Here is a 144,179-nt window from a genome sequence, read left to right as displayed (position 1 = left end):
AGTCACTCTAAAAATAAGTTTGCGTAATGCGTGTAGGAAATTGTTGACAAAAAAAAAGGTAATGTGACATCAATTCTTTGGAAGTGTTTCAGATATCTTTAAAATTGGTGAACCGCAGAAGTAGACTTCCTGGTGCTAACCAAGCCAGAAACACAACATACCACAGCACCATTCTTTACAAGACAAGCTAAAGTTAAATGTTATATTCTTTTATGGCAATATATTTCCTAAACCACAGTCAAACATTTACATTATGTTATTATTTTCAGGTTAATAAATTATATTTATAAACTATATTCAAAGTTTAACCAATAAACCCTTTGGTTTCCTCTGGCTTCAGTCATTGTCAGGATAGTCTTCAAACTAGCAGCATTATCATCAGGATAAATATCAATCTTGAAACAAATATGAACTCATTTTAACAATAGGACTTAAACACTGTGTAATCTACAACAGGAACATACATAGTTACATTTTAACCATAATGTCTTTCACTTCACCAAGCTGACCCAGTTGTGTAAATATTGGCCTTGCGTCGTCTACAGTTTTTGTATACTAGGTGTAAAGGGATACAGGTGAGAGTGTGATGCTCAACCATTGTTAGCTTGTCTCACAAGACATAAAAGAACCTGTAAAGGGATACTACTCTTTCATAAACACAAGGACAACACCCTTAGGGCACAAATCACGGAGAAGGCAAACAAAGCTTTTCTTTTTTTTAAAGGTTTTGTTAAGAAGGGAAATCTTTGTTTGGCTTTTATGTGATTGCTGTTTCATTTCTGCAAATGTATTTCATACCAGATATCCAGGTTAGATGCAACATGAGCTGTCGGATATGAGACGGATCAGTGAAACCGTGTACAGGGCTGCTTTGTTGCCCTTTTGTATGATTCGGCCCACATTTCTGTGTATATGGGTATAACAACAGAGAATCATGTGCTTTATTTTCAGGCTGCAGCTAACTATAATTGTGAATATAATTACTACTTTCTTGATTGTTTTGTCCATTAAATGTCAAAAACATGTGAAACATGTCTGTAGATGTCTCTTTAAATTTCTTGTTTTGCTGAACCAAAAGCCCCCAAGTCAAATCTAATCAATTTACTGTCATATGACTAAGAAAAGCCCTCACATTTGGTGAGCTGCATCAAAATACTGTTTGTTTTTTTTGCTTGTAAAATGACTGAAATGATTAATCAAATACACCAAAGTCCGTTTATTCCTCAACTTGTATCCAGGAAGACAAATATTCTTTTCATTGCAGCACTTTTTTTTTTGTTTCTTCTTTTTTGCTTTTTTGTCATTCTTCCCCCTGTGTTACACAATATCTTTGCAACTTCTCACTTTTATTATAAATTTCTCTTGACGATCAACCCCATGACCTGCAAACCATGTAAACTCATCCAAGCCACAAGTTTGTTTAAATAGTGATCAGTTTTATTGGCCTCTATTTGCATAATATGGCAGAAATTTAATGTGTATGCATATGTATGTTTGAAAATAAGAATCATTATGCTACTATACTTTTATATCTACGGGTGCCACAGGTCCTCTTCCATATTTTTACAGTAGTCCAAAACAGATGTAGTTTGTAGCACATGTAGTTTCTGCTTCCCTGGTGCAAGGGGGTTGCAGTCAGTAGGAGTCGTACCTCAGTGCTCTCCTTGCTGCTCTTTTTCTTCTTCCAGTTGTCTTCGACTGAGCTTAGCTGCACGTGGTGATTTTCCTCAGTGGAAACCCTGCGATGGTTTGAACCAGTTCAAGCACAGACATGTTGCTGTGAAAGAGCCCTTATAGTAACTTTTTCGTTTCTGGACCTGAGTGTTCACTGATCCATGATCATATTGTATTTGTCTGTATTTGTCAGCTGGTGCGGTAAGACTGGTATGAACAACTCTAATATGCCTCAGGTCGATGTACGTGTATTCTGAGTTGAACCTCTGTATATCTGTCCATCTCACTGTTATTCGCGTGTATCTGTACTCCTGCCAATTTGTAACCGTTTTAAGCGCCAAAAAAACACAACAAAACAAAACGAAGCAAGCAGGAAACATGTTTAGGAATAGAGAGCGTGGGAGACAGTACAATACAGTAGGCGCTGATCATGTAGGAAGAGGTGGAAACTAAAAGACAGAAGGTGGTGACAGGTCAGAAAAACAATTTTCCTGCCTTCTGAGGCTAACACAGTCACAGCGATGAAAGACGACAAACATATAAAAACAAATGATGTATTTCACAGGTACAGTTTATTATGAAGCTCAAATTCAGATCAGATTTACATTTTAAGAAGCTTAGATAGCCCAATAGGTTACTTATACTGGAGGCTTACATTCAGGCCGCTGTTTACACTAGTAAATGTTTGGTTATTGCATGTCTAGATAAAGTTGTTGTAGTTTCAGCAGAGGCAGTTTGGTTTTAACAGTTGCTTTTGTCCTCTGAAAGGCCGTTTAAAGCCTTTGTGAGTCATTCAGTACTACTCTTGGCTGCCTAAAGATGGACTACGGATGGTGTGTTTATGTTTGTGTCGGCTTGACATATTGTTGCTCCTGGGTGGGATGTTTTTCTGGTGATGTCACATGTACTGCCTTGTGCTAACCCCCTTCCCCTCCTCTTGGCTCCACCAAACTTTCTAAGGGGAAAGATTTACCACATGAGTGAAAAGCACAGTTGTGGTAATGTTTTATTTGTATATGATACAATCCCACTCATTTGTATTGTCTTGTGAGCACACTTTGATTGCTCTTCATTTGTTTTTAGATTTGTGGTAGTGTTTTCACTTTTTTTTTTTTTTTATTGACTCATTTAGTTTTTATCCAAAGCAACTTACAAAAAAGACAAACAACAGTGCAACTAGGACATGTTAGTGCAGTAATAAGTACGACTCACATAGGATCAACTGACCAAGTTGCAGATTTAGCATGTCCAGCTGTTGGTAGTGCGAGGAGAGGAGGCAGGAGGAGGGACGGCCCTGCTCTAGAAGGAACTGATAGAGCGGGGAACAACGGACAAGAAGAGTTTGGATTGCCCTGAGTGCATGGGTGGCAGAGCCAGGCGTTATTTATTGGAGGCACGCAACGGCCGTGAGGTAACATAAGTCTGTATAAGGGCCCGAGTAAGTGGGTGCAGTAGTGGAGACTACTTTGTAGACACGTGTTAGCGATTTTAATTTTATGCAGGCAGTTCCAGGAAGCCAGTGGTGTGCTCAGTGAAGCTGGGTAAATATTATAAACCAGTTAGCTAAGTTTCATAGGGTGATGATATAATGTCAGAATTTAGATATTGTGTTAAACTATTAGTTTTCTTTGATAGTCAGGTAATAGTTACATAGCAAGTGTGATAATACCACGATATCATTCATCATATTTTCTGTAAATATTTTTTTATCTTTATTCTCTCAAGGCGCACACAATTTAAAACATCTTTCTTATTTTTTTGTCGTATGTCTTTGGTGTACCTCTACTGTTTTGTTGGTTATTCTTTTCTGATCACATTTTTACTGGTCATCAGTCTTTGCTGATGTAAGTCGCAACAGCAGCCGGTATCACTCCCCACCACCATTTAGCTGATTCATTGTCATGTGGTGTCCTGCAAAAAGCCTCTTACAACATCTGTCTGAGGTTTGTTTTGAGCACTTCACTGTACTTTTGTGGCTCTCATTTGTAGACTTTATCCGCCATGTTTGACATAATTATTATGTAGGTGATCAAAGATGTTTTTGATGTTTGAGTCTGTTGTTAATACCAGTCTGTGGGCCCCATTTGCAAAATCAGATCATCAAATGTATAGAATCCACCAAACACGTGGTCACCTGTTTGATTACTTCGGTTAGTCTGAGCTGTGCTGGTTTATGAGCTTCAAAGTTCAGTTTGTTAAGGTCCCACCAGCACTATTAGTGTGTGTGTGTGTGTGTGTGTGTGTGTGTGTGTGTGTGTGTGTGTGTGTGTGTGTGTGTGTGTGTGTGTGTGTGTGTGTGTGTGTGTGTGTGTGTGTGTGGATGTGGTCGTGTATATAGGAAAAAAAGACACTTCTCTTAACGCCTTTAAACATACTCAAACTAGAGGCACACGCTGGGACCACTGCCAAGACCAGTAGTCCACTCCTTTGTGATATGCAAACAAAAGGAACCAACCTACGATAAGTAAACATGACAGTGAAACTTTCTACTCGCTAAGTACACACCTCAAGGATGAGGATGGGGATAAAGGCATGAACAGCGCTGCATGTAAGAGTCAGATCCTTCTGCGCCGTCGTCCTTGGTCATATTTACTAAAGTTGTAACGGGAAACTTTCAAAGTCAGAATCCTTTGTTTGGGGTGCAGCTTCAATGTTTTCTTATCCTTTATCTCACGATCAAAATTCATAACATCATAAGGCTGATGCATTTCCACACTTTCCTCTGTTTCTGTACTTTTCTGCTCTCGAACAATATCGTCCTTGATCCGATTTCCATCTGTTTTGTTTGTAGTGAACAAAAGCCATTCCGCTTTGGCCATCAGGTGATGGTTAACCTCAGCCCACAAGGATTTGTTAGGATGAAATATACATTTTCCACAGCCTCATTTGTTTGCAGTGTGAGGTTACAGTCAGTGGAAAGTAATTCTGTGCATGTATGTACTTCAGGTATGTCCAGGTGTTGAATAACAGCACCGTCATACTTTTTCCATTATTCCACTACCTAAATGCCCATGATGAAACCCTCATATCCAGGATTTCTGTGATTTCTGACACCGCTGTATGCACATGCCTGAGTAAATAGAGGTTAGTTTATAAGTTTCAGGATTAGTCTGTTTTTCTCAGTGAGATTATTTCCTCACCGAGCACGTTGTAAGCTGATTCATAGACCAAAGGTCCTCAGCACATGGCTGACTCAGTGACAGCTAATCTCTGATCTGTCTGAACTGTTAACACATTAACAACCGCTCAATGTCTCTGTGTTTCTCTATTTCTACCAAATCCTCTTCTGCTTTGCTCTCTCTGAACACGGCGTTACGGTACACAGCTGGGTTGTCACGTAGCTCAGCCTTTGCAATGAGGACTCTCCCGCTGTGCTGTTTGTATGCTATCCATATGTTTATTTTTACACTTGCTCTTTAGTGTTTGTATGTTGCACGTCTGGATTTGTGGAGTTATGAGGTCAAATTGTTCTCAGCAGGAATACATCTGATGCCATGGTGTTGTCAGAGTTGTAGACGACCCAGCTCATAGCCCATTTATTTGGCCCTGTTTTGCTGGCCTAAATGAACAAGCCGCTGAGCTGAGGTGAGATGAGGTACTGATGTGCAGTTGGTCTGCCAACCGGCCAGCCTGCCAGTGTATTTATCTGCTATTGGCCTTCGCTGAGCTTGCTGTGCTTTGGCTTGGCTGCTGGCTGATTGCCCTCTTGCTTGGGTGGGGCTCTCACTGTCAGTACTCAGAGCTGACCTTCACTCATAAATTTATGATTTCCTCCTTGCAGTCCGTTTCCCTCCTATCCTCCCTCTTTCCTGGTATGCAGTCGATCAGAACTTGCCTCCAGCTGTACCTCGCACTCCCCCGAACACAAGCAGAGCCATCCTGTGTCCACCGCTGACGTCTGGTCTGTAAACAAACACATGATGTGCAGCAGCAGATGTTCACCCTCTTGTTAATGCTGAGCTCTGGATGAGAAACACACTACGCAAAACAAATGAAGTTAAAGTTAAACAGTGAGATCTGTGAAAGAACGGGTAGGGTCGTATTTTTATCTGCTACACCGTGTAATTCACATGGAGATGTGTTTGTTCGTCCTGAGTGATAAATTGATTAAATAACTTGAATTAAACGGTCAGTTGACTTGTTTACTCCATTTAACTGTACAAATGAAGACTTATCTCTTTGGCTCTGTCTATTCTGCTTATCAAATGAATGATTACTCACTGTCTCACTGTACATGTTTTCTTTCCTCTCCCCATGCATCATTTTTTTTTTGCCTTCAGTTTCACGATGAACCAAAAATAAGCATTTCAGTTTCATTTCTCTGCAGTCACTTGGCAAAAGAGGAGAATAATAAATAATAATAATAAACTTTATTTAGATTATAGCACATTTCAAAACAGCTGCTCCAGCACACTTTGCTGTGAACAAGAATAGAAAACAAAAGCAGCAGGAAAGCAATGTATAGTAGTACTCATGCATGCAAAGTACTACACAACATAAAACAAGTTAGGCTGCAGCTGCATGTCATCTGCTCTCTCTCCTACCCCCTGTGCTGCCTCCAAGCTGTCACTATCTAATAAAGGCATTAAAATAATAATCATAAAAAGGGGTGTTTCACATGTTGTAAGACCAGCTGCAATGTTACTCCACCCAAATCAAATTCACAGGATTGTATTTTTTTAGGACTGTGAACTTAAAAAAAACCCACTAAAATAAGGTGGAGAATTAAGTAGAATAAGAAACAGCATACTAGAAATAGAAACATACCCCCTCCCCAGTGACACTGTTTTTCTGTGGGAAAGTCTTACTGCTCCCAATAACTAAGCACAAGCTGCTCTGGTTTAAATGGAATATGTTGGACATGTTGCCTGCCAATACATACAACAGTTGTTATTTCATGTTCCTTTTTTATTTCTTAATTTGAATACTTAATACATTTTAAGAATAGTTTTAAAAAAATGATAAATAACTAATGCTACACAATAAATAGTAGGGTTCAAATGGACAGATTGGGTTACTGGTATTGGTCGATTCTGCTTCCAGTGATAAGTCCAAAAAATCCTGATTGGTGCATCCTTAATAATATCCATCAAGTATTCAGCTAGGCCAGGGGGGTGGAGGGTGTACATATGCTTATCTACTGTGTTTAACACTACTACTAGTGTTTTTTAAAATAAAGATATACATAATGGGGTCATTCTAACTGATGATGTTGATGATGAGAATAGTAGTAGTAATAAACTCATAATAATAATAATAATAATAATAATAATAATAATAATAATAATAAAATAGCTCAATATCATGACCCGTCAAATTTTCTGAAATATCTATCATACCATGACAATCTCATACTGTTGCAGCTCTACTCTGGATGTTGCCACTGATGTATGAAAAGGTTTCCCTGCGGCGTGGATCAAAGGGGTCGATTGAGTTTTTGTACTGTTGCTGTTATTGTTGTAAAAGCTTTAGAAAGATGTGAATTATTCATTTAATGTTTCATGTCTATAAAATGGAGCCTAAGTAGTTTGTGGGTGATTTTTCTCTATTATTCACTCAGAGTGTACAGCTTCCGGGACTCCGGAGACATCCAGTCCATGATGATACCCAGTAGAGTTGCAGAAGTGATTATGGCAGTCACTGCATTCGGATTCACAGCATTTCATTTTTGTTTCAACAGGGTTGCAGCGTGTGTGGAGACGAGCTGATGCGGTGAAAAAAACCAAACAAGGTCACTGTGGTTCACCTGCTATCTATTAGCCCTAGAGTGACCCTGCTACTTTCCACCCCCATCACCTCTAGAGGAGGCTGGGCTGCCTCTAGGTGCAAGAAAATACCATGTGCCAAAACTGGAGAGGACTTAGCATTGCCCCATAGACAGCCAAAATTCTCGTGAACCTCCCCCTCTAGTCTGAAGACCCCTCCTTATCCTCTGCATTGCCCACTGGCCAAGATGAAGAAGGTGGCATCATGGACAGCAGAGGACGTCTCCGATTGGTTGAGCAAAGAGGGGATACCAGAATACATAGAGGCTCTCCGTCAGATGGACGGCCCTGCTCTGCTGAGGCTCACCGAGGCAGATTTCCAGAAGCCTCCCCTCTCGCTGGTGTCATGTGATGGCGGGCAGCAGCTGTTAGAGCGCCTGGAGACGCTGCGGATAGAAAATCATATCGAGGCACACAAAAACGGCCATGCAAACGGGCACGCCGGTGGACTACCTAATGGAACTAGCAAGCCTCAAAGGAACGGTGCATTGGGGATGAAGGACTTCAGGACTGAGATGGTCCACATCCCCATCCCTACAATGGAAACTACGCGCTCCTCGTTCCCTGCCGAGTGGGGGAAGACGGGCATAGCGTACATCTATTCAGTGGTGTGGTTTGTTACCACCACAGTTGTCATTTCAGTGGTCCATGAAAGAGTGCCACCAAAGGAGCACACCCCACCCCTGCCCGATAAATTCTTCGACCTGTTTGACAGGGTGGAGTGGGCCTTCTCCATCTGTGAGATTAACGGCATGCTGCTGGTGGGACTGTGGCTCATCCAGTGGATCTTACTCAAGCACAGGTACAGTCAAGTTTTTTTTTTTTTTAAGTCACATCTGATTTACAACTAAAATATCATTATTAATATCTTTGTCTTGTTTTTTCAGGTCAATTGTAGGCAGGCGGTTCTTTTTCATTGTGGGCACACTCTATATGTACCGGTGTATTACAATGTACATCACCACTCTGCCTGTTCCTGGGATGCACTTCAAATGCTCTCCAAAGGTATAACACACATTTTTATCTCTCTTGCCATTGTTGGTTGGTTGAGCATGAAAGGATTCTTTCTTACTAGACCGCTCTGGGCGCAGTTGTGCTGAATGGACAAATTCAGAAAAAATGAGATGTCTTTTGTTAGCCCATGCCTCTGAGTTGTTGAGTGTTTGCTCCACTTTTTTTTGTAGTTCATATTAGATAAAATTTTATTTGTTCCACAAGAAAAGTGTATCCTTTTAATCGAAGCCACGGTGTAGCCTTTCTGTTGGGTTAAAGCTTCTTTTTCATTAGACAATTCTGGTGTAATAGATCCAGTCTGAGTTCTCTATGCACATCTTAGCTCGTAAAACAACATTTTTTTGCTGTTTGAACACAAAATACCAGCAATATGGGTACGTACTCATCAACACATTTCCCTGAAGCACCAGCAGCAGTAAAAAAAAAAAAAAAGATCATCAGAAATGGTACCAAGTTTGAAGCAACTAAAATATCTATTGGCGGTAAAAGCATTAAAACCAGTGAGTAATATGACGATTAAGGCCATCGTCATGTTTTAAAGAAACAACAACGTGTAATGATCCGTGACCTCCAGAGTTGAAGTGAAACATGTGCTAATTTCTGCCACCACCCTCATCATACAGGAAGTTGCACTTTTTGTGTGAAAAAAATACAAACAATAACACCAGTTGTTTATGATATGAAATGCTCAAGAGGTCAGTCTAAGATTAACTATTGTACTTACTGTAAATATCATTTTGACATATTTTACTGTTAATATTTCAGAGGAAATATTGGAAAAATCCTATTTTTACTCCATTAAATCTATCTGATAGGCTAATAGTTATTTGACGCATGCTTCCACACTCTGAAAGATGCCGTTATTCAACTTCAACTACTATTTTGCTGCAGCTAATACATTTGTCACCTACTCTAAAAACTTTGAATACGGGAGTTTAACTTGCAATCAAGTATTGTTACGCTGTTGGAAGATTTGGTTAAACAAAGCATGGGGATGCCTCAGTAACTGCTCCTTAAATTAGATCACCCTGCACTGTAAAAAACAAAACAAAAAAAAAGTCTCCAAAGTATTGTCGAAATGAGACATGGCATTACAGATGAATCCAGACTTGAGGGAAAACTATAGCAGCTGTTCTCACCTCTGCCATGAAGAAATAAACACCGCTGTCTGGATTAACTGCTGCTCTATTCTCTCTGTTGTATCTCACAATTCTCTCTATTTATATTATCAGTTATCACACTTTTATTAATATCATGTATTGACTTGCTCTGTTTCTTTCAGCTTCTCGGGAACTGGGAGGCACAGATGAGGAGAATAATGAAGATGATTGCTGGTGGGGGCTTATCAATCACAGGTTCTCACACCATGTGTGGAGATTATCTGTACAGTGGCCACACCGTCATGTTAACACTAACGTATCTCTTCATCAAAGAGTGTAAGTTCCTTTTTGTCTACGCTAGAGTTAAAGTAAGAACATGCAGGAAGATTTTATCTCTAAGTCAGATACATGAAGCTCACGTCATGCTATAACAGTAATATGCAGGAGATTTGACAAACCAAATCTGACATAATTTAGCGCACACTTCTTTCAGAAGGTCACGGTTACATTAACAGTAAATGGCAACTTAACTTTTAAAGACAAAGAGTGCGCAGGTTGATACTTGTGGTTTTGTGTGTAATATTTGTATTCTTGGTCAGTTTCAGTATTTGTGTTTTAGGTTCATGTGTCACAATTTCTGCTTTGTATCCCCTAAAAAAGTGAAGTACTCCTTGGCTTTCACATCAATTCTCTAAATAGCATCAGGAAACGTCGTAACAAAAGATATTTAGAGGAAATGTCATGCTCTCGACACTTCTGTTGTCTTGTACGTTTCAGCATATTAAGACATTGTTCTCTTTCATAACCACGTTTTCAGTTCCTCACGAGACATTTCTGCTATCCTATGCATTTTGTTAACCACTAAGCATAATGCCCAGAAGTTGTAGCAGTTTAACAGCTTGGTGAAGTGACCGACGTTATTACTTGTCTCGTGGAAGCTTTGAGTCAACGGTTCCTTTCCTGTGCTCAGTCACGTGGTGAAGCAGTGCTTTCACACCATGTCTGTGCTGGCAAACCTGCTTGATAGAGCAGTGACATCTAGTGGGAAAAAAGGCGAACTGGCAAATATTTCTGTTAAAGGAGTTGGTACTGTTGGGTTTGATCTGTGCTCTTCTGTTTGACTGGCAGATTCTCCCAAGCGGTTCTGGTGGTATCACTGGTTTTGCTGGACGTTGAGCGCTGTGGGGATTTTCTGCATCCTTCTGGCACACGACCACTACACTGTGGATGTGGTGGTTGCGTACTTTATCACTACACGCCTCTTTTGGTGGTACCATACTATGGCTAACCAGCAGGTGAGTTTCAAGTTATGCCAAGTTAAATCTAGTTCTCATGCTTTTTACCTTGTAATGAACAAACTGGAACCTGTATGAACACAGAGGATGGTCTACGTGGTGTACAGTGATAGGAGATGAGCTGTTATCTCTTTAAAGGAATAGTTTTGTTGCTGCAAGTCACCTGACAAAAGCGATACCACTGTCATATCTGTACATGAAGCAACAACCAGCGGCTGATTAGCTTAGCTAAAGACTGGAAAGAGTCTGACCCACAACACGCCATTATTTTTACACAACCAACAAACAAACAAACATATTTGTCTGGTTGTTTTAGCTTTGAAGTGTCTCAGGCTGTATTTGATTTCCCCTTTGCTCTCCTTGTTTTTATCTGAACATAAAGGAGTCCATGTGAAAGACTTTAGGAACAGACAGTACAGCTGACACAACGTGAAATGACAATTTCACAATGACAAGTCTTTGAATAATTTTGAACTAAGCTGCTTAAATCAAAAGTTAACCAACCACGTTTGTGTATTTTGTTTCAGTCGCTGAAGGAGACGTCACAGAGTAACCCGTTCTCGCGGGTGTGGTGGTACAGACTGTTTCAATACTTTGAGGAGAACGTCAACGGCACGGTGCCTCGTCACTATCAGCTGCCGTTGTCATTACGATCGCTGCAGTGGAACCGCGGCGTAAAGTACAGCAAACTGGACATCCAGTGACCCTTTTATCATGTCAAAGCAAGTGAGGACTATGACTTTTATAAGTGCTGTTTTTACCCCATGGAAGACTGCACTGTTAAATGTAGCGCGCTGTCCTTTCACCTCTAGTAACAGACACATCCCTGTCCAAATGGGTAGCACTGTGACCCACCTAGTATCATTTTTTTTCTTTCTCTGTTTTCTTTCATCCTCTTTCTCTGGTAGTATTTCTCAACACAGAGCACTAAATTATATTTGTTTTGTGTCTTTTTCTCTTTGTGGGCCACATAACTCAGTTTTTTTTTTGTTTTTTTTTGGCCATAAGGACTCATCAATTTTATTTCCTCTCTGCACAAAACCATAGTTAATGGCTTCATGGTCTTACAAGATTTTTTAGTGCAAATGGTGTCAATCAAATGCTTATTTGATAACCAAAATGCCATAAGCATTTCTTCTTCTTCTTCTTCTTCTTGTTCTTCTTCTTCTTTTTTTTTTTTATAGCAAATTACTTTTTGTAAACTGACCTTGCTAAAAATGAGTCAAAGGTGCAAAAAATAAGTTTTTTAAGTATGTCAAACTTTATTTTTCAAAAACAAATGATGTCCAAGAAAAGATTTTTAGATTTTTACCTTTTTCAAGATGGATAACTGAGAGCATAAGAATCTAATGTGGTATAACATTATTCCAGTGCCTTTCTTAGCTTGATTGTAAACAGTTCAAGTACTATGTGTCTTGTGTCTCTCTGCCGTGGTGTGACCACACCGCGGTACGAGGTGGTACTTAACGTTTAACGTTCTCGGTCTCGTTCCCATGAATGTAAAAACAACTACGCCAGCCTTACCAGAAAATTGGTTTTCCCAAAATTAAGTACAGTGAGTGAAATGTCCCGTTTATTTATTGATGCTTTATGATGTCAGTTTGTGTTTAGTTGGTCAATGCTGTTCTAACAGAAAAAATGACTGTTAACTGTATTTTTTTTTTTTTTACTTCTGTAACATTTCATTTTTACCAATCAGTCTTTTACCAACACCAACCATGTTCAAAGCCCATCACCTGTGTACACCACCACCACGTCTTTACTTCCCACCGCAACATGATCTGCTAAACATCACTGCCTGATTGGAAATTGCAAAAGAAATGTCTCCGAGGTGCAGAGTTAAGTTATTCTGTACCTCACCCTCTTTTGCATCATCGCTGCATCTCTTGCGTAGGCGATAATGAGCCCCTCTCTTGTTCCCCACAACGAGTTTGAATTATTCTCATTACCATTTTGTCTTCTAACCTTTTGGGCGATGAGAGCGTAGACGAAAGTGTTTGTTGTGACACCTTTTTGTCGAGTTAAGGGAATGTTAAAGTTGCGAAAATGGGAGCTTCAGACAGCTTCTGAGCATGTCTGTGATGAATCTGTACGTGCTTTTTATGGTTTGTCTTGTGCTAAACCAAGCTGCTACCTTACAGTTTGAAGACAGTGTTTTTTTTCCTGAACAACACCACAACAATCTTCTTTCAAGAAGTATGGGAACTTGTGTGTGGGGAACAAGCTGCAGCATGATGCACAGAGCTGATATGTTTGCGTTCAGACGAGATACCATTGATTTCCATGAATGTGAAAATGCGTCCTTATTGATGATCCTAATCATTTACATGTTGTTGCTTTTTCTTTGTGTAACTATGACTGAACTCTAAATAAGTATTGCACAAGTTCATCTTTAGGGAAGGTTTTAACTTATGTGAAACTTTAATTTCAAATTAAACTGATTAGTTTCAATGAAGAACTGCACTAAGCTTTAGATTATACAAATCCAAATAAATAATAATCATGATGTGATTTTAATTTCTTTAAACATTGTCAAAAGGAGGAGGTGAGAACGACATTTCAATGAGAGCTTATGATAACTTTTAGTTTTGATGTTGGAGAAATTACAGCACAGGCGTGTACCCTCCATTCTGTAGCACTGTCCAATCACTTCACTCCATCTACAAAGAACGGTTTCTCGAGCACAGCAGTTTCCTCACATTATGATTGAAGGTAACGTTTGAAGTAATGGTCCAAACGTTTGAAGGAGTTTGATAAGGATCATGGTTGGAGTTAATGTTTGTCGTTATAGTTTGCCAATCAAGTTGGATTTTTCTTTGTTCATCTCAAAGAAATTAAAGTTTGTTATCCCGTATGTTTCTCTGTAAATGTATCACCCACTTTTCCCTTCTTTTGTGTGTATACCAGATGTTTGTAAGATATGATAAAGGATTCTACTTGGGACGCTTTTGAATAAAACATTTTACGATAATGTATTCGATTTACTGTCGGCCTGTTTTTCTGTACAGAAGATTCTCATTGTGCCAAAAGATGACGTCATGGCAGGCTCGCTAGCCGCCAGCAGATGGACACATTGAGTCACATTTAATAAGACAAGTACAGCGAGGGGAGGCCTCTCCTTCCCATACATACTCCACCAAGTATGTCCGACAAAGTTAATTAACCCTTCACACGTCTCATACTTTAAACTTTATGTAACCTCATGCAACACAGATGTTTATAGTCTGCTGAGATTTGAATAAACACACACCACCCACACATACTTGCACTTTTTTCAGTTTTGCAGCCCAATGTTAACAGTGCTTACAAACTTCATAGTAATGACTAAAAGCGTCTGAAATCAAAAGGTTTTTCTCTGTAACACTGAATATTCATCACTAAATGAGTAATACAGTCAAGATCAACCCATAACCATTTACGTACTTGCATATAAATATTTTTCTTCTATTACTTGCTTTTTTTATTGTTGGTTTGGTTTTGTCTTGATTAAAAAAAAAGTTAATATAAATAATTGTCTTTATTGAGAATTGTTTGGTTAATTTATTTTAGTCGTCATTCGCTCAATTCTCCTCCACCTTGTGTCCTTAATTTTTCATTTCATTTCTAAACATTCACACCATCATACACACTTAGCAACAACAGCTACTTTGCATACTATTATCATCATCTTTATTATTATTTTGACTGCATGTAGTTTGTTTTTTACTCTTCTTCCCTCATTGGTTTTGTTTTGTCCATATTACTACCCTTTATCTATTCCCACTTTGTACTTTCAAATGTTGTTAATTCTGATTTCTCTGCTTAAAAATATAAAGACAAAACTGAGACACAGAACATATTTTGTTTAAAACAACCAAAGCTGTTGGACTTTCCTCAGAAAAGTTTCATGTAGGACCCTGTCACTCATGGCAGGAAGCTGAGTTAGAAAATAGTTTTTCTGGGCTTTGAAGACAGCCAAATTTAAATTCAGCTACTGACGTTCACCCAATTTCACTCTAGGAATGAAATTGTGAACGAACTCTTGACATAAATGTGTCCAAAAAAAAGTTTATCTTGCAAATGATCAAAGGGCTGATCCGGTGCTAATTATTGTGTAATTCAAACTCTAGAGATTTGAGAGATCCAAATAAAACTAATTAGATCACAACCTCAGCTGCTGATAAATTGTTGCTAGGGGGGTTTGAGTCACCTCTGGCATTTCCTGCAGATGCTTGCTGGAAAGGAGCAAGAGGGTCCTCACAATTCCTCTGATGAAAAGAGGCATATATTTATCCTGTGCTGGCTCCTCTGCCAGCTGGAGAATTCGCTGGCACCCTAGAGAGACTGTGCTGGCCAGCCAAGACAAACTCCCACACACTACTACTGTACACAGCCACAGTACATAGGAGAGGGAGGAGTTAGTCTGCTCTAAACATCTAGTTTCGGCTGACTTCATTAAATAGGCCAGAGTGATGCTCTCAAGATAGTTTGCAGCCTAATGTGGCTGAAAATGCTTTAATTATGCAGGTTTGCAGTCTGGACAGTGGACAGAAAACAGGCAGTGTTCTTAATTGCTGTCACCTTACATTTGCTTTGAGTGTTTGAGCTTATGTGTGGCATTTTATTTGTTGCAGTTGTTAGGTTCAATTCAAATCATACTCTAAATAAATTTTACAACATAAATCACGTGTTAGCGTGTAAAAAGGCAGCCTCTGCTCTTCCGTTGTTCACACTGGCAGCAGCCTGTTTCCCAATCTGGCCACTTTCTACACTCGTCTGTCCATCCATTAATTTCCTCCATGAGAAATTTTCTACTTTCTACTCAATATGGGAAAATACTTTATTTTTACAGTTACACAACTGCATCACAATACACTCTCCGCTGGTATAGAGCAACTTACCCTCCCTCAAGACTGTGAAGCCAAGAGAAACAATGATCTGATTCATGGGTTCACAAGAATTTTCTATTCTATTCTCAGCAGTGCTGCGGTCTTTTACCGTTAATACCATACTTAGTCTGTGAAGATAATGTTGTTGGAGTGCAAATGGAGTTTTGTCTATTAATGGATGGCTCGGAAAGTGGGTGGTATGAGAAAGAAGGTAATAAAACTGCCATGGTGAATACAACCATGTCCTGCACTTGTAGTCCCTCCTGTCTTTGTACCGGTGATAGTTAATGGACTGAAAGATACACCCACATTTACAGGCATAAAGTTGTTGCATCATGTTTTGTGAAGATGAATACATGATCAGTTTGAACATGAAATTCCTCCCTTGTCTCTGCTTGTTTTAATCATTTTTATAGTGCACTGGAGTGTTTTTGTATGTAGGATATACTGGAATCTGAAATGACTGATTGTTTTGACCACTTGGGGGCAGCAGAAACAAATAATGAACACACATTGACATATAATCACCTTTTTTTTCCTTTTCAAGCTTTATTTTGATAGAGACAGCTGAAGAGTGACGGGAATGTGGGGAGAGAGAGACGGGGAATGACATGCGGGAAAGAGCCACAGGTCGGATTCGAACCCTTGGCTTCCGCAGCAAGTACTGAGCCTTTGCACATGGGACGGCTGCTCTACCAACTGGGCTTAACACCGTCCCAGACATATAATCACCTTTTAAGTGGATATGGAGACACTATCTTTCATTTGGAGCTGTGTTTCTGACCACCTGGTTTGGCTCTTTAGCTGCCTAATTCTTCACTATGTTCACCAGCTAAACTTATCTTTTTAATTTGGCTTTTACTTGAACTATATTTATACATTATTCTGTTTATATATTTTTTTTTGTTACACCATTTTCACTTTTATTTATTTATTTGGTTTGTTATCTATTTATATATCATACCCTATCTATATATTTTATTATGCTTTACTTCTAGTTTATCTAACTTCTATTCATACATTTTTTTTGGCCTTTAATGATAGGACAGCTGAAGATAGACAGGAAGCAGAGAGAGGGGGAATGACACGCAGTAAAGGGCCGTCCGATGCGGGATTCGAGCCGGGGCCAGCTGCGGTGAGGACTGTAGCCTCTGCACATAACAGGGGGTGGCCGCACAACCCACTAAGCTACCGACCACCCCTATTTATACATTTTAATAGGTTTTATATATTCATATTATAATTTGATACACTGTTATTACAACAATGTTGATTATAGACACTTTTTTTTTACCCAGCAGCTTAATATTCTCTGTGCTGTTTTGGTTCACAAACTCAGATTTGAAGGAGAGCAAAAGGGCTAAAATAGCAGCATTCAAAAACATCGAGACATAACATTGTACTTTTGCAGCAAGGTCAGTAGAGTTCTGTTGCACAGTTTGGAGACCTCTTCTCATTTCAAGCTTCCTCTTGAGAGACTCAATTTGATCGAAACACTCGAGGTCCAGAACGAATGTGGCTGCTCAACATGATGACAGTTGTAATGATGGTAGTTATTTCCATCACACACACCACTATCGGGGCTGGTGAGATGGAACCCCCTCCCCTCCAACATCAGACCTACACACACATCTGAAAAGGCTATGAAATAACCAGAGCTTAAAGAGGCAACCGTGTCATCCCCCCCTCTTCCTCTGACCCCTGAAGTTCATCCTTGCTTCAGAGCTTGCTCATCTCGCCATGCTCTGTCAGCTGGGCCAACACTCCCTTCAGCCTCTCAGACCACTTGAAATAGCATTTCAGTTTCAGTTCCTCGACCACTAGAGACGTGACTCAGACACTGGCTGTCATAACAGCCGATATGACAAGGTGGTGATTTTCTGCTGTGGAGGTCACCCCTGGGCTATGTTGCACTCTAAGAAGGTCTGAGGCTGGAAGTCAAACTCCAGCTCAGACTGTCCTCTAAGAAACAGTGTCTAATTTCTATAATGTTATAAGCTTTGGACTGTGTCCCTGTCTAAACTGGAATCATCTCAGAAAAACGACATACTGTGTGATATAACAAGTCAAAAGTCAACTCACACCCACTGAAGGGACACTCTCATGACAGTTTCTGTGCCATCTGTCCACAGTCTTTGTCACCAGTGCTGGCACAGCAGGCCGGACAAATAGAGACGTCCTCAGCCGTCTCACCACTCTACCTAGAAGGCCGACTGTTAATGTACCATCCTTGAACAGACACTTTGATCTGTGGCTGCTGAGCAGTTTATTTTCTGCTGAGGGACGCTGCCGACACGTTTGGGTGAGCAGATGGCAAACAGATTCCTGTCAGATCCTGGTTGTCAAAGTGTCATTTAGACGCAGGCCACACCGCTGCTGCACTGTGGCTTTACTGGCATCTATTGATCACAGTCATGCAGATATACAGTAGTTTGTTCTCCTCCTATTCATCATCCTCCTATTTCAATGACTACACTAATGTACGCCTCACTTTAAAGAGTAATTTAACACCTGGTTCGGTTGGAAAGCAACATCAACAGCATTCATCTGAGGTCAAGTTTCTGGTCACCTGACAAATATACATCCAATATTCACTTTACTTTTACCTTCTTTTGGTGTCCACCAGCTCCTGAGGGAACTATTTGACCTCTTTAGCTGCTAACTGCTCCACCTGCTAGGCTATAACTTTGTAGTTTGGCGCTGGGTGGGTATAATCAGATGTTTCTTCTTTCCTATGCCATCTTATTGTCTGTCAGGAAGCGATAGTACATATGTCGCACATTTCAGTAGTAGGATAATGTAACAAACTTCTGGACATACCGAGGTATGTCACTTAACAGAGTAACTTGTGAAGTCTGGCTGTCTGTGTGCCCTGTGTGTTTACAATTTACATTTGTGCTAAATGTCCACTGTTTTCTGAGTGTTTTCTTATTTTAAGACTAGCTGACTAGTATAAGGTTAATTTCTGTTTAAGTGATAACAAAATTAGTCATCGAGAACATCCCTAAGTTAAGAGTGGGGAGAGTGAACCAAAACAGTAAAGTTGTAGGCTGTGAAACAAAACAAAACAATGAGCTGAAAGAGGATAAAAAAGCTACATAGAGCTGAGGGGAAGTGCAAATTTGGGTAGTAATTCCCTTTAGGTTCATCACTAGAAGTGAGCCATTTCACATGATGATATAATGCAGATGTTGCTGGCTATTTGTAGGGAGAGGATCACGTCTCTTGACAACCTGGGCTTCAGGTTAGGAGAGACAACAGGTAAAGGCCTACTGTACATGTTGCCCATGACAACCACAGCAGCAGTGCATGGTCCTATCACCTGAATTGAGCACATGGCTCTCAAATTATTAACTGAAATTAAGATAGGTCTTCTTGTCATTAGTCAAGCTCACAACTTCCTATAAACTTCTTTGTCTAAATCCAGAAAACATAAACATTTTTTGTCAGTATATTTTGAGTCAGAATCCAGACCTGAACCCTCTTTGAAAGGCCCATCAGCAGGAAATCAATCAATGCAGAATGATTTCGAAAATACGGCAGCAGACTGCAATATGGACTGAAAGCGAGCCACCCTCCTCCTTGTTTTCCCCTTCTTTGATGATTCTCAGCAGGTAGCATTGGTGATGATTCTGTATTCTCATGCTTTGTCTCCAGCCCCGCTGTCTGACTGACTGACTACAAGTGGATCATTTTCAAACACCAAAAAGCTTTAAAAAGATGCTTTTGATCCAACATTTAGATGTTATGAAAGAAGAACAAAGCTTTGGTCAGCAGATGGGCCGAACGGGTAAATGTCAGTACAGTCTCTACAAGGTCTTATGTAACAGTCTATGTGGCTGTCATGATAGTTAAAATTCCCAGGAACAATATGATGACCATATATAGAGCACACACGCCCTGCATGAAATGTCCTTGACCAAAATACTGGAGCACTACCAGCTTCCCAGAATGCTCCACTGTAGTTTAGTAGAGCACCAAATTATACAAGCCATCAAGCAACAGTTATTCCGAACATCTTAATCTGAATGTGTAAACTCCGCAAGCCAATGATTCTCTATCGGCTTGATTCAGGGATTTTAAAAACTCAAAAGTGGAGCCTGTAAACGCAGCTGTTTCGTCTTTATTGCATTTTTTTAGAAGCTGATTTATGTTCCCTATCTTTTTCAAGCGATCATGCTTCTTCGCTCATGGAAACATTACCTTTCACTCCGCTATATAAAAGTAGAAAAAAGGAGGTTTGTATAACAAATACTGGAAACCAGACAAAAAGAAATATATATACAGCTTAAGAGGCAATGATAGTAGAAATAAGATAAACACTGCAGCTGAAATATAAATCTATACTAGATGTTGAGAGTGTCCACTAAGTGATGCTGTTTATCTTGACGAGCATGTACGAGGTCAAAGGGTTTCCATAATGGAGACCTGTATGGCTGATTTACTGCGGCAAATGAAGAGTGATCACGCCTGCAACATGAAGACCTGGTGTGTTTCCCAGCAGCCATGCCTGACTTTGAACCAGATATGTCCAAGCGCTCCTTCAGGCTGAGTCATCCACCAGTTTTTTTTTTTCCACAGCAGTGAGCATTGATATGCTCTCATCCAGAAAACACTTTTTTTTTTAAATTCTAGTTGCATTTGCAAAGTCATTGCAAGGAGTCTCTCTTGAGTAAATGCACGGCGAGTACACTGTTGTGTAATATAGGCAAAGATTCATCCAAGCATCTATGTCTCTATCTTTCTGTTAATATCTCTCACACACGCTGTGATATCCAAGAAAGAGATGACCACTCAGCTCGTACATATTACATTAGTGAGCAGTTGCCTCAGGAGGCCTGTCCAGTTATTCTCGGTGAGCTCCTCTGGCGCCATGTGATGTCGATTGGAAATGAAGAGGGCGTCGTTGGCTACCAGGCAACTGCAGCGCAGCGCAAATTAGCAACAACGCAGGAGGAGCTCCGGATAAGATCTCAATCTCTTCTCCTAATATCAATCAGTTTTGTTTTTGTTATGCAAATATGGAAAGTACATTTGCGTAATCAACAGTGAGACAGCTCCGGTCTTGCTGAAGGATGGTTTCTTGAATCAGACATCAAAGCAGAGCAGCGCATTCAGCTGGCAGAGAAAATTAATGATGCTTTTTTTTTTATCACAGTCACTCAATCTTTTTAACAGGCTGACTTGGGAAAACACTCAAACTCTTTTTGGGCAACACACATACACAGACACACACCAACTCACATCAATCTGAATGAGACAACGCGAAGGAGGAAAACAAAAGATGTTCTGATGTGTTGGGTTTTTTTTTCCTACAAGGTGGTGGATGTTACTGAGAGACAGCGTGTGGGCATTTTTTCTCACGTTTTCCCACCACGCGCTCTGAAGTGACAGCTGAGACAAGACAACGTGTCTCTCCTTCCCCCACTGTTAGCATGCAGCACAGCCACGGGCAAATGTCAGTCAAAGACACCCGCCTTTTGTTTGTAACTCTGTCATCTGTGTCGTCTCTTTATTGTGAACACAGTATCATCTCTTCTTTGTTTTTTTGTTTGATGCTGTATATGTTAAAATTAATATTATTCTCTCAATTTTCCTTCACATTTTCAGTTATTTCTCTTATTATGACTAATAGGTCCTCTAAGTGCTTTCAGGCACTATTTTTACAGCAACTTCCAGTTAGGGTGACGGTAAATGGTTTCACAGTCAGGCGGGGGATTGTTAACCTTGTGTAGTATGTTGACATGCTGCAGGTGGTGGCCTGTTGAATGTCCAGCTGAGCCAGGAATGTGGAGGCCCTTTGGGTGCAAAGCAGACGGGAGAAGGTTCTCCTAAAGAGCTAATGCTGATACTATCAAGAATCGAGTCATTGTTCAGAGCATTAAAGCAACATAAAAGCACTCAGAAATAATATGCAGGTCTTTCACAGCACACATCATTAGAGGGGTTTAGCTCAGTGACAGGATCATCAAAATGGCAGCAAGCTAAGCTACACCATCTGAGGACCCTTTCTCATCAGGCCCTAGGGGTCTCAGGCCTACTGATTTATTGCTGTCCCTCTGACCGCCTGTGTCTATCTTTAGCCATGCAGACTTTTATGAGCTTGTTGAAGTGAAGGCGTGCTGTGGCACTGTTGTCAGAGCTCGCTCCAGACACTTGGATCAGCCTTCAGCCTCCATGACTCGTCCCTCCATAGCTTGTGCAAAGCTTGCTTAGTTTTGCGTGGATCCCTGCAGAGATAGGCATGTGGCAGAGGAATTCAGGGCTCCAGTAGCTGTGTTTTTAAGACTTCAATAGCTGACAACTGCTACTGTGTGTAAGTGCCGTACAAATTTTAGGTGCTGGTACTTTACTTTCTTCCACACTACATTTATTTCACAGCTTTAGTTTGTGTAACTTTACAGATTAAGATTTTACATACAAAACATGTGACAAGCTTATTAAATATGATGCACTATTATAGATTAAACTACCTGACAATATGTAAAGTTAGACCTAAAATGAATAAGTTCATTGAGAGAAAATAATCAGCAACTATTATCATAAATGATTCATTGATTAATTAATTTAATATAAAATGCTACTTATATTTATATTTATATATATGCATGGTTACAGCTCGAAGAATACAGCTTGAAGATTTGCCGCTTGTCTTTGTCTTAAATTGCAATAAACTGAATAATTTTGTAGAATGGACTTTTGGTTGGACAAAACATGCTTTCACCAACTCCAACTTCACCAACTAGAAAATACTGCTAACATGCTGTAGGGTGTGTAATGAGGATACATTACTTGTGAACAAGCTACACAAATCAACTGAAAGGAAGACAATATGTCTATGTTGTGTGTTTACAGCTTATTTCCACAGCCCCTATGTGGCCAAAAAATCTGTTATTGTCCGTTTAACTCCATGTGTCTTTGACTTAGCACACTTGATAGTATATTTAATAATAGTATATTTAAAAAGGCCCTTTTTATTTTCTAATATTGGATAATAATGATAATCTAATAATTTTACTTAAAAAGCATTTTCAATGCATGACTTGCAAGTGAGTATTTGTGCTGCGTATTATTACTTATGTTTACTCACTGAAGATAGGCTGGATTGGTGAGAAGCTCAGCACGCCTCCTCTTCATTCCTCTTCAACACACACAGTGATGGGCGACAGTTTAATGTATATAAATTTAAGTGTAATTTAGCTATAGCATTTAAAAAGCCTGATGTTTAATATTCCCCTTTACGTATATGTGCTGATATTATTATGAATCAGTGTGGCAATGGTTTAAGGCTTTTACCTTTTAGTATCACTGTTGATCCATTTTGGCAGTTCTTAATAAACAAAGCTGTTGTTTGTTTGTGCTTGTTATTATTGCACACTCCAGTGGCCTGTCTGCTGCTTTTTTAAATTTCATTTAATACTAGTTTTAAAATATGTGCAAATTTACTAGTTCAACTATTCCTACACCTTTTTTTTCAAAACCTTATCATACCTCCCAAACTACATAAATGTATATAAAATATCCTTTTGCTGGTCCCACATTCATTCACCTGATGCTAAATAATGGTTTACGAATCTCTAAATCTAAAATATTACCTTTTTAAGAGAAACCTAACCCAGAAAAAGCTGTCAGCACTACCAACAAAAAAGTGGGAAGTCATCGGACCACCCCTCTACAACTAAATCCAAAAAAAACTAGTTACGAAATCTTCACTGCAAACAGGCCACAGAAAAGTCCTAAAAGTGATTTATCTGCCACAGACTTGGAAACCTGGAGTGAATCCAGCGGAAAAGATGTTTTCTTTTGGAAAAATGCTGTTTTTGGCCGTACATACTTTAGCTGAATGATCAGTCACGCTGGGTAAAAGATGTCACAACTCAAACCAAACAAATTGCAATGTCCATTAAAGGGTCAAGAAAACATCCTAAATCTATGACTTGTACGTAGAATTAACTGTATGCATGTGAAAGCTTGGTGCACACTATATTATCCCCTGACCTTCGCAGAAGAAGGTCTGGCATACAGCCTCCATATGGTGTGGTTTACACCGGGGGAGGAACGTGCTCTCTCAAACTAGCTTCCATTAAACGCATTCCTTGTTAACAACCTGATAACGGCACACTAGTAGGTCCCAGCTCTCCAGTGATGTGACTCATCACTCAGGTGTGTTTACAGCTTATTACGCAAGAAAAAGAGGCTTCTCTGGAGACCGACCAACAACGCTTTGCAACACATGTTTTAAACTCCAAGAAACAGTCAAAGCAATTCATCCTCTCAGGCGGTTATTCAAAGCAAATGTGTCGTAGGTGACGACCTTTTCAAACACGCGCTTTCACTAACACAAACACACGAGAAGGGAGGCAGAGATGGAAAGAGTGAGACGGCGTTCATGTATGTGTGAGGCCGAGAGGCTTAAGGTGAACTACAGATATCAACAGGGTCATTTCATTCCACACAGAACCATCAATTACATCCCACCTCTAGCATTATATGAGTTTGTTGCTTTAGTGCAGCGGCTGCTCAGCCAGCTGGGGAGGAAGGATGGCTATTTGTTGTCTTATAACCTGAGAGATGAGAGGGATTCTCCACAGCTTATATAACATGTCTCCTTTCATTTGATACAGCCAGGTCCATTACTCCAGATGGGTATCAATAATGTGATGATATAGTGTATAGCCTAACACCTCAGATGAGACAATTTTACTGCTCAGGTTAACTCCTCATATGGACACAGCCTCCACATGCCTGAGTGTGGTTAAAATAAACACATGCAGGAAACAAAAAGGTAAACAGTCAATTTTTCTGTTCTGACATCACAGCCGCTTCTTACCGCGCCTTTATGGTGGAGCGCCAGACGGCTTTGGGACAGGTGTGAAAAGAGACACCTCTATTACAGCCGAGAATTATTGGAGGAGCAGAAAATAATCCTGTTTCCTGCGAGCGAGCACAGCCTCCATTTTCTGCAGAAAAATGAGCTGATATAGGAGTGATCTCAAGTAGATTTGGTAGGATGACAGGAAGGAGGATAAGTGCTCGTGATGATTTCTGTCTGTGAGTCAATTCTGTTTATCCATGAATAAAACACTTTTCATGACTAGACAACGTCAGCAGACTAAGACTGTGACCATGCGAACATCTGATAATACCACTTCATTTATGCAAAAACAAAACAAAGTGCATTCATGAGTCATTTGACATAGAAATGAAGTACCTACCGTGTGGGAGAAATCAAATGAAGTCAATTTTATTTGCACAGCTCAGTAGTAGTAGTAATTTGCCTCAAGAGGCCTGCACTCTGTGCAGCACACAACATCCTCAATGCTCTATTTCCTAATAAATTGTTATATTCAGTTGACATTTTGTTGATGAAAGGGCTCTGGACTTTCTTTTTTTTTTGTCTCACTTTTCCGGTGTTTTGAGCTCTCTGGGCCACTGTAAACATGACTGAGGTTATTAACAAAGTTAGTCAGTCTGCGCACCTGGATGATGACGGTAATGCAGCATTCCAACCAGTGACCCCTGAACTCCCATTGACCTCAAAGACACATTTCTCTTCTCTACAACACCCAGACTCTGTTCTCACACTTACTGTCATGACATCTTTGGATCAGAGTACAGTCTTTTTTGTTTAAGTCTGTGTAGAGGCAATTCTGAGATTTATTTCAGAATACACTAAATATGTTGGAGAATAGTTGCTGATAACATGTGAAAAAACGTTGAACGAGATATTACTGAAATGTGGAGTTAGAGGTTAAAACAGTTTTCAGTCCAGGATTTTTTGGGCGGTCCTAAAGGGTGCCTCGATGACACACTGAGGCCACCCCTGCACCCCTAGCACAGAGATAGAGATTAATTAATCTCACTTAGAGTGTTTCAAAGTTAGTCATGTAATTTTTTTAACTCATCTGACATGTTTTGGTCACTTTGAAATGGCTGCTTAACAGCTCCTGCGAGTGGGCGTGGCTTCAGCACATTCAGCACACATCCCACTTTGCTATTTGAGCACTGTCTAGTGCTAAGACAATTAGTCGATTAATTGATTAGCAAACTGACATCTTTTAAGTCATTTATCAAGATAAAAATGCCAAACATTTGACTTTATTTTTTAATATCACATTAAGTTTTTCAAATTGAATTTGAATGATTATTTGATAGCTGCATGTGTGTTAAGTCAGGACTTAAATGGGCAATGACAGATTTTTATGGCCACATGGGGGCAGTGGAAATAAGCTGTAAACACATAACATAGACATATTGTCTTCCTTTCAGTTGATTTGGGGAACTTTTAGCAAACTGTTGCCTCATCACACACCCAAGAGATACAGAGCAACATGACGAATGTCCAACATTCACTCCATTTACATCATTCATTAGAGTCACTAACTTTGTCAGTCTGCACTTTGGTGCCTGGCAGGTAGTGAAAGAGCGTAAGCCTGAAGCTTCCGGACGCGTCTGGAAACAGTGGTTAGAAACGCAGTCAGAATGAACCAAAATGTTAGAACACTTCTTAGAGCCAAGGGACAGTCATGTGATTCATTGCTAATATAAAGTACTGATTATAGCTACTTCAGATCAAAGATCAGTAGTCACTTCTCTTCAATACTCTACCTCAAGTCCAGTCGCATTTGAGCGAGAATCTTCCCAGACAGTTTCACTGATATGTTGATGAATAATTAAAATGATCGTTACAGTAGTTGCAGCCCTTGCATTGTTACGAAAAAAGGTTGAAATACACCTTATCCTGACCATCTGATTTTGACAGTACTGATGTAGGAAGGCAGGAAGGAAGTATCATTACTGCGCTTGCTAAGTCAATTTTCTGAGCTCTGCTTCTATCCATCTCCAGTGTGAGGCGAGTGATCAATCTGCAGCTCTGGATACGATATCATGTTACAATGTGAGACTACATCGATGTGATGTGAAGTATTGATATTGCTGCTTAAGTGCAGGATTTGCTGTAGTTTTTTACGGTACTGGAGAGGCTCAGAAATAGATTGCCCCCGGGTTAAAGCATCTCTCCTGTCCTCGTCCCAGTGTTGTCTCTCTCCGCCTTGCACCTCCTCCCAACGCTCATCTCACCTCTCCTGGGATGGCAGGCCCAGGCAGGCGGCCAGCTGGTGGTGTCTCACTGGGACGGCACAAAGACACTGAGAGCACAGTCAGAAGTAGTATCAAAGGCATCAGGGGCTCAAGGGGGAATATTCCCAAGAGATGCAGCAACATACCTCTCTTACCAGTACACTTACAGTAATCCCCTGTAAAGTTTCCATACGAGATGCTGGCTTCATTTTGTTTGTGTGTCTGCTGGGATTTAAGCTTTGTGAATGGTTACATAAATCTTTGTATGAAACGTATGCGTGGGTGATAATGATGTGCAAGCATATGTCTGGGTATACCCAAGATACCTCTCTATTTCTTCTGTGTGTGTATGTGTGTATGTGTGAGTGTATTACAGGAAAACAGTGACTAATGTCTGCCCTCTTCTCTTCCGTAAGCTGATCTGTCCCTGAGGCGTATGAGAGGGCACCGGCTTTTCTCTGCCCGGAGCCGAAACACTGCAAAGACAGCACATGTAGCCTTTATTGCAGTGCAGTCGGATTGAGCAATCATGAACTCATTGGCGCCCATGAATGGCTGCTCTCAGAGCATCCATCTCTGGGTGCTGCGAGGTTAACTTGGTGTCCATTACCTAACCCACAACATCCAAGGGAGATGACCCATGTAGTGCTCATACAACACAAGCTGAAACTGGTAGTGCAACATTACTCACTTTGTGTAAATAGTCGAGTGTGGGGGCAGCACAGTTATACCTTTCGGCTGATATAGCCATGGTGATGACGCAACAAGCGTGTTATAGGTGCAGGTGCTGATAGCACATATTGATTGTGGTAATAACAGAAGATCAAACACAATTTAATGCAAAACTTATTGATGATATTCTGAATGGTTTTGTCCAGAATGCCCCTTTTTTTCTGAACATGATGTCAGTGGCTCTTTTTCAGTGCAACCATATTCTCCGTGGATATGGACGGGGGGTCACAGAAGGTGACACTTAATTTACCACTGTCATAATGGGCACAGTGTCTGCTGCATACATAATTAATCGATCACTGTTTTCCACATTGATAACAGCCCAACCCTGGTCCTCACCTTGTCTTTGAATGCTGATTACATTCACTTTAGGGCTCACGTATTACTGTGAAACACACTCACTGAAGAGACACTCAGCAAAGAAGCAGATCATACGCGTTTCATGATGAAAACAACTACAATCTATACCTGATAACGGAAAAGAGTTAAGCAGGTTATCACGTCCTAAAACCAGTTATCAAGGTAATATTCACCTCCAGGTTGAAATAAGATGTCATAAAACTCTGCAAATACACCTATAGAGCCACGCTTTCCAGCAACAAGCAGTCATTTCTCACCCAATGAGACGGGGGTTGGAAAAAAATAAGAAGGCAAGCGGTAGACAAGGGTGAGATATGTTGAACTAGCAAAGGGAAGATCTGTTCACTCTATTTTTAACTCAGAATCTTAATGAAACATCCCCCTAGCGCCCATGAGCTCACTTTTTTTTCCTCCTCTCTCTCCCCTCAATGAATTCATTGAGTTGAAACAGATTTAGGCAGTAGAATGAAAAATGGTACATAGAAATGACTGGCTGGGTCTGGAGATTAATATTACAGAGAGGAGAGATGATCTATGAGTGAACTCTACAGTCTGAACAGCATAAAGTGATATCAGTGAGATAACACACTCACAAATTTCTGTTTTCTATGAGTCTATTGTGTCTTTTTTCTGGGTAAAGTCTGGATTTATAATCTATCTATATAATCATTTGTGTATCGAATAAATCAAATGTAATGTTTCATATGCTTATTGTGATGTAACAAACTTTTTTAGATCCTTTGATTAGACTTAAGATTCTATCAAACATACATATTAAACAATAAATACATATATAAGTCGCATATAAGTGGATTAAGGCAGCAAATCAGAACTCTCAAAGGTCTTTAGCCTTATAGGGGGATTACTGTCGCTTCACTGATCTGTGCATACTCCAGATATAAAATGTGGCAAACAAGCTACAGCCCAGTCCACTGTCCTATGAAGCGACTGTGAGTGCGGGACAATTGATTTTTTTTCGTGCAATAGGTTAGGTCGGGGAGGTGATGTGGGTGTTTAACATTGCGCTCAAAGGATTGTGCAGATAGATGGTAAACAAATATTTGACAGCAGCAGCACTGAGCTTCCTCTGTGGTGTGTGTTTGCAGTGTGAGAGGCGGTGAACTACAGGAGTTGTCTCGGCTCTTTAGTGCCCAGTTTGACGGCCTGTCTGCGTCCTCGGAGAGGAAGAGCTGCTGTAATTGGTTTCTCAATGAAGGATCATCAGCAGCTCCCCGGAGGCTCGGCGGACTGTAGCGTAGCGCTGCTCTATCAAGCGTCCGCTGTCCGGCTTTAAACACCAGCTTTGCCTCGTTTTCTTCTGAAATAAACAAGTGGGCAGTGAAGGGGACACACGGAGCATCATCACCATCCTGCGCGTATTTAGTGGATTTGTGTCCCGTTTTCACAGCCTGTGCGGGGGAGTTCATCGTTTTCTTTCTTTCTATTTCTTTTTTCTTTTTCTTTTTGGGTACATATCGCGGAGTAATCGCGGCAAAGTTTAACGCACATTTCAACATGAGTGACCTGGAGGACGACTTTGCCAAGATCCTGTTGCTAAAAGAGGAGAGGATACGGGACTTGGAGAGGCGTTTGGCGGACAGAGAAGACGAGATCCAAGAACTGAAGAGAAAATTACACAAATGTCAGTCTGTTCTACCCAGCGCTCAACTTATTGGACCGAGGACACGCAGGGCGCAGGGCATCTCCGCGGAGCCTCAGACGCACCAGGACCTGTCAAGGCAGACGTTTCGGAAATATGCCAAGTCCGACTGGTAAGACTCTATACTTTAAAGATCTTTCTGGTTGTTTTCCCTGAATGAACAGAAATGTGATTGAAAATGTAAATACATGTGTTGATAGTAATTCCACACACTTCCTGGTCACACTTCTTTTTTTTTTTTTACCACCCTGTATGTGTCTTCTTCTTTTTTTTTTTTTCTTTTTTCTAAATGGGAGATGTTTGCCATGAATGGATGAGCACTTTCATTCTTGGGGCCGATGACGCAGCTCCAAGACGAGCTTCAGAAAGAGCTCCTAATTGATCAGATCCATCATGGCAGTCCCACAGGACACAGGCAGGAGGAAGTGCGATGCATTATTGGCTTTTAGTAGCTGGACGCTGAGGACCCGAAGTGCATGTCTGAGGATATTTAATACTCCATTAGAAAAAGCTTTGTTTGACCATATGCTTCCTTCATCACCTTTAGGTGCTCGTTATAGCTTCACAGTATGCGTTTGCTGATTTTGAAGATTTCATATGAGAGAGAGAAATCATCCTCATCCTTTCACTTCAGTCTATTCAGTGTCATTTTGCTGTAATCACTCCCTGCATAAAGTTTGAACTCACTGAGTCTTCGTCCTTTCATTTCTACATTTCTAATATTACAACCCCTTCAGGATAAATGACTTATTATATTGACATATCACACAAGCACAAGCAGAAATCACTCTGCTGACTCAATTAATACAATACACAATGAGGTTAATTCTATTAAAGATGGCTAGACAATTTCCCCAGGCTTCATTTGCATTAATAAACTGCAGACAGGGAAGGTCCTCATTTGCACTCATTAACTGATGCTCAGTGTGCCTATAAACAAGAACAAAAGTGCACACAAAGTGTCTCGAGGCCCAAAAAATAACACTAGGACGATATATGGAGGTCATGAATGACCCAGGTTCATAGAGAAACCTATAATCAAGACAAACATAATCAATAGTAATCATCTTTTGACAACCTTCCTATAGGCACAGGGCTCATTCTGAAAATTATGCATCAGTTGATGAGGCACAATAAGTGCTTGAATGGGGCCTTCAGTGCACAAATGAATTGCACGTGGCCGCACACCCTGTGCTGTGAAAAGGAAGTAAAGCTGTTTGCATGTGTGAAAAGCGCCCATGAGATGATGTGATTGTCCTCGGCGCCACCGGGTGCCATGAGGAGGGCCTCCACCTGCGCCGCCTTGCCCGCTGGGCCGCTTGCGGGGTCGGAGACAGTGTGACCCCCCCATTAGAGCCAGGACGTGGCACCAGCCGGCAGCCTGCCCAGCTCATCGGATTACCGCAGCATGGAGCAACGGATCCTGTTTCTATTGATCTGCATAGGAAAAGGGCTGAGCTGGATGGTTAGAGAGGTGAAATTTAAAGCGCAGAGGTGCTTTGAAGGACAGTGGGAGGGCCTTTTGAGGATGGGTGGATGTGGGGATGCAGCACAAGGGCCGTAGAGGACCTGAAATCTCCAGGCACCTGCAGTTTCCTGATATGAAGGGAAGTTTGTTGCCGCTCAAGCATTGTGCCCTGCCCTTTGACAAAGATAAAAGAAAACATTATGGATTTTAATTAGCTCAGACAAGAAAGGCTACTTTGGATTCATTAGGGTTTGGCTGTTTGCATTTAGAGTGGAGCACAAGGCACAACAATATATAAAGCTTTAATTCTAATGACTTAATGAGACATTTAACTACCTTGTTTGGTGAACAGATGTTCCAACACGTGCAAAACTGTTTCCTCTCCTCTGAAATACTTAAAAACTAACTGTTCATTAATACTGAACACACTGCTCAGTCATCCACTCATGCAATGATCCTGAAACATTTTAGGATCATTAAGAGCTCAGCAGAGGCATGCTACCTTGTTGTTGTTTGCCTGATGCATTGACTCACCACAAGAGGGCAGCTGTGATCTTTTATTAGAGCAGCTATCTCTGTCCAGGGTTGTTTACCTGTTTTCTGTCAGGAAGAAGATGCTTTTTTACCACACACACACACACTGGCCAAACACACCTATCCTTACAGCCAAGTAATCTCGTTTATCCCATCTTTTGTCCTCACTGTCAGCCTGTGACTCCTCATCTTCTCGGCTCAGTAATTGCAGTTATATTCTCAGCAGCTCCTCATCCTATCAGATTGTCCTTGGCAGTTTATCCTCCTCTGAATTTGTCCAGAGCACATGAGGCCAAATGCTTTAGATGACTCACTGGGATAATATGGACAGACACCAGCATTAGAGTCCACACACAACAAAAGATTAGATGAGGAATGTGGAGCTGCTGTGAAGAGTCGTGAGCCCCAGTAGCTCTGGCAGTGTCATGTCTGCTGCAGCTGCTCTTTGACAGTCTGTGAGATTATCATTTTTTGGCTCGGGCACCATCGCTTTCTTCACTTCTGTCACAAAACTGAATTATTGTTGGACATGGATTTGGAAAAAGTGTAATTACTCTTCTCTTCTTGAACATACCAAAGCTTCATTTGGCTTTCACACTTTGAAAAATGTTCACTTATATAGACACAATTCAAGCAGCAGAGCTTCCTCCTCCATGTTTATTTGTTCATTGAGGTTCATTAAGTTTCCATCACCTTCAGCTTCCATTAAGGTTCTGGTGCTTCATCTATTTGAAACTCTACAGCCTCAGGGCGAGCTGCTGAGGTATGATGACATGGTTCTCCGAACGGTGGCTTTCTCACTCAGTCCATTATTCATGTGAGACGAGCGCGGCTCTCGCTGGAGTGGCAGACTGCACTGTGCCGCAGATTCCTGTAGGCGCCCTTCTCGCCATGCGCTCTCTCCGGGTCGCAGCCTGACGCACTCGGGGAGGACGGTCCTCCGCTGTCACACCGCCGTGGGAGGGAGGGAGAGAGAGAAAGAGCGAGCGAGAGAGAGAGAGAGAGAGAGGAGAGAGAGAGGAAGAGGGCAAACTTTGCGTGAATGTGGTTGAGACGCCTTCACCTTGGCAAACCGAACATACCTTCGCAAAAAGAGCAGCGAGGAATCCCCCCACAGGAGACACAGGGGCTGCATCATCTGAAGCCGTTCATGCCGGATAAAGTTTGTGAGCAGCGTGGTAGAGGAGAGAGGATAAAAACGCGGCTGCGCACCTTTGGCTAAACTTATTGGGAAGTCGCCCGTAACCGCCAACTGCAATGGGCACCTTGCGCGACCTCCAGTACGCGCTCCAGGAGAAGATTGAGGAGCTGCGCCAGCGGGACGCGCTCATCGACGAGCTGGAACTGGAGCTCGATCAGAAAGACGAGCTTATACAGAGACTACAGAACGAGCTGGACAAATACCGCTCTGTTATCAAACCGGCAACCCAACAGGTCCACAAGCAGAGTGAGCTGCATGAGCAGCAGCGGACGAAGAGGCAGGCTATTTCAGCCGAACCCACTGCCTTCGACATCCAGGATCTTAGCCATGTCACTCTACCTTTCTACCCCAAAAGCCCACAGTAGGTGTCCAAATTACCAACGCATCATATTCACTTTTTCTCTGCGCTCCAGCACGACTTCATTAACCCTTTGTCACCTTTCTAATTCCTGTGCGCAACGTTGTGTGGCGCAGCAGGTAGGCGATGGCACCTGTAGCACATGGATGGTGCTCTCTAACACTCACGCGCGTACACGCACTGTGGATACAAGGAAAATCTGAGTTTGTCAAGCATGGAAATGAGGGATCAGGGAGCTGTCATCAGTGACAGTTATCAATAAGATTATCAGCAGAACAGCGATAAAAGGCGGAATATCAATAAGCCTGATTATAGACCAACATGGGAGAGAAATGACATGTCATCCAGTGACAGGAAATTATAGGTTTGCAGAACTGATGATGGCAGCAGCTCTGTGTAATGTACCAGTGCCTATTTTATACAAGCTGTGATTCTCTGACAGGCAGTCATAACAGGCTCTCTGTGCATGTTTATCTCTCTCTCTCTCTCTCTCTCTCTCTCTCTATCTCTATCTCTCTCTATCTCTATCTCTCGCTCTCTCTCTCAACTCAAGCAAACACCTCTTTCCTGTTCAACTTGGTCTCCAACATGTGGTCTGGTCCTCAAACTGACACTGAAAATAGCCCTCTGTTTTGAAATAATCCAGCTGTCTGTTTGATTTGAGCTTAAAGGTTGTGAGGTTGTGGTATTATGAATCACTTACCCCCCTGGTGGACAGGAAGAATAGTCTTCACTCTGCAAACACATTCAAAAAGTGGACATACTGAATTCTATCAATATATTTTCAAAGTTAAACGAACCTTGAAATGCACTGCGTCACTTAACGTAAGCAGAATGGAGTGTTCCGGTTTAAATTATTGGATATATCATCTACTTTTGTAACCACTATCAGACTCTGAGATCAGATGCGTTACATATGAAAGATATTATTCCGATATGACATTCATACGCAAACAAAGCTCCACGGATTTCATCAAAGGTAATCAAAAAATGAAGGGGATTATTTATCTGATCGGAAAAGGTCATTAGTCTCTGTTAGACCTGCCAGCTTTTTGTGTGTTTTGTGTGTTTCTTTGTCATAAATAAGTGCAAGATCCTGCACACCTGCTTGGAAGTGCAGATGAGGAAAACACAATGGAGTGACCGTTTTATCATGCTAATCATTTTCATTCTAAAGCTTTCACTGAAGAGATTTCCCTGAGAGGCTTTCAGCGAGGACTTGATGGAAAAAACCCCAAAACCAAAGTCTCCAAAATATTAAATTGTTCTGCATTTTGACATTTTTTGAGTACTCCACAAAGAGTTTAAAGTCTTGGCCGTGCAATCATCTGGCAATTACGATGGGTTAGTTTGAGATTTGACATTGAAAGTGACGAGTGAGGGGTTTTGAAATGACTGCATGATTTATGATAATGATTCACAGAGAAAGTGAAAGAAAATTACATGATGGAAGTAAAAAGAAACTTCTTTTTAACAGGAGGTTGTTTGAACTTTCCATCAGTGCCTGTCAACAACAGCTTCAATTTAGTGCTGAGTGTCCGCCACACCTTTTCACACTCTGTCAGACAGAGATTGAGAATTTTGTCCAATATTTCTGCTCAACACAGAAAAAAAGAGGACGGACTGACGAATGCAAAAGACTTTGCATGTTTGGCACTGTTCTCTTATTCATGATCTGTATTCATTATGTTTGGACAGCTGTTGCTTACACAGTTTGCAAAAAAATAATCTTTTCGTCTTGATATAGAGCAATTCAAATGAAGTAGTTTAGTTTTTGTGTGACTTTTCTCGTGTTTTATTTCTCAGTTGAGAATAGAGAGGCTTTCTCTTTTCCCCCCCTTTAATACATGAAACCCCTCATGGGATAAAAGCAGCTCCATTACATTTTCATTTTGTTTTGGTTATTCAAGTGTAGCAATATTGCCTGTTGGATTTGGCTAAATGTTTATATTTTTCTTTCATTCCCACCCACTTTATCTTCTTTACAAGGCCCATAGAGTGTTCCTTACACATATGCTCTCCCTCTGTCTGCCTCTTATTTCCGTTAGCCTCTCCCAGTTTTCTGCCACCCCTCTTCTTTTTCCTCCTAAAAGAGCATATTTTCTCCTTTTAAGGAAGGCTGAACTTGCTCAGCCCCAAACTTCACTAGTGGATGAAAGCACATATATCATCCTCACAAAGGAGAGGCCAACAGATGTTTTTACAAGGGTCTAGTTGGAGGACGTTGCTCAACGTTGCCGTCAGAAGCTGAAGTCGGGGAGTGGGGTCCTGAACAGGGTTGAAAAAGGCCAGAAATCTCTTGGGTGTTAATGTAACAGAAACAGGGTTCACTGAGGCAGAATTTCATTCTGGAGAGTGATGGATTTCAGATGTGTTCCTGTTAGTTTAGCTAATTAAATATTCAGCAACCTCTGCATACAATTAAGTCTTTTTTAAAGCACCACTAACTTAGTAAGGACCATAAGATCACCACTGTACATAAAAAAGAAAACACCTTTATTAAGGTTAACTCCCTAAACCTAATGAGAGCTGTCAACATTAAATCTAAATCATCTCCTCCTACTTGTCTCTGCTTAACAAAAAAGGGTTGGGAGACGCAGTGCACATCTCAGCATAGATTGTGGGGTGGGGGGGTTTAAAAATAGGTGCAGCACCTCAGTCTTCTCTTTTTATTCTAACTTTAGAGTAACTTGTTCTGACTCTTAAGGGCAGAATAAAAAAAAAAAGGAACTTTTGGATCATCATGTTTGCTCTGTTGGAGTAGCAACTTCTCTATCCTACAGTTTTTTTTAAAATCAATTAAAATCATTTTGAGAGGGTTGTGAAAAATACATCGTGAAAGAGTGTCCATCCAATGATGAAGTGTGTGCCATAGGGAGTTTTGTACAGTGGTGTTTTCTGTAAATGGAAGAAAATGGTACGATACTTTGTTTTACTGATTTATACTTAAGTAATATGCATTTTCCAGGAGCAGAATATTGTGACAGCAAACTAATGTTGGTCTTCAGACAGTTAGTTCTTCACTTTTAGCCTCAAGTATCCCTGCTCTCAGAGCTGTTTGGGAGCCCCACAGGCCTCAAATTGAGAGATCATCTGTTGAATGCAAAACAGACATTATGTTGATATTTCAGCATGCTATCTGAGACCCAAAGCAAAATTCATGCAGCTGATGGTGTATAAATCTGTAGACGTTGGTTGAAATATGTAATTACGTACCAGCTGTGTCTCACACAAATGTTTTATCTTAAGGAGCACCTGTTTCGTCGCAGATTTGATAACGTGATTAGATTTAACGGAAATTGCATTCATGTGATTTTGGAAGTAAAATAACCCAGGGCACTGTTGATATTGTATCAGGCTGGCCGTCAAAGTTTTCTTTGTGTAGTTGTGTGGTTTGTGAAGGATGTTGCTGCAGGGTGTGGTACGAGCACTGCTTCATAAATGCCTCACGTCATTTGCTCTTTTCGCTATAAACTCCTCAGGTGATCTTTTCTTTTTTTTTTCTGGAAAAATGGCTCGAAAAAGGCAAGAGGCAGTTCACCACTGCTGACTGTCAGTCTTTTTTTTAACGAATTAGGGTATAAAAGCTTCACTTCTCAGCAGGCGGGGACTCCTTGTTGGATTAACCTTCATACATATTATTAACCTCATTCATCCGGCTGACAGTCTGTCAAAAGCAGCCACACATCACTCAGACTCTGGCAATGACATGCGTCAATGTCTAGAGTCAGGTCAGATTTCTCGACACTTCTTTGTGTCCGAGAGGATCGGGCTGACTGTTTCAATCCTCACTGCATCTTGCCTTTGTTCACCTGTCGCTGTCAACACATGGATATCTTTTTTGAACAAATGTCTGTCTATGGTACACCAACAGCATCTAATAATGCTCTCTTTGATAATGTTGTCTAATTCCATCTGTACTTCTTTTCCCTTTTAGCCCACATGACAAAGTGCTCTTTCACTTGCGCACCGAGCTGTACTTGACAACTGCACATTAGCTTTACACTTAATTACATTTTCTCCCTTCCTTGCATAGTCACTGCAAAAAAATACTTACCTGTAGAATGTCCTAATGACTCTGCAGTCTGAAGGCCGATTTGACTTTCAGAAATGCACCCGTAAGTGCAAACAATCTGCCTCCATTAGGCAAGGATTTTTGCGATTTATTGACTTGTTCCAGCATTTGAACGGAACAAAAAGGCTTCATCTTGACATCTTTGAAATGAATATATGTCGTTTAAAAGCTACAGTACAGTTTGAAAGTTTTAGTGAGACTTGAACCCAACACCCTTTATCGGATTTTAGAGAATATATTTTACCTCTGTCAAGAGACGTGTGTGGTACTTGTATCTCTCTTGATCTGAACCCATTACATCTTTGCGCAAAAGGAGAAATCATTTTGTTTCACCTTGTCTTAAGGTCCAAGGATCTGATCAAGGAGGCCATCTTGGACAATGACTTCATGAAGAACCTGGAGCTGTCGCAGATCCAGGAGATCGTGGACTGCATGTACCCTGTGGAGTATGGAAAGGACAGCTGTATCATTAAGGAAGGCGATGTGGGCTCACTGGTCTACGTCATGGAAGGTAAAAGCACACATGCAAACACAAGTAGAAAGAGTAGAACAACCCTGAAAAAAGTATTTAATTTTGTGACAATGAGTGAGAAACTAGGACACTGCGATGCTCTATGATTCCCTCATGCCCCACTGATTTTATTTTGTATGATGCTGTGAGCCCGCTGAGTACGTTATGTGTTATTCTCTTCTAGCGGTCTTGTTTCAGCATGTGTGTTCTTTTTTTTCTTTTTTTTTTTAAAGTGTTGCATCTCTGATGACACCAACACCGGCACTACGTCGACGTGGGTGCTGATGGCATTTGGGAAAGGACATTTCTGTTTCATGATTTGTGACAAGTGATACTGCTATAAAATGTTAATAGTGCCATTGTCTCTAACAATAGATCTGACCTCAGACTAAATGGCCTCAGTTAATGCCTGCACAATATAATGTAGGTGAACTTGCACATTCCCAACATTATACGGATTAAAATGTAGAAGTATAGAACATATAAATTACTAATATTGCTCTCTTGCTCTCAAAAACTTGACATACTATCACATGGGCAGCCGAAACAACATGACAAAACAGAAAGAAAGAAAGCAAACAAAGAAACTGAAGCAATAAGCTTGAATCTTGTTGTTTGGTATACAGACGATGGCATTTAAAGGTTAATATTTCACTAGGAAGATTGCTGATATTGATTGTCGCTCCTATGGTTTTATATCGGCCACCTACTTTGATTATGGGGTGAGCAAAACATTTTCTGGATTCCCCATTAAAAACAACAAGACAGCCATTTGACTATCTTTTAGTTTCATTCTACCACAGATACTATACTGTAAAAATATAATCTGTGCTCTCTCTCTCGTCGAGCATGTAGGATTTGCCACATCTGAAAGGACTCCAGAGTAAGGCAGTGTTAGTAGAAGTGCCACGGCTGCTTTCGGTCTTCATCTAGTCTTCAGTGAGTCACCGGCTCTGAAATTAAAAAACCTACTGCGGAGCATCTAAGAACCGTGACTTTAAAGGTTATTATAGGAAGATGACTCAGAAATATTGACCAGCAGTAGTCTTTCACTGTGCTTGTCAGCTATGATTGAAATAAATCCCGCTGTCTTGGAGACTTGAAATAAAATGGAAACAAATGAATAATATGTATTTCTAGATCAATACAAGACTGACTCAACATTTTAGCCATGCTTTAGAGATGGCAATGCACCACCTTAGTCCCGACTGAAACATCTTAACAAATATTAAATGGATTGAATCAACCTTAACTGGACTTCTTGGCATTTTGTGTTGATTTAGCACGCTACCACACTAAACTAAGATGGTGAACAGGTTAACCATTATACCTGCTAAACATTATTTTAACATTGTCATTGTGAGCATGTTAGCATCCATGGATGGCTGTAGACTCATGTGGTCTGTCCAGATATAAAGGAACTGGTCAGTACAAAAAATAAAAAAAAAAAAAAAAAAAAAAAAAAAAAAAAAAAAAATATATATATATATATATATATATATATTAAAATGCTACTCCTTGATAGTTTGAGAGTTACAATATCTGCAGATATAAGTAGATTTTGCTGATAATACCGCTTTACTTTTATTTAGGTAGCTTTAAATACTTTTTTTTTTCATAGCTTTTACTTTACTTTAACAAAAGATCTGTGTAACTCTGCCACCACTGCTCTTGTCCCTGTTACAAGCAGGACATCACTGGTCCTTATCTGTGGACAGAGAGAAGTCAGATATGTAAAGAGTCTAACGTGCGCCTGGCATCATGCAAACGAAATGCAAAACACGGCTGTGGCTTGTAACAGAGTGACCTGAGATGAAACTTTGGAATTTGGGGGAAGTATTGGGCGCTGTAATAAAATCAGAGGTTGTATCTTTAATTCACTGACAAAGAAGTTAAAGAAAATTAAAAACCACATTCTTGAATACTGAACCACCATATACCTTTTAAAGGGTTGCAGAAAGAGTTCACAGAAAGTACGAATCTATGCTGATCAAAAAATCTGTCTTTATCTGAACACCTGAACCCATTCTGTAGGCAGCGGATAGATTTGAATCTGTCCCTGTTGCAAAGTCTGTGAGAAGTCGAATTTGCCAGAGGTGACTCGTCATGCTAGGTCACAAATGAGCAAATGTCACACTGACATGATGAATAGGTTCCTCTTGAGCTCAGCTCAGAAAGAGAGGAACAAATGATACAAATCTGAAAGAGAAATAATTGTTGAGGGGCTTTGTGATTTCCTTTCTGACAGTGATAGAGGAAAGAGCTGTAGTGTAATTGGAAATAGGGCTTCAGTTCATAGTGGTCATATGCCACAAATATAAACGTGTGCTTAATTATTTCCCTTTTTCAAATTCTATGTCTTTGTCTTTAACAAATCTGTAGTGAACATCAACAGCTGTCTCTTGCTGCCTCCAACTTTTTCCATTGCATTTTCTGCTCATCTCCATTTTGATTCTCTCTCTCTCTTGTCCCAGCGTGTCCCTTCCCTGGTCTGTCCTCGGCCTTGACTCATTTTGCATAAAAAAACAAATGTTAAAAGCATTAGCTCATAGGGTGACGACTTTGTACCAAGGTCTGTGAAAGCCTTTCACAGTCTGTGACTTTTGAATCCATGCTGACATTACGTCTGACTGCGCTGTGTCATGTCAAACATAGGCCGTACATCATTTTCCTAACAAATGAAGTGTTCAGTGCTCACACAGTAAAGTCATTTCTTACTGCGACTAGGCAGGCTAATCATTAATGTCTTGCCATTGGGCTGACAGTGTTTATCATGCTTCATTTAACCACATAAGGCACAACTAAACTACACTAATACACAAACTATGATAATATTGCATCACATCATTGCTCTCACTTCAAATATAACATTTTTAACAACGCATGAGAGCATATCATAACTCGTTTCCTCCCTGTGAGAGACTAGACTGATATCAAAGGATAAACAACCTCAGAGTAGTTAGTGTTTGTTGCAGATGTAGCACCTGATAATTAAAGATCAGACCAAACAGAATGGATCCTGGCACTGGCTTGCTGCTATGATGAGGTTGCCTGCTCGGCTCTAGCTGCCGTAATGAATGTTGTATTTTGGTTGAATCCACTGGGCTGTAAATGACACCGGCTCTCTTTTAAGTACTGATTGCAACTGAGACAAAAGCTCACGTTTCCATGGAGATGAGAGAGAATTTTTGATTGGCCGTGTCATCCGTGAAGACCCGCACAGGTGGCTAATGATGATAATAACTAGAATAATCACATCCAATTACTATCAAGTACTTCCTCTACAGTAGAACCCTGAGGATTTCCTTCATAGTCATCATTCAACTTAATCTAATGAAACTGTGATTGTTAATACAGAGACGCAACTCTGTTTCAACCTGTCCTCGAGGAACATAATGCGGCAGGAGTGTTGACAATGTTACAAGTAAGCTTTCTGAAGGTGTAACAGAGCCTAATCCTGAGCTTTGAGAATAGAGATTTGATGATTCATTTGGATTGCATTACCACGAATCCTGGGCCTAAGCCAAAATACAAACCTTTGAAGAGCACATTATAGGTTTAGTCTAATTTGCATTCAAAAAGGTAATTATCTTCTCTGTCAGCTGGGGAATATTAAAAAGTCTGTGTTGTGAACCAGAATAAGCTCATATGTGATTCCTGCGGACACAAAAAAAGGCGCCAGTATTTCACGTCTTTCCCCATCGATACAATGACATGCTCCAAGATTTACAGTTAGACGCACGTGCAATGTCCTCAAAAATGTACAGCGAAATTTCCAAACTCTCATAACTGTAACGCTGCAAATCACCCAACCCAGTTACCAATGTTACAGTGGTTTAAACGCAAAATTTGATTGTAATGAATGAAGCAAGAGGACGCTAAAATAACTACATCATGATGCTGACATGATAAAAGTCTGAATTCATGCTTTGTCAGGTCTGTTCGCAAGACGACAAGCAAACAACTGTTACAACCTCAGTGGAGTTCAGATCGATCAGAGAGGACGACCACACGTCAATTCTTTTCACGATAAATTGATCATTTGGTCAAAGTGCCGCACGTGTCTGACATGTTTAAAGCGCATGTTTTGTCCCACCAGTGGTTCAAAACCCAAAGGCACTGACATCTACATTCATAGAAGACAAAGAAAGCAACAAATATTCCCATTTGAGAACCATGAACTAGAGAATCTGGAAGCAATCGCCCAATTCATTAATCAAGCCACAGATTAGTCTATTGATTAACTGTTAATGTGCTTCGTCTCTAGTTGTGTTTGGATATAACCTGCACATTTTTACAGTTTGGATAATGAACACTTCATGGTACTGTGCAGGTAATAACAGGAGCCTATCCTGACTAGGTCCATAACTTTGCATTTATGTTTGAATATGCAAAGATGCAGACTTTGCCTTGTATTTCCCATCCAGCTGTATGAAAAAACAAATGCATTCAAAGAGGATGCAGGTATACGTGATACTGAATGTTTGAATTATACATTTTTTTCCATGTGTTATCCTTACGGGAGAACTAGCTGTCTGCCTTTACTGTATATTTGATCAGTTTTACTAAGTGTCCAAGGAGGGCGGACAGAAAAGTGAAGAGTGGTGATGTTACAGTATGAGATGGCTCTAAACCTCAAGTGTTCACAGTACATTGACAGGTATCTTTGACAGACTACCGTGTTCAATGCAAACCACTGATTCAATGCAGACCTTTTTATTCAGGTGGATGCGTTTAGAGCATTTGAGAATACGCAGAGGATTTGACATTTTCACAAAGCACAAATTGGATAGAGTCCCAATTATTTTATTTGACCTGGCGTTAGGAAAGGCAAATATAATATTCTGACAGATTTTTCTGAGAGGACTAGAAGTTTGAAGTGAGGCTTAAATGGCTTCCTTTAATGTCTGAATGACAGAAGGGAACAATGTGCTGTTTGGAGGATCACGCTGAACCACTCCTCCAGTTATTTTCTTATTCCTGCCACTTTTACCGAGGCAGACCTCTGAATAACAATGAATGGCAATGTTTACCCACAGTGTGGCTCGATACTTCTGTCCATAAGAATCTGACTCCTTATGATATGACTCACAGGTCGTTCGGCAAACACAACTGCGCATGTAAGCATCAAACACTGATCTGTTTGCAGCTATCTAATCAATATAAACAACATTGGGAAATGGGAGGCACAGGTGTCTGTTTAGATATAATTTCATGGCATATTTTATCCTGGGATAATCCCTTTAGCCACTGCTAGCGACTTATTACCTCTCTGTCACGTTGTACTCTTCCTTACAGGCTGACTTATTGAAACCTGACAGGAAAGCTGATCTCTACAGCTCCTCAGTATTCATTGGTGTAGGACAAACTTAGGGATTGAAGTATAAACTTCAGCTTGAAATAATTTGAACTAGCTGCTCGCCTGCTAAAATAATTAAATGACTAAAAGATGGCCTGTGTAGTGACCCAGACAACTTCCTAAAGAATCTGAAAATGAATGAATGTCTCTATTTGGGATTGTGACAGAAAGTTATGCTTTAAAGGACTCATCCTCCCACTGTGCTGTAGGCTGGAGTCCCTCTGTGCTCACTGGCTATTGAGGCAGAGTAAAGGGAGATGGGCTCCTCTCTCATCTTAAGCAGAGTGTAGCGATGTAATCAACACGTGCACCTGAGTGTGACGGAGTGTCGGAGGTGTAAAAAGGACACGACACATAAAGCAAATTAAAAGAACTGCCTGGTATTACTACTGTTTCCATTACTGCCACTCCTAGTACAACAACCGCATACGCCGCTGTTAATAAATTATCAGCCGATCTTGGTAATTATTATGATATATTCGCATATTAATACGCTGATATGAAAATAGAGAATGCATTGGTTTACAGAAACGTGAGCGCGCTGCACTGCATTGTTGCCTGGCAACTTAACTAATGCAGCTCTGCAAAGTAAAATGATGAAGCCCGCAGACTTTGGTTTGATTTAGAATACAGCATGTAGACAACATTCGATATGACAATTTCTGCCTGTCGTATCTTGACAGACGGCGATTGTAAGTTAATAATGAACCTTAACCCTCCACTATGGCTCAGACTCACCAGAGCTGCTGAAAAGGCATCTCCAGGAACTTGTGCACTCACTTATGTAACATGGCATTCAATAGCGTTGTTACCACGGAAGTCACATATATCTGGCCCCCTCTGCAAGGCTATCTGCTCTTATGATGACGCTAATGAAGCTCCTGGTGGAGGTCTATTAAGGTGTCATCTGGGGAAAAGGTGAGGGGCCTGTAATTGGAATGACATTTAAACACTCTCCCTTGTTATTTCACACACATCCACACGTCAGAAGTTACTGTCAGGATCAGATGTTAGCCCGTGTGTCTGTCTGCTTAAATTATGTCATTATGCCTTCATAATAAAATTGACATTGACAAAGTTGCACGTTATTAAATAAAATGTTGTGCATTTTTCTCTGCTGCTCCCTTAAATGTCAGACAGACATATATATATTAATCTTCATACTCCTTTTGAAATATATACAACTCTGTGTGCGTAAAAATTCTTTTTATCCACTTGACTGACAGCATTGTTCATACACAGCACACCAGGCGTGAAATATTGATTACTGAGGAATAATAAGCTTGCAGAAAATATTTTTGCTTTCTGGCATTTGCGATTTGATTTCCACTTCAAAGCTGAGATTATAACAATGGTACAAAGCATCTACAGCTCAGCACCAAAACAGAAATTGATTTTTAAATTTAATGAACAGTAAAAGGAGATGAAAACATGTATGAAAAGAAGCAGAGGATAGGATTGTTGTATTCACAATAACTAATTCAGGCAGATTATTGATTTTCAAGATGGTAGGTAAATATCCACCTGTATTTTCTAATATATATAATAGCCTAATGACCTAATGCACTTCTTTCAAGAAGAATGCAACTTCAGCTAATGTGTCATTTATGTGCAAATAGTGTGTATGCGTGTGTTGCAGACTAATAATCCCTCCGATGTAGAGGAGTGCACCATCTGCCCTCAACACCAAGTGAAAATATTCTCTCTGGCAAGTCCTCTCTGCCTTTAAGACATTCCTTTTGTCACTTCCTCTCACACAAAGGTGCAAGTTATCAGTTCGGAGCGCTCAAATACCAGAGTCACATTTCGCTCTATCACTCCTCCTCACATTTTACAGAATTTGACCCCAATTTTGCCTCTTGTCAACATCTTTTCTCCATTTGATCGTCACTTCTTTTCCTCCTCTGCCTTTTTCCTCTTTGTCGCTCTTCAACCATCTGTCCATTTCATGTTTTTTTTTCTACTCATAACCTCGGCCTTTGTTTCACCCTCACCTCCGTTTGCTGTCTTTTCCTCTCCTCTGATTAGTGTGATATGCCCTTAGTTTTTTCCCCCTGAACTCTCCAATAAGAATTGATCCCCATTTTCACTCCACAGAGTCTGATGAATGGACTTCAGTGCAAGAATTAATGAGTAATTTGTGAATGATCCCTGAGCTTTTATCCCCTTTGTGGCGAACCCCACTTTGGAGAGTCCCTCATCTGGAAAGATGATGAAAGCTGTGTGTGTGTGTGGAATCAGAGGAGCACAGGAAAAAGGCAGGCACTGACAAAAAGAGCTCACATATGAGCTCATATGAGCCGTATATTATGCAAATGCTTGAAACTCCATGCTTTGCTTTGACTTAGGTGGGTATAAACTGTACTGTATTGTATGCCAGCTGCTGTCTGTGTGTGTGTGTATGTGTGTGTGTGTGTGTGTTTGTGTGTGTGTTTGTGCGAAGGGGTGGTCATATACTGGGAGTATTTCTGAGAGTCTGCTGTGCCTGGATAAGCTCTGTGTTTGCTGAGGTTCAGACTTGAGGATACAAGATAGAGTGCAAGTAATCTGCTCTGCTACAGTGAAGGACAAATCCCTCCCTTTACCCTCAGACTAGCACGTGCACAGCACACACACACACACACACACACACACACACACACGCACACACACACACACACACACATGCTGTACGTGTACATGTGAAATAGCTGTAGAAAAGAAGACAATATTGTAGTCAAGAGCTCTAAATAACATTGTTACCTGAGGGCAGAGCGACTACTGAAGGTTGATCAGTGTTTTCAACTCTATTGTTCTGTACTTGAAGAAGCCTGAATACATCAATCTTAGAAAGGCCAGTTTCATCAGTCAGCATCACTGTAGTCAAGGTTTGAGATAAGGGTTTTTTTTTTCAATTCCTCTCCACTCACTGCAGACTTTTTTTTATTGAGTCTCCAGAGTTAAAATGCATACTTTGATCTCTCTTTTTGAACTTTGATTGCCTCTGCCAAAATGCTCTCAACCCCAGCATGGGAATTTTCACAATTTCTGTAGGGGCAAAGGTACAAATCACTGTTATAAGATGACTGTGTGTGCAAGTGTAGTGTCGGTGTTCACATGTGCAGATACAGATATACAGTAGAGGCATATCGCTGTATCTCTATTATCTCAACATTTTGATAAAGCATTTATTGACATTATCTAATGATTACATGAGCCAAGGAGGTTGAACAGTTCTCAACCCAGCGAGCAGCATTTAATCTTTGACAACTGGAGAAAATGGAAATACAATTGAAATACTGTATGGTAGCAACTATTGGATGGATTACCATAAAACTGGGTATAGATGTTCATGCCCGCCTCAGCATGAACTATAACAACTTTTCCTGTACCTACAAAAAAACTGCTCAAAGTGGTGTCTAATTATAGCTTCACACTCTAGTGTGACTGTGTTCTTGTTATGTAACGTCTATATATTTTTATTCATGTAAATACTGTATGTTTGTATAATTATTTGTGTCCCCAACACTTGCTGTAAATGCCTTCTCATGACTGTGGTGATGCTGAGAAGAGAGCAGGCTGTGGAAATGGGAGAGGCCCATTACTTTAGATGCCATATTAATCTGTATTCTGATTTTTAACCTGTCTAATTAGGTCTGGAAAAGCTAGATTATGTGCACAAAGCATGGACGCTAAGTGCTAATTACAATGCTGTGGTTTGGTTTGTGAATACAAAATGATCTTATTCACTGGCCCTGCGCGGGTTATCAATCACTTTGTCAACACAGGCACCATAATCAGAGTTTGATGGCTATAAGAGTAGCAGGGATGAGATGAAATGAAAACACAGATGGTGGGGGAGTTTAAGACGAGGGAGTTTAACTGTTGTGCCTCACCTCACACATATTTTTACTCCCACTGAAGAAGGTAGCCTTGAGTGTGAGGCTGAAAGGCTACAAAAGTAGACATGTGGTGCAACTGTAAGTTCTTCCTGAATTCCTGTCTCCAAGATAAAATGCTGTAAAAAGGATGAAACCAGCTGTTCTCTGTATTCCATTGACGGCGCACTGTTTAGTATCCTTACGTCTCACAAAACTGCAGTGTAATTTAACACACCGTGGCGATGGCAGTGTGGCCTCTGTGAGGGTGCCTCAGTTGAACTGAAGCAGATTTGAAGTACTCTCATCTCAAATGATATGATGTTCGGCAGCGCCTACCTACAGCATCAGGTGTCCTTCCTCATCTTTTTCCCCCGCTGTCCCTCTGTTTACCTCATCCGCCCTTCTTCTTCTCTTCTCCCACTTCTCTTGCCTTCTTCCTGCCTTTTTTTCCCTTTTGTTCCTGTAATAAAAAGTGCATATGTTTAAAAAAGACATGTTTGACGTCAGCATGTTTGAACTCCCACAGAGCAGCATGTATACATGTCTATATATGTTGACGCTCATCATTTTCTTGAAACAGACACACACAAATAAATGAAACTCTCTATCCTTTTACTTCAATTGGTAATATTCCAGAAGCTACAAAAGTCCAGACAGGCAGTTTGTTGACAAAAATCTGTTAACAAGCATATTTTTTTGGACATGATGAATACGTGCCACTTTGTGGAACAAGGATGGAGGACTGAGGGCAAACGTCAAACTGGCTGCAGCTGTCCACCTACTCTAATCACATCATCACATAGATCAGAGTGAACTGCACTGCCCTACAAAGGCAAACTGTGCTAACAATAAAACAGAGGAAAATAGCTTCAGGGTTTGTTGACTGTCCAGCAAAATGGTTTATAGGTAGAACAGCAGTCTTAAGTCATGGCTAAAAAATAATGACCAATTATTGGACACAAGACCCCAAAAATGAAGATACTACACTCTGCCTCTGTATTACATAGACCAGATATATAGGCTGTGCAAAGGCGTAAAGTGTAGTAACTACAGTCTGTCATCTTCCTGAGGAAAATATCTAAATCTTGACTTCTTTCAACTTCTGATAACATTATATCATTTAATGGTTAATTGTTTTAAAAGTTTCAATAACTGCAGCTGAATTTAGAGAAACCAAGTCAAAGTGCAGCAACTGCACTTTTTTCAGTTGGATTCATAGCTACTGTAAATTTAACATTCTTTTTTTCAGCTCACAGGATAAACAGACGTTTTAAATCAATTTCAGTCATGTACAAGATGTAGATTTGTAGGACAGTCTTGCTCAAACTATAAAGATTGGTGAGCATAATACAACACACTTAATATCGTAAATTTAGCGATCTAATTTAGTAGTTTATTGGATCTGGATCAAACTTTAAGTTTGTTAATGTTGTTAAGTTAATGTTGTTTTAAATTTGTTTTTGTTCACTGACAAACACTCAGTCGCCAGTTTATTAGGTACACATAGCTATGACTAATGCAGTGTAATACAACAATAAATCCAGCCTGCATGGAGATTTATAATGTGTTTTTTTGTTGATACTACTTTAGAGAGGTGTTGGTTCAACTCTATGGTCATTTTAGAGGCAGTTTGTGGTGAATTGGTATTGAATTATACTGAGAGGTGTTTGTATTATTTTGGAGTGGTAGGCTAAATAATAAACTCAAAACTTCAGTTGAGCAAATTTGCTGTATCAATTGTGTATTTATACTTCTAGCCACACGCTACAACACACTCTATTTAGCTCGGTGATGATGTTTTTAAAGTAGGTGGGTAGCAGCAGCCTGTAGCACAAAGTACAGGAGGTTGTTAGTAAGACTGGGAGTAGCTGCCCATTCAAAATACCGAACACTGACAATGCCCAGTGGCAGGTGCAGAAAATAACCAGTCACTGTCTGAAAATATCTCATTTACAAGTCAAAGACGATAGACCTTTCAATCAGACTTCATTGTGCACCATTGATATCACCCTACATGCAAGGTTTCTCTGAAACAACAACACTCATTCACTTTCTGAGCCTCCTCTGTGATTAATACCATAACAGTGTTTTTTCCCTCTTTCTCTCTTTGGGTTTGTTCTTGCTGTTGGCTTCAGCTACATCTGTATTTTCTTAAACTCTGGAGTTTATTTAGTTTATTTAACTGCGCAGGAAAATAATGCGTGACTTGTGTTTGAATGTTCCTCCAAGAACAAGCAGCCCTCGTGATTGAACATGGTCACAGTTCTGTGATCAGCAGGAATGACTCGTTTTTTTTACATTCGTGATTAATTTAATAAGGTCGGCCGTTAATTAGCCTCAAAACCAAACACGAAGCCCTTTAAATATCTTTTCAGTGAATATGAAGTAGAGTGCTGAATTCATCTTGTGATCCATTTACTTTATTTTTCATTTTCTGATGTCTGCTCGCTCTGTGCATTGATTAATGTATCTCATTTTTCATAACGTGACAGAAATATTTTTTCTGCTGAAAGTGCTTGGGTATTTTGAGAGGTCATATTGTGTTCTTTGAACGACAAGGTGAAAACAAAAATTACTGCTCAGAGCTATCAAAGGCAATCATTTCAGGTCCATCTCAGTGAAACGTCTGAATCAGCTGCAATTTATGAGGTCTTTCAAGCCATATCTTTTTGTTAAGAAATAAAGACTAGATAATGATTTTTAAACCGTGGAAATTTCTGAAACCCTTTCAGTCCCCGTTGAATACATCCCACGCTCAGTTTTGTTTCTCCCATGGTTTGTCCACCACAAAAGCCTCCAAACTGTCACGTTTTTTCTCACAGACATATCTTTGCTGACCTAAAGTCAGAAATATAAACTTGAGTGCTGTACCACCTACCAGCCTTCAGCGATAACAACCACAATTCTTGGCTGGTGGAAGCAGGATGAAACAATGTTCTGCTTTATCCTCTGTTGCTTTAATGATATGGGATAGGATCGCGTAATCGCGTAAGAACAAGGCCTATCAGGGTGGGATGGTGGTTGTATATTATTGTCTAGGGGATTTGAACTCCCCCACATCCTGTTTCTTTTGTGCTGCTTGAAAAACATAAAAAAAATCAATGGAGGAAGAGGAAGAAGAATTAAACAGTACCCTCCATCTGACCCCTTGAAACTCAACTGTATTTATAGAAGCAGTTTATTGGCCTCAGTGTGAAAGTTTCCACTTGGAAGTTAAGAGATGTCCTGGTTTATAGTGAATCTTGTGTCACATACTGCTTGTCGAGGCACAATTGAGTAGACTCATTAAGAAAAACGCCATTATCTTTAATCTAATTGTGTTAACTGTAGCCATCAGGTTTGGTCTTGACAAGACAGATATCTTAATAGAAATAGCTGATAATTTAGTCAGATTTGTCACTCACATAAATGGGCTAGCAGGGGAACATTCACATTGCTTTTTTTTATCTTTTTTTTTTATCTGTGAAGCCTTCAGCACCAGAGATAAAGTAAACCAAAAAGACAGCAGCTATTTAATTTGGAACGCAGCTAGAATCACACCTGATCTTGAGCCACAGGGAAGCCCGCTCCCAAGTCTGTCCTGATGCTCTGCTATGTGGGGCGCACCGCTGTATGCATTCAAATGATCAGCTATTAACAGAGCTACACAGCCTTTGGGGAAGAGGACATGCTGTGATACATCGGCAGGGAACACATAGTTAATATTATACATGCAGTATTTTATGCTCTTTGAATTATTTTTTATCAGTTCTCCCTTTTTAAATTGTCCTTTATACAAGACAGTAAACAGCTGCTGTTAAATGGTTCAGTGAGATGTAAATGATGTCAGGTCGACAGCCCAATGAGACAGCTTGTATTTGCCTGTTGTGTTATTTGAATAACATTTGAACAGTGCTTCCATTATGAGGTGAATTTCAAGTGGATGTGATAAAGAAGTGTGATAAAACAAGCGTTATTAATAGACAAAGCAGGAAATGAGCTGGGCCATGTGTTGATGTGTGTGTGTGTGAACTTCTGAATAACAAGTTTCTTAAAAAAAAAAAAAAGTAATTCAATAACTGGATTATTATCATTTCATAACAGTCCCCTCACAGCTTGCTGTCAGCAAGATGTCCAAAACAAACACTACGCTCAGACTACTTACCTTTGTCAGAAATTAATTACATGGCTATCCACAGGAAATTATTAGTTTTGTACATAGTGTGAAGCTTTTGCTACCTGGCGTGCGGTTGTCATTGTCCCTACATGAACCCATCGACAAGTCACTGCAGTTATTGAACCACATGTACTGCATGGTAGTCTTCAACAGGTAAGACAGAGATGAGCTGTAGTATCTGTAGAGACTTTATTTGTTTGCACCCCAGCAGAGTTTCTTCCTCCTTAAACTGAAAGTCCACATTTCTACTCTTTGATCAAAGCCTCCCAACAACAGTAATATGACATGACAAGGCTCAGTAGGCTCAATGATAGACAGTTCCTCCCTTCATTTAAGAGATCAACACGAACCCTTTGTACACCTGATCAAATAAAAGCAACAAAGAAGCAGGGTTGTCTTTGGTCTTTCCTTGGATTATTTGAATTTGAAAAAGAAGCTATTTTGAAATTAGCATTGGCATTTTCTTCAAAAATATTCATCATCCATTGTCTATCTGTGACAGCCAGGTTTATTAGTTAATATTCAGGTTTCAGGATATCGGTTATCTCAACACCTCTCACTCATCAGCATTTGGTCTGGCACATATTTATTGGGCTTAATCGATTCTCAGTGGCTGTTGTTCTGACTTAAATGTTACAGCGAATTGAGCTTTCTAATTATAGTCTTTATAGACTTTGCAAGGCTGAGTGTTTCAGCTATTCTCAGCTCTTTAAACATTTTACAGTTACTCTTGTTAACATGCATCATGGGTTCCCTCTTTCCTGGGAGAAATCAAGAATTATTCTTCTCGAGACGACAAACATCGGCTTGTTTGGAAGGAGCGAAAAATAGGAACCAAACATTTTTTCATCATCTTCAGACAATTTTCTGAAAGTGAGAAATTTAGTGGTTGTACATCATTGTAACCAACTGAAAGAAGCATTTGAGTTACAAATTTGAAAGAAAGATTTAGTGTGTGTGTGTTTTTCAATCAATCCAAGAAAACTCTTATAAATATGTAAGATGATAATAATGAAAGATGCACACGTGCTGCACTGTTAAAAACCAGAATGCAGCTTTTCAAGTTAGATTTCATGATCTCCAGCAGTTTCTACATTTGAGTGGGAAGATGAGGAGAGTGGAACAGGAAGGCTGTTAAATAAGGGCAGTGAAAACAGCAGGGAGGTCTACACTAAGATGGTGACACACTTTAAGAGCTGAAGATTTTCTCTGCATGTTAAGTTTCATGCTGAGTTGTTAATGGATAATGTATTGTTCACCATGATGCAAAAAGGCGCATTATAATTCCAAAAAGGAGGAACAATCTCAAAAATGGAGACCAGAATTCGTCTTAAAACATGATGAGTACTTTGGAGATGTTTTGTCAAAGGAGTTCACGGCCCTCTCTAACAAGATAATGTGTCAGACTGCTTCCTCTGTGTATGACTCGCCTGCTCTCATCATTTTCCCATATTTCATCAGTAGCCTAAAGCCGACTTTAACTGTTTTCTTTGGGGTTTTTTTTTCTCTGTGAATGAGAGTGATGTCCCACCGGAATGCTGTGTTTCCAGGAAAGCATACATGCTTGATGAGGTTTGTGTCTACACAGTTGGAGCAGACATCCCCCCAGTCACAGTGTTAAACCATCAATTCAAAAAAAAATAGTCTTACTTGCTTTAAAATGGCATTATACTTCTCCAGGCTGCACGTAAACGAATGTACAAAAAGTATTGCTCAGACAGTGTGTGTCTCTTTTATGTTCGTAGGGATTGGGGGAGTAAAGTAACGAATGAGGAGGCTGTGTCATGTTTAGCAAAACCAGGATGTACAGCTCACATAGAGGAAGTCAATAAAGGGAAATCGTTGTTGTTGTTGTCATTGTTTTGTTTTTTTACAAATACAGTACATTATGAAAGCATCATTCTTTCGTAAGATCACTTGTTGTGGCAGTGCTTTGGTGAAATGTTCAGCCCAACTTTAAAATAAAAAAAAAAAAATAGAGAAAACTTTCTGACAGGTGCCATTTACGGAGTTTACATTGGGTTTTATGAAAAGTTAAAGATAACCCACCTCCAATCCTGATGCAAATCAGGTAAAAATGGTTTGGTACAACTGTCATTGCATCATAAATTCCATTAGATTTGGAAGAAGTCCAAACTCGATTGGATGACCTTTTTAATCGATGTCTTGCGGTCAGGGAGCTGCTAAAGTGCTTCTGTCTCCCCCGCCCACATTAGTGGGAGCACGAAATGTTCCAAATGTGTCCTTTATTGTTAAATATCAGAAAAGCAACTCACTCTTCATCAAATAAACTCTTTCTCGCACCACACACACACAAACAATTCATCTTGCACATCCTGACGGTGCATTTTAACAAAAGAGTAAACAGCATGTATAGTACTGTATATGTACTGTATATTTTTAGTCTAGTGTTTGGCTGCACTGTATAAGAAAATAATGGTTCTAGGATTTAAGCTCTTCATCTTGCTGTGTTTTAGAGCGACCAAAATGCATCACAGAATATGCTCTCTCTCCAGCATGCACTTATTTACTTACACAAAGCGGTGCTTTGTCAGTTTTCGAGTATATTTTCGAGTAAATAGAGCCACAATATGGCCAACCTGCGCAGACAAGGACTTTCTGTCTCTGTGCACATTCCTCCTTTATTCGGCGGTAGTCTTGTCAGACTGTTTTCTATTGGCTACATAAGTGGAAGTTCAAGCACAGGAAATGATTTAATGATTTTAAAACACAACATGACGTCATCAGATTTTACCTACATTTTTAGCTATTCCTGAATTGTTGCTCTTCGTATTCCAGAGGTGGTAGGCAATGCTTTTTCAGTGCTGAAATATGTTTACTTTGGAAACAGATCTGGATGGTGATGACTGTTTGAATTCACTTTGTGAAGGCCTCAGCCCTGAGCCTACACATATTTTTTTCATACAGTATATTGATTTAGCAGTCTACCCGTGGGGCCACACCATACTGTGTTTGAGCCACAGAGGGTTAAGCTTTAAGTTGATTTTTCTCACGTTGCTAGTCCTGCATCTAACAGGGCCATGCACAGGGCTTGGTAGAAGGCCAGTAGCCTTTGAAAACTCCACATTGCAAAATAATCAGATTTTTTCCAGCTCAGTGAGTCAAGAGCACTCTGACTAGACGCCCCCCCCAAAATAAAGCAAAAGCCTCCAGACACCTATCATCCACTCCATCTCATCACTGAAACTTTGTTTGGTGCACATATTGTATGCAGCAGAGGATTCACACACTCAATCAAACAGGGAAATAAATGTGCAATCTGAATAGCATTATGCCTAATGTTGTACCTGTATTTCTGTGCATGTTTCCAGATGGGAAGGTGGAGGTGACGAAGGAGAGCCTGAAGCTCTGCACCATGGGGCCAGGAAAGGTGTTTGGAGAGCTGGCTATTCTCTACAACTGCACCAGGACTGCCACTGTCAAGAGTGAGTCTGCACAGACACCTGGAAAAACATCCCAAGTGCTCACGCGAGTCTGTGAATGTCCACGTGTTCTCACAAGCACGCACACACACACACACACCACAAACACACACGCACACACTGGAATCTGTCTCCCGTTGTGGAGGCTCCTTCTGCCTGTAAAATATCATTCCTACATCGGCACAGAGAGTGGGATCACACTGTTACTGTATGAATGGTGAACACATAGGTCAATGAAACACTACCCATCACCACTGTTTTCACAACACTCCAGTTGAGTGTCTTTGCGAGACCCCGAGTGAGCTGAACATCAAGGTTTAGTGCCTCAGCTCTTTCATGTGTCAAAAGCTGAAGCTGAAGGATGCACAGTGGGTGAGTAGGTGGTCTATCAGACAGTCGATTTGAATAGCCAGTCTGATAGAGTAAAGAGAGAAGACAGAGAAAGGACAGGACAGATGGTGTACTACGCACATTTGAGACTTAGTGTGTTATAAGAGTGTGTCAGGATGAAAAATGTGTGTTTATGTGAGGCAGGAAATGTGAAATAGCTGGAAATGTGTCTCTGGGTGGAATAATAAATAGACAAAAGGTGAGATGAGATCAGGTCTGGTGGGTTAAAGTGTTTCTATGCACATAAACGCAGTTCAAATTAAAATAAATGAATGTAGGTCAGTGTCTGAGTGAGTGCTCCAGTTAGCAATAAAGAATATACTCAATCATAATTCTGCCTAACCCCTGTTGACCTGGTAAATGATTCCACTCGCTGTGAGCTGGTCGATTTTTCCCTGCGATGCAGATCTATTTGTGGTCCAGGTATGAATGGATGAAAGAAGGGCAGGGTGTCCCTCGGGTTCACAGACAAGAGTGAGGAGGCCTGAGTTGAAGTTGCGTGAAGGAAGAGGGGTTGATGATGGTCGCTGCAAGGTTGCAGCCCCCTTGATAGCCCTTTTCATGTCCCATGATCCCCTACCACTGACCAGCCAACCTGACCGAACTCCTAGCTCACATCACTATGGCAACAAGTGCCCACAGGGAGATGAGCCAACTCTTACGGGATAAAATATTCCCCTCTCCCACAGGCGACAGCGTGTCTGTCTTTTTCTTTTGTATATTCTTTTGCTTGCTACCAGCCCACCGCCCTGTACTTCCTGTCCTGATCTTTTAAAGTGTACGTCAGTGCTTTGCTGCTTAATAAAAACTCTGCGTGGAACAAATGATGTAATTGTCTACAATAGGAGAAGTGTGTTTACAGCCTAACAGGGTCACTGGCACTGTCTCTAAGGGGGTGATGTCTCTGATTTTATGTCTTTACACAAGAATGGAGAATGTACGCAGAAATTCAGCTGCCACATCAGAGATGCGACGGCCACCAATTGAAATCATGCAACTGCCCTGTGAGACCGCATGCAGGTTCAGCTTTCAATCAACAAATTAAATCTGATCAGTGTGTGGAACCTCATAGGAAGATATATCCTCAGTATAATTTCACTTTCATTTTACATTGCATGGTCCTCCTCCTCTGGTCTCCTATAGATACATGCATGAGTAATTACATCTCTGCAGAATTTAGATGATGAACCTGCTAATGTGGACACAGCTGTTCAATAACAAAGCAAACGTAACTCATAATATAATGACAACATTGATAACCGGGATAATGGAAAGATTATTAGTTTGTCACCAAACTCACATTATGTTCAATGATTCGAATACGAATCAAGAACTCAAGGCCGCCCCAGAGAGAGGTATTTGAGATGGAACATTTTCATCATTTCTTTGTTTCGAGAACTGTGCTGCAGTATTCAACATTTTGCAATTAAACAGTTTAAAATTTGACTTGAATTTTCATTCATGAGATTTTAGTTCCAGTAAGAGTAAAATGAGCTTGCAATGTTGTAGCCGTTGATATAACATTATTTATCCCATTTACTTTAAATTAGTGCTAACCATTTCCGAAGCACACTAGAGATTTAGATTTTTCATTGTGCCTTTCCTATCTTCCAGGCAACATTTGATACTCTATTTCAGAACATTCTGAAAGTCACAGGCTTGATTTTGATCATTTATCACAGCGAGTATTATGTCTGCAGCTCTGTGGATAAATCTGCACCTAACACTGCCTTACAACAAAGGGATAACATGACTCTGACATCAATAAAAGCAGACATAATGTTCGCCTAATCTTCAGTTTTCTGTAAGATGTTGTCAAATTACAGTGGTAAAAAGAGAAAGGTGGTAGGCAGTAATGGAATAATGCAGAATTCAATGTGCAGAATGTGTAATCTATATTAAAATTATCTAAATTTATACAAAATTGCAGCTGCCTGGCAAATTACAATTACAATATACCAAGAAAAAACAACTATAAACAGTATGTATTGGAGCGTCTGATTGGCAAATTGTGAAAGCATCCATCCGGTTAAACAATTCTACGTGGATGTATTTCAGGGATTTGCTCTCCCAATAATACAGTTGGTTGAATTTGTATTAATTCTTGCATTTTTCTTTTTCTATGATTGTAAATTCCAGGAGGAACTGAAAAGGCTATTTGTTTTCCATTGCTCGTCCTGCCTTTTCAGCCTTTGGATGAGTGAGCACTTGCTTGCAGTCTCCTAAGAGAAATGGCTTGTGTACAGTAAGTTTGTTCTGACTTAAGCATTTTGAGTGGCACTTACTTTCAGGCTATGTAGGGCCCCCAACAAGCTCCGTCAATCATGTTGTGTGTAGATTCAGAATACAGGCGCTCAAGATGTAAAGTTATGGTCAGATTTGGGGTTTGGCTCTGCCAGTCTTGGCAGATGAGGTGGGATTTTACCCGCAGCCCGGGAGAAAAATGTACAAAAAACAAAATACAAAAAAAAAAATCCACTTGCCATCAAATCATTTTTACAACAATCAGAAAGCTGCTGGTCAAGAAACAAAACAAACAAGAGCAAAAGAGCGAGGTAATGAAGGACAGCAGTGACAGCAATGGATGAGACACCTTGAGAAAAATGAGACAAAAACAACAACAAATTTGTCTACAGAAAGACTGCTAAAAAATATTTTATAGCATGAAAATGTCACTGAAGACTTGACAGGATGCAGTTCAGTGTGATGCAACAAAAAGCTGTGCAGCAATTGACAGTAGCAAGCATCAGAGCACCACATGAGAACAGCGGGAACGAGATAATTAACTTTTTCATTATTGATTAGTCTCTCTAGTTGTTTTTCTTGGTTAATTGTTTGTTATATAATGTAAGAAAATCTGAAAAATTGCTCTTTTCTACCCTCAGATATTCAGTTCACAATAATACAACTCAGAAAAGCAAAACAGAGCCTCAAATTCTTGATTACAAAAGTTGTAAATTGTGTACTGTCTGGCATTTTTGCTTTAAAGTCTGTGTAAAAATATGTGTTCTGAATTTGCCAGACCAAAGAAGAAAGTGTTATTAACCACCCAGCCAAATCTGAATAATTATAAATATTGATAAAAAATATAAATATACATGAATAAACATGGTGAAGTCCAAAATGCAACCCTTTTTGTTATGAACAAATTAAATTTTAAAAAATCTGGCACACCTACACATGGCACATGGGTACCTACACAAACACACACTCACAAAGCATATTGTTCAGTCATAGTGGCTCTAAACAAACGTCAGGAATCCTGACATTGTTTTGGACCGGTCCTTTCTTTGTGAGTGAGGTCGCCAGTGCCAATCACTACTAACGTAATCAGTGAGACTGATTATCTGTGTGCTCCATCTTAATGACAGTGGTGGAAAAAGCAGTCTCGGACGTCATTGCAGCAACCCAGCTGTGCTCTCAGTTTGAAATATATCTAATACCCACGAATGCTTCAGCGTTATAATACTTTTTAAATGATAATGTCACCATTTATTTTTGGAAGTACTGGGTCACATCAGAACATTTAAAATGAGATCCAGACGAGATGGGGGCAGCATGTCTATCTAGTTCTATCCATCAAGCACACTGTTGGGTATTTGCCAGTAGGTGTGCACAAACATGCATTTCCCACACATATTTCTCTCTGTCTGTCAGTCTCTGTCACTCACACTTTCACACACACACATACAGAGAGAATATTTGATAGTGCAGTCAGGTTTAAAAAGCATTTATTCTCATGATGATCGATGTCCAGCATGGGTTGGCCACACTGGCATTTCGCCTTCCCTTTCATGCTCCCATGCACATTGGAGGATTAGGTTTCAGCTGTTTAAAGAAGCATGTGTCTGCAGGTATTCAGGGAAAAACAAGAGTGGCAAAAAAAAAAGGTAGGTAAGGTAGTATTAAATTGAGTGGAAAATAAATGACAGGGGATTAAAGCTGCTGCATAGCAAGTGTGTATTTTACCAATCAAACAAGTCAAAGATAAGTGGTTGACTTGTGGTGGTCGGAGTTAAATTCTTTTGTGATTTTAAAATTACCATCATGATCATGTACACTCCATGAGTATTTAGCAACCTATCACTGGAAATATTACAATTACACTACAAGAACTTTATTATATCAGGATTTAGTTTTGTCCTATACAGTGATGATGGTGTGATGATCTTTAGTGTATTTAGCCACAATATCCATCAGCTATAATGGAGTGTCGCATAGGTGCAATTGAGAATAAATAAAAACAAGTGTGCAGAGAAGTCAACATAAATAGTGTATTGTAGGTAATGTAAGTATTGTGTATATGTGTGCATGTATATTGTAACCAAATCCACTTAATTAATAATTAACAGTGTTAAATGACAACCCGGTATATGTAAAAATAACGTGATTGGTGACTGATGGTGTTGATAAATATCGTATGCACAAACGTATTAGATGTAATTGACATATGACATATACATTATATATACTGTGCGTCAGATACGTCTCTTAAATAGACATTTCCTTAATTATGCCTAATTATTCCCATTACTTGATATTTATCTCTCCCAAATAATGTGGACTGGAGATAAAAAATGAAAACACAGGTGTTAATTAATATGATAGAAGACTTTCATTTCCTACGGATGGCAGATATCCAACTCATGACTGAGTCTGTCCGGTTAAGATTAAGGGCTCTATTTTCATGAGGGTGCATGTTGAGTAGTGGGCTAATGGCACCATGCGCCATTCACTCGTGAATATAAAAGCCTGTTTACTTGTCCTGGTGACTGTTTGTTGTTCTAAGACATAAAGGTGAAGTCACCCTCAACCCCCTATATAGCACAGCCATGCACAACTATATTCTATCTGATGTATGTACACTAGCTTGCATATGACAGGTGCGGATTCATCTTCATCTATGAAACATGGCAGCCAACAGAGGGTCAGGGCTTGGTTATCAGTATTCATACACACACACACATGAATTACTAAAATTCATATCATGGTATCACAGAAAGAAAATTAAGCTGGAGCAGTGGCATTGTTCTGGGAAGGACTCTTGTAACAGAGTGATAGCTCAGTTCGTATGAAAATCCTTCCTTCCGCTGGGAGTGAGCAAATGGTTGTCTTACTAATCAGTCAGAGAGAGGAAAATGTGCATGTGAGTGTGTGTAAACGTGTGAGTGTGTGTGTAGTAGATTACGTCTGCTCAGTCTCAGGAATCACCCTGTCCACACTGAGTGAATCTTGTTTGGCAGAAAGAGATATGTTACAGGTTCGACTCCTTGGAGAACCAGGCACCAAGTTAAACATTATGACTGGTGTGGAAGGCAGAGGATGGTGGCTTTTGTTGGGGACGTTGCTTATGTTAGGGTAGTAAATAATGGGTAATAAAACATGTTGCTTGTAAGACTGTCAGCGTGCCCTTTCAGCATTCCCTTATTTTTTCTAACTCTAACTCTTGGGTTCACTTTGTTTGTCTCGTCCATAATTATTTCACAGATTGTTATTCTTGTGTCTGTGGCTTATCTGCTTTGTCTATGCAACACAAAGAAATGCAGACAGACTACCAACAAAACATTCCTTGCTGCATTTTTACATTTTACTCATGACATATTGAAGTTTGAGATCAACTGCAGCCTCTCTTTGACCCAGCAGTGTGGTTCCTGTGTCTTGCCCTCCTCCTAGGTCGCATTCAGACAGGACCAGGACACATCGCTGTAGGGTTGTGTGGCCATTACTGGTGTGGCCATAACTGTTTTTTATTGAGGCTCTTTGACTGCCTATGTCTATGTCTCTGGACCAAATCCCAATCTCTCCATCTCCCTCTGTCTCACTAATGCCAGACACTTATTTAGAAGCTGGGTACATGAAAAAAACAAAGCCAGAACACAAAAGGTAGCGTATCAGAGTAGTCCATGAATCCACCTGGATAGCCTCAGCTGTTTTTTTGGCGGACACCCCTGCAGCCCGCACCGCCGCAGCCAAAACACACTACTCCCACTCAAAGAATGGAAAAACCTGCGTTTAAGCTGCAGTACCAGATTCTGTCTGAATGTGCCCTTTACTTTTTTGCACTGCTCTCGTGTTGCATTAAGTGCAGAATATAAAGCACAAGCTTTTTTTTGCAAGCAGGGAAAAACAACAGCATTTTATACAATTTGTTTTCAGTGTGATGAAAATCAAGTGATTGCTGAATGTACTTCTGTGCTTTTTGAATACCAGAGTGAGTACTTTCAATTTGCACTTTAAACATGGCAATTTCATATAAATTCAGCAGAACGTAATGTAGGAAATATGTTGGAGCATTAGCTCTTTCTTACATTAATCATATAATCAGCAACTGTTAGCCACTGCATTAGTGACATTTAGCATTAAAGCAAACAGCATTATCTTGCTGATGACATAATGCAAGCATACACATTAGTTTGCAGACACACTTAGAAGCAGTTAGCTCCTTTTGTTCCTGTTCCAAAGGACGCTTAAAAGCTGGGCATACTGCGTATACACTGCTCTGTTCTCTTTAGTCAGCTGGACGGGTACTCTAGCAGAATAAACCATAAATGCAGCCATCTGTGGAGGTGTTTTGGTCCCTGGGGGACATCATTTTAGCTACCTCTACTGTATCTACGAGTAGCCAGCTAAGTTTTTCGTTTGGTGCCAGCCCAAAGAAACAAGAAATCATTGACAGCACAGGCACAGATGCGGGCAACCTAACTCATAAGCACCACGTTGTGCCTCTCATTTTCTAAATATGACACTGCATGATACGTTTCAGCCACAGATATGAGCCTGTTTTGTGTGCAACACATTGTACAGTCGAGTAAATGGATGAATTACCTAGTAGTCGAGGATTAGGAGTAGCAGTATCAGGGGTATTTAATATACAGAGATTTAAAACCACTGCAGCTTTTAAGAGAAACAACAAATTATATTCAGTGTTGTGAATAAAGGGTGAATGTGTGTGGACATGAGTACCATCATTAGGCAGGGTCAGGCTGTGAAAAGTGGGAGACAAGGGTTCTTAGAATCAGCAAAGCTAGTGAGTGCACTTATTCAACAAGGGACCCGAGCACCATATACCGTGCTGCTGTGTCTTTTTACAATCTACGGCTATTCACAGTAATTAGTGTTACGAACAAAGAGCAGGAAAATGTCAATCTGACCAGGTAAAGATACAAATGCATCAAAATATAAAAGTGCAAATGCCAAAATGAGATTATGAAATGGACTACACTATTATGTAAGCAAGCCACGTCCAAATTCAGAGAGGCAAATAAACAAGCCGAGAAAAGGAGATAACACAAATATCAGAAATTGCAGCAACATGAATTGCTAATGATTGAATTTATTACTGATGAGCAAAACAAAGCTTGCAAATTGCCAGCTCATTTTGTTTGCCGTAAAAGTTAAGGCACCACCATCGCCTCATGCTGATGTGTGTGCAGAGGAAAACAGAGGACTACATTGCCACGGGATTCCGCTGGATAACTGAAGAAAATGCAGAAACAGGGACGGCGAAGAAGAGAGAAAGAGTGGCTTTGGTAGATACAATTCCAGTGGGACAGAATGGGGAAAAATCTTCTCTGTTTCCATGGCTGCCATGGTAACACTGTTGCCAGAGTGCAGGCAGAAATGTGGTGGTAAAATGGTAATGGCAGCAGGGAAGCCCCCACACAGCTGTTTGAAGTTTTTTCTTGTTACACACTGCATGGATTTTTGTCTGATGTCTGTAGTTATATGACATTGTGGCTTATTTTAGTTGGATGAAGGCATCTGAATTTTAATCTGCTTTTGTGTGTTAAAGGTTGCCCTTAAAGGTGTGTGTGTGTGTGTGTGTGTGTGTTTGGACCAAGGGCCCCTGCTGCTGTTGTTGTCCTGTTTCTCAGTTGGAGCGCAGGTGTGAGCCCGGAGCTAGAGGCTCTTCTGGGGCTCTAGACGGCTTGAAAGGTTAAAACACCTAGAGAGGAAACCTGAGACTGCAGCAATATACAGTCAGACAGTAACAACCCTGCAGGTGTAGCTTTAAACAGCTGCTTTTCTTTGTCATAGTTTAGGCTAATAGTCTGATGTGACAAAATGGACGTGCTAATAAAACATTTTTTATTTATGTATTTTCTCTCGGGGAATGTCACCTGGCTGAGGAGAACTCTACATTTTCCAGGGAATGTTTGCATTGTGATCCAGGGAATGTTTGCGTTACTTGCCTTTTGGGGGACGCTAATTTGGGCTACCTAGTGATCATTGGTGGTCTGTCCAGTGCAACACGCCAGCTCACAAAACTTGCATGCAGTTCTGTTTAACTATGAATCAAGATGGCAACAGCCAACATGCAAAACTCAAGGATTAAAAATGGTTGTCTGCAAACCAGTGGTTGACGTAACCATCGGTTTACACTCAGTGGTGACAGACGACAAAGCTATGATTAATTGACCAACAAGTAGTCTTTCAAGCCATGGAAAGACTCCATAGTAACACCACTTCCAAAGACTAAAATATTGCGGAGTCTGAACTTGGTATTAGTCATTTAATTTCATCTTAGATTGACCTAAAAAAAGCTAAATATGAACACACACAAGAAAAATTCAATTGCTCAGTCCACCTGTTGAGACAGATTCTAGCCAGATGTTTAGAAGGTGAAAAAAACATCTGGATCTGGACACAAGACACTTAGATAACAAGTGCAAATGGGATCTCAGATACTGATAGTGATGACTGGAAGAGGAACATGAGAGCTAATCCTCCACAGAACAACTGGAGCATGGATGACTCATGCCCTTAGCTATTTTATAGATTTATTGTTTTGATGAACTTATTGATCTACCTGTGGAAAGGGAAGCGAGCAGTTTCTCGTACAGTTTACGAACTGTAGCCCTAGCATCAAAGTCAATGAATGTGGAACTAAATTCTTGTTTAAAGAATTAATTAAATAATTAGTTAAATGTGGAACACAGTTTAATTTTTACGTTGCAAAGTTCAGATAGGTGTCAGTCCAGCGGACTAGGATGCATACAGTGTGGGCGTTTGTCACCATATCACTAGACTCACTAATGCTGAGAGAAAAAGGTGAGAATGACCTTTTACCCAAGGATTGATTGAAATTTCTGGGAATAAATACAAGCAGCAGAAAATGCTGGATGGCTGACATTGAATGCAAGGACAGGGTTAGAAGAAGAAAATAGAGTGCTTTTATATATGGATCGTTTTTAGCTTGTGAATTGATTATATTAGCTTGAGCAGTTTATACTCCCAATCTTGCCCACAATATTTCACGACCCATCTGCTTTCATGACAGTCTTCAAGTAGATTTTGTCTTGAAAATTCTGGTGAGGCAGTGAAGACCCTGAGGCCCTGAGGTTTGAACCATAGAATAGCTTAAATTAAAGTAGCTCACTGATAAGCTATGACAATTCTATATTCTGGCCTTCAGCCTCCCAAAACCAGGTGTAATTTCATGCCCTACGAGAAGTAGATGATAGCAAATCAACTGTGACATTTCTTATCATTTGTACACTAGAATTCTTCTGCCCACATTATATGTATAGCTGCTTAGCTTTGCAGCAAGGTAAACACATCTCCAATAGAGGTTAAAAACAGGGGGTGGCCATTTAAGTTTTGAAAGCACTATTTTAGAAAAACACAATGGCGGTAATAAAATATGAGTCTGAAGGCATAAAGTAACAAGAAAATCAATCAAATCCGAGTCATTAGGATTATGGCTAGTGTGGTTAGCACTAATCTAATTGCAGAAAACTACTTTAATATGTAAAATTTGAGAAATATGTCATAAAATAACTACAGGAAATGAAGTAACTACATATAACGGCTCAACAAGGTCATTCAGAGTGTAGATCCAACGTCAACCCACTGTGACATCACCCATTGGTTTGTGAACAATCATTTTGAAGCCTAGAGCTTGGCATTATTTGTCAATGCCCACAGAGCTGATCTGTGGATGTATGAATATCAGTTAAACTGCAATGCAACTGTGCTAGTACTGGTTGCTACTGGCAACAGAATATTAAAATGAAACTAACTGCTGTTGACGTGTGTTGAACAGTAGGTTGGAGGTAGCAGAGAAAACTGAGTTAAGACTGATTATATTAAAGGAACATCGACTATGTACTCTACAGTCATTTATAGGTTTGATGGATTATGAGATAATATTTGAAATATGAATTATTATTTTTCCCTGCACACAAAAAAAAAACAGTATACAAACAAATACACACACAGAACCGTAGATTCATCACATTCTGGCAAAGCAGAATCAAAGCTATCACTGATGTTTCTGCCTCAGCGTGCTATGAGACATCAGCCTAGTCTGACAGATATTAAACAATGGCACAAGAAGTTATTTCTTCCTGTTGTCAGAACTGAAAAGGGAAATAGTCATATCTTTGTAGTAACTGTAGTGTTGGCACTATATGACAAAATCCGGCTTGTGTTTTTATTTCGTTCTCAGGATGTTGGACAAATCAGTGATTTGACAGTTTTCAACAGAACCAGCTATAGAAAGAAGAGAAATGTGTCACCTGATACAACCTGGACCAGGGTACAAAAATAACCTACTTGCTGATGAATAGCAAACACATTTCATTTCCTCCATTTGATTTTCTACAGCCGGGCACACTGAAATTTATCAGGTTATTCAAACTGATTTCCTCTGTAGCAAATAGTTTCTGGTTCATTGTCTATAATGACGAGGACAACAAACAATTAAAATTTATCTTGCAAACCAATGAGAAAGCAATTCATACTGATAAGGTATTTTTTTATGCTGCAGGGAGTGGATAGTTATGTTTCCCTTGTTCACCCAACATAGAGGCAGTTGTCCTTACCACTGACGTCGTCAGCTGATGTAGCAGTACTTACACCACGACAACATGAAATTAAAACTGTATAGAAGAGGAGAGAAGAAGAGAGGATTTCTTTTAATGAAAAAATGATTTCAACAAAGGACAAGAGCCTGTTCAAACTGATTGGGATGATTGAAAGCTTTTAAAAAGAACAATGTGTTGGAGAGTTGGCTCTATTCTGCTAACACATTCTGTCTTCTGTCTAGCATTCATTACCTCCTCCTCACAGAGAAATGTCAGTTTTTATCATGGCCTAAACACCCTCCATCAGTGATGATCGGTACTACTTTTGTCCATTAATTGTGACTCATACAAATGGATCCCTTTTATTCCATTGTGCTATAAAATATACCACCACTGCTGTACAAAGTATCCAGGGGCCTCGTTTAGAAAAATCCTTTTTGATTTATACTTGAACTTGGGTTCTTTTTTGACGACATGCTTAAATTTGATTCATAAAAGATAACGAGCAGAATAAACATTGCTTACACAGGTTCTTAGGAGCCCATTTGTAACTTACCCACCTGTGAGCTATAAATCTATAATGCTAGAGCAAATGAGGGTTTAGTCCTGAAAGGCCATTGATCAAAAGAGGACACACTTTTTGGAAGAGATCACAACAATGGTAAAAGAGGCTGAAGTCAGGCAACACATATAACATATTGGATCCTGTTTTTAAATCCTCACATCCCACATCTAATTGACTATTTTATTGTTTCATAGTTTCTCCTTCACAGTCGAAAGGAGGGTTTTCACTACAACTACACTGCTAGATGCCACAAAATCATACACACTGATCATTTAAGCTAAAGTTCACCACAGGCTTGGGTGATCATGCATCCCAAAAAGCACCAGCACATAACCAGAAGGAAAATCACTTGTGTCTTGCTTGACATTTCAACATCAAAGTAATGAGGGCCCTGATGTCCCCTTGTCCTTTATGTATTTGTCTGCAAATTCTGTCTTTGAAAGTATTGCTCTACTCTGTCCTTTATGCTTTCTTCAAACTTATTTTGAAACAAAAACAGGGAACCTCAAGTGACATCACTGTTTTTAAAATAGCCTCAGGTAATGGGAAAATGCAAATGATCTTTGTTGTGACAGTGTCACCTCTCGTGACAGATTATCCACATCGACGGCACAGCCCATCTAGAGAAGCTTTTCCTTTAATGACATCGGTAGATGCTATCAAAGAGTATGATGAGGTCCAGTGTTTACTTCTTTCCTTCAGGTATGAATAACGTTAGCAGACCTGCAAGCACATGGCTAACTTTAGATGGACTGCTCTCTTTTCGGGATAATGGAATACTTATTTAGAACTGACAAAACACAGGTCTTATAAATGTGTGTGTGTTTATGATAAACTTCCAAACAAGATCAACTAGAATTGATGAATAAAGGTTGGAAGTGAGGTTTGTTAATGTTAGAGGTGAGCGGTGAATGCTGTTTTTAACTTGGGGCTCTCTAGGATAGAGAGAGCTGAAAGCACGCTTTTAAGAATAGTCCTATTCAATCAGCCTCTGACAGGAAGTTTTTAACTAAAATGTACAGTGAGTATCCTGTCTGTGCTCAGTGTTAGATTTATGGCATTAAATGTTATGACTCCCACACATCTAGGTGTATTTTTCATTTGTAATGGTGGATATTCTTGGACACAGCAGATGGTTTTGTGATGAATGGTGGATATTCTTGGACACAGCAGATGGTTTTGTGATGAAACTCTTTTTTTTTTTATCTATATCACCACTGCTGAAATAGCAACACGTACGAACAATAAAAATCTGTTATTCTCTGATACAAAACATGGGTTCCCCTCTGTTCTCCATCACTAGTTCTCAGACTATGGTATGTATACCACTGGTGGTACACCACCTTCCTATAGTGGTACTTGAAAGGATAAAAAGGAAAGTTTTGCATTTCTTTTTTGTTTTGTTATTTTGTTTCCATATTAGCCATAGATGTAGTTACAGTCATGCATGTAGCACGTGCATACATCAGTGGTTAGTTACAAGCTAAATGTGATGGGGAGGTATTGGGGATGGGGGAAATATTCAGAAGAGAAGTGTGATCAGAAGTACTTTTTTTTTCCACCAAAGTAGCTCAGATTCTTTAACTGATTCAGTTCAAGATTCGACACCAGCAAATAATAAATAAATAAATACATAAGCTAAATTGTGTGACCCTAGACTAATCCATTTTAATGTCTGCAATGGTGATGTCACTTGGAGAGAGGATTATTTCTGAGGTGGTACATGGTGGAACAAGTTTGAGAAACACTGCTCTATGCAGCAAAACATGGGTGCGTATGGTGGGTGGATGACTGATGGTTCAGCTCTGTATTTCTCAAGCAGCTGCTGTTCCAAGTCTATGGACTCCTGTCTCCCACATGGGGTGAGCAGTGGCAGAAATGGCAGCTGGAGACTGCATCTGATGAAGCCAGTTTATTTTTTATGTTGGGATTCACTGAGATGTGAGAGCTGTCATAAGCGCACATGGTACCAGCCTAACTACAGACATGCAATGCTCCAGCTCACAACAAATTATCCAGCCTGGAATATGAATTTTAGAAATTTATTACACATTTTAACTCCTGCCACACATGCTCAGTTAATGTGTTTTGCCTACACTGTCTTATGTCCCTTTGAGCCTCAATAATAATAATTAGATCCATAATTATAAGGAGAATTCCTCTAATGTTTTCTTTTGTCTTTAGGCTCTGTGACACTGTCTGATATAAATGACCTGTCCTGCTTTCTCACGCTCTAAAGAGCTCATTCAGATGTAATCAGACTTGGCTGATGTTATTAATGACTTGGGGGGAAGGGAGATTACACTCTTCCACCTCGCAGCCCTGACAGCATTGCTTTCTTAACGCTTTCCAAAACAAGACATGTAGGAAGCCTCGAAGGAGTTAACGTCACGTGACTGTGTGATTTTAAATGCGTATGTGACTGTGTGCATGTCTTTCAGTTAGTGAATAGACAATACTTGATTTTCTAATTTACTTAGATATTACAGAGGAGGTCGAGTTTAAGAGAAAATGCTAATGAGAGAAATCAAGTTACAGGAGCCGGCAGAAGTTTTTAGAAAGACAGTGAGAAATGTCCTCAAACCTAAACATTACAACAATATTCCAGAGTGAAAATTCTTATGGCTGGTGCTTTCACTAATTAGTTTGGAGACGGCACTCCTTCTGCCAGCACTGCAAAGCCCCCGGAGCTTCAGCTACAAGTGTTAAAATGATAATTCACAGTCGCGCACATCCTAATAACCAACATAGCACTAAAGACACATGTTGATTAATGTTTCTGAGCTTTTCTAATACGTTTCTGTTGCCGCATGACAATAACTTTAACACGACATAATGTTGGAAAGGTGGGAGAGAAAGACGAACAGCAATAACAACTAAAGACTTTGCTGCAAATAATATAGAGTGTTGTCAAAATACATATCATCTGTAATACTTTTATTTTGGCAGGTTTCTTTTCTAGAAAACGTATCTACAGGCACAACAGCAGGAGGGAAATAAACACAGATTTCCCAACCTCCACTAGACAGATGGTAGTTTCTGTCAAATAATGTATACATATTGAGCAGTACATTATGTTGTGTTAATGCTACATTACTAACAAATATATTTCTTGTCATCAGAGTATACAAGTTTTCATGCACACTTCACTGCTTGAGATTTTGGCCTAATCTTTATTTAAGTACCACTTTCATGCAGCCCTGTGGTGCTTTTGGAAAGAAATAGTGCAAATGGCAGATGCTTTATACTTCAGCTGAATCGTCATGGGGAAGACTGTTTCGAATCACTTTAATACCCCATTAAAACCAGCAGTGCTCAGAACGGAAATCAAGATTACAGTCACAGTAATGCACAAAGTTTTTATATTCTCAAACCCCACGCTGTCTGGATATAAATTGTCATGACTAGAGTGCAGAGAAAATCCCGTCCTATATTTATATAATTTAATGAGCAAAAATTAGATTACAAGAACAAACACACATGGAACATTTGCATAATGCCCTGGGCTGAAATTCAGTTACAATGAATTATGACCCAGTCCAATGAATGAGTGACTCATGCCTTGTCGTGTATTCTATCTTGTTGGCAACATCCAAATGTATATTATCTCTAACTGTTTTCCTCAGGCTTGAACACAGATCATTTATTTTGTGGTCAGAGAAGCTAGTTGTCCAGTTTTTGTAGTATTCACAAGCAACATTGTTGATCTATTGTTAGATTGTTGGGAGAAACTGAAGGTTGTACATTCATGGCATTAAAGAGAAGGAAGGAAAGAAAGTGCACCAGCAAATGACAATGATAGCGTGGGTTGGCTGTGGGCGGCATGGCTATAAATAGCCATCCTTTATTCTGAGGTGGGATTACATTCAATTTAGAAGAACTTTCAGGGGCGAAGAGAAAATAGGTGTTAAACAGCAGTCAGCAGGGATTTTGAGGTTAACATGATTTTAATTCAGAAATTTTTTACATCACGCACATAAAAAATAAAGACGAACTGAACACATTGGCTGCATATTACAAACATAAAAACACCTTCAGCCAGTGTTTTCTATGTAAGCCCTAACAATGGTGGCACACATCAAGAGCCCATTTTGGCAGCATCAACCAGAGAGAACCAATTTTTTTTTTTTTTTAAGCAGCAATTTTATCACATTTGTTCCCTGGATCAGCGACTGTATCTTACCTACGTGCTTTCTTTTTTTTTGCATGTATGCTATGAGTGTCAATTGACGCACTTCAAATACATTGACACTTGCAATGCTGCTTGCTCAGGTGTGTTGCACTGGACCCTTTTGAAAGAGAATGGATGCGTGGATTTTAAACCTAAACATATATGACTGACTGTGTTGACAAATACTAATGATCATGTTCGCAGATTATTGCTAAAATAAACACTGAACTAATGTAATGCACTTGTCTTGTACTGCATATAATGTTCATTACATGAATTGGGCAGCTGATGATGCAACAACAACATAATGCAATCTGGAGCAACTGGCCTTCAGGTAGTAATTACTGTCAGGCATCTATTTGATTACATTAAATAGCACAGGTATTTCTGTTTTTTTTGTCCACCCCCTGTATATACAGTACACACTTGTGGGTCTCATGTTGCATGCATTTACAGTCCATTGGAACTGACCAATTCTTCCTTTCACTGTGAAAGGTTTTGAAGGATTGGTCCTTGCATGTCTCTAGCACTGCCTGGGGTGTTATGTGTATCCAACAAGCTGTGAAGCTAATGGTCGGCAACCCATGAGCATTAAGACATTCATCTGCACTCTCACTACATGATAACTAGCTCCCAGAGTCTCACCACAATTTAGTCAAGCCTCCGAATAATACGCTTACCTACTGTAGTGAGCTGCAGGCTCCGTATATATCTTATTTCCCAGTGCCCCACACTCCCACTTTATGGCAAACCACTCAATTGCACACTGCATAGTGGGCAGTGACGTCTAACCTCCCACTCTCGTTGCTTCAGGGTCAAATTAGAAGGCCGCTCTAATAATTTCTCTCTAGACCTATCATACCAGCTTTGCTGGCTTTACACTACAGTTTGTCCACATCACCCCTATAGAAATGACCTTTATGATTAGATAAGACATAACTAGATCCAGCTTTGGAAAGCTTGCAGGAGGAGAAGAAATGTAGAACATGTTGTGTCAGATGATTGCTTAATAATTTATTTGTGTGTATGCGCATGTCCATGTGTATGTGCACACAGCGACGTGTGTGCTTACACTGAAGAAGTGGATGCACAAGATGTATGCATATCTGTGTATCCGTAAATCTGTGTCTGTATACATTATAATGTCAAGCTGTGTGGGGTTTCCTGCTCCAAGAAAGTGTCTCTAACTAAAAACAGTCTGTTTAATGAGGGCATTTCTCCTGTGGTTTGTCTCTATTTTTAAGTGCTGCCAAACTCTTGGCCTCAGAAAAGATGTGTAGTGTCTGTGGGATTGGGCAGTCACTCACTTATTCGTATTTATATGTACATAAATACGAAGAGTATATGAGTTGATGTTTTAGCGCAGGTATGTATGTGTGCTCTTTGAGCCAATGACCAAATTAAATTACCACTATTTGCCAGATTATCACTGACAACATTTCAGCCCTAATCTTTATTGTCTACATTATCCATTATCTTGAAAGTTTAAATATTTAAAGCCTCTGTATGGAAAGGGATAGAAAACAAGGTTTGATGCTGCATGTGTGATATGCAATTAGGGAATGCCCATTAAACTGCAGGCACAGTCATCTTCCTGAAGTGACACGCTCATTCTCCATCAGTTGCCGAAGTGCTGTTCAGAAGCTAAGCCTACACTGTTGAGGACAGTGAGAGAAAAATGTGATCCCATAATCAATAAATGCCACATTGTTATTGACAAATCTTTAAAACTCTGTTAGGAAGTGTCACACTAAGAGGATGAGGTAGAATGAAAAGCTCAAGCAGCAAATAAAATATTAAGCAGACTGACTTTTATCTGATGATTTTTTCTAATATTACTTCATGTCCCTGTGGATGCAGGGCTCCCAAAGGATCTCCAGATTTGTTTTTGGGGTCAGGCAGCGGATTCTCTCTCCTCACAGTCGACTGTACAACTTCAGAAATGAAAGGCTGGAGTCGAAATAAGAGCCTTTCATGCAAAAGTACTACTAGCAATTGTGAGATGTCATTTTGAAATAATTACCATAAACTGTTACCAAAGTGAAGCACTGACTTCTGGAAGTCAATGTGACTCGACAAAAGGTAATATGTTAGAACGTTTCTGCCCCAACACCCCAGCCTTTTCTATGAAAAGGGGTTGAATGGGGAAGTATAATGACTTTCAGGTGTGGGTGAGCGGTCCATTGAGTCTGCTTCTCACAACAGAGATTTGTCCAACAGGGGCGCCTTGGTAGTTCCCAATGTGGAATAGCTTGTGCTTACCCCAGCGGATTGATGCCCTTTGCTGCATGGCATCACCCCTCTCCCTGTGCTCACTTTCTGTCACTTTCTTCAATCTTCAAAAAAGGGAAAGAGAAGGAGCTGCTGAGGCTCAAAACACTGAAAATGGCAAGAAAGGGAATTTCAAAAGACTCAGACCTCCATCAATCAACAGCCAGACATAAAAAAGAAAAAAAGAAAAAGAAAAAAAGATTTACCGTGAGTTACAGCTCTTGATAGGCTGTGTATTGTGCAAAGATTTCTGGAGTTCTATATTTAAACAGGAAAAAAAGTGCATACCAACATTTTAACCTCAATCTACTCCAGACTATTATGGTTTGGAGATGGTGCCTTGTGGGCCAGCACAGATTGTAATCATTGAAAGAACAATTCATTTTAAATTGTTCCAGGAAATTGTACAGACTAATATCAGGGTAGCTGTTTGAGATTTGAGTCTTAATGTAACTTTGGTTGCACAGTTTGATAATTGCCCTTAACACGAAGAGCAATCAGTAACTCAAGGGCTTTAACTGATAAAAGAAAAGAAAACAAAACAATGGCATTGTCAAGTAAGATTCCTGACCTTCAACCAATTAAAATGCTGCAGCATGACTTGAAGCAAGCCATCCATGCAAGTTATTCAAAAAATACCAATTAACTCCAGCTGCTGAGTAAAGAGTAATTGTCCAGAATAACTCCAATTTGCTCTGCAAGCCTGATCAGAAGCTAGAGAACACGTTTGGATGTCAGTTATTGCCCCTAAAAGAGTGACTAAACCTAAAGGTTCAGAGATTTCTCCACCATACTTCACTTGGAGCAGGGAATTCAATTTTTTGTTGTTTAAATTCACTCACACATACCTCTATGATTCAGAAGCTTTAAAGTGTGTATGATATTCGCTATATTTATTATATTGTGAATGCATAAAGCACAAAGTTGTTGCAAGGCATTTATGCGTAAATGTGCTACTTTATTATTCGCCTGAGGGTAATAACTGACTTTAATGACATTGCTTATCTGTGTTCTTTACAGCTCTAACAAATGTGAAGCTGTGGGCCATCGACCGACAATGTTTTCAGACGATCATGATGCGGACGGGTCTCATCAAGCACACAGAGTATATGGAGTTTCTGAAAAGGTGAGGATCCGGTGGGGGTGGAAACTGTTCCACAATGACAGACAAATGGTCTCAATAGGGCTTTGATCTGAAACGCAATGAATGAATTAACAAAATGAATTCAGGAGAAAATGTATGAGCCATTTCTCAAAAGATTCCTTAGTTCTCATTTTAGCTAATAAATGTTATATCTTCACATGAATATCTAGTGCGTCACTGAAGGTTATTCATTCTACTGAAAAAACACCATGTATCTATATGATCTTTCTTTAATGCCCCTGTCTGTATCAGAGAACTCAGTGCCCTAACCACTTCTCTATAGAGAAGCCTATTATCACTTAAAAGGCCTGCACGCTCTGTTTTTTTTTGTGTCAGTGTCGAGTATAGCATAAAAGAAAGCCTCATCAAAAGACAGAGAGCAGTGTGAGAATAAATTACTGTTCAACTTTCCTGTTTTTCGATCATCCACTTTGGTCTTCATCAAGCCAATTATGAAAATGACTAATTATCTTCCCTATGTTACATGTGCCTCCATTTTTCACTTTGTTTCAGGGCTGATATTTGAAGTTCTCACTCGCTCTCACACATCCGCACTATTGTATTTACGTGTTAGTGTAGTTCACAAATCATAAGCTCACACTCTGCTTAGGAAAATGAGTCATTGTGATCACATGATCAGACTCTTGATAGTATTTGACACAATTGTTTCTAAGCTAAATATAGCACAGGAAACTTTTTACTAGACATTTCAAACAAACATTTCTGACATACATGTCAATATCCTTCAAAATGACTCCCACCTTTAAGGTAAAGGTACTTCCAGGGGTAAGTATAAAGAAATATAACAGACATTGTTACATGATATCAATGTTCACTGTTTTAGAGAAGACAGGACCTAATCTCTGATGTCAAAGTCATACTAGGTCAGCAACTTTCATCTCTTCCCGTAGACAAGGGATGTGAGGTTTAGCCGATTAGAACTACTTGGTACAAAATGTTACATATTGTGCTGAATGGTCACACTGGAAAAGCCAGCCATCATAGAGAGAGGGGTGAGATGCGCTAAGTTTTAAATAAGGGAATCATTTGGAGACAATTTTAAAGGATTTCGTACTCAGATATTCACAAATAGTTGTGTAACAAGTGAAAAAATAGAGAGCTGAAAAAGAGGTTAAAACCCTGACGCCCTCCACAACTCCACACAGCTGGCGATTTACAGCGTGAAGTGGGTGTGAATGTCGGATTGTCAGTTTGAGAACATTATAAAAATGGTTGGACACAGTCCCTCCTAATGTAAAAATGTAGTTAAAAGGAAGGGAAGCTAGTTGACTGCCCAACAAACACTTCCAACAGAGCATACTGGCTGCAGAAACACAACAGACAGACAGAATAATGCAAGATATGGCCGGTTAGGGAAACATAACATGTAGATGTAAGCATTTCACCATGATGATAAACACTGTCCTTTTCTGGTGAGGACTATCTCCCTGCATAACAGTCTGACATTTGCAGGTCAGTCACATTAAAGCCACTTTACTCCTTGCTGTACGGTAGTGAAAATATATTTCCAACTGGATAAAAATAAAACTATTAATCTTACTTTCATGTCTGAGACTGAAGCTATTTTTGTGATTGACTGAAAAAGATACAACACACTTCTATCTGTGTGTGAGTGTGGGAGCAGGTATTGTAGTACAGCTTCTCAAGCGGCTCTTGCATAACCGTCCAACAGATAAGTAAATATTTAATAGATGTACATATTGCTTGGTTTGGGCTCGCTCTGTGTGTTTGGTTTGTAAACAAGTGTCTAGGGGGGTAATCCGAGATTTATAGCAACATTTGTTAATTCACAATATGTAAATAATGATATTAATGTTTTGTTTCCTAGAAGCTTATCTAATAAAAGCTGAAGTTTAAGCGTAAGAACAAACACATGCTGGTCCCTGTGAGTGTTCTGCCCACTCTTTAACTGCTGTGAAATTACATATTTGCTCTCACAAGTTGTGGAGGAGGAACAGAGATGAAAAACTGAGTAATCCCACATTGTATTGCATACGGAAAGTGAGTGTGCTTGTGAAGACTTTTTATTTTTACAACCTCTTTCCAGTATTTATTAACTATAAACCAGTCACACATTTCTCTAGGAAGAACAGTAAGGGTCACCAAGACATCACCGAGGTTTATAAATGCATACTGTTGGGAAATAATATGTTCAAGGCTATTAGTCAAACCTTTGCCCCCTTTCGCTTTAGATTAAAGTCTAGCTATAAGGCATCAATGAATAGTTTATTTTTCTAGTTGTTTGCACCTAAAGGTTATCTCATATTTTACAATCTCAGCACCATGAGTGTAATGATGTCAGAATGTTTAAAATTAGCACAAACAATTAAGATGTGGAATCGGAAATTTACTACAACAGAGGCTGTGTCAACAGGCTCACAGCTTGAGGGACTGAAACGCCATATGTTTCATGTAGAGTAAGGTCATCCATTCACTGGCCAGCTGATTAGCTGGTGCCTCTGTCGTGGAAGCAGCAACACAGGGATCAGCATAGTGGCTGGGGCCTGGGTTGAGAGCCGAGACAAGATGGTTTAGATTACTGTAATAAAGCATGGAAAATGAGGGGGGAGAAGGAGATGGAGAAACAGAGAAGGAGAGATGATATGGAGAGATAAGTCCTTTGTTCACTAACACTGGTTATTTTCTCTTCTCCTTGATAAACATTGGACCAGTTTTATTTAGTAGGCTTGATAACAGGCAGATAAGGTTCATTGAAGCTGCCGGGAAGCAAACGGAACAAACATTAAAGCCTCATACTGGTGTATTCAACCTTAGGATCTGATGCCCTGCAGTGTAACTAGACGCACAGCCCAGTTCATGCTGAAATATATACACAAACTGTAATACAGTACACAGGCCAACTCTCATAGCATAATATTGATTTTCATGTGTTCTTGTCAGGTCAGATCACAGGTCTGCTTCAGTTCTGGTCAAGTGTTTCAAAGCTAATACATACAGCTGCCAGCTGCACTGCTCTCTGCTTCTTTTTTTGTCTGACAACCACAAAAGACTTGATCACAGTTGTGCATGAATCTATTATCTGTCTAAAAGCCATTTCTTGTCTTTGTCCTGCAGCGTCCCCACATTCCACGGCCTGCAGGAAGATATTCTGAGCAAGCTCGCAGATGTCCTTGAGGAGGTAAATGTCTTATTCCAAAGCATGACATCTGCAGCACAAAGCCTATACTCCACATGTCTTGATATATTTCCATAGATTTACTTTGTTTTATTTCAGTAAGAGGTGGGAGCCAGAAGGGGAATGAAACAATATTCTAGATAATGAATACAATGAATAAAGATAATGGAGAGTTTACTGGGGGTTGGGGAAGGGGGACAAAGTGTGCACAGCTGGGATTTTAAAGCAAGGCAATAAGCCTTTTAATGTGTACTCAAACAATCTAGGCAAGATGAGGCATATCATCATCCATTTTATTTAGCATCATAGGCTGACGTCCATTTAGACTTAAAAGGTCCATGTGTAAGATTCACGTGAACATGGTAAAAGGACTTAACGCCTTTCTCATCTTTCGACCACTCAAGGCGCCACTTCATTGCTCAAGGACACTTCGACAGGCTTGGGGAGCCGGGGATCGAACCACTGATCATCTGATTAGTGGACGACCCGCTTTACCTCTACAGTAGCCAAAAACAGACAAACCGAACATTTTCTTATACACATTTAGAAGGGGAGGGTGAGGTGATGGGTATTGAGTTTGTTATAATCTGAAACCTCACTGTTCGGTGCCACTAAATCCCACACAGTAACCTATTTTTTTCTTTTCTTTGTGGCTTCCATACTTTTCCATTTATTTCGACAGGTACAGAAGTCATCCAGTTCTTAATATTTCTGAATTGTGTAATCCATCAAAGCAAAAAATATTTTCAAAGTTAGATTATTCTAACGTGGTCCGCACTGCATTATGTCATAACAATATTGCTACGTAAATGAAAATAAATGTAGACTTGATGTTTACTGTGGTGGATTACAAAACTCAGCCAAGTTTCTAAAGTGTGCAATCAAATAGAAACCAATGGCTGCCTGCACATCAGAAAAATACATTACAAAAAACAGAAACACTCAGCGTGTTTCACAAAATTGACGGCAGATATGCAATTTGTTATAAATGTCCTAAAACTCCCAGAATCATTGGTATGCTATTTATATTGCAGTTTTGCACGGTGTGCATTTTGAGAAGCGCCAATATAACATTTTCTAACAATTAGCACACCACTTTGTTTTCATTTTCACTTTTTATGTGTGCTGCTAACGTTGAGGCTTTCAGTATGTTGAATTCAATATGTTTATTATTCAGTGCCAGTGTTGAGTAACAAAGAGAAATTATTTCCAGATCTTTTTTGCTTTAAAGGAAAAAAAGGAAAAAAGAACGCCATTAATTATGTAGACTTGTTGACAAATCTTAAGACTTACCCTGAGGAATGATTCAGCAGGAGTTTATAGTTGTGTAGCCTGCAAATGAAAGATATGTTTTAATTAGCTAGATACAGTACATTAGTTGTTCAATATGAAAATGAATAAATTGCCAAACAAGCAGCCATGCATTATGATGATAATTTTTACTCTTAGGATCCTGTAATACAGACTCTTACAGAAACTTGTGATTAGATACTTTCCAAACACTGAACCTACAGCAAAGATAACAGCACATTAAGTGCCATTTTCTACACTGTTTCACCTCCTGCAGTAAAACCAGGTCACATGAACTTACCATGAAGTTAAATTTGTGTTAAGTATGTTCTAGACTACATTACATCGTGTAAGTGTTTCTTTGCATAATATTATCAAAACTGAACTTAAAACATTAACATCTAACATCCTAACCTTTTCTTCTTCTCTGTTCTATAACCATGAACAATAATGAAAACCATGGTATAACAAATAAAATCACCATCACAGTAAGGAACATTTCTGTATGTAGTTTAAGTAACATTGGTGATATGGCAAAAACCTAACAATTAAAGAGAGAGACACTCAGGTTCAACAGGCACACTCAGCTTGGATACTGAAGGGCTGGAGAAGCAAGAAAATGAAATCTATGGGCTTACACATAACAACCTTTGTCTTGAAGGACAACTCTATCAAGAAAAAGAAAATAGGTCATGGAAGGAGGGAGCAGTTATATCTCCCACAGCAAAACAGCATCAGTGGCTGAATTGAAAAGTGTAAAGTGGAGCTCAAATTTCGTGAAATGAAGTCGGTAGGTAGGTGAGGTTCTGCTTTTCCCTTATGGGTAGTGACCTTATCAAATCACCTTCACATCCCTGTGATCAAATCCTCTTTGACTAGGGCCACTTGAAAGGTGCAAACTCATTTCCCAGCAATGAAATTAATGAGATAATCTTTTAGAAAAAATACACACAACAATGTCAACCCTGTGAATTTGACATGTTTTTCAGACATGCCTTTAAATGTACCCTGTGTTTGCAATGATGGCCAAAGGAGATAGGGTGTTGGGAACTTGATTGAATTTGTATTATCAGTGTAATAGACAAAGCAAACTCGAAATTAACTCTAAAATAATTAAAATCTTAAAACAGTTGGAGTCTCCTATCTTTTTAATTAAATGTTCCCTGTATGTGCAGAGGTTCTATAGGTTGGTGGTGCTGGATCAAATAACGGTTAAATTCATCAAGCTGTCCTATGTCTTGTCCTCTACGATAATAGATCATTTAGGTCTGCGATTGATTTTTGATTAGTTAGATCCAACCCCTTCTCTTCCGTCTCCTTGAAGACACTCTTGAGATAAAAGGGACTACATCATTCAAGTAAATAAACCTGAACTTAACAATATAACCGCAGCCGACTGCGTGGCACACAGCAGACATTCAGTGTGAAGTAACATATAAGGTATATTTCTAGTGTGAAATGGAGTGAGAACAATAACCTGGCAGATGCAGTGTAGAATCTGCTAACAGCAAACACAGAGCTCTGTCTTCAATCTAAAATTGTGGTCTGAGATGCAGCGCATTGTGTGTTTTGCTGGGAAAGTGAAAATCCCGCCAGAGCTTGTGTTATGAAAAACAACCCCTTATCGGGGTTAGAGTCAGTGTCTAATTCTGCTTTTTGTTCTATGTTTCTGGCCGTAGCACAAGAGGTTTGTCACAACATATTAGCTGACTTACAAAAAAAGGGAAACAATCAGGGTACAGTGTGACAAGGACATGTTAGTACAGCATAAGTACTACTCACATAGGATCAAGTGAGCATTGTTGAAGGGGGATAGATTTAGCAGGTCCAGTTGTTGGTAGCGCTAGGATAAGAGGACCGGGTAGCACTTCAGAAGAGTTTGAAGGTGGAAAGCTGTTTTGAAGTCAAAAACATGTGGCGCTGGATGCCGGCATGCTGGATGTACTGTTTCTTCCGCTTCCCATCTAGTCTATAATTTGGCAAAGACGTGAATCATCGGTGGACCTGAGGTGGTCGAATGACGCCTGGGTGCTCTATTAAACCATCTAAACCAACATACCTGTCATTTAAGCGGTCACACTGTTAATGTAACTTTGAGCCTTAATATCATCTGAACGGGTGAGTTAAAAAAACTTCACCCTCCTCACAGTTGTCATGAACAGGAAAACCATCTATAGAGACCAAAACTGTTGTGTGAACTAGGCTGTAAACATGTTTATTTCTGCTGTGAAACTGGGCATTTTAATATGGCCTCCTATGGAGATTGACTCACTTCTGCAGCCTGTCTCAAGCGGCCACTTGAGGAATTACAGTTTTTAGCACTTCTGCACTGGCTTCATTTCCCAGCACCAGGTGTGGAATCGACATTGAAAAATCACCTTTTTTTATAGTGTGAGGCTACACTTTTCAATGAACCGGGCATGCAGTTTACTGCCTCTGTTTGCTCTTGACCTGGTGGTGGTAGATTGGGTCCATGTGTCTGATCACACTGGTTCCAGGTTGGTAGCTGCCAGGGCTGCTGATATCTGGGCTGGGGCCTGATCTGTGCCTGATTTGTGCTTCTTTACAAAAATGTTGGGAATATCTCCCTTTCTCTTTATTGTTATCAGTCCCTCTACAAAATAAAATAGCCTGGTTAGACCATAAGATTGTGTTAGGCCAAATCTTAAACTATTTGTCCATGTTCTCGTGCTGTAGCTTCAAATCAACTACCAGCCTAGCTTGTATAAAATTAAACTGGATCATGCAGGCTAGTCAGCGCCAAAGTAAATAGGCTATAATTCAGACCTTCACAATAGCAAACAAGGCACATGATCACTGAGATAATCTCAGTAGTTTAAAAGACCAATTTAAAACTCACTTCAGACTGATGTATTCACTGAGAGTGGGTCCTCTCAATCTATGCCAGTCACTTAACAGACGTGGGCTTCTTTTGCGTTTCCAAAATCACGCTGCTTTCGACATGACGTGCAGTGACCTGTTAATCATCATGGGTGGCACCTGAGGTGTCCAATCTGGTTCCAGCGGCAGCCACCCCTCTAGCCCCGCCCCTGGTCCACCAATGGGGAACAACAAATGAGAAAAGTTTGGATTTTCCTGAGTGTACAGGTTCACAACGGTCAGGCGGTAACATATGTCTATAAAAGGACATTCAAGTAAAGGGGTGACTACAAGGCAATCATGTAGGCAAGGGCAATTTGAATTTAATTCAGGCTGCTACAGCAGCATGGTAACATGTGCCCGTTTCGGTTGAATGAAGACCAGGCAGATGTTGCACTGTGCAGGTGTAGAGGCTAATCAGGAAGGCGTTACAGTAATCAAGTAATTAGATGACCACAGCCTGAATCAGCAGTTTGGTAGCATTTTGAGTCAGGTAGACCTGATTTTTCTTATGTTGTAAAGTGCAAAACGGCACAAGGCAACATGAAGTAGGTTAGTTGGTCATTGATCATGAGTACTAAGTTTCTTGCTACCCTGGTTGGGGTGAGTGCAAGAGAGTCAGTTTTGATGTTGATGTCATGGTATAAACTATGTTTGGCTGGGAAGACCAGCAGTTCAGTTTCTGAGAGATCCAGCTGTAGATGTTGTTGCTTCATCCATGTAGATATGTCTGAGAGGCATTCAGTGATAGAGGGGTCGTCACTAAAATATCACTACTATGTAAGAAATAACATCCTTGGAACAAGTGCATTCTTCATCCAACACTGAAGGTTATTTTCAGCATGAATGTGTGTGGAAAAGTGAAAAGTGTTTTTATCTGTTAGTCTTGTGTTGACTGGCGACCAGTCTGGAGTATATCTTATTAAATGTATGCTGGAATAGGCTCCACCACCCACAGCACTCAACAGGATTACTGGGGATAGGAAATGATTTGATGGATATCCTGTATGAATTCTACACTTGGAAAAGAAATGTGATTTTCCTTCATATTTTCTGCAAGAGAATTCATTTATTCACTCATTTTTTTTTAATCTGCTTATTCCTATTCAAGGTGGCAGGGCATATCCAAGCAAGTAGTGGGTAGAAGGCACACAAAACACCCTGGGCAGCTTGCCAGTCTGTGAGAAAACACAACTAATTTGTATCAATCACATTGCACCAAATCAGCCTTACTTTCTCGAAAGAGTTGCTTTTTCTCTGGTGTGTGAGCGTCTAAATCCCAATGTGAGAAAGGAAACCAGAATCATAATGGTACTGAATAACTCTCCTCTTCTTTGGTCTTCTCTTGTCCTGACAGACACATTATGAAGATGGAGAATACATCATCAGACAGGGGGCCAGAGGAGACACCTTCTTCATCATCAGTAAAGGAAAGGTGAGAACAGTGCCTCTAGCTTACCACAAAAATAATCACCGTGACATCACAACATAGGGGCATCATGCCACCCTTTGCAAAAGACACCTATCTTTGAAGGAAGGTGGTAGTATTTTTGGGTGGAGGTTGGCTGTCATCAATCATCTTGAGATATGGGAGAGGAGAGAAAAAAGCGCCACCTCTTTCATCATCTTTTGCAGCAGCATTGGGAGCATCCGGAAAGTCACTTCAATTTCACCTTTATGTCATCGACACTGGCTTTCACACTGAGCACAGACGACACACTCATCTGCGCTGTAGTAGGGTTTCCTGTGCTTTGAATTGTTAGCGTGCTTTCATACATAGATGCCAGCTCCTCTTCATCGTCTTTTCCCATTCCACATTCCACATTACTGTCTGGCCCATTTTACCTTCACTTTGTCTCTCACCTTCACTTGTTCATGTTTTTATTTTACCCCTCTTCTGTATCGTCATTATATACATTTGTTAACAACACAATTCTCTTAAATCCACAAAAGGTAAGATGTAAAGATGGCTTAAGAGTGAGAGTGTTGGTAACCAAGAAAGTCCCAGAGTTGACATGCTCAGGATGTAGGTGTCATTGTAAAGGATGAAGATACATTACGATTCCTGTGTTTGTTTTTTTCACTCTTCTTTGACCCCAAACAGATGCAACCCACTTCATAAGGTCGGCACAACCACACCACAAACACACTCTTGGAAGAAGACATACATGTCTGACTGTATCAGTGCTTTTGCTTGGCTGTTTCCACATCCCTCACTTTGTCCCTATCTAACCATAGCCAGCGCACTTTGTCAAGACGACATTCCAACAAATTTTCACACACACACACACAATCTGCCCTTTGTCTCCACTTTTTATCCTCTCTTAAGGCCCAACACTTCCTTCCTTCGCTTTTTTCTGCTCCCACATTATCATATCAGATCATGAATAATTAGCCTGTAACTCAGGTGTAGGCAGCAGTAGAGTATGCCAGTGCTGGATACGCTGCTACACCTGTGCGAACTGACTAGCGGATGGAGACAAGATCCTTCATTAGGTGAAACGACTGTCTCCATTCACTTCCTCTAAGATCTACTTGAGTGCCGTCACTTTGATTTGTAAAGTCTACCGGCGCAGGACAGTGCCATCACTCACCTGTCATCTGGCTAATGAAGCGGTGTCAGCGCTGCCTCTCAGATTGCACAGAAATGGCTTTCACCTGTTTGTAACAGACTACCCATGCACAGAGATATCTGTCACACCAACGCTTCTTCCCTGTTTGAAACAGTGTGGTTAACCTGCCATCTTGGGAGATCATTTACTTGTCAGTTTCTTTTGGAATGATGTGTAAATTAAATGTTATCCCTCCCAAAATGAAACGATCTCACCACACATCTTCATACTGTTATTTGTCACAACCTCTTTCTCTTTAACCATTCTCCTTCTGCATTTCCATTCTTTCACCAGGTTAATGTGACCAGGGAAGACTTGCCCAATGGAGAGCCTGTCTACTTGCGCAGCCTCGGAAAAGGAGACTGGTTTGGAGAGAAAGCCCTGCAAGGGTAAGATTTTTCTTAATAACATTGTCTCTTCCAATTTAAATCTTCTCCTCTCCCACTGTTTCTGTGTCCTTCACTGTCGCCCACTTTCTTTCTAATTTTCACTTGCAAACTGTCTTTAATATTCTTCTTCTTACACTTAACATGTATCCGTACTATCTAATTTGCTATCAATCAGCCTCCAGCTCTTATCTGTCCCTATTTTTTCCCACCACTCACTCTTCTTGCGAGGCGCGATAACTCGCTAAATGTTTGGAAACGCTCAAAGTCCTGCGCACATCACACAACTTTAGGCCTGATTTACTGTCGCTGTAGCAGCCAACACAACAACGCAACCAAGAAAAGCTTGTTAAATTTGAGCAGATCAGAAGAAACAAGTCCAAACTGTCATAGAAATCTAAAGGCTTCAACTGCAACTGAAAATATGGTAAGATAGCAAAAATATTTCAGTGATTTGTAGCTGATATATAAACCGAATGGATATTTATAGATGCAGCTTCAACCCTGGTTGTACTACAAATGAAAATACATACATACATACTCTAATTTTACCCCAAACAAAAGGGGGAAAAAGTGTTTATGTTGAAATGACAATGAACTCACAGCAACACCAATTGCTACATGTAAAATTTCAATTATCGTGAGCGGTGTTTGATGTTTGGATATGATCTAAGTCTTAGATTCTTTTTCTTTTCTTCTCACTTTCTGTCTTGCTTACACGAGTATCATAACATCAAGGACACTTACATGCTGTCTTACTGTAATCTTCACCTCTCTGCATATCTTTCTTAAACATTTGTGTTGAATATGTGACCATAGTTGCTGCTACTAACACTGTATCAATAGAGAGAAACGTGTAATAAGCAGATGAGCCATCCATGAACTTTCCTTGGCATTCCAAACATGTATACTATGTAGGTCTGTGCCAGGAGCATGCATTCTAGCTGTGAAGATGTACTGAAACAAGTTTGAAGAGACCGAGTTGTATATACTGAAAGTGATTCACGGCCACTGCTAACATCCAGTGCCATCTAAGCACTCAGATACTTTCACAGAAAGAACACTTTGTTGTAATAAAAATGTTTTATACGGCTTCTGGTTTAAAGACCAGTGTCTTGAAGTGATGTTTTCCCCCTGCTGTTTCTTCTTTCCCGTCATGCCTGTGTGCTTTCCAATGTTTTATTAAAACAGAGGGAGGGCAGAAATAGAAAATAGTTTGAAGTGTATTATGGCTGTGAGGGGTCAGGTAAAGACAGAAAACATATGCACTCATGCACACGTTGGAGTGCATGCACATAGCCAACAGTGTCGACATGAAAAAAGTGGAGATGTTGCCATCTTGTGGCCGCTGAATGTAAAAGCATCTCAAATTAGACTTTCAACAATCACACCTCAGCAGCATATAATAAACACTTTAAGATGCAAAGAGGCTTAGCTTGAATCAAAGCAGTGCTCTGTGAGAAATGATTGCCGGCTTATGTCTTGTCAAAACACTGAAATCAATCTTTTTATCTTCAAAAGGAACTTTCTAGAGGTGACGTCCAAGCGACAGATGGTGTTGACAGATGGCTGGGCTTTCCCCATATGTTAAAGCTAATGAGTATAGGACAGAAAATATGACGGGGCATTAAAATGCATGCAGGACATGTGAGGTGTAGGAAGCTTTATTTCTTGGCGGTGGGAGGAGTATGTCGCTCCAAATAGAAATGTGATCCTTTTAATGTTAATAAGATGTAAAAAAACAACAACAAAAAAACATATTTAATGAATGAGTCTGACACAAAGTACTATTTTATAACGGACTGAGCTGCTGTACTACTTTTGTGTTGAAGTATCTTCCGGTCCACATACACATATACTGCCGAAACATATATATATATCCATATAATAATATACATGATTCATCACACATATCTTCTAATGTATCCATACGTCAATGCATTTGTAGTGTTTCCCAGAATGAGAATTCAAGTAATGTGCCACTCTTCAAAGTACCTTCAAGAGCATCTCATCCCTTGATTAATCAAGAAAACCATATCTTTTCTATATCCCACTAAAACAAAGTGCTCTCACCAACCTCGGCATCCGCTTGGTATCATCATATGTTGTCACGAACGCCTTTTGTCTTGGAGTGTCTTCGCCTATTCAGCTACACCTTTGATGGTCAAGCATGTCTCGCAAATTTAAATGAGGGAGATTCTAGCTATCTTGGAACCAGGCTTTTGATCAGAGGGCTCTTCTGTAGGGCCAGCTTTCTAATTAGAAGTTAACTGTGTGTGTCCTTGCTCATGAAACTCAATAGCCCCCTACTCAAAGGCTACTCTGTCTATCTGAAGACGTTGCCTTTGATCTGTGAGAATAACATATTTACAAATCAAAGTCTGTTTTTTTCTGCAGGCCATAATGGTTTGTTAGAGCTTGTATGAGTGCTGGTGTGTATGCGTGTAATAAAGCAGCTGAAGGGATATTGGATTACATGTTTTCTACAAAGGGTTGTATAGCCCTCAGTGAATATACAGTATACTGTATATCTCTTTCCAATAGCTGGATGTTCCAGGAAAGAACAGTTTGAATCAGGTCTCATGTCACATTCTTCCCGTCATGGTGAAGTGTGAGTTTTCAGTCGAGGTGTAGATCCATCAATAGCACAACGTGTGCCCTGACTACCTCTGCTGTATATTCGTGTGTGTTTGTCTGTAAGGGTTTTCCAATAGAGGCTGACAGAAATTGTGTGATATCACTGACAGAAATGTGATCGGCGTCACTGTCACAGACCACTTTCAGATCAGCAATAGCCCTCTGGTAAATCACAGTGAGAGGCTGTGTTAGTGTGCATGTTAGGGCAGGTACTGGTGAGAACATCTAACAAGTCAATTTTTTGACAGGGTTTTACAAAACAGGAAGGCTAAAACAACATTATATTTCTGTCCTGTTTGAAATGTTCTACATATATTGATGGTTCCAAGGATTTGCTGACATTTCCTGTAGCGCCACCATGAGGTTCATATTAATGGATTGCCATACCATTTTGTACATATATTCATGTCCCTCTCTTTCCAGTCACTGTGGCGATAACTTAACCCTTTACTTAGTGCTATCATTAGGCCACATTTTATACATACATTGGTTCATGATTAAATGCTTGCAAAAATATTCCCATCAGCCTCAGCTATGTTTTGTGCTTTGTACTAATTTGCAAAGCTAAGATAGCATTCCACCATGACATGCAAACTATGATGATGAACATGGTAAACATTACACCTGCTAAACAGCAGCATGTAATGTCATTGTGACCATGTTAGCATGTACATTCACCTCAGCCTTAAGTTTAGTCTAACAGAGCATGACAATAGAGTTTTGTTACCTGTTCTGTGCGCTTGCAGATTTCTTTTTGGTCAGTTGGATGTTGCTGCACTGTGTTGCTGGAGGAGTTGCAGGGTGGCCCTGTTTTTTTGGGCGTTTTTCCCCCTAGGATTTTCTAAGGCGATATCCATACTGAACCAATACAGTGGCCTCATTGAACTGAATGCTGCGTTTTTGGATGCTCATCACTCTGAATGCGACTTTGTCTGATCTCCTCTCTCCCTTCACTTTCAAGCCATACCCTCAGCATTTAACAACTCATACCCCATGAGTAAAAGCATTAAATCCATTTGCATAATCTGTATATTTTACATTGCTGCATGGAATCCATTTGCATAATCTGTATATTTTACATTGCTGCATGGATTAGACTTTTAGACTGAAGTCATTTCTTATTTTATACAGATATTGCATTCAGTTGGTGCCATCATAGTTGGAACTACCAAAGATGTGATGCTTTTTTTGAGACTGCCTGAGAAGTATTTCATCAAAGTAAATCCCAGGCTGCCTTTTCTTATTTTTGGAAACATGCACAATTGTCGTGTTGTATTGCAGCTATGAACCGTTCCTTCAGAGTTTCCCACAGGCCAAACATTTATTTTAGGTGTTGGTACCCAAAGGGGGGGGAGCTGAAAACAGCATTAAGCATTGAAAGTCAGATGCAGCTAGAGCCCAGTATGTACTATTCTGGCAAACTCATCTGTCAACTGCATGTCCAAGCAGAGATTTGACGGTGAGAAATAATAAATACAAGCTGCCACAAATGGTTTACTTTTGAGCAGGCCGCTAAAATAAATTCAAGGCATGAGAAACACTGTTTCTCCAGTTAGTGTGTTCAGGTGTTTGTGGCAAGCTCAGACATCTGAGACTTGAGAGTATCCCTTCCACGTTACATGTTCCACACTGCCCATGTTTGGTTATTCTAATGACGTGGCTTATGACTGAAATCATTTTCAGTAGCTAACAATTAAACTTTGGATGCGGGAGCTTGAAAAATTAAGAACATATAAGGAAGCAGCCTTTATAAGCCAGTAGCTGGAATAGTGGAAATATATTCATAAATGTAAAAATGTATGGTATGCCTTGGAAAGATGTTTAACTCTGCAGTTCTGTGAAAAATGCACTATTTGTAGTTAATAGGGAAAAGCTGCACAAACACTGCCACACTTATTTTAGTCAAGTACTTTGATACTAACCTGTGAAGTTTCATACACCAGGCCCACCTCACAGAGCTGAGACACAAATGACTATGTATCCCACGGCCACCTCTTGTTCTTGCTTCTGTCCTGACCCTGGCTTTGACGTCCCACACTGTAGTCCATAGTTACTCCCTCTCCCAGCTTCCAAGCCTGAATGTTATTTTCTTAACCCCCCTTCCTGGGACACCAGATCACCATCCAATTACCAGTTTCATTTCAACTATCTACTGGAAATCAACACCAGAGACTCCCTTCTGTGTAAGTCCAAAGGACATTCCAGTCACAGCATGCAGCTGCTTTTAGTGCGCCTGTGCTTGAGCGAGTCTGTATGTGTGTGTGCGTGTATCTGTTTGCCAATGCATTTCTTGTTGCGCCACAATTAACAAGTTCAGAGCCATCTTTGGCTTAGTGGATGACTTAGGCTCAACAGTGTGCGAAGGAATCATTCTGACAGATATTGTTTGGCGATTATGTTTCACATAGAACATTGCTAGTATCAACGCTATGGCACTCTAAGTTGTTTTTCTCAGTCACAGTCAAGCAGCAGGGGACAGGTGTAACAAGCCGCTCTCTAATATGAAACCTTTGAGATCTCTTAAGGATGATTCATGCTTACGTAACTACTATTCAATATAGCCCAGTGTTGTGTTGTTTTGTTGTATCACCATGGTTAGTAAATGACACAAACTTTTTTTTTTCCAAACTACACTTCCTTTTATGAGACAAATGGTGTTGCTGTAGTTGTAGCTCATTATCACTGATGAGATAACGGGTGTGTGTATCTGCACAATGAGCTGGCTTTTGTGTAAATATCGACCATTTACATAATATCTACTATCTCCATGGATACATACACTATATGACATGAATTAAAAAGCTTGACAGAGGCAGGTACATTTGTAGAAATATTGGCGATGAATGAAAAGCGACTGTACAGCTGGCTCATTGTCACTGGCAAATGCACAGCTGGCACATTACAAGTATTTGTGCCTCGACATTCTTTAACAGTTCAAGATGACTCCCTGTTCAGCCTCTGAATATTTAAATAATCATCAGATTAATTTTATGAGTGTCTCTTATGTTTCCATTTATGAAGTACACTAATCCAAATACTCTTCTCCTTTAATTATTATATTTAACAACTAATTTCCGCTGATTGTAAGCCATAAATATCGTCATTACTAAACTAATAATTACATAATCAACCAGGCTGTGTCGCAGTGTCCAAACTGGGACATATGTTCTTTCACCCATTAACCTGGTTACTGATACTGAATGTGTTCTTATTTAAGTGGTACTGAATGTTGTTATGGCCAAACAAAAGAGCAGGTGGGGTGGTGTTAGCCAGAGTATTATGTTAAGATCATGGATGCAGGTCATAGGAGCTTATCAGAGGTGAATGAAATACTGTATGTGCTATGCTAGCTAGAGGGCCCCAATAGTCACCTGTTAATATAGCCCATGCCCGTGATAAACACTGCCTTCCTCTCCTTTGCTGTCTTCTCCTCTGTAGTCCTTACCTTTCAAAATGTGTTGTTGTCCCCCACCAGCTGTGACCTTTATTCAAAGGGGTCAGCAGAAAGAGTCAGGCAGTGTGTGTGGGTTTGTGCACGAGGAGGGGGGGGGGGGCACATGAGTGTGTGTTTGGAAGCGGGGAGGCAGAGGGAGTTGACATTGCATGAGGAGGAATTATCACCTCAGCTCATTGAAATAGATTGTTGTATGTCTGAGTTCAGACGCAGACAGTGATTGTCAGTTACTGAGAGCACTTCAGTTGAACTGAATCGACTCTCTGAGACAGATCTCTGTTTTAGCTTTTCATTTGCTACCCGCCAGGATATGGAATTCATCCAGAGTATGATCCTTTTTTCGCTTTTGTGAAAAGATGGGGCATAAAATAATCTGTTTGTGAGACAACCCCTGAAGAAGTTCTTGTCTTTTTATAATATTTTAGTCTTTGTTAAAGAGGATAACACTGGTCTTGATTTGGAGATTTATATCCAAGTACTACAGACGTTTTTTTTTTGGAGGGCTGCCCTTGGCAGCGCACTGACTCAGGGTTAGAGCTTGTCGCTGTGGGACTTTTTCACAGCAAAGGATGGAGTCTTGGGATACAGACTCAGAGGATTCATGCGACTGGGGTGACTCTTCGGAGGAAGGATCATCAGAGGAAGATGAACATGATGTCAAATATAATAAAAAGTAATGCCAATCATGCAGTAATGTGTGTTGAGAGTAATGTTTTCATCGTGTGCATGTGTCATTTATGGAGTGAATGGAGTTGAATAAGACATAACTGATGTACAGGTGTTTAGTTTACACTGTTTCCAGCATCTCACCTCTGATCAAACATAAATTGAATATTATTGTGATTTAACAGCTACCTTGCAATTTGTTATCACTGGTTGAAATGTATCATTTTTGCCATCGTGCCTGACTGTGTGATTTTTTCATTCAGGGAGGACATCAGGACAGCCAACGTCATTGCAGCAGAGGCAGTCACCTGTTTAGTCATTGACAGAGAGTGAGTATCAATAAAGTCAATTCCCATAGAACATTTTTATCTTTTTGTTTCTTTAGCATTGAGAATAAATTTGGCCACTTAATGTATGTCTTTGGTGAGCAGCCATGTAAAAGTAATCCACAAATTCTGCTTTGCTCATTATGGACAGGCTAGACAAATACTGCTACTAAGACTTAGTGGACAGTGTCATCATGTTCAGTTTAAAAAACAAAACAAAACAAAACATCAATGCTCTCTTGGAAATGTCAGCTTTATTCCAAATAATCCAGTTTAATAAATTCAATAAATGTGAGATCTATTTTGTGCATTGGCAGAATGATGCTTTCACTGCAGTGCCTTGTTTGAATGTCTGCTCTCAAAGCTTGGGAGTCATTATCTAATAAGTGATCCATCTTTTATGTTCAGGACACATTTAATTCTTATGTAAATGTTTTCTGGAGACAAACAGCCAAACTCATGACATTTGGACGTGCACAGTTAAATGACGTCATGCGTCCTAAATCATGAATCAACTTCAGTAAAAAATTTAGATTTATGCTAGATTTGTACAAGAATGACTAATGGGGTTATTTTTTCACTGAGATTATCAAAGAGCAAAACCAGATTTTTCAGCCTTGTGTTGGCCTTTAAACTAATCTGAGCTCAAATATTTTCTGCTTTCTTTTTATTGCAATAACATGGCTTAACATTTCATTACAATGTTTATCGTGTTTTTACAGTAGGATAAAATAAATAAAAAATAATGTCCATCTCAGTCTCTAGCATTAAATCATGTGGTGAGAATAGAGAAACAGATGGATATGGGGCGTGGGGAGGATGGGAAAACGGTTTCAACTTACCCAGGGCCTTCCTCTGGCCTCAGGGAACATGGCCGGCACAAATGGGCCATCCTCAGAGGTAGCTAAGGGGATAGTGAGTGAGTCATCCAGCACAGGTGATTAGCACTGCCATACAAATAGCTAATGCTGTCACAGCCCACAAAATCAGCTCATTGTCACACAAGTGTGTGTCAGCCAGCCGGGCCAGTTTTGGTGCAAATGCCAGGTTGTAAATATTTAAAACCTTGTTGTTACGTGTGCATTTATTAATTTCCTGTATGTCCATATGTGTGTGATGCATCAAAACAGTACATCCACGGGGCAGTCGGTAGCGTAGTGGGTTAAGCGGCCCCGTGTGTGGAGGCTTCAGTCCTCGCTGCAGCTGGCCCCGGTTCGAATCCCGCATCGGACAGCTAATTTACTGCGTGTCACCCCCCTCTCTCGGCATCCTGTCTATCTACAGCTGTACTATCAATAAAGGCATAAAAGGCCAAAAAAAATAATCTTAAAAAAAAAACAGTACATCCAGATTAAGTGGTAAGATAAAGATGTATTGGAGAAAATGGTAGAGATAGAGGCAGTGGGAAAGAGACAGGGAATAAAAACAAGTGGTAGGGAGTCGGCGACTCAGTGCAATAGACACTGTAAGCAGCCAAAGATTTAAAGAAAAGCCCAGCTTGAATAGCGTCCCAGCTCACAGCACTCATTATGGTCTCAACAGGAGAAAACACCAGATGTATTATTTCTTCTGGCTGACAGTCTTGCCTCAGTTAGTTGTTCTTCTCAGATATTTGGAGCCTTTTGCATTGGCAGACATATTTCAGAAAGAAATGAGCCGAAGCATCGTTATGATTTTTACATGTATCAGATCTCCCCACGAGTACAGCTTTAGAAGATTTTATGTCAGAGAGTTAACCTATTATGTGGCTTATAATTATCTCATTATCTCATTGTAATCTTCCTTTAAATTTCATGTCCTCTGGTAGTCCTGGTATATCCAATTGGAAAATGAACAAATTATTACTGTTATTTTTTTTTATCAAGGCCTAAAACGAACATGGTAAAACCATTTTATTTCAGTTGGATAATTTAACAGCCTTAGTATGAAAAGAACAGCAAATATTGTCATGTGTTGTATTGTCATATTTGATAACTTTTTTTTACTGAGCACAGTATGTTTTCTATTCAGTTATTCATTCATTAAAACATTTATGCACAGCCTCTACTTTTGTCTCTAAAATTCCCCCGTCTGCTATCACTATTTTACACGTCTTCGGGGTACATCTGTCTGCTCTTCTGTTCTCAGCAATTTTTACAGGTTTGCCTCTAAAAGCAGACTAATGAATATTTAATAGTAACTGGCAATGCTTTTTATGACAGTCTAGCCATATATTGTACCGACTTCTTATCTTCTTATACCTTCAGTATACAATACAAACTGCTTTACTTCCTCTAACCATAAACTTTTCATTCATATATGTATTGCTATGGGCTGGATAGATGAACAAAATAAATAGTCCCATGTGCTGTTCTAACATTTGCTTTCTGTGTTGTAGTTCATTCAAGCACCTGATTGGAGGTTTGGAGGATGTGTCCAGCAAAGGCCACGAGGATGCCGATGCCAAAGCCAAGTAAGACAATTAGAATTTAATGGCATGCATGAATTAATTAAAGTACCCACTAGCTTTATGCTTCATGTTTGTTTTCTTCTTCTTTTTTTTTCACCAATTAATTTTTGCAAATAAAGTTGCAGTCTCGTTGTAACATATCATGACTGCCCACCAGCTTCAACATTTTAAAAAGAAAAAGTGCTCTCAGCCGGACATTAATGCATTCTGCCTTTCAGTCTGTTATGTAACAAGACAATACCCATGTGGCAGGCCAGAAAGCAGAGGCTATGACCTCCACCTCTATTTCTGGAGGAATTAATATGTACCCTGTTTATCGTCGCTATGGAAACAAGAGAATAGCACTAAAGAAGGTACAGGGCACCTTGGCAATGAGGTGGGCATCTTGGGGTTCAGGCATCTACATTTTGGCATAATCTGATACCTGCTTCATTCCGTGCTATGCTGTGTGTCAAGGTGAGAAGAAACAAGAACCCAGTAATGACAGATTACAGAGAGCGAGAGAGCACGGGCAGCTTATCACCGCAGAAAGGGAAAGAGAGATGTGAAGTATGGATGGAGTGAGGATAGACAAGGAGAGACAGAGGGGCAGGTGACAAAGCAAACCAGACTTCTGTCCTAATGCTTTGGATTTCTAGTGGACTGTCGAGAGTGTCGGTCAGCTTTGGCCAGTCAGTGGAATTTGGTCAGCAAAGATCAGAACATAACACCAGTTACTGTGTTGGACAGAGGTACTGAGGAGGGAGTGAAGGCGGTTATCATGGGGGGGTACAGTAACTTGTCTCTGGCAGTCAGAATTGGCCAGGTGCCCCTTACAGCTCACTGCCACCAACGATTGCTCTGCCAGCAGACATTATCTACCCCATTCCTCCCATCTTTAGGGAATCCAGCTTAAGATTGGTGTCATGCAAATGAAAGGGAAGTCATACTTTTGCATGGCCATGGATTGTAACCTTGTTATCAACAATATTCAGAAAGCCAATCTCTCTTTTCACACCCTGAAATCTGTCACATCAAAGCTATTCTCACCCTGATTAAAGTAGCTCTCCCTGCTGTGTGTGTGTGTGTGTGCGTGTGACGTCTCTCGCTGGCGCTCCCCGCCCAGCAGAGCACATTTGTTTCTTGGTGAGGAAAGCCTGAGTCAGGATCCCACAGTGATGGAAACTATCTCTAATTGGTCACAGCGGATAAGCACCATGCAGCAGTACAGTAACTACACAGCAATCTACAGCTGCTCTCTATGAGGCTGACAGGTCTTTTCTTCAAAGACGAGCTCCCTGCTATGTGCAACATGCGCACTTTGGTTTTGATCACGCTGCTGCTTTTCTTTGCAGGAGCTGCGTCACACTACACAAAGCATAGCTGTTTCACTTGTACCTCTGAATGCATAAAACATAAATTACATAAATCTGTTACCATGAGTTTCTATAGGTAAAAAAATCTTAATGGAAAATCCAGAGAACATATCCTGAATTATCTAGATTCCCTGGAACATACTTAATTCTCTTGAGTGCAGTTGCAGAAGTCTTTAAAAACTTAGGACATCCTAGTGACCTTATAAATTACAGTTCAGTCCTTGAACTGTAATAGTCCCTGGTTGGGGATCTTGTTGCATGTCATTCCTGGACTCTGTCTGCCCTCACGCCCCTCATCTCATATTAAAGTCATAAAATTCTTTTATTCAGATTGTCAAAACTGTCTCAGATCTAAGTTTATGAAACTTGCAGATGCATTGTGTCGAGTATAAATACTTTAGTTTCCACTTAACTGCCAATCACGGCCAGTCCTGCAAGAAAACTCTTTCAAGATTGATGGGGGGAATATGACCCAGTATGACTCAGCATGTAGGAGTTCAATAAGCAGGATTTACTGGTAAATAAAACTGGAATTTAATGAGAGTCAGCTTTAAGGTCAGTGATGCTGTTCTTGCCTCTCCTCTCCCTTGAGTCAGGCTAGACCAAGAACAACCAAAGGAAAGGAAATGAGGATAATAGCACACACACTGTTTCTCACACATTTACACACACACTTAGACACATGGGGATTGCATCATTTTTTATGATCTCATCCGTTCACTGATACAGATTATCACCCACTAGGGTGCTACTTAACCCCGCATTTGAACACTTTGTATTGCAGTGCTGGTAATAGAATGAGCAGTAATAAGTAACATGTCATTTTAACCTCATGTAAGGGGCGTCTAAATACATGTACTCTGTAACTATCCAGGGTGACATTACAGTTTTGGATGCAGCTGAGCTCTGTGTTAGTTTTCATTCAAGGTCACGGTTTAGACATCTATTTAAGGTGGTGTGTGTTTTAAGTCCCACTGCACTGTGCTCGCCAGTATCATATTCCATTTAGTGCTTCAGTCATGGACATATCTGAAAAAGAAAATCACTATGAGTATTTGTGTTGCCGCTTTAGTAAATATCTCGAGTATTCATCGACTCCCAGAGAGCCTGTGTGTCCTTGTGTGTCCTTGGTTGAGACGTGAGTGACAGGAAGTGGTTTTCCTGAAAGAAAACTATTGATTACCATTTTTTGCAGCTGGTTTCATGGTTGTCTTATTCAAGTCATGTCAAGAGGAGTTCATCTTTTGGACAGAAAACACTATAAGGGTTGATTCTTCCATTTTTTTCTTAGTACATTAGTTTAATTTTGTGGTTGGGCCTTGAAAATTTGTAGTTTTTATTAATTACAAACTCCCCACCTTGACTCTTCTAATGGAGCAACGCTGCCATCTGCTGGCCAAGTGACTCACTTTTAAAAGACCATGATGTACACAATGTAAAATGACCCCTTCATTCCTGTGAAGAACTGGTGACACCTCCTTCATTAAGAGGACCTGAACACCTAATATCAACACTTCATAAATTTTCTTTGTGGTTTTTCTATGTGTGTGCTCATAAGTCCACATATGCGCACGTGTCAGTCACCCTGATATTATTAATAATCCTGTACCACACACAGCAATTCATGTGCTCTCTGTTACTAGTCTCCGTCCTTTTGTTAAGCAGAGAGCATTTGGGGATTTGGGGTATTTTCTGGGCCGGCTTCCAGATGGTGGGAGGGCAGAATAAGATGAAAGGATCACCTGTGAATCTTCCGTGCTAGTAGTAGTGCCTATATAAACACAAATAAACATAAGCATTGACTGTCCTGGTAACATGATGTGTTTCTGAGAAACATTGTGCTCAGTAACCTGCCAACACTGTGCCCACTGGTATGCAGCTGAGGGAAAAGGTTTTATTGTTCCGGCTTGCAGTGTAACTGATGTATGTGGTGGATCTGAAGGCGTTAAAATCTCTTTCCACATCTCAAATGGCCACATAAGCTTCGACTGAAATAAGGCAAAAGTAAAAGTCTCATTTGACATGTTATTTATCAAATTCAAACAGTATGAGTCATTGTTTAACCTTTACTTGAATAAACTTAATCCCTGCTGCTCCACAAAGAAGGACGACTGACTTATCCAAACAAGTCTTCTTTTCTAGTTGCATTTTTTACTGTTTTTGTACGGGGAAAAGCCAGACGTTGAGGTGATAGTCTGTTCTGAGTGACCCAGATAGGGCTGCCCAGGTTTAGATCTGTCCTAAGCCCACTGATCCAGAGGCTGATCTGATGAAACTCTGTCTGGATCAAACAATAACCACAGAAGACAAGGGGCATCTGGGGATAAGGGATGGACACGTGGAAACAGTCTCAGCTGCCAGCATGTGCAGGTCTGAAATGGTATGTCGGGGTGTTCGGTAGCATGTCTTCAAAGCTGGCTCAGTAGTAAGCAGCTCGTGTAACGGATGTCCCATCTTTGTTCTTTCCTATCAAGAATGGGGACAAACTGGTTTGCGTTCAAAGAGGGGTCAAAGTGGTTCACCAGAGGACTCAACTCAAACACATCCTGTTCACATGTTCTTTTATTTATACACTCCACATCCTCAATAACATCCTTGATAGTTTACTATGAGTTTAATCCTCTAAGATTTGCAAACAAATGAGCGGATATTTTGACTCAGGTTGTTGGAAGTGGATTATCTCTTCTTTCATCCTTCATCTCATCTCTAATCCTGTTCCCATTCTGTCTTCTTTCCCCCCCCCCTCTTCCCGGCACCACAGGTACGAGGCAGAGAATGCGTTTTTCTTCAGTCTTAACCTAGCTGACTTTAACATCATCGACACTCTGGGGGTTGGTGGCTTCGGTCGTGTCGAGCTGGTAGGGGACACTGCACTGTGACAGTAACATGAATGATTCTTTTTTTTACTTTCTTACAGTTGTCTAACAGGCTGTGCAGGTTAATGTACGGGCTGACCTTTTTTAAACATCTTTTTTCTTTTCTTTCTCGCTGCAGGTTCAGCTCAAGAGTGATGAGAACAAAACCTTTGCCATGAAGATCCTGAAGAAGCGGCACATTGTCGACACTAGACAGCAGGAGCACATTCGTTCAGAGAAACTCATCATGCAGGAGGCCCACTCTGACTTCATTGTGAGGTACACCCACTGAATAAGTTCATTGAAACACCATATAAATAATCCATCAGTAAAGGCCACACGTGTCACAAGGATCAATAATTACCTCACAGCCAGAAGGTCATCGTTAGGTTTTCTCGGTAGAGCTTGCAGATTTGTTTCGATGTTAATAAAGGTTTCCTTTCAGCTGGAAGTCGAGTATGTTGGAAACAATTTTCAGTGTACCAAAAATTGCACAATGAGTGTGTTCCTGAGATACCCCGGTGACCTGTATAAGGTGTTTCTTCTGCCTTCATCTCTGCGTATGCTGGAAAATTGTCCAACTTCTTTTGACCCTGAAAACAGTTAAAAGAAAGAAGTTTTATGTTTATTCTACACTGTACAATTTGTACTGTATAATGTCTATCTGTATAGATTTAATGTTACCTTAAGCTGCAAGGTAGTTTTCTCTCAGAAAACAAAACAATGATTATTTCTGACCAAATACTGGAACTGTGGCATGTATTTGTGTTAATTAAACAATTACATTATAAAGCAGACATTGAGATACAATTTATAAATACAGATGTACCAATAATGCCAATATAGATATTAACTCCCCACATTAAGTAATAATTAATATTGATTGCATTTAGCTGTTTAAGATAACACCCAATTTTGTGTTTTCAGACTCTATAGAACATTTAAGGACAGCAAGTACCTCTACATGTTGATGGAAGCTTGTTTAGGAGGAGAGCTGTGGACCATTCTTCGAGACCGGTAAGCTCTGTCTCATCAGGTCAGATATAACTCAATTGTTTTAGCTGTGGCATATTTCAAGGACTAAGTACCACAGAACGCAGGGAGTTTGTAGTTGCAGTAATAGCCCCAAAGCCTCAGTTATTTGAACCATGTTCTTGTGCAAGATTTCCAATTCTTTTCCCTCCAGGGTTTCCAATTTATCACAAGACTGACGTCTGTGGTTCACATGTGGCTAACACATTTAGCTCTTCGAGAACAATCACATTTTTATATCTCAGCGTGAGTTTTGGAGCAGTACAATGTTAGATTTCTAGTTATATTTATAGCAGGTGTGCTTTAAGTATGTTGACGGGCAAAGGAAAAAGCATACTTTCTGTACACTTAAAGGTCTTGTGTGTAGGATTTGAGATTTATGTAGCCCGGAATAGACAAAATTTCATGTTTTTCGTGCCACTGTAGTTTCTCCTGCTAGGTGCCACAACTGCTATATGCCACTAAATCCTCTACAGTGGACCTTTAATACAAATTTGTCATTGGAATCCTGTGTAGAGCACACCTCTTGGTTGGTGTTTTTGCTGGACATCTGATAGTAGACAGTTCTCAGTTCAGCTCTGTTGTCCTGCTGTGTTTCCAGGGGTTCGTTTGAGGACTCAACCACCAGGTTTTACACAGCTTGTGTGGTGGAGGCCTTCGCTTACCTGCATTCCAAAGGAATCATCTACAGAGACCTCAAGCCAGAGAACCTTATACTGGATCACCGAGGCTATGCCAAACTGGTAGGACATCAAAAAGGGATTGCAACCCTTTACAAGAAATGGTGCAAACAAGTGAAATCTCATCCTTCTGTAATGTTACAATGAATGATCAAGTGAAATCTGAACACTTCCATCATGCTGGCTGTAAATAAAAGTATAATTATAGTATAAAAAAGTATAATTGACATTAAGTTGGGTTCTGTGTTTTTTGGGGTGCTGCCATTCCCTTCTCTCCTCGTGGAGAAACCACTTTGTAGCTTTTGGCAGAGCAGCAAGCAGCTGCTCAACTCTTTCTATCCATCATGCCAAAGCATCAAGTGAAAAACTGTAATATTTAAATAATTACACAATTCCCAGCTTCACCATTATTACACATACAAATGAATATGATCTAATACAAATAACAGACAAATCTGTATGAAATGAATCCAAAGTCGACTTGTTCAACTTTGACTGACAGAAAACTAAATATTTCTTTTCCTCAGGTCGACTTTGGCTTTGCCAAGAAGATCGGGTTTGGGAAGAAGACATGGACCTTCTGTGGGACACCGGAGTATGTAGCACCAGAGATCATTCTTAACAAGGGCCACGACATCTCAGCTGACTACTGGTCTCTAGGAATCCTCATGTTTGAACTCTTAACTGGCAGGTACACACAAGCCTGGGCATGTCCATGAAAGTGTGAAAGTATTCCCTGTGGTGGTATACGCATATAGTACCATCTAAAACAACAGAGAAATCTATTGTTTTCTTCAAACAAGTGACAAATGTGACAGTTTAGTGCACAAGCACACTGATGGATGTTTGCCTGTTTTATGCAGCCCTCCATTCTCTGGCCCTGATCCTATGAAAACCTACAACATCATCCTGAGAGGCATTGACATGATTGAATTTCCAAAGAAAATTACCAAAAATGCTGCCAACCTAATCAAAAAGCTATGCAGGTGAGTGTTGCTCTTAGCAGTTAAAATTCAAATTGAAGTGGTCTGTGTGCTGATTCATCATATGTTGTCTTTTTGTCTACCACAGGGATAATCCTTCTGAACGACTGGGAAACTTGAAAAATGGTGTCAAAGACATCCAAAAGCACAAGTAAGCATGTCTCTAAATACCCCTTGTTTGTTTATTTTGGGCAGTGTGAGTCTGCAGTAAAACATAATTATGAAATGACGGAGTGATGCTGTTTTTCCTTTAGATGGTTTGAGGGCTTTAACTGGGAGGGCTTGAAGAAGGGGACATTGACGCCTCCTATTATCCCTAATGTAAGTGCACACTGCTGATACCTCTAGTCATTTTCCCACACTTAAAATCCATGTGTTGTCCTCTTGTTTAGTCTATCTTTTAATAATCCCTCTGTATTTCTATCAGGTCACATCAGCAGTCGACACAAGTAACTTCGACAGCTTCCCAGAGGACAATGAGGACCCGCCTCCCGATGACAACTCCGGCTGGGATGTTGATTTTTGAATTCCTCCTCTCAACTCAAAACCAAAAGAAACTCTTCTTTTGTTGGCTTGGAGGCCATCATGAGGACATGGCTGTGTTGTATAAAAAAACTGCTTTAAAAAAAAAGGAAAGAGAGCTTATGGAAAAGAAGATAAACAGATGGATGGCAAACCCTCTGGGTCACCGATATGCCTTTATTTCACTGTGGCTCTGGATCAAGCATTTATAATGAGACTGCTGTAGCACTTCAGTGTTGTCTTACACTCTGCTCTAAAGGCAAAGGCAAAGAAAGTGCAGGGATACACACATATACACACACAATTGAACAGAGGCTGATTATGGAGCCATGTTTTCCCATGTAACAGGGAAAGCTGTTTAGCGGGTGGATGAATGTTTAACAGTCTGTCTAAGTTTTGGTTATAGGATAAATAAGAGTATGAAAATGTGATGATGGACCACTCAAAACGAGAGGAGGTTGATGATTGATTTAATTTCTGTGTTTGTTTCTCCGCAATATTTGGTGAAATATTTGCCGAATTTTAAGAGGGTATAAGATGTTACTGCAGTTGCTCCCTGGTTTTCGACATGCAGCTGCTTGCTGCAATCTCTGATACTTTCCAGAGATCTACACATGACAGTTTGCAAGTAAAACTGGTATCAAGTGCTCAAGACTAATCTGAATGTCACTGATTATCTTCTTATTTAACATCCTTATGGCACACAGCATGTACAGTACATAGTATTTGAATTTACAAGTTACATTCTCACACATGAACACAACCAGGCGAAAATCCAATACTTAGTACACTTTATATAAGATTAACCTACCTTGAAAAGCACAAGCACTGTGCATTCAGTGGAAAAGAGACGTGACTTAAGTGCCCTGCTTAAAATTTAATGAATCACACACCGACACATGAAATGTCAGCTAGTGTTTCCAGGAAGCAATGTGTCATTATGCACTTAAGACCATTTAACTGAGAAGATCAGCAGTTATAGCTAATTTTAAGCTTCAGTAGATGAAGTCACACTCGTTTTTTTTCTTTTCTTTTTCATTCACGCATAGGAATGCTTCTATACCTACGTACTTCTTAATTTTTGTTTCAGATCACCCAAATGCCTCGTCCTCTGTTTGCTCCTGTATATTTCTGACATAACTGTGAACATGGTTTCAATGTCTTTGGTGCTGTTCTTGATAAATTATAATAATAAGCGATGGTGAGGTGACAGTACTGGTTATTGTTTTTGTAAAGTGATTTATTTTTTTTTGTGCTTGATTTCTTTGAAACGTACGTGACTTCCTTCTTTAGAAAATTGGAGACTTGTGTGAATTTGTGAACTTAAGCGAAGATTTGTTTGTTTGATATATCACTTGACACCATGTCATATTGTGCTAAGTGGTATTCTCTAGGTTTTTAAAACAGGTTTTAATCATGTTAAATATCTCCGTATGATTTAACAACCCACTTCTTTGGAGGCAAAATTCACCACATTCACATTATCGTAAGACTTGACACCTTATTGAAAATGTCTCCTATAGACAGGCGACGAAAGCTCACAACTCAACTTATGATCTCTCACCCAGCTCATCACTTCTCATGTCCAAAAGTCAGAGCATAAAATCAGAAGAAATGTAAGTGCCTTAAATCAATGGCATACAAAATTAACATCACAAGTCCTTTTCGATGCTGCATGAACACATATACACCTCAAAAACTTACAGTATGTGTCCTCTGAGATGGCTGCTTCTCATCCTTTGTTATATCTAATAAATACATTAATCACAGTGGAAAGAGTATTTCTAGTCCGTTTATGAATTTATTCACATACAAAACATGTATGTGAATAGATCTCCTGCTTATCCTTTTGATTAGTCTCACAGGGACATTCATTAATAGTAAAATTATAAAAAAATCTATCATACCTATGGCTGTAATGACATGCTTTTCTCTACATATGGTCCGATGAAGTCTACAGCAAGTGGCCTGATGTATACTGAAAAATCTGAGGGACCATCAGTCACCTGAAATAGAAGCATTTAGAGATGGCAAGAATGATTTGCAGTTTTCGCAAACACAGGAACAATATTCTTCTCTTCAAGGGTATGATAGCATTGATCATAATGCTTCTTCATCTGAATTTCATTTCATATTATTTGGTTTTGAATAAACCTGAACAGCTCAAATCATATTTCATTCCAGAAACAGACTGACACGCTGAAATTTATATCATGTAAATCATTAAATAATGTTGAAGGGGGGCTAAATCTTACTTCCGTAGGCATACCATGAGTATTTGACTGTATTAAAAGCAGGATATGTTCATCACAAAGCCTTATGTATGCCATCACTTCAGAAACCACTGGTTTTGAGTCTTATATTGACCGCCTTCTGCAATGTTACCTGATATTTGCCTTGTGTTATGTTGTTTCTTCTGCTGTAAATTGATTTTGCAGAGTGCCACATGTAAGATTTTTAAAAATTATAAAGTAAAAACAATACTTTTGAGTGGTGTTTGTCTCTTTAGTTTATTTGATGAAGCTCACAGGGGTTGATTGAAATCAATGTGGACATTTCACAGTTTGCTGTAGTCGCCACAGGAGGGAGCTGCAGGTAAGACAGACAACTCTCTAAAGCCAACTGCCTCAGCCTGATGTGAACTGGTTAAGCTTGCCTGAGATCTAATAATCAGTCCTAGAGTTAATGTCATCCACTTAGTGGTAAGTGCAGATGATTCAGCTTCTCTGGTCTCAGTGTTATTCGCACAACAAATCTGTTTGGGGGTCAAGGGAATGGCTTCAGCCATAACAACAGGGTGACACTTCTGCGAGATCAAAGGGGATCAAAGTGCATCAAAGGAGCTCACCTTACCAGCACTGACATTTAGTAAAGTGGAGATAAAAGCTCTACTTCAAAAGATATACAGCAATTCAAACGCACAAAGTGCTACAGTGTGTTTGTCAGGTGTATATCTCTCTCGCACACGCACATCCTCACACTCAAACAGAGGCTACGTGACCAGCAGATGACGTCCAAGTGCCAAGAAGTCTCAGCACCTGTGGGTTTTTCTCAGGACATCTGAAACGGAGATGATGCAGTTATCACTGCAGGAGCGCCACTTAAAAAAAAACAACAAAAAAAACTTTTCTATTGATTTGTTTTGTCTTATGAGTTGACATTTCTTGCAGTGGAAGACCCCAAAGGGGTCAGAGAGCAGAGACAAATCAGAGTTGCCTTTAATCTCAAAGTGCCAGTCAACCCTGAAAGGCCTCACCACGGAAGTCCATTAATTCGGTAAACTTTTCACACCCCTTAATGGTCTTGCATATCCGACACATTGATGTCCGCCACTGGTGTAATCAAGCACACTTTGGAGGATAATTGCCCCCTTTGCAATCAGAAGGATCAAATGGAGTAGTTAATCGACGCAAGTGACTTCAATCACCGTCTTCACACAGCCAAAGGGCAGTTAGGCTACTTGAATGTCAAAGAAACTGGAATAATCAAAACAGCTTTTATAGGATGAGAGTTTATGATGAGAGAAACACAAACTGTGAGTGATGTTTGGTATCACATACATCTGTTTTGTTTCTATAGATGAACTCCACCTATAAGAATCTGAGACATTCAAATATATTATTATTTGGTGAAGTGATGGCATCGATATGTTTTATATATATATTTTTTTGGTTACAGAAAGTAGAGTAAAACCAGGATGAAAGTGACTCTTTAACGAGTTATTTTCTCTCATAATGACTTAATTTGGGGGGCAAGGATAATTAACCACCGCCATAATGTATGTATGTAAGGCGCAGAACTAGTGGACTGGTGGGAAAAAAAGAATAACATGTAATTAATTCACTCTTTTTTTAATCCAAAATATAAATGTATACTCTGTTAGTCCTGACTGTGGATAGACTTTATTTCCAGTGTGCGTCATAGAGTGATGAGCATACAGACAGACTTTGCAGGTCATTATCATTACACAAACATTGTGAAACGCAGTCCTGTGCAGGGAGAATAGATGGCCATTTCCGTACAGTGGGGCTCTCTTTGAAATTCCACCCCTCCGCCTTTGTTGTGCACAGCGAGGGGCGGGAAGACAAACAGGTCCACATGTATAAAGAGATCATCCCAGGACTGCGAGTCAGGCAGCTTCGAAAGCATCGTGCCGAAACTCTCTGGAAACTTTTGGGATTCAGAATTCAAGGCCGCTTTGGACTTTGTCACTCAGTTCATTTTTTCACCCACACAGAAGGGATTCTTTTCATTTTTCGTGTGTTTGCAACACAGAAGAGTTTTAAGTGGAGAATCATGCAGATGCCGTCAGCGCACCGCTTCTTGGCTGTGTACCTCACACTGTTTGGATACCTTGGGGACGTTTACACGGGGACCGTCCTGATGAACTCCAACGCCATCAAAAACTTGCCTGGTGCTTCTGGCAGTAAAGGTTCCGACACCGTCAGTCCGAGTCCGCGCACCTCTCCCTCCGGGAGCGTGGTACACAAATTACCCGTTGACACCTTGCAGGTAATTACCGTGCGTAAAATTCAATTCTGCGCGCCACGACAGAAGTTGCGTTTCTGTAAGTTTTGTAAGTAATATCTCAATACTTCAATGACACGATGCTTTTGTTTTTTAAATCACACTATAGCAGGCAGGTGTTTGCACGGATGATGAAGACTGCGGGGGTGATGAATTCTGCTACGACACCCGAGGCGCCTGCCTGCCCTGCCGTAGGATCCGGAAGCGTTGCGCACGGGACTCCATGTGTTGTGCAGGAAACCGCTGCAGTAATGGTAAGCAGAGGCATCCAGTCTCAATTAAATACTGGTATCTATGATTTATCCACTTGTTGATGTTATAATGAGAGATGGAGAGTGTATGTCTGCATGTTTACTGATACTAATTCCAATGTGCGCATCTTCTGTGGTAGGTACAGACCCTAAAAGGATTTCTTCTTTTTCTTGACCTTTCCAGGTGTCTGCCAGGCAAATGACATAGATGGTACAGATGCATCCATCACAACTGGCTTTCACAAAAACAACAACACCATGGAGCATCAAGCCAAGAAGCCCCCCACTGCCCATGGCCATCAGCCTCATGCTGTAAAAGGTAAGCATCTTGTGAAGAAACATCAATCTTTAATAGGTTCAAAGAACAACACTGGTAGTTTTTAATGAGGTCTGCTTCATGTGACATGTGTCTCTTCCTTCTATCTTCAGGCCAAGAGGGGGATACTTGCCTGAGATCTGCAGACTGCTCCGAGGGTCTGTGCTGTGCCAGACACTTCTGGTCTCGTATCTGTAAGCCAGTGCTGACGGAGGGCCAGGTGTGCACGCGCCATCGCAGGAAAGGCACACACGGTTTGGAGCTGTTCCAGCGCTGCGACTGTGGTGACGGCATGGCCTGCAGACCAGAGAAAGGAGAGCAAGACCACAGTGTCAGCAGGACTGCAGCCCGGAACCTACACACCTGTCAGAGACGCTGACACAAACGCGTGGACGCACACAGCGACTGAGATATACACACACCTACACACACACCCAGCAAACCGACAAATCAGTCACAGACACTGACAACCACTTTTCAGCCTTGCATACACCTGAGATGCTGACACACAAACACTCACACACAGAGACACCCAATACCTAAGACATTCTTTCCTGCCTAAGTTGCTGACACAAACAGCACCCGGAAGGATAGACATGATTCCTGGAAAAGTGATACACCCAGAGGGATGCAACAGTGCAAGACGGACTGATCCAATTCCCCATCAACAGACGAGGAGTCGGAAGTTCGGAAGTGACATTTCAGAAGTCTTGGGAAGATCGATTCATGTCGTCGGTAATGGCAGAGCTGTTTTGTTTCTCTTTTTATGGAACTTCAAGCCTCAGTTATTGCAGTAAATTACTGTATTGTAAATATTATCCTGGAGGTGGCACTTAAGTGAGCTATTGAAATCTGTCAACACCAGTATTATAAAGACATGGTGCTGCATGCATTGTAAATGTGTTATATATATTGTTTTATAAGAAAATGTTATATATAGAAAATCTGAATATATTTGTTTTATTAAACACCATGTAATAACCTCACTTCTTTTTTCTGCACCTTATTTATTGGCGAGTATTTCTGATTGACTGTGTCACGAAAAACCAAAGAAATGTCTTTTGGGAGATGGTTTCCGTGAGGTTTCACTCATGAGGTATCAAATACAAACTCTCCTGCAGCAGTTAGAGTCTAAACCATTTAGTCCAAATATTCACTTAACAGTTGGTACGGGTGGGAAATATTTCTGGCTACATAACAACTATCCTTTTCTGGAAAGCAAGAGTTATTTGAACAATCACTTCGTGGTGTTTAACTCGCAGCCCAGTCCTCACAAATCAGTGGTTGGGGCTGAGTGAATGGTTTAAAAGTTTGGCTCAGATATGCTTCTCAAACTCGTTTCACACAATTGCTCAAATATGTGTGCACACACACTCACATACGAAAAGCATACTTACAACCAACATACAACTTTAATGACTCATTACTGAAGCCTCAACAGGCCACATCCTGCAGGAGGATGGTCCATCAGGGCTATGTCATCAGACGAACATTAAAAAACAGGACAGGATGCTGCTGTATCAAATGATAACTGCAAAGAGGTAATAACAAAGTATGTGTGTCCTGGCGAGTGTTTGCCACCTAACCCTTTGGTGTTGCTGGCTAGTTTCTAATTATAACTTCCCTGCCTTCATGTGCAGCACAGCAGATAGCTAGCTATCCAAACTAAAGCCTCTAATTACTTCATCTTACTCAATCTACACAAGGATTCATGAAACGAGGTGCACCACAGCAGAGTTTATGTGATGCAACTCAAAAAAAAATAAAAAATCCTTGTGGATCCTGGTTCCTCAATCTGTCCAATTGCACAGCACACCCCATTTCCTGGCTGTTGTGCAATGGATGTGCTCTAATGTGTAGGCTATGCATCCACCCAAATACACCTTGGTGCCTGTAATTAGACCTGTTTAGATTAGAAGATGGCGAGGAAATTACTGTACTTTTTGCATGATTCTCGTGTCAGATCAAAAGGAGCACAAGACACTCTTGATATCTGACCGAGCCAGATAACCTCTTCATCTGTTTACATCCATAGACATCCATTTGCAGTTTGTCTAAGGAGCACAAGGTGAGGTTTACTCTGACTCAGTTGCGGCCATTTACTCAAGTGCTGTACTGAGGTATAATTATGAGGTACTTGTACTTGAGTATTTCAATTTTATGCTACTTTATTCTTGTAATCCACTACATTTATTTGCATGTTAAACTACCCAACAGTTTGTTTTTATAATAGTTAAAAATAGCCTGTTGCTCATGAATGCATCAGTAAAAATAACAATAATAGTGTGATATTTTAGTATATAACACTGTCAGCAGCCATTCTGCTTGCATAATGAGTATGACACTTAAAATAACTCTATCATCCTTCATAATTTTGCTGATTAATGAGTACTTTTACATTGTGGTATTGCTACTTTTACTTTTAAATGATCCGAATACTTGTTCCACCGCTGTTGAAAGTAGATGCATTGACGAGGAGGCAGGCAGACATGCATAGAGACACACTCCATTTAAACAATTTAGTGTCCATTCTTCAAAGTAATTAAGAGTAATGGGAGCATTGTCAGCAGTACAATATAGTACCATGCAGGCTCAGCCAAGTCATGTTTGTGGGGGTCCTGGAATCTGTGTGTGTGTGTGTGTGTGAGAGAGAGAGTCTGTCATCATTACTCCAACCACAGACTAACACAGGCCACAGGCATGTGCCCAAACTCCAGGAAGGCCAGTGTGTGTGTGTGTGTGTGTGTTTGTGTGTCAGACACACAGTTACGGTACATTTGGAAACAACAACAACAGCGTTCACGACAACAGACGCACACAATCATGTCCCCGCATGCCAATTCGCACCCATTACACACTCAATACATGTCCGCATGTCCGCACATGTACGCACACATTCACACATTCTTATTGGGGTGTGAGAGGTTTGGAGTAACAGTGTGCGCGCCCACGCAATGGCATCCAAACCAACAACATTTGGTGTTGTCATACCACAAGAATGAATCAGCATTTCTGCTTAAATACGTTTTCTTGCTACTGTATACTTACAGAAACTGAAAACATGTAACTAGAGCAATCCTATATTTTAACAACATGCATGCATGCTGACAGGAAAATACTGATACTACGACTGTCTGCTTTCATTCTGCGTATGTGTATTTTATACCCCAAACTCAAAACAAACCGGATTCTGATCTAATCGGATGGGTATGCATCAAGTGTAGCATATTATGAGAAGACTTAATATGCAATCAAACAAAGAACTCATTAGTTTATACTTCTGTCTTATCTCCCGCCCTGATCTGAGATTTACAATAAATCTTTCCCCTGCCTGGGTACCCGGTGTATCTGCCATTGTTATTCTAACATCCCTGCCAAACACCCTTGACAGGCATCCCTGAGTTAACAAACTCATGAGCGAACCATCCGAGATGAAAGAGGTAAAAGAACGAGGCAGTGTACACAGAGACAACGCATGTTATTTTGTCAGATGAAAGAGGTGGCATACTGCTGGAATGAGCATTCAGATCAAAACCAAGCTCTTATGTAAACACAATTTCATAGGGAGGTGTCAAACTTCTGGTTGCTGGCACTGATCACTTCATAGGAAAAAAAAAGTACAATGCTCACTATTCATCTTTGTGGGATGACAATCTTGGGTTGAGCAACGTGGGGAAATCTCCCTGTCCTTTGGAAATAATATTTAAACAAAGGAGAACTCATTCAGAACAATACGTTGAGTGTGTGAATGCAGGTGGAGAACAGGTTTGCCTTACTGATTTAAATTATCGGTGATGTCAACACAACAGGGGAAACGAGGGTTTTAACAGAGTGAGGCGATGATGTATTGTACTTTGTGTGATTTGAGTGTAGTGTTACATTCCAGGTAATTTACCAGTGACAATTGTTCTCAGCCGCCTCCTAACTGTTTTTATATTGTGTTTCACCTCTCGCTGCTCCTCTCTCTGTCTTTGCATGGAGTTGAGCCAAATTTAAAGGACTAATCTTTTTTTTTTTCCCAGATCAATCACGTTTGTTTATTATGAAAGAGTCAGGAGGTGGATTTAACAAATGAGATATCATTTTTGATGACTTTGTCTTTGGCTGTGCATATTATTTTGGGCCAATGTGCTATGTGGAAACGTGCAGGACAGCCTTGCTATTGATAGTTAAGTTAAGTAAATGTTTATATCTGATGGTAAATGTGTCTTCAGGCAATATTTTAGGTTTATTTTGAAAGCTACAATCTGAAAAAATAGTTGTTTCATCTTCCTGAAAAAATTGGCATGTGGATTTGTTGCCGGCTAGCTAGTATTTATGCTAAGCTATCTATTTTCTAGCTCACAGGGAAGTCTAGTTCAGGAATTACACAAGCGGTTTTTCCTAGATTGTTGAACAATTTCATTTCAAATATCAGCATATTGCTCGTGAAACATTCCCACCTAATCGGAGAACTGCGTGTGGCGTCTTCCATATGGCGAGCATGAGGCCCAGCCTGTCTATCACTGCTATCCCAGGGACAGAGCCGTGACATTGGGTCCGCTCACTAGGGGAGGCTCATGAATAACTGGTTTGATCCATCCTGGTGTTCCTTCCATCTGGAGCTGACACCTCCTATGTGGTTTCAGGTCTTTCTCTGATGATGTCATACTATGTTTCGGTCCTCGTTCACCACATGAAGGAAACTCGGCTGCTCTGACTTCAGCTGTAAAGGCCCATAGTCGGTAAGTGTGTTGGGCTAAAACAGAAACAAGTGGTCGTGTTATGTTGCGTAAGCTGCCTGTTACAGTAACACTGCATGAAAGGCCAAGTAAAGAGATACGTGACCACAATACCCTGGTTTGCTATGCTCTGTTGCCGTCTGGACCCATGTTTGTTTTCCCTCGGCTACCGGCTTTGTTTTTTTAGTAAAACCAGTGGTGCCAGGACTGGAGAGCCATGTAGGCACTTTGAGTTCATCCTACACCACCTGTGTCCTTCAGGTGGATTCCCTCACTCTATCCACTCCCTCCATGTGCAACACATCCCAGTGCTTACACAGCTGTGACCAATTCAGTCCGAACAAACAATCTGCCCATTGTTTATACAAATAATATCCCAATATGCGACGTCTGCCTTCTCTGCCAGACATGCAGGGAGTGAACAGATGCACAAGGGGGAGGAGGGGGGTTACAGCTGGGTATAAAAATGCCTACTCTTCATTATGGTGTGTCCAGAAGCTTGCTGCTGGCGGCCTGGGGCTGGGGCTAGGACAAGGGCCAGGGCCAGAGCTGGCTCAGCTCCTGGCTGCTATGTTAAGTCTGCCTCAGCCGCAACCACATTGCGCAAAGCTGCTTCACACATATAATTTACTCATTATTCACAAAGTTTGCGAAGAAATCAAAAAAATATATTGCACAGTGAGAGAGTTGGTGGAAAACTAACACGGACTGAGTCGCTATTCAGTAAAAAATAAAGTTATATCCAGTTATATAACATTGAAAGACAGCAGGCTTATGGAGTCACAGTCAATTAGCACAGCTGATTGAATAGAGGTGACCGCAGAAACCTTATACTTTGAAAAATACCTTATAAGACTGAGGGGAGGCAGTTTAGCCAATGATTGGTTATGAGGGTATGCCATCAGTAGGCATTGCTGGTTACCATGCCTAATTCAGTATGCCAACAGCAGACAGACTATTTTTTTCATGAGGGGGCAGGAAATAGGTGTCTCTGAACTGTCGGTTCATCTCATAAAACATCCCCAACAGGAGATGAGCCTGTCTGTCTGAGACATGGACAAATATCCCCGTGCTTCAACAGAGCCATCAAAAGCCCTGAATGTTGTGTAATGGCATACCTTTACTCAATAGGGAAGCATCCTATCAGACAATGGCACAGTGATGGCCCCAGTGATTCAACCATTGTCTCATTAACTTTCATGCCACCCTACCCCCCCCAATCCATCACCCAAACTCTTTAATGTCCCTGCTTGTTTTCCGTCCCTTCAAAAACACTGCCTTTAACCCCACCAAAGGAAAATGGCTGATGCACAATCTCATTTGTGTAGGGACTTTGCAAAGGTGGAGTCTTTGGTAATAGAATGAGAAGGAGGAGGCCAAGGCTTTGATCTCTCAGGGGGGCAAATGGATTGGATTGTCTTGCCCCTGCTGGTGGGGCTAAGCTGGGGACAGTGTGAGTCCCAGGGGGTCATATCAAAGGTAGTTATCTTCAGAGGGTCTTCTCAGCAGCACATTAGTACGCTATCTAAATGTTGATTTGTTCGCACCAACATCTAAGGAGCCCTAAATGAGCTGACAAAGAGAAACACCCAGTGAATGTAAATGTGCAAAGTGGTCAAGTTCAATTCTTTCCCCTGATGTGTGTATAGCTCTTCTCCTCCTCACTGCCAACGTTTACTGTTAAACCTGTCCCAAGTGGACAACTTAAAAAGGCTCGATGTTAATTCCAAACAACAAGATTTCCACAAATTACAGCCTAACTCAAATCTGCTTTATTTCCTTATGTACTCCCAGGTTCTTCCACTCACAGGACCAAACCTTAATAGCGCAGCATGCTTATTGTCTATGTTGTGGGTAAGGAAATGATTGGGAACACCCTATAGCTTCAGCAAACAGCCGTGTTGAGGTTGCTGTCTGTGTGTGTGTTCCTCCATTGTGGGTGGGAAACATCATATTACTGTCACTCTCACAGCTGACATTTAGAGAAAGGTATAAATCACGCACACTCACACACATACACTCTCCAGCACCCACTGTTAGCCACAGCCAGAGACAAAGAATTAACTTTATTGTGCATGACATCTTTTTCCCTAATTTGATAAACTGTGGACATAGAAAGGATCCATTCACAAATACTCCTGCTGGTACAAACCGCAAACTACAAATGCATCTGTTGGAGAGAACCACTGTTGCATTTAACATCATCCTGAAGCCGCAGATCTCACATTAGAGTATAAGTGTTTTATGGATTGAAAGGGACAGAAAATAAAAAAAGGAACAATTCTAATGTTTCTTTACATTTGAGCGATTCAAGTTCAAAACATAATGTGAATGCCAAGAGCTCTTAACCTGTAGTATCGTTGCTCTTCTTCACCAGCAAAACAGACGTCAAGGGATATATTTCCATATTTATTATTTCAAAGGCTGCCAGTGCCAGGCTTGTTAGAGCGAATTCTCAGCAATAACCATAAAAGAGAGAAAATTAGACTCCTTGACTAGTGTCACAGTTTGCCATTCTCTGTGTGCATGGCCCAAATGTGGGATTGCAAATAAGCATCTCTATTTTTAGGGACTTTAAGAGCAGTAGCACCCGTCTGGGTCATTCCATATCATTAGAAACAGCTCCAGAGATGAACAAATTCTCATGGCACTCAAATATAATTCTGGTCTTTAAACCTATAGTAACATGAAATCAAAGCCAAGCCTAAAACCTCTATCCATCTTTGGTGTTATTTTTGAATCTCTACTGAAATTTGGGTTGACACGTTGATTGAAAATGCCCACTACTTTGGTTATCTTGCGCATCAAATGTTCAACTCAGCACATTCCCAAGGGGCTTGAATCGCACTCAGAAGCCTCAGTCTAACCCCCTGTTGCTGAAATGTACATTTCAGCCCTTCTATACTCAGTCATTAACCATGCTAGCTTGTCTTTTAGGCTCTTTTCCCCTGTCTTTGGCTGTTGGTAAATATTTGCTAGACGGAGATTGCATTCTGAATTGGTACTCCCATGTCTCCTTTGCATAATAGTTGTTGTGAAAGCATCTATTGTCTCATTTAAACTGACCACATAGTGTATTTTGGTGATGTCGGCAAGGATTGGCTTCTCTACAACTCTAATTAGCATTCCTTCCAGATAAAACAATGATCACTTGAGTACGACTGAGCTAAGCTTGCAGGAAGTGATCTAAAGAGCTGATAGGAACCCATGATTACCAAGCAACTAACCCCAGTACTCCGTGCATAATGTTTTAATTCAACATAACCCCCCACCACTACATTTTGTCCCATCACTAATCTTGTCTTAAGTTATCTTCAAACTACCGCTTTGTCCTGCGGCTACAGGCCTTATCATTTATTGATTATGTCTCTTAGATTAAAGGACCTGCTTTCATTTCCACAAGAATGTGCCCAACTCTTTGTGTCCATATGGAAGCATTTGCCGGACAGATGGGTTATTTTCCCCTCTAGTAACGGTCTCACTGGTCAGAAAGGGATTCACAGGGACTTGGTAAGTAATGGTGATGTTGATATCCAATTGTTGCTTGCTTTGAAGTCTAACTACCAGGTGATCTGTATTTGACCATTAATGAAAGAGAGAGCAATGCAAAATACAACACAAACAGTGTGTGATAAAAAAAAAGAAGTTATGGCAACAATATAGTCAAGCTGAAAATCTCAACATTAATCACAGTTTTACAGCAAGTCATCTTAATTCCTCCAGACAATTCAGGGCTGTCAAATAGCTGCATAATACTACCTCAAACCCCCTCAAGCCTCCCAGATTTAATTCCATGTGCTGAGAATTGCCTGAATGTGGGTTACACACAAATGACGGACATTTTGTCTTGGGGTAAGTACTAATATGCCACTGTTGTTGCCCAGGCTGCCTGTATCTGGGTTTTGGTTTAAATGTTGGGTTTACTCTCCCTGGGATGTGTGGTTTGCAGCAGCTTAATCACAAAGCCACAAGCATCTCAGCCATTTTGATAGGAGCCAAGCTGGGAAGGCTTCATATGTAACACTGTTTTTCGCTTGCATTACATATAGAAAACTTTTCTGCAGAGTCAGCGGGGCAAACAAATTGAAATAGTTCATGTTGACAAATTGAAAATGTGCAAATAAAATGAAAATAAACGTGAGGCAGTTATAGACTGTAAAATGTTACGGTTTGTAAATTTAATGAGCACGAGCAGAAGTTTACTGGTGCAGGAATGGAAAGAAATGTAAAAAACAGATCAGTGATTTTTAATCCACTCGCACTGAAAACCTTAAATATCAAAAGCATGATATTTCCAGGATCTTAAGAATGTTGATGCCAATGCTGTACTGCGTGATAATGCTGCTGTTTGATATGTTTATTAGGCAGCTTCTTTGTTTTCTTGCTTAGATGTTATGGAGTCAGTGGCATTAAGGGGAGCATCTGGAGACAGTTTCTCAGATCAGTTTCAGGTTTAGAAAAGAAGATGAGTTAAAAAAAAAACCCAAAGCATGGCTTAAAGATTAAAGAGAATAAAGTGATAAAAGATCTTCGAATGGCCAACAAGAACCACAAGCTTCTGAGAGATAACACAGATCATCAGTCTGTGAACCAGTCTGCCGGCAGCATTACACTTATCAGCGAGAGACAGGCTCCTGAGCATCCAAGTGTCCTGATGGCATACAGTATTTCCCAGCACACAGGTGTTTACAATCCTTTCCAAATAACCTTGTTTACAAAAACAACTGCGTTTTTTAAAAAAAAGAAAGAAAAAGTTACAGGCAACGAGGCAATTAACGCCTGTGTACCACGTCGAGTGCCTCGGCTCACTACTAATGGTTTGAGGCCGAGTACCAAGCCTGCATTTATTGAGCGTTTTACTTGCAAGGCGTCCAAATATTGCCACAAGGGAGGTTTTGAAACATTAGTTGACTGGAGACACAGAGGCTTTTTTGTTGTGCTGTGCATGTAATTTACCATCAAACTGATGGACTTGCTTTCTAATGTGGAGTCCTGCGGTGCAATCACATAAACTTACATTTTTTAACTTGGTGAACTTTGGATTTTGTGCAGGAGCTGTGAGACAATACATTCAGCATGGTGCCAAGTTTGGCCCATTGTGCTGCAGTTTTTCCACAGAGGAGAATAGCTGATTCATTTAAAAACACAAAATTGTGATAAAACAATGGTAAAGTTGTTTTATTATTAACTTGAACTGCTCATATGACAGGTGCTACAAAGTTAAAAACTGTTGTTGTCATGAATCCAGTTTCTCTCTCTCTCATTTTAACACATCTTTCTCTCACTTCAGTCTCCGGTTTTCTATCGCTGTTCCTCTCCTCTCTGCCTCTCCCTTTCTTCCCTTCTTCCCCCTCTGATCTGTCACACACATTGCAAGGAAGCTAACCCCTGCTCCTCAGAGATCTGTGAGTACATTGTGAGGAATGTGTGTCCTTCCTGACATTACAACGCTCTTTATCAACTAACAAGAGGAGTAGGAGGGGAGCGGGGAGGAAGAAAGGAGGATGTTAAGATGTTAGGAACGGTTAGGGAGCCGGAAAAAAAAAAGAGCTCTTTGTGGCCGCTTATCTGACAGGATATGAAGCAACTCAATGGCTTCGGCATTTGGCAAAATAGCTTCCTTCAATGGGCATTCACTACAAGAGACATCCCCTGACATGAGGCCACATATGTCTGAGCAGCTGAGACAGAGAGAATTTCAGGAAGAAAAAGGACAGCCGGAGGGTGTTTTAGAAGTTCCGTATTTTGTTAATTGCTCACGATAAGATGCGGCAATTTGCCGGTAGTTGTGATCATTATCAATGGCAGCAATTTAACAGATGTTGGTGCACCGAGCTTTTAAACACGTCAGTCTTTCCAGCACTAACTAAAGGACACTTCACACAAATTTCTGGAATCTGGAGCAGTTTGATGAGTAGACGAGCCAAATTTTAGAGTTGAGGAACCAAATTTAACTCACCAAAGGACACTTGAAGTTCTTCCTGCATGCAAAAACACACCAGACACACACACACACACACACACACCACAGTTTCTGAGTATTATTTTTGTTAATGGGATCTAAGGGGACATCGTTTTCCTGATGTGGTGTAATTGAAGCTGCTGTATTAAAGGGTTGTGTTCCTCTCCTGCTGCTGAGACACAAAGTAATGCAAACCCCATCCCAGTTATTAACCCAGGAAGTCCCCACGGTGCACTGCACTCTAATGAGAGAGGCCGATACGTATTTTATTTTTTGTTCTCGTTTAGATGTTGCCCTTTTGACCCCCTGTGAAGCTTATCCAGTGCTTAGCGGTCCACCTCTGTTTCTGTGGGTAACTTGTGACATCCAAATCATCTCAAATTGTCTTTTTTCCTATATATTTTAAACCCTTTTTGTCTCTAATCAAATTAATAAAAGTGCAAAATTACATTTTTCATTTCCACTTTTGGGAGAGTAAATATTTGAAGGAAATAACAGAGACTTTAATGTAGCTTGAGCTACCTGTCACCCCATCAGGAGCGTTTACCTTTTGAACTTCATGAGAAAGATACACAACAGATTTGCTGTCATCAGGATTAGCCATGTCATCTCAAAGAAACAGGTTTATACCATCTCATTATGTGGTTAGAACATGATTTGTATTTGTATCCCCGGTTATTAAGTTACACTTTAATATCAAAATGTTTACACATTTCTTCACCTTTCTTCTCTCTAGCCGCAAAACACAGATTTTTAATTAATTGTATGTGTGGGTTTACCCTGAGTGTTCTTTTTTTTTTTTTTTTAATCAAGTGCACACAAATATTTTCCATTCATTAAGAATTGATGTTTTTATTTGCCAACATTTGCAGATAAATCTAATTGCCGCTGTCCACACCCTGCTCTCAACACAATGGGCCTTCTTCTCACAACACAACAGCTCCTTGTCTTTAAACAAATTAACACTAATGCATCTTAATGGGGTTGAAATTACAACCCCATGTTGCCTGAGGGTGATTTCTGACAGGGATTTTTCTTGTTTTTCTTGATCTCGCAGAACATCTGGAGTTTCCCATAATGCACTTTTTATTGGTCCTCTGAGTCTACCTCCATTTTTCACCTGATTGGCTGTGTTTCATACAGTGTACCTCAAGAGGAATGCCATCACTGTTGTGTATCCAAAGAAGAGATTAACTCTACAGCACTCAAAACACTCCTGATTTTCTCACACAGGGCAAAAAGCAGTCACAGTTGTATTGTCTCCCTCGCTTTGATGTAGGACTTTGAGCCCTGACGGACGTATAATATCATTTACAGTCAAAATCAGGGGTGGTCTTTCCCGGTGTTAACAGCTCACCCTGCTTTGTGTCCCACTGATTCCAAAAGACCGGATTTTTCTCAGGCTGTTGAACGTTCACTGAATGGTTTAATTGCAAGCAGACTCAAAGCGATGGATATTTGAATCATGCTGGGTAAAATATGCTTCCATCTGGTTTTGATAAGCTCATAAATGAATGCCATCTGATGCTGATTTTACACTTTACACTTCAAACAATTACATTAATTCCAGGGCACCTACGATAATATGACTGCGGAGTCAAAAGGCACTAATCAAAGAGTAGACACGTGGTTAGAAAATATGCAGTTTCATGTTTTGCGAATACTTCATAGCTTGAGTTTCATCAACTTGGGAAAAAAAAAAACATGGTATGTTTGCCAAGACTACAGAACAAATGCATGAGATTGGCATCTTTATAAGTGAGAACCCGCTGGGCTTTATCACAGGGATGAATCGTCTCATCCTCAGAGAAAAGGGATTGAAGCGTTTCCACTTTTTTAAAATACCAAAACAGTTTTTAGCCAATGTTTGGAAACAACAAAAACATTTGCCAAAAGATCTACTGCAATCCCTGACTCAATAACATTTACACACCGATAGCTTTGATCATCAGAGTTCACGAAATATGTGTCAAAACAGGTTGCAGAGGAAGCATGAATCTATAATTATATAGATGGTATAATTAAGAATCAAGCACGTATACAATTCATGGTATAATTATGAACCTCTGCAGTTATAAGCCACTAATGGGAACTGGGAGTGAGGAGTTATTCAACACGCAGACAGCGAATTACTGTGTATGCCTCGTTAATTGGTTATGCCCCCAGTTAAGAACGTGAGCTGGATTGGGCTGGCAGATTTATGGAGCAGCAGCACACGTACACAACACTTATGTTTTTTTTTGGTATCTTTCAACTGTGTTTACCAGAACAGGTATGAGATAAGTGCGACCACATACCGCAGAGAATTTGGCTCACGTCGAAGATATGACACCAAGAGACGTGACGTTTAACAACAAATGAGATCAAATCTGACACGGCGTGTGATACTGAGACTTTCGCACATGATAAGATGTGAAAAAAGAGCAGCCGTGCAAAAACAGCCAAACGATTAGCGTTGTGGTAGTAAAAAAAGAAAAAAAGAAAAAGAAAAGAAAAGAAGGATCACCAAAGCAGCTTGGTTTTGTATGGAAACAACTGTGGCTGGATGTTTGGTTCTCATGGAAGCCACATGACAGGGAGGTCATGAGAGAGACAGCAGGCCCGGCACTGTGTGCGATCTCACCACACTCGTTCCCCACCGCACTTTTGATGTTTCCCTCCTCAGACTTTTATCATTTCTCCTGAGAGACCCCTACTCTCACTGTCAGGAAAGCAGACACACACACACACACACACACACACACACACACACACACACACAGCCCCTGCTCCATCTGAGCAGAAGCTTGGCTACTGCCACCCATTTCCAGCTTCACAAAAACCATTTTAACAAGCAGAGAAATCATTTAGCGGACACTTTCCTGGATCATAAAACACCAAATGATGGCTTTGTGATCCCGCACTTTTATTGATCTGCGCTCTCCGATCAAATATATACTTCCTGGGCCAGGCCTGGTCAGCTTGGAAGAGAGGAAATGGGGGTGGAGGACGAGGACGAGGAGGAGGGGTTGAAGTAGCGGGGTGCTCATGTGAGGCTGAAATGTGATCTGGAGCCTGTGTCGCATTAGCCTTAACGGCCGTGTGGCAGACGCACTGGCACCACAGGGCGGAGAAGACGGGTGGTGGTGGTGGTGGTGGTGGAGGACTAGGAGGAAGACGAAAGAGGCAAATCGCTGGACACCCTGACGCAGGAAAAGGAAGGAATGTCATCATCTCCACTGGAAGGTTTTCTGGCACCACCTCCATCAAAAAAAAAGACAACAGAGAGGGAGAATGATGCTTATCCCTCAATCTAAGTCACCTTTGTACCCACAGCACACACATCATCACACATCCCCTGTCAGCCTGTTATCCCACAGGGTCACGGTCAAGCTGGCGCTCCCTCTCTGTGTGTCATGTTGTCTCTCTCCTGCTCTGTAATTTCCTTTTTTTCCTCTCCTCTTTCCCGGAAAGAATGTGTCTCCTGTCGCTCCACCAGTCAGTGTCAGGGGGCTAAACAGCCCATTTTGGTGTCTGACTCAGTTACGGAGTCCAAGAGGTGCCTGAAGGATTCCACGAATTCCAGCTTTTGCACCCACAACTGTGACGCCACCTGAGGGAATGCCATAGAGATCATACCAGACATTTCCTGTACGCACTGCGGATTCATCTTTCATCCAGCAGCAACATGAATCCCTGTGTCATGTCGGGATAACAACTTTAAAGACGAGGGTGAAAAACAAATTAAGTGCACGTGAATCATGTCTCTGAGCGGAGTATGGCATTGTGCACATGCATGACTGTGAATGGAAGACAGAGTGATGATGACAGAGAGGATGAAGGAGCAAGAGAGAGCAACAGAGGAAAGGAGAGACAGAGCCAGAGTGAGAAGAGTGGAGGGGGTAATAACTAGGTCTGCTCAGGACAGAGGAGGCGACAGAGGGGGAAGCGTCTCCGATCGTCTCCTCGTGGCTCCTCTTTGGCGTCTGTGATCCTCGGACCCTTCACGCAATCTCCCTTATTACAAGGCTTCCCCTCTCCACACGGGCACCACTACAAAATGGAGCAATTACATTTAATTAGGCTGCAGAGGGTAGCTAGCCTGCCCCATCCCAAAACCTCAGAGAAGCGCAGACTTCAGGTAACACAACGGTCGGGGAGAACATCAAAGAGATGCAAAATTACAGCGCCATTAGTGGAGCCACCACAGAACTGCTGTGAAGCCAGGGAATCATTTGACCCAGAGAGGTAGATTCAAAGGAGTTAAAACTGAAAAGCAGAGCAGTGGAGACAAAAACATCTCAACAGCCAAAGATTAAGGGGCAGACGGAGCACTTCTCTAAACATTGTTTGTGTCGTATGGGAGACTTGAAAAATTAAGGAGTCTTTACAATACCTATTAGTTATCCCATAGCCCTCTAGCCTCTTTGGAAGGATGCTCCTTTGGGCCATGTCAAACATTTTGTGGTTTTACAGTAAAAAAAGAAACAGTTTTGTTCCAAAACAAACAGACTGGGATTAAGTGTCCTAATAAGTCATTCAAGCTGTCCTAGAAAGATGATATGCAAGGCAATCCTACTTTATCTGCCTGCTGTTTGTAGCGCTGGATTTTGGCTTACAGAGGGCATGATGGCCCTAAAATTTTTATTGATGCTGACTCACTAGGCCTCCAACCAGAGTGGAAAATTCTTAAGTCTTAAATGCTATTAGATCTGCTACTGAGACAGAAGGACTCTTGTTTTTAAATGCACAACATCCACACAGGTGAGCTAACAAACAAAAAATGACTCACTCACTGCATTTTTCCAATTTTTCCTCTTGGCTGTAATGCAATAAAGGAGATTGAGTCAAGTGGTGAGTCAGGGCTTTTTGCAATAACACACACACACACACACACATAAATGAAAGGAATGGAAAGGAGTGGAGAAATATGACAATTGCTCATGCTTCCATACAGGGGCACAAAGGGTCTTTGTTAACTGTGTGTAATTTTCTAATTTTGTCTTCACTCCCATCAGAATATTGTAGGGAGAAAAACCACAAGCTGACCAATCACATTTCTTGCGGTCCACACATGATATCTCCTCAGCCACCAAACCTGACATGTTGTTATATTTTAGAGGAGGTTCCCCTTAATGCACAACTATAGGTCCAGCTTTAGACAGCATCATCATCAAAATATCTAATTAGAATAGCAGTGTTCATCCGGTCCAAAAACTTGTAGACTCTATAGCAAGGACTATTCAAGCTGTTCCTGCAGCTCATGGTGGGCTTACTAAGGCACCTTAGGTAGGTGATTCCCTTAATTTGTCCCTAATTTGTGCATTATTCCTTGAGCACAAAACAATTATAGTAACTCTCTTCTTTTTTGACACCAAAACGTTCTTTTGCGCGCGTCTTTTGTAGTTAACTGAGACTCCATAAAGAAAGGGCCAGGTCTTTTTTTTCCCCCACCACAAATTAGTCTCATGCTGCGTCATGATTTACTGTCTCCGTTATAGTAATCACAACCAGATCTGTGCTCACCGTAGACTACACCCGACTGCTGGAAACTTTGACAGACAGCCAGTCGTACTGTTGTCGTCTGTGCCACCAGTGATCTGGGTATGAAAGAAACGCTAGCCATGTTTCACTGACTGGGCTGATGGTTACTTAATGTGGTCAACTAGAATTAATGATTCTAGTAACATTTCTAATAAAATGCACAGCAAATAGATACTTAAACTACAACTGCATAACTTATGGAAAACACTGATGTATGTAAAAACATACAAATTAATGGGCGGATACTGAAGAGCATTTTGTACAAAAAAATAGTCCCTAATAAGCCAAAATAATAATAAACCAGTCAACATAATTTCTGTTGTCATTAATTTTGGGAGAGGTACCCATAGGAAAAATACAGTAAGCAGCCCTTTAATGACAGATAAACATCTCAAAGAGCTATTTAAGTACATGGATTATGAACCATAACAGTGTCACAATCCAACACAAAAACACATAAATTAAATGCGTCTGCAGGAATCTGCATTTGAATATGAAGAGTGACGTCCTTGTTCTCACGGGAGTTGCTTGTGTGTGACTTAAAGCTGTGAAAGCTGCAGCCGAGGGAAATGTTGTTTTAAAGCGTGACTCACGGCTTAGCGCAAACCTTTGAGTTCAAGATGACATTGTGTCTCGCTCGTGCAACCCGCTCTCGAGCGTGCTGCGGCTGCATCGTGACGACAACATGATAAGACCAAAAGCATTCCAGCGTTCATCAGCCGCTATCTGAGCGAGGCCTGCCTCCACTTTAGACAGCATGGATCTCTTTAAAGACAACTTGAACCCTGATGATGGGTGCAGTCTGTACATATACTGACTGATATAAATCTTTGGATAAGAGAAAGAGACAAAAATAGATGAGAAGTCAGTAAAGTGAAACAAAGACGGGAGCTGTATCTTGTCTCTGAATGGTTCATGGAACACACCAGCATGTGGTGCCCAGCTGCATCTAGCCTGAAGGAAGTTAAGTTTTTCATGGTAAAATATATTGCTGCAATAAAGGTGTTGCCTCTATGAGGATAAACTCATGTATCAAACAGGGGGAAAACAGTATATCAGTTCAACGTGGTGAGCCAAAATGAAGAGTGCAATAAAAGGGGCAATGTCAGGCGACCGAAGCTAAGTTGAAACTAAAATTTAGGCACAAATTTTCACATTTTAAGATCACTTCTCCAGAGTGTTCGCTTGAAAATGTCTGCTTTATGCCAAAGCACACAGCCAAACATCCAAACAACGTCCGGCATGTTACCCCCACTTTACGTTCCTGAATGTAAGCAGACATCTAACCGCCTCTACAGCTGAGAGAGCGCGCTGGCGCTCACTCATCTATACAAGCATGTCATTGGTCACATGTGCATGGCATTAACAAAGACACAAACAAGGCAGGGGTGTACCACAACCCTATGATTACGCTGATTTATGAAGATGTCAGACTGCACTCCACAAAAATATGATCCGCTTTCCCTAAAAAACTAAATGGATGAGCATTTAATCTAGTGGCCTTTCTTGGTGACATTCAATTGCAAATTGCTCTGAATTATGGAGGCCATAGTGCTCTTTAACATGATGGCAGAGTTTGAAAGAAAGCTTAAATTTGAAAGAAAGTCAAATTTAAAAATACATTTTAGAAACGGCAAATCACTAAGGCTGCAGAAGGCCTAAACCTCATTAATCTTCAATCCTCATCACTACTGAAATGCCCTAACAATGACATCCTGCCTTGACAAAAGAGGTCAAACTGCAGCTCTCCATCATATCACCGATCAATGAAATCTAGACAGACACAAAATACACTGCGGGCAGCATTGCCACAAGGCCCTACTGTATCATAAATCACCATTGAGACCACCATGCTACCAAACCACACCAGGCTTAGATTTAGACCACTCCTAATGGGAATCACTTATGCTCAAACCCCTGTAAATGATTAAGAGCTGAGGTCATGAGTGACATTTTACATGTCTTAGCCTTAAACAGCCTCCGGAGTTTCAGAGTTTCTGCCTTACTCGTTGCCTGATATGTTATGGGATTACTTTCTCTAAGACATCCAGAGTGTGTTTTCCAGCTGCCCAACACTGATGGCACACTTTCATTTCCAGAAAACTGTCATCTCATAGCCACATTCAGCGAGATGTGCAATTTGATTTTGTGTCAATATACATCATCGCAGGATGATATCCAATTCTGCCTCTCAACACCTCTGCTATTTCTGCCCGCAGACTTTAAGAGGTACCAAGTTTAATCCTGATTGGCCAAATTTAGCAGCCCTGCTCCATGGGAACTCTGGACCATGCAGGTTGCATAACTCTCCCTCTCAAAAGGTCTCTCTTTATTTCTTTTTCTCCCTTGTCCTCCTTTCAGTAAACACCTCTACTTTGACAGGAGTGGCAATTTTCATCTCACTGATTGAAGAGTAAAGCTGCTGCTGGTCCGCCACACAGACTCCTGCCCTGCCCTGCCTTGCTCCCTCTCTCACTTTGTGCTATCAGTCATTTAAAGGAACCTCCCCCATAATCTTAATCCTTCAAGTCTCAAGGCCCCTTAAGGACCGTGTCTGAGCCCCCAGTGTCTCCTCTTGCCCGTGTTCATTTGCTCTTGAGACACAAAGTGGCAAAAGCAATGCATTTTTTTTTTTACTTATAAAAACTTCAGTTGCAAAACAGTTTTTCCAGGAGCGTGACTTCATGCACATATCCCCACATGCAAGCTAATAAGTATATTTAGACTCATGAACAACAAACAAAACTTCACTAACTCAACCTTTAATGAGTTGTCTGCTTGCAGTAACACAAAGAACCACTTCATTTCTCCTCTCTTAATCTGCCAGTAGCCTGTCCCTTTAATAGCGCTGCTTAATTGTAATGACTATGTCTGTTTGTCTTGGGATGAATGAGGCTCTTGGATAGAAGGGAGGCGGCAGGCCTAGACCACAGCAGCAAGACTGGGCAGTGATGACGACTAACAGCTCATCAGTATTGGAGACGGAGGGTACCTCATCAAAGACTAAATCAGCTAAACTGTCCCCCGCAGATTAGAGCCACGAGTGGCCGAAGCCTTGAAGCGATGACTTTGGATAATCTTAACCTCACCAAAGCCAACTAATATGAAGAGAAAACACAAAACTAACCACAGATTGTGTCTAGACGGAGCCTTAATCTACTCTGATGACTTATTCTAAGAACTTACAGATGAGGATATTGACATCACTGCTGTAGTTAAGGAGGACACTTACACATAGAGTCACACAAGTAGAATGTGCACAGATGCTTCCAGAAAGACCTTAAAATGTATGTTTACTGCATTTTACTGCAAAAGATTAAAGAATATACCAAGTCCAGAAATAAACAGAGCTGACAATAAAAACAAACGCACACCATAAAATTAGGGTTTATAGGCTGTTGCACAAAAGCATGTCGATAAAAACTTAGTTAAAGGAGTCATGCTTTTAACAGTGACACACAGAAGCATTGAGCCCCTGAAGCAGTTAATTCCAAAGACTTGTAGCAAGAGAAGATTGTGTCTTATTTTTTTAATCAAGACTTTGGAGCAGCTATTAAAGATGTGCTTCGGGACGCAAAAGCTCAAAGGTTTCAGGATCATTCAAGCTGTGATCAGTAACACCTTGAAATCAATTCTAAACTGAGCTGACTGACTGAGCTATAAAAGTCAACAGGTTTCACAGTGGAGCAGTTATGTAATTCAGGTTGGATCATTCATTTAATGGAACTGTTTGGTTGATTTTGTTTTTCATATAACATTCAGTGCTAAAGGGACATCGATAGACAGGTGGTGATGTATTACTGTTTGTGGACAATGGACTTCATGCACCATTGTTTTCTTATTTTTTCTCTTCTCTTAATTTTTCTTTTAAAACTGTACAAGAGAAAACTCAAAACATGAGTTTAAAACAAACAAAAACAACAAAAACCCACCAACTTCTGTTTTATTTGCTATCTTGTGTCCCAGGACCAACCACAAACCACAATAACATCCTAGGAATCTATGACTTTCAAAGCCTACCTACAAGGTTTGTGGGTTCATAGTAGTCTTGGCCACTGGTAAGTTGTGTTCTTGCATTTTAACATTAAGAAAACATTACTGAATCTAACAAAAGTTATTTGTTTGAATGCACAAGTTACGATCAAATATATGCATAAACTTGCATAAACATGAATAAGGCCCAATATGTTTGAGCGAATGCAGCTAAAAACATGTACATGTAAATAAGGCAAGATCAGACTTTGCCTGGTGAGCTGCTTTTAAGGACACATGTTGGCCTTGAAGTCATGTGATATGTACAATGTATGCAGCGCTTGCCAGTGGTCGGAAGAGGTGGAATGAATATGAGTTTTCTTTGAATACTATATTTGTTTAGATGGACAGGAGAGCACCTACAAAATAATAATTAGCTCTGAGGATAACTGCAGACTGCAGCGTTCATTATAGCATGTGATGATAACACTATGTGTGATGAGAGGAGCAAAACAACATGACTCCTTTGCATTTTCCCCACTGCCTCCGTTGATGTTCCTGCATGATGAAAGCATCCCATAATCCCGCTGGAATGACAGTGGACAAAACATGGATAAGAGCGGGGAGGAAATTGCAGTACAAACAGCCTGATGAGTGCCAGAGACACAGCCCAATGAGTATGGTCTGATCTGTGTTTGCACAGGACCGAAGCATGCAGATTGAAGCTCAAAGCCTTTGTGTGTGTAGGTGTGAGTGTGTGTGTGTGTGTGTGTTGCATTGAGCAACAAGTTGAGGTTGGGGTAACAACAGCAGGCAAGGCCAACAGGTGATTCAGGGAAAGACTCCTGTGCAGAGATGGATTCCCATGGGATTTGTGGCCAACTCATTTCCCTTTGCCTGTTTCCTTTCATAGATCCCAGAGGTGTGATCAGAATGACTTTACCTAAGACTTGTTGTGGATTATTGACAGGCAGATTCTGACTCACAATAAACATCTCATTTTTCACACGAATTGAGCAAGGCACAAGGTTTTGGATGATAATCTTTTCTTCCTCTCAGAAAGCGTCTAATTGCATTGGCTGGCAAGCCCACACAGAATGGTATGCAGTTATGAATGGTGTGTTTACGCAGGTCGTTTTTTATGTGAAGTGTATGTTTGCTCTCATATTGCATATAATTTGCCCAATAACACTCACATCTGCTATTAACTTACCACAGAGTTACTTCAGGCAAAAACACATGAGATTAACTCTTTGTCTTCTTGTCTGGACAGCAATGAAATATTAAAAACAACAACAAAAATAGACTGCTCTAGAAATGAAATTGTAGGTTTAGAATTAAGATTTCAACTCTTGTGGAGCGCAGACATCCCAAACATCATGTTAAATTGCTGTTTTTTGAACTCTACATATAACCAGCCCTCCAGTGGCCATTCAAACTATCCCAGACGCCACAGACACAGATATTAAAAAGACATTCACATCCAAATTCATTGTTAGAGCGGTTGTAATAGGTGGATAGTGTCTATTCCCATGCTCGTATTGTCCCTCCACACACAGCCATGGCTAAATCAGTGGCGCCACAGCCGCAGAAGCAGGTAGTAATAAGGCTCTGGATTGTGGCCCATAGATGTGTTAGCTGATGTGTTACTCAGAGGGCCCCTATGAAAAGACCCCAGGCGCCTATCCCAGTGCCTGTCTCCACAGCACTAAGCGACCATTAGGCTGGATTTAAAGGGCAAGACATTTAGGCTGCTGTCATCTTGTGTCAGTCCACCACAGGGACCGCGCCGTGGTTAAACAGGCTCGTAAATAAACACCACACGCATACAGGCAGGGAGCTGGGCTGTGGTGCTGCTGTTGCTGGTGGTGGGGGAGCCGACCGCAGGTTTGGACCAAGGCTCCTCTCAACGCCCCTCTCCCCGCCCCCGCCAGCAGCTCCTTGAATTGCCAGACGTAACCTTCAACTTCATCAGTCATCGACCAGACTGACGGCTCCCCACACAGTCGCTTTGTCCCCATCTTGCTTTCTCTCCTCCATCTTTCTTTCCCACACACACACACACACACACACACACTTTGCATCTGCCTCACGCTGTCCCCTGGCTCTGCTCAGAGGCAACATCACCACCGTGGTGGTGGCGACAGCAGTGATGGAAAAACTGAGGGCTTCTTTCTGAGCAGCCCCGGGGTCCCACCACCCCTCCTCCCCTCTCCAGTTCCTCACCCTCTGTCTCTCCCCTGTCTGTCTTCTTCTGGAGTGGGGACCACACAGATGTTCCAAACCACATCCAAGCAGTCTGGCTGTGATGAGCACATTTGCACACAGAGTGTAAGCTAACAATCTGCCAACAGCTAAAATGTGTCTGACTATGGCCTAGCACTAATCTTTGTCTAAGACAACGGCCACTGGAACTAAAATTGAAGCTGCTTACGTAATTCTGGTAGACTTACTGGGAGACACACACATAATGGCAAATTATCACATGGAATATGGGATGAGCTGTTGCTCTGGAAACAGGGCGAACAACTTAATAGCTCTGGGTTGCCTGTTGAAGACTCTCAACTGTCAGCAGTAATGTTTTGATCATAAAAAATAAGACCAAGCATAACACTGTTTGCAGAAAGGCTTGTGTCTGAAATCAGTCAAGAAATGAATATACTGAGCAAGAAAGCCCTGGATTAAGTATGCATTACAGTCAGGAACAGCTTAAATGGTGTGTTTCAGTCAAACTCCACTAAATAAAGAGGAATATAATAAGAGTTACTGAATGCCACGTCCTCTTTGAGTAATCAGCCATCTTTACCAGCCTCACAGACATCAATGCAAGTATGTCTCAGCCCCTGTCATTTAAAACAGCTACTGTTTTAATGCACCAAAAACTAGTCAAACCCCTCAATTACTCTTCATGTGAATACTGTGTGTGTGTGTCTCTGTGTGAGTGTGTGTGGTGCGCATACTCATCTGAAGTCTGTGGTTTGGTATGGTTTGGCGGGTGTGGGAAAGTGTGGTTAGAGCTACACTCACACAAATAGCGGTTTTCAGTGTGAGCAGACAGTGAAATTCTCATTTTAAGACAACAACACAGTGTGTACCTCGAGGCTCGCCAATGGCCAAACCGCACAATGTTTAAATCATTTTGGCTTAATTGCTTTTTAACAAGGCTCCCTACTGCGTTGACATTATACATTAACACTGTGGGTGCTGAAAGCTCGCAGTCTGACAAGTCTGGCCACGTACAGCTGCGTCTGGCTCAGAATAACACAAGAGAGACTTTTTTTTGGGGAGAAAAACTCCATTATGTGCCGTTCATGAAATCAAGAACAATGAAAGCAGAAAAAGTCTCCAAATAGCATTAAATACCATTTTTATTCCCCAAGAGCAATCAAAATCTTTTTTTATTTTATTATTTTTTAGTGGCTTCATGTCCTAGAATAATGTCTCCACTGTGTCTAATAGACTGAGCTCTTATTGCAGACTTGCACTGCTGGCAGATATAGGATGAGATATGATCTGACCTTGTATCCAGTGATAGAGCGGTGCATGATACATGGTACAAACACAGGACTACCAGTCATAAACCCCTTCATTAGGAGAGCCAGACAGTGTGGAGCATGTATTTTACTACACACCCAACATTTCGGATAGAATATAACCTTTGGGCGGGATGTCGTAGGACTGGGCTCACTGAGCTACACTCTGTGTGTGTGTGTGTGCACGTGCGTGTACGTGTGTGTGTGTGTGTGTGTGTGTGTGTGTGTGTGTGTGTGACCTGTCTGTCAGTTAAACCTTACTTTGGGTTTTGAGTACATTTCCAAAATAACAATGTGCAGCATAGAAATTATAAAGCACTCAAGATGTACAATATATAGTTATGGAAACCTAAAAACATCTGAGATGACTTCTAAAGTGGCGTTAAGTAAGAGGGCACGCGCTTTGTACACACAACGGTCGACGAAGGTATAGAAATGTCAAAACAAAACATTCTGAGACATCCTAATATCCTTGAATTACTTTGAAAGCAGGTCCCCAGATAGCTCCGGCTGCGGTCATCGGGCGCCTATTTTGGAGAGGCACAGTCTTAAATAGCTGCAGGAAATGAGGAGATGATGATGGACTTGAATCTACCCTCTGCCTAAGCACCGCTCTCCTAAAATAGGAGTGATCTGTTGTCCTCTACATGCCAGAAAGAAAGAAGAAAATAATCAGATTGAAAGACATGTTAACTAATTAGGCAGACAGAAGCAGCAACAAGTCATAGATGTAAACAGTATTAACAGGGCCATATTTATAGAAAAAAAGCATACAAACTCAATTAATTTAAGGAATATTAACAGGCTGCTACAAAACAATGAAATTAAAAAGCTAATCAGCAACAAGAAAAGAGAAATGTTCAGCTCCTGTATTATGACTGAGTTCAGTCAAACAACTACTTCATTATTAGTATTTTCATGTTCCTACTTTGGTCAAAGGTAATTATCACTACCATCATTTACAGCATGTCCTCACTCAGTAGAGTAATAAACCTACTCAAGATAAATAACCAACCATGCTGAGAGTATAAGTCAAATACATTATCTTTCATTTCCACTCCATCAGTACCACCTCTTTATAAGCAATTTGCATCACTTCATTTGCCTTCTCATCTCACATGCAGATGTCAAAGATGTCAGCCGTGAGTTTTAGGTGCCATCTTGTGGCCGTGTGTGTAAATGCGTCATGAATTAGTTTAATGCTTTCAAAGCAAGCAGAGCATGTTCAGGGCAAACGTCAGGTTGAACTTTATTGGGTTCACTCTGGTACGAAATTTAAAAAATGAATGGCAAACATATTTATGTAAATCTTTATATTAGTTAAGTTTCTTCTCTCAAATGCATCAAGTGCAAATGCAAATCAATCAAATGCAAGCTGCTAAAATGACAGTGAGGCGCGGGTTTATGTAACAATGACGAATGTGTCTGGAAGCAAATGGCACCCCATTTCGAAGTCATGGCAATATTCATTATCACCCCTCTGCTGCCTCCATTTTTTATGATGTAAAAATCAAATGTTGTAATGTGCAAATATATTATGACTGACAGCGGGGATACAGCCTCACTGAAAGATAACTTAACATTTCATAACTATGACATTTAATAACATAAAGCAAAGGCAAAGGAAATACTTGTGAATTCGTGGGAACCTTAGCAGGGTAAAACTGCACTGGAATAACTTGCATAAAATGGATTTTGGCTGCAAATATGTCCTTTCTGTGAAAAAAAAAAGGTCTAGCTCATGATGTTCTGGCTGCTCATTTCACATTTCTCAGGATGTCTTTCTTTCAGATGTTTCCACTGGGTCATGCAGGGATTCCCAGAGTTATTCTCAGATGGCTTCTCCTGCTATCTCTCTCCGATCAGAGTTTCGACTCCAGCACACTTCAGAGGAAATCTAATTAACAAGCAGTGATGTGCTGAAATGTGAAGAAGCTGGGTTAAGTGTAATCTTAACAGGTGGCTGAGCTGCAGGGCAAAACTGAAATGGTGGGAGCCAGATTGATCACTGGTGAAATTAGTGGCTTCTCTGTTGCCTGAGGAGAATTCGCAGAATGTTTATGAATTGGACTTAAGTGTGGTTAACCGAGTTATGGCCATTGGGGAAGGCTTTGATGAATTTAGCATTGATCAGGAAAAGCCAAAGCTCCTACAATACCATCATTCTGAACTATCAAGGACTGCAACAATCAGAACTTGATAAGCGTCTCAGTAAGCAATGTAGAAAAGGGCACGAGAACAATTCAATACAGTATGAAACTTCATTTGGCACTAATGAAGAAAGAAGAACAAACACATACCTGTCTTTGCTCTTCAACTTGAGTATAAGGCAACGGATCAGTCGTAATGCTGTGTGCTTCTCGATTAAGGTCTCTCTTTTATAATACAATGAAGATGATGCTTCAGTGGTTGTGAGCTCAGATCAGGTGGTGGTCTCAGTGTTTCACAAAATATGTGAATATGTAAATAAGTAAGCTTTTACATTAAATGGATATCTCTGTTTTACTTACTAAATATTTCCATCATCTATAACACTGACACATACATTTAGTCGAGGCTGTGGGCTTATTTCAGTTCAATAGACCTTTTTCACAGCAGCCATTTTGACATTGGGTAAACACAGGTGTTGCAATGATACTAATTAAGGTTTCTTTATATTCAGGTCAAACAGAGTCAGGGTGCTGCTGTGGTGCATGCTGGTTCACTGGAAAGGCTCTTCTTCAATAAGTGGAACAAAGCCTTAATTAATATAATCATATCATCACAGGAACAACATTGACCTTACAATTTCATGTCAGAATGGTTGCTGTGAAAAAGGTCTATTCAATTAAAGATTAGTTTTGTCCTTAACAATTTAATCCAAAGAACACTGTTTATTTATGTAGCGACACAAGATTTCATCTCCATCTCCTCTAATCTCTCGTCCCTGGTGACATTAATCACTACAATCTACAATAATCCATGAGGTTTCTACACCGGTGCATCACTTACCCCACAAAACATGGACATGGTTCCATTGACTTACATCCAAAGCACTCCTCTTAGGTCCTGTGAACAGAATCATATTTAAACTTCCAAGCCAGATTAGTAATAAGCAATAAGAAAGGCAATGTTTTTGGTTTGTTACATTCTGTATGTCTACCATTGTTCACAGTTCAACCTAAGTCAGATAGTGATAGAGGTCTGAAGATGTGAAATTATTCAGTGATTCACTTAAAAAAAAGGGGAAACCTGAAGAAAATAAATGGACTGGTGTGTTTTTTTTTACGGTGCCTGTTCTGTTAATTGCCTTGAGTCCCTTCAGATTTACCTTGTGACCCTTATTTCCTCTATATTTTAAATAAAAACACCCACTGATTTGCAATTATTACATCCTAGACACAGTCTCAACATTCTTAAAACCCTGGCCTCTCTTGCATCTTTACACAGATTTTTACACATATTTCAACTAAAGGTTTGGTTATTACATTTCACAGTTTAAAATTACATCATACACTCTTGATTATAAACCAGTGAAAGAATTCACTGCACTGGGAACAGCCCCCAGTTAGACAGTAATCACAGCACCATGTATTTATGTAGGAAATCTACCAGGATGCATCCTATTTATGTTCAGGGCTTCCACATCTTGATAATAAAAAAATACCTTCACCTCACTGTTTTGTTGTTTATCAAAGAAATGACCCCTACCCCAGATGGTATGTTTGGCATAAACAGTATTGCACAGCACCCTCTAATGTGGCTGCACTGTAATAACCAACCTGCGACCAGCCCCAGTCTCCCCTGCAGCATTGAACTATTCCCATCTGTCCCTGTGCCGGCTGCAGGCCAAACCTGATCTAGTTTAATGAGTAAAAAGCCAGAGTTCACTGAATAACAAAAATAATGACACACTAGATGCATGGCAAGAGCTGTAATTTCACCAGTAGCTGTGGTTTGTGCTCACATAACACAAATCTTTCTGCCTCTGTATTTGGGCCCTAGATTATAAAATGTATGGTGATATGTTTTTTCCTGACTCCTTGTCTTCAGTTGTATACATAACCTCAACTGATTTAATAAACAAATATGTGGCCTCTAATTCTAAAATGAAGTCATGGAATTGATCATTTTATATTGAAGCTATGTTTAGGTGGAAACCAAGAGTTCTGCCCTCCAGGTCTGAGCATGCAATAAGCAATGATGACGGATAGGTATTATGAGGAGTTTCTCCTGCCTCCGTTGGGGATTTGTGATAATCTCCTTTAGAATGAGTCATGGGTAGATTACCATATTGCCTGCTGTAGGCCAGGATATCCTATATAGGCTATGCTAATAGGTGAAACTCAGGAGGCTCGCCGGTGGACTTGGAATGAGAACAGTACTTACCTGTACCTGGGAAACATGCTCCTGAGCGAGTGGAAATGGTATTAATGTATTAGCCACTCCTCCTGTGCACAGAGGAAATCAAATCTGCATGCTTATGTTATGGCTTCAATAATCAAACCTTTTTACACTTTTATGATTCAGTATTCATATGTGATAAAAGTGTGGCTGCTTTTTCACACACACTCAGCAAACAAAGATCAGCAAAAATGGGTGCGCAAATCAAATAGTGTTCTTAATACTGTGTGCACTGTGAATGACAACACAACGAACTTGGAGTCTTTGGTTCATTCTGGACAATTAACATTGCAATATTTCATTTTATACAGTATTTGTGAGGTTTTCGTGGCTTTTGAGTCATCACTGTCTCAAAATTGGAGCCTCAAAATAATAATGTTGTACCCATTATGTTTTCTCTGGACAGGGTGCCAGCACAGCACAGAAAATGATTCATAACCCCGTATGAGCAAAACATTCCTCTGGGTCGTTTTTAAACATCAGTGCTGATAATAATGGGAGCTTTGCAGCAGCATCATAATAATCTCTATAAATGGATATCTTTATATGAATGCAGACTTTTTTTGGAAGTTTCACTGTTTTCTGTTTGTAGTCTGAATAATGTTGGTCAGTCTTGTTTGAGCAGGGCTTTGGTTGCAACAGTGCATATGGAGAGCAAAAGAGGTGGAATGGATTTGTCACAATTCCCAATGACGATTTAGCTTTTTATTAGCAGAAATGTGTCTTTCTCATCATCCTCACGTCTTGGTTAAGATATCTGTTATCCGGATATGCGCCAGCTCCACCCTGAAATACGTTGCTGCCAGAGGCCGATGAGAGCAATCAGGTTCTGAGATGGCATTATGTCCAGAACATAAATCTTTTAATATCAAAAGCAATGAGGAAAAAATGTGTCTGTACAATTGAAACAGAATCATTAGTCCACAGGGCTAATCAGACTACTGACAATTGTATATTTGAAAAAAAGAAAAATCCCAATTCCTATTGAGCTGATGTTCCTATTTTACGAGGTCATTCAATATTGATGCATTTCTGTGAAGTTGCTCTCACTTCTTCTTCCTGTCAAATTGAATGCTAACATATCAGGAGCTATGTGGGTCTATCTGCTGCAGCGGTACATCCTCAGCAAACCAATGAATTTGTTCAGTTGGCGTCAGGCATTTCTGAATGCATGCATGAGCTTGTTGCACTGATTAAACTGAGGGCCTGGAACACAGCCTCAATAGGCCAATTAGAATAAGATAACCATCGCAGGCTAGTATGGAAACAGAGCATGACCCTGCATCATTGTTTGGTGAATACATTGCACTACTAACTTTGCAGACTGCACAGTGTATGAATAATCACCTTCGATAAAACCTTTAGAGATTTATGAATCTCTGTGAAGTACAGCAGTATTTCTGTGCCATGATTTACATCCAGAGGTCTATGACAGAATTACTGCTGCAGAAAATGACTTCACATAAACACAAACTGTGGCCGGACCTGTTTTGGAGGATGTATAAATACATTTAAATGAAGTTTAGGGTGAAGATTATATGATACAGGGTCACAGAAATACTGCCAGCCTTTGATCAGTTCATAAAACTGAATTTCATATAAACACATCTGTTTACGATAAGGCACAGATCACTGGGACCAATTTACAGACATAAAAGCTACTACAACTGCTGCAGATGCCATCCATTTGTACAAACTGTCATGAGCTCAACTATTCGTGTTTGGAATAACTAGAAATCCACCCAGAGATCCACTTTCATGTATCTACACCCAGTGAAATATTTCTTTGAGGAAGGTCACAAGAACACATTTTCAAACAAGATTAAGGGTCTACAGCCATGCTAGCCTCACAGTAGAGTAGAGTATCTGACTAAAGATGCAGTGGCAAGCGAAAAAGAGAAAGAGAGAGAGCATCTTGTATAACTTTTGCATGTCAAAAAATATTATTCGGTGCCATTACGATAAAGATGGACTGAGACATGGGAATTATATTTGTGCAGCCTGGTATCTCAACTAGCAAATTAATATTTGAACAGTCTTTGAACAGAATTGTTTACTGAGGCAATCGGCTACATTGGCATACACCCTCATAATATATTCTTGCCATTTTTCTTCCAAGGCAGGAGTTCTTGGCATTATGAAAATGTTTTTACATCAAGTGTTAGTGGGCTAGATTTTTGAATCTTGTCTTGCTCAGCAGGTTGGTGTTCTTGTTCTGCTTCTGGATGGAATTAAAGATTCTTACATCTATGAACTTAAGGTCTCCAATTATAGTCTGTGTTTTACAAGGTCTGATGCATTATTTAATTTAATCTCTATTCAATTTAATGTACCTGTTCAAGACTTTGCGATGACTGTGGTTTTCTGTAGATTGCAGCAAATTAGATTTTTGCAGTGTTGCAAATTATCCCCATTTTGTCTCTTGCCTATACCAGCCTCTGATATGACAGATAACCTGTTGTGACAGTGAACAGTAATGAAACTTCAGAACTGCTTAGACATTTTCTATAGGTGTGCAGCACTTCCTCATCTTTAGACAGTCATCTTTTAGAAATACTAAAATACTACTAATATGACAAGTAAATCCCATTTGAGGAGACACTGAATTGGGGGTTCTCTCAAGCCAAAAATTCATTATGACAGGGATGTGTCCATTCTTAATGGTGTATTTTAATCTACTAAGTGTAATGCTGAGGGTGAAGAGTAAAAGAAAAAAAGAAAAAAGCTTGGGACATAATCCCATGACAAGCCAAAATCATGCATCCATTATTTGTTGGGTAAGCTTTAATCCAATTCATCAGGAGAGTATTCCAAAAAGAGATTGGTAAAGCATGTCCTTGTGTTTGAGAAGATGAGGGCACAGATGCATTTCATATCTACTTCTAATTATCTTTCTTTTTGCCTAACAATGCAGATGTTCTTCTTTTGGAATACACTCTTTTTAAAACATTGTTGAAAAATACGTAGAACACAAGTTTTAAGAAAATTGTCAAAAACAGCACGTGATATTAAGCCCCATCTGCACTGAAGAGGGTTTGTACAGTGCCGTTCTGTCAGCAGCGTCAGATCCTGAGTGTGCACACAGAGTTGAGCGGGTGGCTCTTAATAGACAGTGAACACTAGAGCGAACCCTTGTCTCGTCTGTGCAGATCCAAAAAGCAATCTATACAAATGTGTCACACATTTAACAGATGTAAAAAACACAACTGACAATTAAATCAGGCTGAGCGTTATGCTTTTGTGCTTTTTTTTAAAATTCTTTCTTCCATCAGCATAGTGCAGAGGTTTGTTTTGATCCTGTAGGACACCGGGCTTGTTGTGGTGGGAACAAGGTTCCCTCGTGACCTATTTTCTGAGCAGTGTTTCAAGCTACTTCACTCTGGCATTCAGCTCCTGCTCCTTTCTGAACTTCTTCCTCCAAAGAACTCTGTGAACTTGATTGGCATTCTCACAGTTTGATTGACTGCAGGACACTTTTTCTAAATGTCATTCTGGATGTGTCAGATGCGTCAGTCTCTGATAAACCAAGAAGCAAATGAAGAGAATGTGCTTGCTTGAGATTTGCCTTCTTGGCTTTTTGGTCACATTCACTGCCGCCTTTAAAAACATGATACTTTTTATTTTTTGCAGTTTATGTTGACAGGTAAGAAAATGGGCTCAAGAAGGCTTGTCAGTTTCTCACACTTCCCGACATACTACCCACTGCTTTTCAGAGATACAGTAGCTATCCATATCCCCATGTTTGGTGACCTGTCATTGTTCTTCTTTAGAGTGAAAGCCCACTGCACAGAGAAGGCCTCATTCTGACAGACCTCTCTCTGCAGACATTGTATTTTTTATGAGCTTACTGCTGTGTTCTACTGCTGTGTGCTGCCTTATATTCAACTTTCATTCCCATTATTCAATTCAAGGACTGTATTTTCAAAACTGCATACTGCTATTAACAATATCAAAGTTGCTAAGGCACCTTGACGCCGAGGATAGCGTGAACTGTGCTGCAATTACGCTTCACAATACACATTAAAATAGGCTAGAACTTTATTATTGAAGGTGGTACATTTTTGGTAGTCCTTCACCCGCATGGGGTCCTGATGTATCAGATAATAAATTATCATGAACAGAGTGCATCTGCATGATGTAAAGGGGTTGAAAATACCACATTCTGTAGATACAAATGTCCATATAAAAACACATATTTCACTGTCGAAATACAGCTATGACAGTCATGTGGGTATTATGTCTTTAATGTCATATGTTAGATTCTCCAACTCTGTTAGATACAAAATAGACAAAAATAATTTGATATATTTTTCAGAAATTTTCAAAAACATTGTCAAGTGATCACAACATAAAATAATCAATGACAATCTTAATTATTTGCAAGTAAAATGCTATTAGCAAAATAAGTTTCTTTTACTTTATCATAGACTATATAATCACAATTTCTTCATATATTCATCATAATTTCTCTGTAGATATCTTTAATGTGACGTTATTGACAATCTCTTTGTGATTCGCTTCAGGATAAAAAAAAAAAAAACAGAAGGCAGAGAAAAGAAAGAAAAACATGTATTCATTCATAAAAGAGGCCCATCTTCTGTGTTGAATAAAGACTTAAAATTACAGTCAAACACAGTTCACACAAAATTTCATATTTTTTTTTAGGCACTCTATGTTCCCATCTGTAATAGCCCTGTCAGTGATAAACGCTTGGTACAAGTAAGCTTTAACAAATCATGATTAAATAAAAATTGACTATAAGTGCAATCACGTGTCGCAGACAGTGATCGGACCTTATCTAGTTGAGGCACACAATCATTTTTTTTTATGATCAAATGCAATATGATAAAGAAAAGGAACATAACAAAAAAGGAAATTCATTTTCTGCATGACCAGTCAGAGTTTTGTCATTGGTATGTGCAGACTGTTCCAGGGTCCCATCCATAACTCCTCCTCGTCTGATAATGTGTGGTCACTGTGGGACTCTATTGTCTCCCTGCTGTCCTTGTGGCTGTCAACAGAAGTCTCTTGCTCCTCATTGACACACGGGCCACTGCTGTTTCTGTCAATCAAGACCTTGGCAATATTCGTTTCAGACCCAAAACTTCTAAGATCTGTGATGGTGGATCCTAGAGAGCCACAGGAGGACCGAGTGTTGAGATTGACGTCCACGTTAGAGCTGACACATGTACCTGTTCCATTTTCAGTGTTGTTTCCTTTACCCTCAGTGCTAATAATAGGAGGGGGTTCTTCATGAGTCACACCCAATTTGTCTAGTTTTTTAAAATGCTTACCGAGCCGACATGGTGAGCCCACCTTTAAGTTGTTTGCGTGGGGTGGCCGTCTAGTTCGGACAATAGTGCCGTTCTGCGCGAGGTAGATGTTCCCATTGATGTTGCTGTGGCTGTTTGGTAGTCTATTCCGCTGGGTCTCTGTGGTGCTCTCCTCACCTGTGGAGCTGGTCTCGTTCTCCGGATCTAACACCAGCTTGATACGCTTCTTTTTCCCAGGCTGGAGAGGAGAGAGGGGGTTATAGTCAATATATAGCCTTTTTCTGAAGTTACAATATACACAAGTTTCTCTGAAAACAAAAACACTGCAGATAGCTGGTTTGTACACCAGGTATCAAGATCACGGTGTCGAATTCTTGCCATAATTTACTTTCTTGTTCCAGGAAAAAACACTCCAAGAATCTGCAGATTTTTTAGCAGAATTTATGCTTATGTGCAACAGCGATGCCTTCTTCTTCTCACAGATACTGACATTCAACCATAAAATGCAAGTTATTATCATACTTGTTAAAATGAATACCAAGTGTAAAAGAATATCTTCAGAAAATAGAACTATTTTATGAATAACAGTGATGCCACTAACGAGCTACTTAGTAACTGTAGTCGGACTACTTTTTTCAGTAACGAGTAGTCTAACGCAGCTACTATTTTGAACTAGTAGTCAGATTTAAGTTACTTATCTAATACATCGTGCGTTACTATTTTGCGTTTCGGGGGGACATAGGTTATTTATTTAAATTTTTTTGGTGACCTGGGTTATGTGACACGTTTCCTATGAGTTTACGTCATCTCATCTCCGCTCCGCCACAAGTCAGATACAAACAATTATGGAGGGAGAGAGGTTTGCCTTCTGCAGCTGGAAATACCAACATTATTTTGATTTCATTTCAGCCAAAGATGGCAACATAAAGGTTCGTTGTACACTCTGTGCTGGCAACAAAGTGTTGTCTACCTTCAAAAATACAACATCAAATCTAAAGAAACATCTAGAGACACAGCATGGCACAACCACGTTAACAGAGCAAGTCCCGCCAGATGCACAGAAAACAGATGCAGGAGGTCCCAGTTGCAAACAAATGAAGTTGGATTTAGGTGTAAAACTAGTAAGTGGGACAGAGTTAACTAGGTTGGTTGGGCATTAAGTGGTAGAAGAAATGCTGCCCGTGAACACCGTTGACTCGCCCTCGTTTCGTGCCACTGTATCCAAGATCCCTACCAGCAACACCACTGAGCTGCCTCACAGAACATCTTTTTCTAGTTACCTCAATCGATTCTTTTTGTTTGCTGCTCTTATGTTGGACAACTACAGGTTCAATAGGATTTTCAACATAGGCCTACATGTTCATTCATGTAACTGCCATTAGATTCCGCAAAGTTAAATGAATTCAGGAGTATTTTATTTTATTTTTATAAGAAGAAGTATTTATATTAAATAAGGTCAAGAAAGACTGTCAATTTTATTTTTATAAGATGTTTTTTGTAGGCCTAAAATACATGTCAATAAAATGAGTACTGGCAAAACTGGTAGTCATTTTTATGGTATGAGGGTGGGGGGTCAGCCACTGCTGAAAGTAACTTAAAGTAGTCTAACTTAGTTACTTTTAAAAGCAAGTAGTCAGTAACTTAACTAAGTTACTTTTTAAAGAAGTAGTCAGTAGTCAGATTACTGTTTCAAAATAACTATGGCAACACTGATGAATAAGTATCTGCGGTTCTCTGTTAAAACTGAATTTTTGTCAAGAAATCTTGGAAGCGAGTAACACTGTACATGCCCAGAAAGTAAAGCACTCAATCAAAACAGGTAGTACTGCAACATGCAAAATCTCACAGCAGAAATGAGAGTTATACTAAAAGTAAAGGCATAAAAACACCCAGAAAACATCAAAGAGAAGAAATCGTGAAGAAGAAGACGTAAGAAAGAGAGCAAAACCAACGTTTTTCCTTGCTGAGGGTAAATGAGAAAGAAAGTGAACATTTGAAACACTCTGTAGAGGAAAGCAATATTTCTTCACTCCCATGCAAGGGTAATTGATTTTATTCACTCTTACTTCACAGTGGACAATGTATCTCTCTAGAAGGCAGTTCCTTCAGAATCTGAACCAGATGCTTTCGATGAGGAGATGGCATCCTCATCCACCTCAGTGATTGGGGACAGTCCTCCATACATATCATAAGAGGTGTCACTGATGCTTCTGACCGCTTGACCAGAGGACTTAGTGGACTTCTTAGGCGGTGCTTCATCACTGGATGACTCTTTGCTTTCGTCAGCAGACTCTTCTTCACTCTCCTCTGTGATCGTGTCCTCAGATCCGCGGCTCCGGCTGCCACTTTTGGATGAAGACCCTCCTCCAGACTCTGACCCTGATTCTGCCTCACTGGCTGTCCCAGTCCCTGACTCTGCCTCACTGAGTTCTTCACTGGACTTCTCTGATGATCTCTGTGATGACCTATCACTGCCACTGCCACTCTCACTTGCGCTTCCACTTCCACTCTCACTGCCACTCCCGCTTCCGCTGCCACTGCCACTTCCACTGCCACTGCCGCTGCCGCTACCACTGCCACTGCCACTGCCACTGCCACTTTCACTGCCACTCCTGCTGCCACTGCCGCTGCCACTGCCACTTTCACTGCCACTTCCACTCCCACTCCCGCTTCCGCTTCCGCTGCCACTGCCACTGCCACTGCCACTGCCACTCCCACTCCCGCTTCCGCTTCCGCTTCCGCTTCCGCTGCCACTGCCGCTGCCGCTGCCACTGCCACTTTCACTGCCACTCCCACTCCCACTCCCACTCCCACTCCCGCTCCCACTGCCGCTCCCGCTGCCACTCCCACTCCCACTTCCGCTGCCACTGCCGCTCCCGCTGCCACTACCACTTCCACTGCCACTGCCACTGCCACTTCCACTCCCACTGCCACTTCCACTCCCGCTGCCACTTCCACTTCCACTCCCACTACTGGCCTCACTAGCGGATGATCTCACAGAAGACCCACTTTCTGTGGTGCTCCCTGAAGCCTCTTCCTCTTCAGACTCTTCATCAGAGTCTTCTGAACTTTTTTCTGTGCTTGTTTCCTTCTCTGTTCCTGTGCCTGTTCCTGATTCTGTTTCTTTCTCGGACTCTGACTCTTTCTCTGTGGCCGATGAACTCTGTGTTTCTGACTCTTTCTCTGACTCTGATTCTTTCTCACTGGCAGATTCCTTCTCAGTTTCTTCTTCTTCAGACTCCTCATCAGAATCCTCCAGCTCTTCGTCAGAGTCCACAGTACTTTCGTTGGCATCATCCCGGTCTAAGTCTACTTTGAGATAATCTTTGTCAACACTGCTTTTCTCAGAGGCTTCCTCATCAGAACCTTTTTCTTGACTTCCTTCACTTGCACCTGCTTCTGGCTCACTTTCTGTCACACTAATGGACACACTAGACTCCTGTTTATCTTCACTGGCTACTTGTGCGGCCTCCTCATCTCTCTCGCTCCCTGGTCCCGTAAGTGCTGGTCCGTCAGTCAAACTCTCCTGGCTGTCAATACGGCGGGCTGACAATAGTTTGGCATAATCCTGGTCCTTCTTCCTGGTACCGAACATCTTGAACATCTTGGCTTTCTTCCATTTAGATAGGCCAGAAGGACCGGCGTCAGATGGCTTTACTCCTTCCTTCTTGGCTGCCAGAAGTTTGCTGAGTTTCATGATAGACTTCAGTTTCTTGGCAGCCTTAGAAGGTTCTGCCGCCTCTGCTGGCTCTGCTGGCACTGCTGGCTCTGCTGCCTCTGCTGGCTCAGCCTGTTCAATTTCATCCTGTGGTGGCATGTCACTAAAAGCAACCCTCCTAGGTGGACCTCTACCTCGCATGCCCCCACGGCCCCTGCCTCTGCCTCCGCCCTAAGACAGTTCATTTTACACAATGTCACATTGATAATACTGCTGTTACAATAATACTGTACATTGGACACACAGCCTATTAAGGCAATAATTAATAATCTTAATGTTATCACGAAAGTATGAGATTCACAATTAAGGAAAGGTAATACCTCGTAGTAATACCCGTCATCCATTATCACCTCTCCATATTCATCATACATGGGAGTTATCAACCTCCTCCGACTGCCGTACTGAGGAAGGTCATACCTGAGAAATAGATTCACACAAAATATAAAAAATAATACAATTATTATTTGCTTTTTAGGGATTTAAAAAACAAGATGACATCAGTGACAATGAGTTAATTAGGCTGTATGAACAAAGCCATGAACAAATGTCTCACTAAAATTAAACATCATATCCTGTCTATCATGTTAGGCTATCATTTAATATAGTGAGTACAGTGAAATGGGATGGCATTGCCAGAATCATAAAAGGCCTTACTTGGCTGTTCTATTTTTGATTTTAAACTCCTACATCTTCCTCTGTTATAGCTGACTGCTCTATTCAGTCCTACTTTTGATCTTTTTTGTAGATTTGGCAATATCTTTGATCAGATAGGCAGTAATTGCTGTTGCTCTTGCTGATTTGAAGCTCTTCATAGAAAGCATTTGGCAAGTTTTTCTCTCCATAAAATGGAGAAAA

General features: G+C 40.5%; 4 protein-coding genes across 11 annotated transcripts in view; 3 read left to right on the top strand and 1 right to left on the bottom strand.

The window, feature by feature from the left end:
• The window catches only part of sgms1a (sphingomyelin synthase 1a), a 20,060-nt gene extending 6,237 nt beyond the window's left edge, over positions 1-13,823 (top strand). Inside the window, exons 2-7 of one of the 3 annotated variants that reach the window (XM_027276370.1) lie at positions 5,456-5,575; positions 7,355-8,241; positions 8,327-8,444; positions 9,736-9,889; positions 10,682-10,848; positions 11,376-13,823. In XM_027276370.1, coding sequence (XP_027132171.1) covers positions 7,628-8,241; positions 8,327-8,444; positions 9,736-9,889; positions 10,682-10,848; positions 11,376-11,552 — 1,230 coding nt within the window. In that variant the 5' untranslated portion in view covers positions 5,456-5,575; positions 7,355-7,627 and the 3' untranslated portion in view covers positions 11,553-13,823. Of the gene's footprint in view, positions 1-2,813; positions 3,086-5,455; positions 5,576-7,354; positions 8,242-8,326; positions 8,445-9,735; positions 9,890-10,681; positions 10,849-11,375 lie in introns of those variants that run through there. The other 2 variants (XM_019275521.2, XM_010741552.3) reach the window with 2 other exon arrangements.
• Positions 13,824-28,883: 15,060 nt separating this feature from the next.
• On the top strand, positions 28,884-103,628 carry LOC104927466 (cGMP-dependent protein kinase 1). Of its 2 annotated transcripts, none has more exons than XM_010741551.3 (18): positions 28,884-29,659; positions 37,528-37,694; positions 54,402-54,515; positions 73,738-73,843; positions 76,958-77,021; positions 82,546-82,623; positions 84,095-84,189; positions 91,207-91,272; positions 93,647-93,721; positions 97,835-97,931; positions 98,068-98,207; positions 98,856-98,945; positions 99,562-99,703; positions 100,168-100,331; positions 100,504-100,626; positions 100,712-100,774; positions 100,878-100,944; positions 101,051-103,628. In XM_010741551.3, the coding sequence occupies exons 1-18, from the start codon at positions 29,403-29,405 to the stop codon at positions 101,147-101,149; spliced, it is 2,007 nt and encodes a 668-aa protein (XP_010739853.1). In that variant the 5' UTR covers positions 28,884-29,402; the 3' UTR covers positions 101,150-103,628. The 2 variants fall into 2 exon arrangements, with proteins under 2 accessions (XP_010739853.1, XP_010739852.1); XM_010741550.3 differs by lacking the exon at positions 28,884-29,659 and adding an exon at positions 31,956-33,111.
• A 1,531-nt stretch (positions 103,629-105,159) lies between these two features.
• Positions 105,160-107,215, top strand: LOC104927471 (dickkopf-related protein 1). The gene is made up of 4 exons (XM_010741555.3): positions 105,160-105,657; positions 105,782-105,926; positions 106,108-106,242; positions 106,353-107,215. The coding sequence occupies exons 1-4, from the start codon at positions 105,244-105,246 to the stop codon at positions 106,616-106,618; spliced, it is 960 nt and encodes a 319-aa protein (XP_010739857.2). The 5' UTR covers positions 105,160-105,243; the 3' UTR covers positions 106,619-107,215.
• Positions 107,216-138,364: 31,149 nt separating this feature from the next.
• pcdh15a (protocadherin-related 15a) overlaps positions 138,365-144,179 on the bottom strand; it is a 201,065-nt gene continuing 195,250 nt past the window's right edge. For all 5 annotated transcript variants that reach the window (XM_027278161.1, XM_027278165.1, XM_027278164.1 and 2 more), the window contains 2 exons: positions 143,645-143,741; positions 138,365-139,844 (listed from right to left, as the gene is read on the bottom strand). In XM_027278161.1, coding sequence (XP_027133962.1) covers positions 139,230-139,844; positions 143,645-143,741 — 712 coding nt within the window. In that variant the 3' untranslated portion in view covers positions 138,365-139,229. The remainder of the gene's footprint in view (positions 139,845-143,644; positions 143,742-144,179) is intronic.

Source organism: Larimichthys crocea, chromosome III, assembly GCF_000972845.2.
Source record: "Larimichthys crocea isolate SSNF chromosome III, L_crocea_2.0, whole genome shotgun sequence".
Taxonomy (NCBI): domain Eukaryota; kingdom Metazoa; phylum Chordata; class Actinopteri; family Sciaenidae; genus Larimichthys; species Larimichthys crocea.
The sequence above is the reverse complement of the archived record's forward strand: the minus strand, read 5'-3'. Positions and strand labels throughout refer to the sequence as shown.

Excerpts from the sequence above, each read along its gene's own strand:
- LOC104927466 (XM_010741550.3), top strand. The coding sequence starts at position 32,807 with ATGGGCACCTTGCGCGACCTCCAGTACGCGCTCCAGGAGAAGATTGAG. Across the intron at positions 100,332-100,503 it reads TTTGAACTCTTAACTGGCAG|CCCTCCATTCTCTGGCCCTG; the intron begins GTACACACAAGC and ends TGTTTTATGCAG. Across the intron at positions 100,627-100,711 it reads CTAATCAAAAAGCTATGCAG|GGATAATCCTTCTGAACGAC; the intron begins GTGAGTGTTGCT and ends TGTCTACCACAG.
- LOC104927471 (XM_010741555.3), top strand. The coding sequence starts at position 105,244 with ATGTATAAAGAGATCATCCCAGGACTGCGAGTCAGGCAGCTTCGAAAG. Across the intron at positions 105,658-105,781 it reads TACCCGTTGACACCTTGCAG|CAGGCAGGTGTTTGCACGGA; the intron begins GTAATTACCGTG and ends ATCACACTATAG. Across the intron at positions 105,927-106,107 it reads AGGAAACCGCTGCAGTAATG|GTGTCTGCCAGGCAAATGAC; the intron begins GTAAGCAGAGGC and ends TGACCTTTCCAG.